The sequence below is a fragment of the Malus domestica genome, chromosome 09 (genome assembly GCF_042453785.1).
Source record: "Malus domestica chromosome 09, GDT2T_hap1".
Taxonomy (NCBI): domain Eukaryota; kingdom Viridiplantae; phylum Streptophyta; class Magnoliopsida; order Rosales; family Rosaceae; genus Malus; species Malus domestica.
In genome coordinates, this window is record NC_091669.1 from 4,433,725 (window position 1) to 4,577,903 (window position 144,179).

Here is a 144,179-nt window from a genome sequence, read left to right on the forward strand (position 1 = left end):
AGCAGGTAGTGACAGTAGACAAAGAGGTATATGGTGGTCTCGAGACTCTGTGTCTAGATTTTCCAACAGTAAATCACCACCGATCTGGGGGCAGCAAGCAGCTAGTAAAGTTGTCATTGAGGAAGATGATTTCGGTGAGAACTCGGTGGCGGTAAAAAAAAAAAAAATGGGTGGGCAGAGAAAATGTTTTCCCTGCGAGCTGGGACCTTGTTTCCTTCGCAGGCCGCGACTGCTCCATGTTATGGGTCTACCCCCGGACTGTCTCCCTGATTTGTGGGTTGCATGTTTGCTCGTCTAAATCCCAAAAGAAGCTGATGTTTTGTATCCATGATGAACAAAATGGAATCACCAGTCGCTCTTCCACTGCAGCTTCTCGTGGCTCTCTGTTGCAAGTCACCATCCCCGGCCGGCAGCCACCCAGTCTCTCCCTCCTCTGCGAATCCTTAGTCCGCCGCAACAGTTGCTTCGCGGATATAAGATATTCCGTCGGCTTCGCCGGAGGACTCGACATCCGGAACTCCTCGCAGAAGCTGACGTGCCGCTTCATCGCCTCCTCCGTGCTTATCTTCCTCGACGACCTCGAGTTCTCGTCCTTGATCGCCTCAGCGCAGAGCCCGCAAATCCACTGGTCCTGGTGCCTCTCCTTCACCGTCGCTACGTATGCCGACGTGCACTTCTCCGTCAAACCGCAGCAGTAGCACTTCACCTCCGACCGGGCCATGAGCATGCGCTTTTCACGTGACTGCGACGCCTGCGACGGTGACGGACAGTGCGAGTTCTGCTCCGTCGAGTTTCACATCCGCCTCCATCGTCCCACCTGAATTAGCTCATCTCGTGCCTAAATCGGCATCGGACTCCAACCGAACCTGGACTTCCTATCCCTCAGGAGTTCTGAATCCTGCATTTTTTTCAAAGACCTGCTTTTGGCTTCTCAACCAACTTCACCTGCAACGGCAGCGTCGTGGTGCAGGTGGTGGTGCTACAGTGCATCATTTGGCACATTCTCCCACACATTCGAGCGTGCCTGCGTCCAAACCTGCAAGTCCCTGAGCTTCACGCCTGTTCTCCCGGATTTTCTGACCGCAGCGGATCCCGTCATCCTCCGTGCTGCCCCCTCGACTTCGTCCTCGCCTGCTCCCTGTAAGCTTCCACCCCACGGCAGATGGCCGCCCTTCATCCCATGCAGCGAACATATATATATATATATATATATATATATATATATAATAATTTAAAAAATAAAAAGTAAAAAAAATAAAAAAAATGGTGCGGTATGAGTGGTGGTGAGTGTGGGCACCACTGAAAGCAAAGAAAAAAAAAATAATAATAAATAAAAATAATAAAATAATAAAAAATAATAATAAAAAAAAAAGGTGATGACAGGCATCATTTATTGAAGGATTGTGCCATGTATGAATATATTTGTTATATACAAGTAGTAATTTGGTGGGGTTTGAAACGCACATGGTGACAGACAACCCATATGCTGCCAGCCGCACCGACATACAAGAATAAATGAATAAATTAAAATTAAAAAAAAAATTAATTATATATATATATATAATAATAATAAATATATATATATATACATATGTATGTATGTATGTGTGTACATAATATATGTATGTTTACAGCAAAAACAAAAAAAAAAAAAAAACAAAACAAAACAAATGCATTGAGAGAAATAAAGTTCGTTTTTATTTATTCTAAAAATTTTACATAAATTTGCATTATACATACTTAAAAAAAAAAAAAAAAAAAAAAAAAAGACAAATCAAATTTACAGGAGGAGATTTTCAAGGTTGATCAGATGGCGCCTCAGTACTCGGCAGAGCCCCAGATCGAAGAGGCACCAGAGGGTGATTATTCAGAGCCTCAGTACTAGGCAGAATCCCAGGAGGAGGAGGCACCGAAGGTTGATCATTTGAGGCTTCATTACGCGGTACAGCCCCAGAAGACGAAGACAAATGCTGCTGGAACAAACCCACAAACCTCTGATGATCAAGTAAAATCTGACCATCAGATTCCTGCATCTGGTCAATCTTCCTCTTCATGTTTGTCGCATAGCTATATGCGAGCTTATGCAATTGTTTATTCTCCTGCTTGAGCCCTCTAATCTCCTGTTTGAGACTCGTCACTTCAGCCGCCAATGATTCAACTTGACGGGTTCGAGCAAATAGGCGTTGGGCCATATTAGACACAGAACCTGCACACCGCACACTGAGAGCCAGAGAATCCTTAACAGCCAATTCATCAGACCGTTTGGAAAGTAGTCTATTATCTCTGGGAGTGACAAGGTTCCGGGCCACCACCGCAGCGGTCATATCATTCTTCACCACTGAATCCCCAACGGTAAGAGGACCAGTAGGGGATATGAAGGATGGGCGCCATATGTTGTCTGGAGAAGGCGGGACTGCCTCTTCACCAAGATTCAAGTCAAAACGACGGTCGGAGGGTCCAGACATTTTCAAAGTGTTGAAGGAAGAAGAGATCGGACAAATCAAGATCTTAGAAGTGCAAGAAGGGAGTTTTCACAAGCGAAAATTCAAGTGTGCTTTGAAACGAACTGCATGCCTCTATAAAAACAGCACTCGACGGGATTGCAGAGATCGAAGAGGCGAGCTCAGAATTCGAAGAGACCATTCAAAAATCGAAGAGGCAAGCTCAGAAATCGGAGAAGCATCTTGCTTTTCCAGACGCATCGGCACCCGTCACACGCAAACTCAGCTTTGCGGAAATCACGGGCAATTTGTCGAAGCGCCAATCCCAGATATCGAATAGGCGCCAGTCTTTTTCAGCCGCGTCAACACCTGTCATATGCACACTCAACTTTGCGCAAATCACGGGCAATTTGTCGAAGATTTTCGGTGAAGGATAAAGCACGTGAAGTTTACTGTTCAATCACGCATTGGTTGCCGACACGAGTGAAAGAATAGTACCTCTACATGTATCAAAGAACTTCCTATAACTGTCCACCTTCACCTTCCATAGCAAGGCAGACATACAGAGCCTTTCTTCATCTCCAAAAATGCTTTCCCAACGAAGCCTCTCAAGTCATTCAATGTTCTTTATTCCTTGGGGTACCTCTGCAAGTCAATGACTCCAAAAGCAAAAGTATCTCATATCACCAGGGTAGAAAGCAAGAGTATCTCATATCATGCGTTCTCCCTGTCATTTCCTTTGTCCTTGTTCTTACCTACAAAGACAAGGATAAAGAAAACAATATGCCGGAACTTCCACTTAAACTCGGGTAAGGAACCGACTGCTTGGAACCCTTCCCTGATTGCCTACCTAGCACTGCTCTTGAGTAATCGTTTCCTACTGCTGCTGTACTTCCAAAGAAGCTGCCACATTTGCCTGGAGAACAGATAAGGCAAGTGAAAATGATACCTTGCAGCATGTGGAGACAAGGTGCAGAAGGAACAAGCAGAGAAGAATGCAGTCTGCACAGTCAACTCAGCAGAAGGAGTCCGAGCTGAAAAACTCGAGAAGCTGCCATATCTGCCTGAAGAAACAAGCAGAGAAGAATGCAGCATTCACAGTCAACTCGGCAGAAAAAGTCTGAGATGAAGAACTCGTTTTGACCCTCAAATTCTTGGGTCGACTTACTAAGCGTTGTGGGCTGCACGTGCCGATTCACCACCCTTGAATCAAATCCTTAAAGATCAAGTCACCAACTGGAAGAAGAGTCCATCAATCTTGAAGATCATACCGCTGACCAAACTGCTCAGGTGTGAATTAGAAATATTGAACAAAGCAACAAGTCGTCACCTTCACCTCGTGCCTGCTTGCCATGTGTTCGAGTCAGCCTTCGAGAATCAAGCCTCAACGGCCCTTGAAGAAGCTTCCAGCCAAATTCAAAATCAAGCCTCGACGGCCCTGGAAGAAATCACAAGTCCGATTCAAGATTAAGTGTCTACCACCCTTGAATCAAAACCTAGTTCAAGAATAAGCTGTGGAAAATCAACAATTGGAGGAATCCAGAAAATCCTTCAACCCAGTTCAAGATCAAAGCTGTGGAAAGTCAACAAGCGCAACAAAATACGTGTCGATTCACTCACTACCAAAGCCAAAGATCATCTGCCACATGAAGCTCCTTGTGGTCCAATTTCAACCTTCAAGATCAAGCCTCGACGGCCCTTGAAGAAATTTCAAACGAAAGTTCAAGAACAAGCCTCAACGGCCCTTGAAGAAATCTCAAGCCCAATTCAAGATCAAGCCTCAACGGCACTTGAAGAAATCTCCAGCCCAATTCAAGATCAAGCCTCGACGGCCCTTGGATCGACATCTACAGTAAGGGACTTCAAAACGCATCTCATACACGCGACAAGCACATGTACACGACGCGACTTGAAGTGGGGGCATTTGTAGACATCGAAATTTCGGTAAATAAATGTTGACCGATAAATCAAAGTGTCAACGCTCATGTATTACATAAATTTTACACGTAGCGTGTGACTCAACGAAAATTGAAATGAGTTGGAAAAGTCATCAAATAGGACACGTGTCAACACCTGGCAGAAACGACTTATTTCATCTGGGATATTATATTCAAAATTAGGCCTTGGAAAATTCTATAAATACAAACCCATTTCATTCATTTGAGGAGAGAACCAAAAAATCATTAGGCAAAACTCTTGAAGCTCTGAAGCTCTGAAACTCCGAAGCTCTTAAGCATCCAGGTTCCCGAAGAATCAAGAAAACGTTCTTCGTTCATCGTTCATCCTAAGATCAAGCCCCAACGGCCCTTTGGATCAACAATCATCCACCAATTCAAGATCAAGCCCCGACGGCCCTTGAAGAAAGTGTTCCTCGTTCTTCGTTCATCGTTCTTCCAAGATCAAGCCCCAACGGCCCCTTGGATCAACCATCCACCAATTCAAGATCAAGCCCCGACGGCCCTTGAAGAAAGCACCATCGTTCATCATCCGTTCATCCAAGATCAAGCCCCAACGGCCCTTTGGATCAACAACGTCGACAAATCCACACATCCAACCGTTCTTCAAGATCAAGCCCAAAAGCCCTTGAAGATCCGTTCATCACTGTTCTTCAAGATCAAGCCCAAAAGCCCTTGGAGATCCGTTCGTCACTGTTCTTCAAAGATCAAGCCCAAAAGCCCCTTTGAAGATCCGCTCAAATCCACCTTCAAAGATCAAGCCCACGGCCCCTTGAAGAAACTTCCAACAGTTCATCCAAGATCAAGCCTCGACGGCCCTTGGATCAAGGAAACATCCACAAATCAATACCTTACGGAGATCGAATCAGAGGATCAAAATAGAGAGAGATTGTAACCCAAAATCATCAAATACAAATATTTTGTTTGTGCACGTTCATTCTTGTCTCTTTCGTTTCAGGAATTTTCCGTGTTCACAATATTCAACAAATTATGGGATGTTAATAAAACAACCCAAATATTATTAGTAATAAAAAAAGGTATTATTAAAAGGAATTTGAAGTTTGAATGTTTTTAATTTTGTTGTTTGAATTGGATGTTTTGTTAACCTAATTTACTACTCCTATAAAATTTAATAAGACCTTGAGTTTAGTTAAAATAGCGGGGAAGACGAAATATTATAATTGTATTCTAACAAGGAAGGATGAATGTTGTAATCGTACAATATTATTTGATATTAAAGTTTACCTGAGGGCATGAAAATTGAAAAGAGTCACGTAAACACTTATATTAGGCTTATTTTTAACGGAAAATTAATAAAAAATGGTTTGAAAACTTTGAGTTTTAACAATAAGGACAAAATAAAGGGTCAAGTGAATAGTAATAGGATTGACTTTTTAGTGTAAAAATGTGATTTTTCGTTAAAGTGAACAGTACCTAGAATTTTTCGTTAAAGTTCCTTATTTTTAATTATACACCACGCATTTTATATAAAATGAGTACTTTGTACACTCTATTTTGTTGACTCTATTTTGTTGACAAACATGAGTACTTTGGTCGTCAGTAAGGGAATTTGGAATAATTTTGGCCGGTGGATTTTGATATTTTATTTTGTCCAAAATGTGAAAACAAATCGAAAAAACCAGATATCTCTTACCATGTCAGCTAAAAAACGTATCTTTCAACCGAGTTGGCAAAACAGGATAAAGTGGAACCAAAAAAGGAAAAATTAAGCCATAAGGAAGTTTAGTACTTTTCTAATTATTCTTATCTATAGTAATTAATAAAACTCTCTTTATCAATCAAAAGAGGATGAAAAGACAAATTAGTCTTCTATCACACAAAAAAATGATGGGTAATAATGTAATTTCACAAGTCCAAATTTTAATATTTTTTATTGAAGCATCAACTACAGATGATGTTAAAATACCTCAAATTAAAAATAAAAAAAACCGAAAACAAAAACCTCTCACTCTCCCCCCCCCACATTCTCTCTCTCTCTCTCTCTCTCTCTCTCTCTCTCTCTCTCTCCCTCTCTCCTTCTCATGTTCTAAAAAAAATGTGTTGATACACACAAAGTGTGTAGGCAAATGCTACTTAGTTTTAAGATAAGACTTAAAAAAAAAACAATTTGGAGAAGGATTAGGCAAGATTAACTATTCGTCAACAGTCATGTCCTAAGTACCAACCCTTTCTCAAAGGAAAAATGATTGTTGCAGCCCCCCCCCCCCAAAAAGTCCCCTATACTAGTTTTTATTTAAAAAAAATAAAACAAGAGAAGGGATAGACCAATACTCACAAAAAACAATTAACGAAAACAATATGTTCTTGTTCATAAATTCTTCAACTCCAACCACTTAATTTTTTTTTCCATAGCTGCTCATATAGTGCTCTAGTTTTGACTCTTGATCCAATAGCTTAAAGATTTCATGGCGAACATCCACCTCCTCATCATAATTGTGCTCCTCATGATATAGTTCACCGACAATATTATTGGAATTCATCTCATTCCCTCCGTTGATTAGTCTCGGATGGCAACGACTACCTCCATATGTTTGGTCATGTGTAGAGGACATTTTGTTGACAAAAGATCTTCCCAAAACAACATAGGATGAGTCCTAGGACTTGGTCACCATGTTTCAATAGGTCAATGTGATATTATGATAATCGACATAAATTTTATTGTGAGTAGCGGATCTTAAATTATTTCTAATTTAATAACATCAGTCTAAACATTTATAAGTTCAACATATTGGAAATTTGATGAGGAATTCACTTTATTTGATTGAATGTGTAGAGCATTGTGTGAAATGCAAATCAATAATGGTGTTAAAGGGCGACCCCAAGCCAACAAGGTTCCCCGCTTTGCGAGGGTCAGATGAGGGGGGAACGTCTATCATGCAGCCTTACCATTACTTTACAAAGAGATTGTTTCCACGACTCGAACAGTGACATTTCGGTCGCAAAGTAAATGAAAAATATGATGAACATGAGTTGCACTCAAATCTCATATAAGTTCATTCCATGAAAATTTATACAGAATCCAAATCAAACAGATAAAGATGCATCATAAACACAACTGACCATCTTCCTCAGATCAAATTATTAAGAGCAAAATACATAAAGGGAAAAAAAAAAAAAAAGTCAAAGTTGTTCAAGTCCTTCAGCAAATAGAGAAGCAAAAGCCTCCATAGAATGTTTTTTCAAAGCCAAACCAATCTCAACACCTCCTCCACCGTTCTTGCTATCTGAAAGAGAGATCGCTCCAGTCCTATCTATCGAAACGAATTCAATTGTCCTTGGTCTTCCCCATCCAAAATCAGCTGCATCATATAGCTCAAACCTAGGCGAACCAGCAACAGAAAATAATCTATCAGTACTAGTCTCTGCATCGAACATGCGTGGTATCCAAGTCTCCATCCCGTTCAAAACACCGTCAGTGTCCAACCTTTTTATAGGTGTACTAACCGCAGTTAAGGCCACGAACAACCCATCTTCTCCCACCAGGTCGTCTGTTTCTGCAATTACACCACGGGCTGCAATGCAATTCCCAAAATATGTTGCCGGTAAAGGAGGGTCTAAGCGAGACCTACAGTCCACGTTAAAGATGAAAAGTACTTTCTTTGTTTTGATCTCCTCAGCCTTCACTAAGCAAACCCATGTATAGGCACACGTTAGCGAAAACGTTGACAAATGAAGTTGTACTGAATGACCAGCTTGTTGCTTCTCCTTTGCCATCATAGACATCACTGATTGTCTTAGGAATTCTATTTTGGCACGTGTGATTTCGAAGCTACCTCGAATCAAGCTTCCTGCACCTGTAAACCCTAAAGACATTAAGGTTCTATTGTTGGAGCCACTGTATCTTAACCAGTCCTTCGAGAGGATTGCGTGGAGCCCTGCCGGGTCTTTGATGGCCATTCTGTCATAACTTGGCAACAACGGCGAAGACAGTCCTTGTCCTCCATGTTTGCATATATGAGCCCATGATTTCATAAACATGGTTGAAGTCTTGCCGTCAAGGACAGCATGGTGCACAGCTGATCCAATGGAAAAACCGCCGGTGGGAAAGGCGGTGATTTGCAATGCTAGCACTTCAGCTTGGTCATGAGACACCGCCAAGTGGGGTATAAGAGGATGGTATTCTTTGGCCTCAACGCTAAAGCTGTTGCTTGAAACTAGATGGTAAAAATCAGCATTAGACTCAGCTATTGTGAGCGAAACGGCGTTGCCTTTGACATAATTGATAATGGGAGGAGAGTCTTGAGGCCAGGTGAGATTTCCTGCTAGAGGTACAAAGTGTTGGAGGGTGACGGAGAGCGAGGTTTTGAGCTTCGGAAGTATGGAATCAAAGAAGAGTGATGTGTTGAATGAAGGTATTTCGAAGAAGAAAACGCGTTGAATTGGTGGAAACCTTAGCCACAAGATATCAAAGAAGGTTAGAGGAAGAGACTGATCATCCGGTGAGCTTGGATTTGGGGCTGCCTTGCAAACCTCAACCACTTTGATTGAGCTTGGTTCTGCCATTGGAGATATGGAAGAAGCTTTAGTGCAGAGCTAAGAGAGGAAACAAAAATAAATAATACAACTCAGTTAGCATTCAATCGGGAAAAAGTTGACTAATGCAGAGAGATTAAATTTGTAGATAAATATTGTAAATTAAATGACATAGAAATTGATGATTAGATTATTACCTAAACGTTGATAACGTATTCATTCTTATTAGTGACACATTATTTAGTTTGTAAATTTTATCTACAAATTTAATCTCTCTGACAATAATTCAAAAAAATTCTGACATACTCTTTTTCTCGTTATAAAATACGTCGAAAGGTTTCGAATTTGAGTGCTGACGCGATAGAAGATTATGGTGATCAATTAGACTAAAGCTCAAATCTTTTTAATGTGTGTATATATTATATAATATGTAAAAAAGCATCATTATTTGACTTTTTGTTTCGTTTTAGAGGCTGAATTTTCATCGACAATATACAAACTTCAGCAATCGCACTGCCAGACAACCAGGTAGAGCGACAGTCCACCTTAAAAACCAATATAATAGCTTCAGTCCACCTTAAAAACCACTATGGCCCACATGAATAGTTATTATTATTCATCCAGATGAATTATTATCTATCCATCTATAATATATAAAGCCAGAGCCCCACTTTGGGGTCACGGCTTCAACAAAAATCAATAGGATAAAATTGCCCCTTAACCAAAAAAATTCAAAAGGAGCCACTATAATATGTCAAATAATGTATAGGTAATTTGGTCATTATAAAATAGAATATAAAAATTAGTAGGAAGAGAGAAACGAATAAAAAAATAGAATTAGGGAAGGATGAGTGAAAGTTGATGGTGCCCATGTGAAGGGGAAAGAAAAATATAATAAAAAATAAGAAAAATCATGAATGTTGTGTTTAAAATATATTAAGAGGCGTGTAATGCTAGTTATAAAAAAGTCGTTTGGATGCGGATAATAATGTTATTAAATAAGTTGTCAAATGATTGCTTTTTTTTTAATAAACGATATTATCTATACTAAGGGAAATGGGGTGGGTTTAGCCTCACAATGGACTAGCAATAATGTGATTCAATTAGTTGTTTATTAAATATTATTTTCTTTATAAAAATGCATTTCGCACGCGGATATTAATATGATTAAATTAATTATCAAATCATTATTTTTTTTAACAAATGATATTATCTACACTAAGGGGGAGGGGTGGGCTTAGCCTTACAATGGGCTAATAATAATGTGATATAGTCAATTGTTTATTAAATATTATTTTCTCTATTCTTAATGTAAATTTTATAGAAACCGATTTTATTATGTGAATTCAGCTGCTTTAATTGGTTTATGAGGGGTTTCTTTTAGCATGATATAAAATTATTCATTTACTTCAAATATTTGACTTTTCTTTTGTCAATTTACGAATGTAAATACATTTAAAACGTGTAAGTAGTGCTTAACACGCTATGATTCAAAAAATGCATTCTGCAAGTGCGTGAGCGCGTGCATGAAGGCTAGTTATATATAAAGAGAGAGGAAAATGTGAATAGTGCTTTGGTGTCACCAAGCTTCGACAAAAGAATTGGACAAAAATGCCCCCAAAACAAAAAACTTCAAAGGCATCCCAAAATAATGCATCAAATACGGCAGGAGTATTTTCATCATTTTAACAATATTTTTTTAATAATTAATTAATTAATTATTATTTTTTAATTAGTATCTTACACTGACCTAGCAATAATGTGATTCAATTTCTTTATTTTTAAACACGTTCAAAACATTTTAAGATATGTGTAATGCATGTTATAAAAAAAAAATCACACATGGATAATAATGTGATTAAATTAGTTCTCAAATGATTTTTTTTTAACAAATGATATTATCCACACTAAGGGGGAGGGGTGAGCTTAACTTCACAATGAACTAGCAATAATGTGATTCAATTAGTTGTTTATTAAATATTATTTTCTCTATTTTAAATACGTTCAAAACATCTTAAGAGACGTGTAGTGCCGGTTATAAAAAAAGTTTTTCGCACGCGGATAATAATGTGATTAAATTAGTTGTAAAATGATTTTTTTTGTTAAACAAAGAGAGAGGAAAATGTGAATAGTGCTTTGGTGTCACCAAGCTTCAACAAAAATAATTGGACAGAAATGCCCGCAAAACAATAAACTTCAAAGGCATCTTAATAGTATTTTTTTAATAATTAATTTTTTTGTGGTTTTTTTTTAATTAGTACCTCACAATTGGCTATCAATAATATGATTCAATTTCTCTGTTTTTAAACACGTTCAAAACATCTTAAGAGGCGTGTAATGCCGGTTATAAAAAAGGTCATTCGCACACGGATAATAATGTGATTAAATTAGTTGTCAAATGATTTTTTTTTAACAAACGATATTATCTACACTAAGGGAGAGAGAGTGGGCTTAGCCTCATAATGGGTTAGCAATAATGTGATTCAATTATTTGTTTATTAAATATTATTTTTTCTATTTTAAACACGTTCAAAACATTTTATGTCACAGCCCGTCCCAGAGTTACTAATTACCGAGGACGTGAAATTACTAAAACGCCCTTAAACGGGATTAAGGTGCGTAAATTTGGCAATTTTTTTTTACACTAAGATCCTAAACTAGGGTTAGATTTTTTTTATTGTATGTGTTAATTTATTTTGTGTTTGGACTTAGGGTGGGGTCCTACCCCCTAAATCCCTCCCCAAAACCCGTTGGATGTCTCTCTCTCATATCCCTTCACTCTCTCTCTCTTTCTTCATTTCAGTATCACTCTCTCTCTCTCTTACTCTCGAACTCTCTCAAGCTCTCGGACAAACACCAAGAACAATCACAATCCTACACCAACGTCCGATCTAAGATCACCACGACACTCCTTAGGACCTCACGAGCACGGGAATACCAGTTTTAGGTAAGTTCTATTTCGAGAACCCTAGTTTTAAAACACCCCGTGTAATGGCACTGTTCACGAACTTAATTTTGGTTGTGTTTTAGGTTAAACAAAGATCACCACGAGTCTTAGGAAGTTCGAAGGAGGCTCGGAGTGCCTCGTTTGAACAAAATGGACGTCGGGATCGTCGGGTTCGAGTTTGGCCGAAATTGAAGAATTTTGAAAGGTTTGATCTTGTTGTTTTTAGGCCTTAAAACCCTTCCAACGTGATAGTACATGTTAAATGCTTCATTTTGGTATAAAATGCGAAGAAATTGGTTGAAAAACGAAGGAGAATAGTGGATTTGAAAATTTTCCAGAAACCGGCGAACAGTCGCCGGCGACCGGTGACTCGCCGGAGAAGACAGGGAATCTTCCGTCAAGTTTGACGGAATATTCCGACGCCGTTAGTTAACTTTAACGGAAACCGTTAGTTTTTAACGGAATATGCTAGGATTTAACGGAATATTCCCTAACGCCGTTCACTGTAGCCGTCAGTGTGCATGTCACGTGGCCGCGCGTGGGCGCGCGTAGGTCCGTGCCACGTCAGGCGCGTGGGGGCGCGTGAGGACTCCAAAAATTATTTTAAAAATATGGGGATGATCCTGAGGTTGTGTAGGTCACTGTGGTATATTCATATACCCAATTTGAGCATCGTATGAAGAATTAATTACCTAGTTTGGTTTAGGTGCGTTAAATGTGCGTTAAATGATTGTTTTAAGTTATTTCACTTCTAGGTGGAACATTTAACGAGGACGAGCACATCCAGGGGCGTCAAGGGGGTTACGACCCGGCGACATATCAGTGAGTGGGCATTTGTTTTTATATATACCTATATACTCGATTTCCCCAGAAATCAAATTTAAATGAAAAGTATATTGAAATGAAATATGATGTGATTGCCATGCATAGAATATTATGGATATTATGAACTGTCGTATGATGCATATATGTAAGGTGGTGCTGTGGACGCACAGGTAAGTATTTAATTACTGTTATGTTGATGATGATGACATATATTGAGCTCATATCCTGCACCATGGTTTAGTGCTTATAGTATTCACCGCATCGCACGCTCGCCTTGGATCCAAGTAGATGCTGGTCGTACAGTCCACGCGGAGTGGGTACGACGGGCCAGTCGTAGAGTGTTAGTGAGATTATGACTGGTGGGTGACCTTAGGTTATTGTATACAGATGATTGATGAGAGAAGCACTAGAGCGAATATTACCATGAGTCGTTCAGACTACATTAGGTGGTTCCGACTTATGTGCAGAAGGCCGGACAGGTCACGCGGAGTGACTCCGGCAGAGTGAGATTGATAGATGTTGAGCTCTAGGTTCAATCGTTCAGGGCTATTAGAGGGCCTCCGATTGATTTCTATCTTTTACCTGATTATATTATGTTAATGCATTCATACTAAACTGTTGAAATTGGCATGGTACATTCTTTATTGAATCTGTTATAAGATTGATGATTGAGACAGTTGAGATATATATGCTATATACTATTTTTCTGGGAAAGTATACAGGTTTTCCAAAAAGGGGTTATAATTGTGGATTTATGAAATGATTTGGAAAAGCTTATTTTCGCCCACTCACGTTTTCTGTTTTTCGCCCCTCCAGGTTCTAGTTGATAGTTGAGGTGTTGGTGGCCTACGAGACTGCTTCGGCGTTCTGACAGACTAAATAAATGTAGGATTCACCCGAGGGTGTTGTAAATTAGTTATGTTCCTACTTGACTGCACCTAGATGCTTATGCTCTGTTTATGTGTGTTTAGTACACTCTTATGCACATAGAATGCTAGGTTGTAAATAACTGCAATTAGTGGTTTTCGTTAACTCGTATTTTATTATTAAATTGTTTCCGCTTGCGTTATGGTTACGTCACGCTCACGTGACGGCCAGCACGTCCTAGTCTTCGGGTTAGGGTGTGTCAGTTTGGTATCAGAGCATAGGTTGCAGTCCTGTATAACTAATGAGTTCTTTATTTGATTTTTGGATGTTTTCTGTCAGAATTATGCCGCCTCGTAGAGATCCTCGCCGTGCTGCTGAGCCTAATTTCCCCGATATAACTCAGTTAGGGGCAGCAATGGCTCAAGCTTTTCAGGCTAATATCCGTCCTCCTCAGAGAACGCCTGTAGAGACGATGTATAATCTGAAATTGGAAACTTTTGAGGGAAATGAAGGTTATGAAGGGGCAGAAAAGTGGTTGGATCAAATTGAGCAGACCTTTCAAGTGATGCAAAGTCAGGGAAACCTGCCAGCTAATAGATGGGTGGAGACCACCACTTGGTTTTTGGGCCGTGAGCCAGCTGCGTGGTGGATAAATCAGTCGAGGCACATGGCACCTGAAAGGACAGCCGAATGGGAGGTATTTAAGGAAAATTTTATGAAGAGATTTGTTCCTCCAGAATATATAGATCGCAAGAAACAGGAATTCACCAGTCTGAAGCAGAGAAATATGTCTGCACATGAGTACTACAGGAAGTTTACTGATTTATCCCGTTATGATTCTGATTTAGCGGGTAATCAAGCAGAAATGCTTCGTCGTTTCAAGCTAGGATCTAAGAAGAAGTACAGAACGTTTGCCAATGCACTTCCCTGTGCCGATTATCATGAGTATTTTGAGATTCTGGTCAGGATGGAAGACTCTGATAATCTTCCGGACAGTGAGGATGAAGAGGATAAGGGTAATGGTCAGAAGAAAAATGAGAAAGGTAAAGGTGTTTCCATTCCAGGACCTCGTCAGATGCAGAATTTCAAGAAAAGTGGAATGAGTTCGAGTTCTTCCAGTGGTGGATTTAGTGCCACAGGTCCGAGGAGAGGAGGTGGTAGGTTTAGTAATGGACCTAGATTTTCTGGTCAGAGAGGCTTTGGTAATACTGGTAGTTCGGGTCCTCCGTTATGTCGCCGTTGTAATTTCCGACATCATGGGGAATGTAGGAGAAGCAGTGGTGCATGCTTTACATGTGGTCAGACAGGACATAGAGCTATGTATTGTCCCCAGAATCAGCAGAGGCCCCAGCAGCCTGTTATGCCAACATCAGCACCGACTCAACAGAACTTTAATTCAGGCAGTTATGGCCAGGGTGGTCGTGGTGGTGCTTATCACTATCAGGGTGATGCTGCTCCTTATGCTCCGGGACAGTATCACTATTCCCAGGATCCTTATTTTCAGAGTGGATATTCTCAGGATCAAGGAGGTTATACTTCATATCCGTCTATGCCAGCTAGCGGATCTCAGTGGTATCAGGGGGGTCAGCCCCAACAGAGCGGAGTTGCTGCTAGTAGTGCAGGGTCGTTTAGGCCGCCTGTCCAGGCAGGTCAAGGACGTACTCATCAGGGACGAGGTAACCAGAGTGGCAGAGGTCGTGGAGGACGACAGCCAGCTCAGGGACGTGTTAACCACATCTCGCTGCAAGATGCTCAGAACCATCCAGACTTGATTATGGGTACGTTGAATGTTCTTGGTCATTTTGCTAGAGTCTTGATTGATTGTGGTGCTACACACTCTGTGATTTCTCATACATTTGCTCAAATAACGCAACCTCATCCTTCACCTCTAGGGTTTGATTTAGAGTTTGCTATGCCTAGAGGGGATAAATGTTATGTTGATAGTTTTTACTCTGGGTGTCCAGTGATGGTAGATAATGTCATTATGCCTGCTAATCTTATCCCGTTAGACATCGTGGATTTTGATGTGATTTTAGGGGCGGATTGGTTGCATTATAATCGCGCCCATATAGATTGTTACGGGAAATCAGTTACTTTTCTTCGTCCTGGACTACCCGAGGTTACATTTGTGGGTGAAAGAAGTGGGGTGAGGCATGGTGTTATTTCAGCCATAAGAGCGAAGAAATTGTTATCCAAGGGTTGTCAGGGATACTTGGCACATGTGGTGTTAAATGATGTTGATTCCGGTAGTGTGGAGGAAGTCGGAGTAGTCAGACACTATCCTGATGTATTTCCAGATGATTTACCCGGGTTGCCTCCAGATAGAGATGTGGAATTTTCGATTGAATTGCTTCCAGGTACGAATCCTATCTCTTTGGCTCCTTATAGAATGGCACCAGCGGAATTAAGAGAGTTGAAAATTCAATTGCAAGAGTTAATTGATAAAGGTTTCATTCAGCCTAATTCTTCACCTTGGGGAGCTCCAGTGTTGTTTGTAAGAAAGAAAGATGGAACTTTGAGATTGTGCATTGATTACAGGCAATTGAATCGGGTGACGATTAAAAACCGTTATCCCTTGCCTCGTATAGATGATTTGTTTGATCAGCTCAAAGGTGCCTGTGTGTTTTCTAAGATCAATTTGAGGTCTGGGTATTATCAATTAAAGATTAAAGATGAGGATGTTCATAAAACAGCTTTCAGGACTCGTTATGGGCATTATGAGTTTTTGGTGATGCCATTTGGATTGACTAATGCTCCTGCAGCTTTCATGAGATTGATGAATGAAGTATTCCAGGAATATCTTGACAGGTTTGTCATTGTTTTTATTGATGATATCCTGGTATATTCTAAGTCGAAATCAGACCATATTCGACATCTTAACTTGGTGTTAAGGAAATTGAGGGAACACCGGTTATATGCCAAATTTAGTAAATGTCAGTTTTGGCTGGATCAAGTGGCATTTTTGGGACATGTGGTATCAGCTCAGGGAATTCAAGTGGATCCTCAAAAGATAGCAGCAGTGGAAAATTGGGAACAACCTCGAACGGTCACTGAGGTGCGGAGTTTTCTTGGTTTGGCAGGTTATTATAGACGGTTTGTTCAAGACTTTTCTATGATTGCCTTGCCATTAACGAAGTTAACCAGGAAGGATGTTAAGTTTGAGTGGGATGAAAGTTGTGAGCAAAGTTTCCAGCAGTTGAAGTATTGCCTTACTCATGCACCTGTGTTAGTACTTCCTGATGATAATGGTAACTTCGAGATCTATAGTGATGCTTCTTTGAATGGTTTGGGTTGTGTTTTGATGCAGCATAGTAGAGTGATTGCCTATGCTTCTAGGCAGTTGAAGACTCATGAAAGAAACTATCCGACTCACGATCTTGAGTTGGCAGCTATTGTGTTTGCTTTGAAGATTTGGAGACATTATCTCTATGGCGAGAAATGTAAGATCTTTACCGATCATAAAAGCCTTCAGTACCTTTTCACTCAGCATGATCTTAATCTTCGTCAGAGAAGATGGTTGGAATTGTTAAGTGATTATGATTGCACGATTGAGTACCATCCGGGTCGTGCAAATGTGGTGGCTGATGCTCTGAGTAGGAAGCCTCAAGGGCGACTTAATGCTTTGTATGCCAGTCGTGTTCCTCTTCTGGCAGAGTTGAGATCTACTGGAGTAGAGTTAGAATGGGAAGAGCAAAGTGAAGCTTTTCTTGCCAATTTTCAAGTCAAGCCAATTTTAATTGATCGGGTGCTTGCAGCTCAATCGTGGGATGAAGAAATTCAAGAATTGATCAATTTAAGAAATGAAGGGAAGAAGAAAGATCTCAAGATCCGAGGATCAGATGGTATGCTTATGCAAGAGAACAGGATGTATGTGCCTAATAATGAGGAACTGAAGAAGGAAATCTTGGATGAAGCACATTGTTCGGCTTATGCTATGCACCCAGGAGGAACTAAAATGTATCATACCATTCGACCATTCTACTATTGGCCGGGTATGAAGAGGGAGATTGCGGAGTATGTAAGTAAGTGTATTGTTTGCCAGCAGGTTAAGGCTGAAAGAAAGAAGCCGTTTGGGAGATTGCAACCACTTCCCGTTCCCCAGTGGAAATGGGAGAATATAACGATGGATTTTGTGTATAAGCTGCCACGTACACAAAATGGTTTTGATGGCATTTGGGTGGTTGTAGATCGACTTACCAAATCAGCACATTTTATTCCAGTAAGGGAGAAGTATTCTTTAAATAAGTTGGCTCAGTTATTCATATCGAAGGTTGTAAAGTATCATGGTGTTCCAGTGAATATTATTTCTGATCGAGATCCAAGATTTACTTCTAAGTTTTGGGTAGCTTTTCAAGAAGCTTTGGGTACTAGATTGCTTTACAGTACAGCTTATCATCCACAGACAGATGGTCAGTCGGAGAGAACTATTCAGACACTCGAGGATATGTTGAGATCCTCTGTGATGCAATTTGGTGATTCTTGGCATGATCGTTTGGATTTGATGGAGTTTGCCTACAATAATAGTTTTCATTCGAGTATTGGAATGTCTCCATTTGAAGCACTTTATGGTAAAGCTTGCCGTACGCCATTATGTTGGTCAGAGGTTGGTGAAAGAATACTTGAAGGGCCAGAGATTGTGGATGAGACTACTCAGAATATTCAGGTAATTAAATCTAACCTGAAAGTGGCCCAGGATAGACAAAAGAGCCTAGCGGATCGACATACCACGGACAGAATGTATAATGTGGGCGACTATGTTTTTCTCAAATTATCGCCTTGGAGAGGTGTGGTTCGCTTTGGGAAGAAAGGAAAGCTAAGTCCCAGGTACATTGGACCTTATGAGATCACTGAGAGGATTGGTGAAGTTGCTTACAGGTTGGAGCTACCTCCAGAGTTGTCTAAGGTACATAATGTGTTCCATGTCTCGATGCTTCGGCATTATGTTTCAGATCCTTCACATGTGATTCCTCCTCAACCATTGGAAATTAATCCGGATTTGACATATGATGAAGAACCAGTGACTATACTGGATTGGAAAGATAAGACCTTGAGGAATAAGACCGTGAGCTTAGTAAAAGTATTGTGGAGGAACCATTCAACGGAAGAAGCTACTTGGGAGACAGAAGATCGGATGAGAGATATGTATCCGAGATTATTCTATGAGTTTTGATGTTCTGGTTGGTGACTGGAATTTCGGGGACGAAATTCTATAAGGAGGGGAGATTGTCACAGCCCGTCCCAGAGTTACTAATTACCGAGGACGTGAAATTACTAAAACGCCCTTAAACGGGATTAAGGTGCGTAAATTTGGCAATTTTTTTTTACACTAAGATCCTAAACTAGGGTTAGATTTTTTTTATTGTATGTGTTAATTTATTTTGTGTTTGGACTTAGGGTGGGGTCCTACCCCCTAAATCCCTCCCCAAAACCCGTTGGATGTCTCTCTCTCATCTCCCTTCACTCTCTCTCTCTTTCTTCATTTCAGTATCACTCTCTCTCTCTCTTACTCTCGAACTCTCTCAAGCTCTCGGACAAACACCAAGAACAATCACAATCCTACACCAACGTCCGATCTAAGATCACCACGACACTCCTTAGGACCTCACGAGCACGGGAATACCAGTTTTAGGTAAGTTCTATTTCGAGAACCCTAGTTTTAAAACACCCCGTGTAATGGCACTGTTCACGAACTTAATTTTGGTTGTGTTTTAGGTTAAACAAAGATCACCACGAGTCTTAGGAAGTTCGAAGGAGGCTCGGAGTGCCTCGTTTGAACAAAATGGACGTCGGGATCGTCGGGTTCGAGTTTGGCCGAAATTGAAGAATTTTGAAAGGTTTGATCTTGTTGTTTTTAGGCCTTAAAACCCTTCCAACGTGATAGTACATGTTAAATGCTTCATTTTGGTATAAAATGCGAAGAAATTGGTTGAAAAACGAAGGAGAATAGTGGATTTGAAAATTTTCCAGAAACCGGCGAACAGTCGCCGGCGACCGGTGACTCGCCGGAGAAGACAGGGAATCTTCCGTCAAGTTTGACGGAATATTCCGACGCCGTTAGTTAACTTTAACGGAAACCGTTAGTTTTTAACGGAATATGCTAGGATTTAACGGAATATTCCCTAACGCCGTTCACTGTAGCCGTCAGTGTGCATGTCACGTGGCCGCGCGTGGGCGCGCGTAGGTCCGTGCCACGTCAGGCGCGTGGGGGCGCGTGAGGACTCCAAAAATTATTTTAAAAATATGGGGATGATCCTGAGGTTGTGTAGGTCACTGTGGTATATTCATATACCCAATTTGAGCATCGTATGAAGAATTAATTACCTAGTTTGGTTTAGGTGCGTTAAATGTGCGTTAAATGATTGTTTTAAGTTATTTCACTTCTAGGTGGAATATTTAACGAGGACGAGCACATCCAGGGGCGTCAAGGGGGTTACGACCCGGCGACATATCAGTGAGTGGGCATTTGTTTTTATATATACCTATATACTCGATTTCCCCAGAAATCAAATTTAAATGAAAAGTATATTGAAATGAAATATGATGTGATTGCCATGCATAGAATATTATGGATATTATGAACTGTCGTATGATGCATATATGTAAGGTGGTGCTGTGGACGCACAGGTAAGTATTTAATTACTGTTATGTTGATGATGATGACATATATTGAGCTCATATCCTGCACCATGGTTTAGTGCTTATAGTATTCACCGCATCGCACGCTCGCCTTGGATCCAAGTAGATGCTGGTCGTACAGTCCACGCGGAGTGGGTACGACGGGCCAGTCGTAGAGTGTTAGTGAGATTATGACTGGTGGGTGACCTTAGGTTATTGTATACAGATGATTGATGAGAGAAGCACTAGAGCGAATATTACCATGAGTCGTTCAGACTACATTAGGTGGTTCCGACTTATGTGCAGAAGGCCGGACAGGTCACGCGGAGTGACTCCGGCAGAGTGAGATTGATAGATGTTGAGCTCTAGGTTCAATCGTTCAGGGCTATTAGAGGGCCTCCGATTGATTTCTATCTTTTACCTGATTATATTATGTTAATGCATTCATACTAAACTGTTGAAATTGGCATGGTACATTCTTTATTGAATCTGTTATAAGATTGATGATTGAGACAGTTGAGATATATATGCTATATACTATTTTTCTGGGAAAGTATACAGGTTTTCCAAAAAGGGGTTATAATTGTGGATTTATGAAATGATTTGGAAAAGCTTATTTTCGCCCACTCACGTTTTCTGTTTTTCGCCCCTCCAGGTTCTAGTTGATAGTTGAGGCGTTGGTGGCCTACGAGACTGCTTCGGCGTTCTGACAGACTAAATAAATGTAGGATTCACCCGAGGGTGTTGTAAATTAGTTATGTTCCTACTTGACTGCACCTAGATGCTTATGCTCTGTTTATGTGTGTTTAGTACACTCTTATGCACATAGAATGCTAGGTTGTAAATAACTGCAATTAGTGGTTTTCGTTAACTCGTATTTTATTATTAAATTGTTTCCGCTTGCGTTATGGTTACGTCACGCTCACGTGACGGCCAGCACGTCCTAGTCTTCGGGTTAGGGTGTGTCATTTTAAGAGGCGTGTAATGCCGGTTATAAAAAGTCTTTCGCACGAGGATAATAATGTGATTAAATTAGTTATCAAATGATATATATATTAGGGGTGGGCGCGGTGCGGTTCGGTGCTTTTTCAAGTCAAACCGAAACCGAAACTGAAACTTTTTGCAGTGCGGTGCGGTGCGGTTTTGAAGCCAAAACCGAAATGAAACCAAACCGTTTGATTCGATTCGGTGCGGTTTCAAACGGTTTCGGTTTGGTTTTTGAGAAAAAATGTACAATTTAAAATATACGCTTATTTATGCATAAGACGGTCTTATTTTCCTCATATATTAATTAAGACGATCTTATGTCCTAACTTTGATTAATATTAATACTTACTAAAGTAATGTCCTAACTTTGAATTTCAATGCCATAATATTAATGAGTTTTTTTTTTTTGTCAGATTGGCATGTTGAATTCAATGCCATAATCCACCAATGCTCCAAAATAGAACAGAACAAAATAATTCAATGCCATAATCTACTAGAGAACAATAAAACAGAAATAAACAAACGAAGAAAGAAAGTGCTAATGTTATTTTGTTATTCCAGCCCCCTCAAATTCAATATGACCAATGCTCATTGTCATTGCTCAGTGCTTACAACAGAAATAAACATATCCAGTAAATATTTGTTTATTTAGGTTCAAAGTGAGTTGCTTATTTGAATCACATATCCAGTAAATATTTGTTTGAGTTAGTGTAGTCTCCATGATGAAAATTGTATGATTCCCAACCCAATAAACACATATTTAGAAAATGTAGCAGCTTGTCTATAAGGGTTCCCCAACCAACAAAAAAAAGGTCAGAGAACATGTTTCATCTCATCCCATATTAAAGATTCAAAACTAGATGATAATGATAGTCTAGTAACCTAGTTGAACTAATTAAAAGTTTAAAATATAACATTTATTTATTAATTTTATTATATGGTGCTGTTTTGGTTTCGGTGCGGTTTTGAGAACCCAAAACCGAAACCAAACCGTTTTCCTTGCTGCGGTTCGGTTTCGAAACCGAAACCGTTTCAAAACCGCAACCGTTCGATGCAATTCGATTCAATTCGTGTTTCGGTTTCAGTTTTTGGTTCCAAGTGCCCACCCCTAATATATATATATATATATATATATATATATATATATATATATATATATATGAACAAACGATATTATCTACACTAAGGGGGAAGGGGGATGGGGTGGGCTTAGCCTCATAACGGGCTAGCAATAATGTGATTTAATCAGTTGTTTATTAAATATTATTTTCTCTTTTCTTAATTTAAATTCTATACAGACCGATTTAATTATGTGAATTCATCAATTTTAATTGATTTATAAGGGGTTTCTTCTAGCATGATCTAAGATTATTAATTTACTTCAAATATTTGACTTTCCTTTTGTCAATTTATGCATATAAATACATTTAAAACATGTAAGTCGTGCGTAGCATGCCGTGATTCAAAAAATAATTTACATATATAAATACATTTAAAACGTGTAAGTCGCGCGTAGCACGTCATAATTCAAAAAATGCATTCTGTACGCGCGTAAGCGCTTGTATGAAGGCTAGTTCATATAAAGAAAAACGAATGAGTTACTATGCATGCACAATATTTCACTATTCATTTAAGGAAAATTTGTAAAATGAATAGTGTTGCTACAGTAATCTTTTGGCCTATAAAATGAGAGCATACGGAAGAAGAAGGAGAGGAGAGAAAAACATACTGAGAGAGAAAAGAAGAGAGAGGAGAAGAATAAGAGAAAGAAGAGAGATACATAATAAAATACCAGTGAGTTGGGCTAGAGAGAAGAGATAAAATAGTGAGAGTTATTTTTGTACTCCTATTATTTTAGATAATGAAAGAAAATACTACTGCTGCCCCGAGGATATAGGTACACTTGCCAAACCTCGTAAATATTGTCTTATTTACATTATGTTCCACTGCACACATACCGTCGATTTTATAACACTATGTATTTTGTGCATTTTTGTTTCTCATCCTTCTTCTTTCTGCTCATGAACTAAGCAAGTACACTGAATATGTGTGCCGGCACATGTTACACAACTTTCACATGTGAACCGATTGATGTCCCACTTAGGTTTGAAATGTGAGTGATTTGTTCATTTGTGTCTCTACCAAACTCGACATCTCATAATAAGCTTTAAATCACTTAAAAAGAGAACAATATCGATGCATATTTGGACTTAGTAGTGGACACTTGCAAAACTTGTCACACAAAAAATAGTACCTGAGCCTAGTTAGGCTTGAAACGTCATTGGAGATGGAAAGAAGCTTAAGTAAGGAATCTAATGACCATATGTGTATATATATATATACATACATGTATGTATATATGTATATATATACATATATGTATGTATCTTCAAACTAGATGTATAGCTTCATTCTTCCGTTAAGAGTATTTGGTAAATGACAGTAGTTGTTGATCACCAACATATATGTAAGTTTTGAATTTTGTAGATAATAAGTTCGTTTTAATTCCACTATACATTTAGTGTAAACTAGAAATATGGCCCGCGCGTTGCTGCGGGATTAGAAACCATGTTTCAAAGCTATAAGAAATTGTTACAAAAGTTAATGTTATTTACATTGAAAGATGTTTGAGCTTTTTAAAAGAATTTTTACATGAAGAGCATAAATTGAGTGAATGAAACTCTTGGAATTCTTTGAACCACTCTATGAATAGCATGACCTGTAAATGATTGATTGTGTAACAAAAATCAGTAATAGAAAAACTTCCAACTCTTTCTAAAAAAGAACATTTCCGACTCCAGTTGATTTAGGCAGGACTGGGGAGATAAAGATGAGTATTTTCTTCCTTGACCAACCAAATAATGGAAGGGAAGGAATTTCAATTTCTCCCATTTTTTTCCCCTCTTTGCAGACTACACACGCCATTCAGAAAGCAATCCACATATTTAATTCCTCTTGTAGCCATATCTTCTAACCCAACCCAAATTATATACAATTTATTTAATAATGCAGTCATCTTCCAAAAATAAGGTCCAAATACGCAATCGGTTCCACCTTGCATGTCTATATTTCTATGGATCAGAACAATCTGCAATGCACTTACTCCCATTCTAAATCCTTGTAACTTATTGGGGTAAAAAGACAATTCCCTTGCAAGAGCAAAAACACTATGTTTGCTACTACTTAACTTAAATACTTGCGCCAACAACAATAACAATAAAAAATTAGCACAGAAAACGTAAGTCCGTAAAACACAAGGTACATACCACATGCAATGAATGACACCCTCAGAAGCTGATGCTTCTTCTAGGAAATGGATTCTCTCCTGAGCATATGCTCAGGATCCTGCTGAGCAGGACACGAGGACCGTTAGATTTTCATCCAACGGCTACAATTATTATAACTTTAAAAGGACCTCCTTGTTTGTAGCCGTTGAATTTTCATCCAACGGTCCTCGTGTTCTGCTCAGCAGGATCCTGAGCATATGCTCAGGAGAGAATCCATTTCCCTTCTTCTAGCCCACATATGGCACCACCTATGAAACATAGCTCCCTGTAATGGTCAGGAAGAACAATAACACATAAAATAATGAAAGAACAGAATCTGATGGTGGAAGCCAATACCGAACCGAATATAATTAAAATTACACATTAAGAATACCTCCATGTACTTGTTCACTTGCTGCCACCTCTTCCTCCTACATTATACACATTAAAATTACATGGGGTACTGTAATTTTATTGTTTTCAGTTTAATTAGTTTTCTTATCATATCCTTGTTGGAATATAATACGTGTTTCATAGCGCTTTGTGACTTGATCGCATATGATCTTATGCTCCACGACCTTACCAAATTGTGAAAAGAAGCTTTCGAACTCATGTGATATTCAAATTGAAAATCCTTAGTGAGAAGATAACGATTAATCAGTTGTGCAATGAAAAACATAACGAACACAGCCAATGGAGAAAACAATTACAACAACCTTTCATTAACCATGGATGGAATACCGGCAACCAAACAGAAAACTGCAAAAGAAAGTTGAACTGAAGACGAAAGCCAACTCGATCGATCTCGTCCGCCTCGGCTAGGTATGGTTCTCCCTTACTCGTTCTCTTCAACCCTTGCAGAAAATCCTCTCATCTCTCTGCAAATCCCTCGTAGCCATCGAAATCATCCCATCTCTCTGCAGCGCCTGCGCCCATTCGGTCCCAAACAGTGGTGACAAAAGTGCCCTCAGAAATGTAAGTAATGGCAGAAGCACACAGCCCACCTGGCAGTGATGTAAATAACGCAAAACCGAGGGTCTATTTTAGAACAGACTGGCAAAACAGTAAATATTTCGAAATCTGTTCAGAGACAAAATTACCCTCCTAACTTTTAATAACTACCTTCCAACCCAGCCCCAAATCTCATGTCTTTATTGTAAATAAAGCAAAACCGAGGGGCAAACAACTTTAGAATAGAAGATAATATATCGTGGTGCTACTTTTATGTCAGTATACAAATTGTAAGATATGTATGCTAAAAAGTTAATAACTTAAAAATTAAAATTTTCTACCAATTCTATTAAAACACGTGGGTCCGTCAAAATTTCTCCTGTTCGTGGAGAAACGAAACAAACATAAAAGAAAAACATCATCACAAGATTAACTATGAAAAAGAAGCATACACTTTTTCAGTCGACCTGTACATATGAAATGAGGCTTCAAACTTCAAGGGGTTTCAAGACCTTTAGCAAATAGAGAAGCAAAAGCCTCCATAGTCCATATGATGTTTTTCCATAACCAACGCAACGCCAACAGCGCCACCACCATTTTTGCCATCTGAAAAAGTGATTTCTCCAGTTCTATTTTTCCGAACCACTTCGGTACTCCTCGAAATGACTTTGGTATCGCTGGAGATTATACTTAGCGGGCTGCAACCATCAAGCTTCGATTGTTTTGTCGTCCGTTCATTATTAGAAACTCGTTCAAGTAGATTGCTTTGAGTTGGAGACCGATCGGGTGTCGGATTAGGCTTCTGTCGTAAGATGGTTTGAGCTGATCCGGTAACAAAATACCATCAGATTGATGAACATGTTTGTATATGTGAGCCCATGATTTTAGAAACAAGAAGCGAGTCTTGACGTCAAGAGCTGCATGGTGCATCGATATTCCAATGGAAAAGCCGCCGCTGTTGGAAAAAAATGGTGATTTGAAACGCCATCACGGCGGCTTTTTCGTAATACCGCCAGTTGGCCGGGTACAAAAGGATGGTATTCTTTGGGTTCGATTTTCAAGTCATTGCTTGAGAGGCTGCAAAAAATGGCATCAGATTCCGCTACTGAGAGCGAAAGGGTGTCGCCTTTGACGTGATTGAGGGTGGGCTGGGAGAGTTTTCGGGCCAAGTGATGTTTCCGACATGAGGTAGAAAATGTTGGAGGGTGATAGCTATAGAGAGCGAGGTTTTGACTTTTGAGTTTTGGAATAATTGTTGAATGAAAAAAAATTAAAGTGCCTGCAGGTGAAGAGCATGGCAATATTTCATAGAAGAAAAGGCGATGGAAGGTGGAAACCTTATGCATTGGTGGTCGAAGTAGGTTAGCGGAAGAGACAACTCGTGAGGCGGTGATGCGTGATTGATTTTGAATACTGCTGAAAATGTACCATTTTTATAGAGTTCTACGTAAGTTTCTCTCCTTGAGATGAGCCAGGTAGTGGTTGTGTAGCTACCCTGCAAACTTCAACGAATTTCACTGAGTTATTTGTTGAGATACAAGCTTGATTGCAGATCAATGCCAGCTTAATCCTTCAGTTGTTCTTCATTTGTTTCAGTTTTGGATGTATTTATTCTTAGTTGAAATCGAGGGCTAGGATTATAACGTTTTCAATGGTTAGATTTATGCCAGCTGTGTAGTGTAAGTGTGCACGTGACCTCTGACTAAAGGGCACATCACTAGAAGGCACACATAATATTATTATTATTTAAAAAAAACAATATTATTTACATTAAGAGCATGAGAAAATGGGTAAAATCTCATATGGATTAGTAATAATATGGTTCAAATTCGCCTTATGCTAGAATTGAACTTAAGAATTCTCACTTACAATTAAAGATGAATATCATTAGACAATAGTACTAAGTAACATCACACATAATACTTTAGTTGCTGCATTGTTGCTATTATTATAAGGGCATGTATGTTGGTAGTATAATATCCTTCTCGAAAATCCTTTTGTTCCTTAGCACATCAACGGAAGTGTGCTGATAACATGTTGTAATGTGAATTTAGTGAAGGAGATCGGCTAGTGGTGGACACGGTGCAGTTTGGCGCGGTTCCACCCTTAAATCGAAACCGAAAAATATCAACGGTTCGATTCGGTGCGGTTCTGCTTAAATTTATTAATAGAACCGTACGGTTTGGTCTACATCGGTTCCGATTCGATTCTTGCCGGTTTACGGTTTCGAATACTAAATTATTTGAACACTAAATCATCATGCATTCAAATACATCTTCTAAAATTGATTATATAAAGTTGCATACAACACATATCCTTTTTAATGCAAATGTCTTTGGTAGTGTCACCAAGTCAACAAAAAGAGACAACTAAAAGAAATATGCATTGGTCAGTCAGTCAACAAACAAAAAAATGAAGAACTCAAGCATCATTTGTCTCCTGATATTGGCAGCAACAACAACAAAAATAAATAAATAGCATTAAAGGATATATGCATTGGTCTCTTGATATTGGCAGCAACAACAAGCAAAAACAAAAATCCAAATATACTTGGTAGTGGCAGATTATTTTTCAAATAGCAGCTTCTGTACACAATCAAACAACTTATTTCAGAGAACAAAGCAGAATCAAACAACTTCTTATTTCAGAGAGCAAGCATAGGCTTCCCTAGTTTTAAAAGTTTGATGTCACCAAATTTACATAACCATAAGAATGTATCTTGAGGATAATAAGTTAAAGAGTTTGAGAATGGGGATTTAGCAGTAATCTTAAAGTCACGCCGGAGTCTCATAACCTAGCTATTCTTCAAAGTGAGGAGTAGTAAAGCTACATGATGTGATCTTTCAAGTATCCTGAAGATAAATTAAACTAAAAACACCCAACAACATAAAACCAAACAAAAGTATAGAACAAGTTAAAATTCCAGCTGTAATCATCACAACAGATATGCACAATAAAAATAAAAAACAACCAGAAGACTTCCACAAGGAAAGTGACATCAATTTAAAGAATGCGTTTTTGTTCCTTAGAAAAGTAAACCGAATCAAGCTTCAAGACTATTGACATTATTCAAGATACCTGGCTTCACAACATGGGACCTTATCGAAACAGATTTTCCCTTCTTGACCTGGAAAAAAAAAAACCAAAAAAAAAAAAAAAAAAAAACACAAAAACACCAACACAATGTTAAATGACAATCCATTAGTAAGCAACATTGTTAGACTATCAAAAAGCTGAAACATTCCAACCATGAAGTGATAGAAATCAACCCAACTCAAAAACTCCAATTCTCACCAAGGAAAAAGAGCCAAGAAATTGAAGTTTGTTCCTCTCAATGTAATTGTGACAAAGAAATCAATCGATGAGATAAACTGTGAGGTAAAGCGTATATGGGACCAACTTTAACTTATATATTGTAGGAGGATAAAATCCGGTTTCCACTCATGGGCCAATACCAATCGTCTAGATAACTACCCCCTACAAACGCAAGGGGAACGTGCCTAGATAACTATCCCCACTACATAGGAGAAGTGGGAGAGGAAGACAGGTTGTGGTACTTGTTCCCAAAGCATGCAGTTATACAACGGAGGACCACGAAGGAAGTGGGAAAGGAGGACAAGTCATGGTACTTGATCCTCAATCATGTAATCCTATAAATAGGGAGAGGAGCCAAAGTACAAGGTACATAATGAGAACCCGAGAGAAACCAGAGAATAGAGAATCAATTAACTGACTTGAGCATCGGAGTATCTCTTGCTGGTACCCCGTCTAGGCAAGCTACGGAGGAAGACTATTCGAGGACACCTCTAACGAAGGATTCGACGAACGTGAGCACTGGTCAACGTTATACCGTCAAGGACCCAAAAGAGTTTCCCTTCAACCAGGAAGCCAATCACAACGCGACATGTGTTGATATCAGAAGCCAATCAGAGCGCGACACGTGTCAACATCAAAAGCCAATAACAACACGACACATGTCAATATCAGAATGAAACTAGAAACTCTCTTCTATAAATAGAGATCATTCTCTCACAATATTTCCTAATGTCATTTGTACTAAATCATTTACTAGTACTCACTAAAGGAGAGCTTGAACCTATGTACTTGTGTAAACCCTTCACAATTAATGAGAACTCATCTACTCCGTAGACGTAGCAAATCTGGGTGAACCACGTACATCTTGTATTTGCTTTCTTGTTTCTATCCATTTACATACTTATCCACACTAGTGACCGAAGCAATTTAGCGAAGGTCACAAACTTAACACTTTCTGTTGTACCAAAGTCCTCCCTGATTTTATGCATCAACATATCTTAAAATAATAAAATGTGCCAAATATATGTAATAATACATGGAAAATAAATTACCTACAAAATAAAAGAATGTTATTTGATTCAATATTAATTTACTTAAAAAAATATGTTATTTGGCACCCAGTCATTGTCCACATGAGCATCACGCCATCAGTTAGCGGGAAACTTAACAGCCAGACTAACGGATGTATGAGACTGTCTCAAAATTAACACTTTAGGTATGAATATAGGATGAAAAAAAACTTAATGTTATAAACCACGAAACTTAAAGGTAGTAAACTGAGATTTAAACTAAATTTAAATATAGATATATTAATTAGTTTAATATGGTTGATCATATATGTAGTACTGTGCATGTGTGTGTGTGTGTGTGTATGTTTGTATGTATGTATGTATGTATGTGAACGATATATATAATACTACTATAAGTTCATACAAGTAAACTCTATACGTGTATATATATAGGTGAACTATATATGTGTGTGTGTGTATATATATTGAGCTTATGGTAGTAATATATATATTTGAACGTATATATGTGTGTGTTAGGAGTAATAATATGTACAATAATTATATTTTCATTGTAATTAAGGTGAGTAATAACATTTATCGATTTTATTATGAATAGTTTGCAGGGAAAGGAGGGGCTAAGCGCGACCGGCAGTCTACGCTAATCAACACAGGTACTTTCCCTTGTTTTTTCTTCGTCTTCTTGTTCTGCTTTTACCAAGCAAACCCATTTGTACGCGTAGACTTGCGAAAACTTTGACATATGAACCGATCGATCATGTTCTTGTTGTTTTTTTTTTTTTTCGTGGTGATCTCTTTCATTCTGGTCATGACCCATTTCCGTAAAGCTTGTATCTTCGCGTTTGTGAATTCGAAATGCCTCGAAATGAATTAGGTATCGCTAGAGATTTATAGCGGGCTACAACCATAAACTCATCAAGCTTCGTTTGTTTTGTCATCTGTCCATGTTTAGAAACTGGTTCAAGTAAACCACTCCGAGTTGGAGACGGATCGAGTGTTGGATTAGGGTTCTGTCGTAAGACGGTTTGAGCTGATTGATCAGTCAATTTTATATTATGTATTTGATCATATTCTTAGTAGTTTTTTATATTTATTTTAGTAAAATTTTGATATTTATTATATATTCTTACTGCAGGATATTCGATTTCCTTTTGAGCAAAAAGTGATCAAACGAAAAAGTTATGGAGTAATTCAATTAGAGGATGTTCGTGAGTCTTTCAACTTGTTCGTGTTAAAGTTTCAAATTTATCTACATCTACCAAGCAGTTGATTTTTAGAAATAAAATAAATAAGCTTTAATGAAAAGGGCTTCCACAAACTTTTTTTTTTAACAAAAAAACAAACTAATAACTTTATCTAATGAAAAAAAAAAAAGCTTGAATTTTATTGAAAATGACAAAAGTTTAATATAACAACAACAACAAAAAAAATTAAAAAAACTTACCCGTAAATTCCCCTCCCCACCTATTTTCTCTCTCTCCCACCCTCCCTGACCTAAATGGACCGTCTCTCTCTTCACCCATCATCATCATCTCTCTCCTCTTTCACATATCACCATCATTTCTCGCCTCTTTCACTCATCACTGTCGAGAAATATCTCATTGTGATCGGAATACGGATGGTACATCATATGTTTTTATATAAGTTGTAGAAAATTGTATTTTTTAAGTTATTAACTTTTAAACACATATATCCCACAATTTGTATAATGACACAATGTGTATCACCTCGTATTCCAATCCAACTTCAAAATCTCTGCATCACTATCATCTCTCTCTTTTCTCTCTCATGTCACTCATTCCTCCCTCCTTTTTTTTATAAATTTTTTATTATCAATAATTTTTTTAATAAAAATACTTAGAGTAAATTGTAATAATTGTCCCTCAACTTTAATCAAATTGGAGCAATGATCCCTCAACTAAAACATCCATTACCATTGGTCCCTCAACTTATCAAAATGTGTATCTATAGTCATTTTCATCAATTTCGTAAAAATTTTGTCAAAATAAGTTATGTTGGAATAACCATTTATATAATTAGGGTCCCTCAACTCATCAAAGTATGTAATTATGGTCCTTTTTGTCAAATACGTCAAAATTTTTGTCAAAACGAGTTGTGTTGGAAGGACCATTGCTACAATTGGGTTAAAGTTAAGGGATCATTTCTCCAGTTGAATTAAAATTGAGGGACTAATGGTAATGGATTTTTAGTTGAGGGATCATAGCTGCACGTTTTGATAAGTTGAGGGACCAATGGTAATGAATTCTTAGTTGAGGGACCATTGCTCCAATTAAATTAAAATTAAGGGACCATAGCTACAATTTACTCAAATACTTAATATAAAACACCAGGTAAGTTACGCAAGCATTACTTATCTTATAGTGCCCCTTGGACAATCTTAACCCCCTTCGACGTGACAAATGCATACATTTTCCCTCACAAGCTTACACTTTAGTCTGTATTGTTGTGTAGTGAAACTAAGATTTAAGTGTACAAAGCCAATCATGCAATATGCTTTACTTTACTACGTGCATGGACATGGCTTCTTGGAATTATTTTGCCTCTCTTTTTGGAAACAAGGCTGAGAAAAGTGTCACTTTTGTTTCTTTTAGGAATTTGTTTGTCATTTTATATATTGCGAATTTGTGATCCATTTCACTGTAAAATGCATAATAACCCTAACCTATGAGAAGGCAGTAGATAGCCAAATAGAAGTCAGTCAGCTTCTTTTAGGTTTTCTTAATTTGGCTTATTATACAAAATAGTCCTTGAGATTTGCATGATCAATAGAAATGGTCCCTGAGATTGAAAATTAATAGAAATGTTCACTGAGATTGTCTACCATCCATGATTTTGATCATTCCATTAAAAACTAACTCAATCGATTCTTAACCAAATTTGACCCATAATATATCAAAATGAAGATAAGAAAGTGTAGAACACGATTATACCTATTTGGAAGCCTAATGATTGCCGAAGATGGCCGGAAAATAGCCTGATTAGTGACTGGTCCGCGGGAAAACTGAAAAACTCGCCGGAAACTGGGTAAATGTTAAATGTTCATAAATTCTTCAATACTCAACGAAATCGAGTGATTCAAAAATAAAAATCATACTTCTCGACGAGACGAAGAGAATGGCATCTTTCTTGACTACTAACTTTCCGTGGTTTGGCCGGAAAATTGCTTGAAATTGGCTAACTCGAAAATGGTTAGCCACTTTCGAGTTAGCCACTTTCGAGCCGTTGTACGATAAAATCACGGAGAGTTAGCCCTCGAAAAAGGTACCATTATCTTCATCTCGTCAAGAAGTATGATTTTCGTTTTTGAATCACTCGATTTTGTTGAGTATTGTAGAAGTTATGAACGTTTAAAGTTTACCCAGTTTCCGACAAGTTTTCCAGTTTTCCCTCGGACCAGTCACATTTCAGGCTATTTTCCAACCATCTTCGGCAACCATTGGGCTTCTAAATAGGTATAATATTATTTTACACTTTCCTATCTTCATTTCGATATATTATGAGTTGAATTTGGTCAAGAAACGATTGCGTTACAAAGCTTTGAAAATTGCCTAAAAAGTTTTTAACAGAAGAACTAAAATCATGGATGGTGGACAATCTCATGGATCATTTCTATTGATTTTCAATCTCAGGGACCATTTTTATTAATCATGTAAATCTTAGGGACTATTTTGTATAATAAGCCTTTTAATTTTTCTAGAAACAGTGGCACTATTTCTAGACTCAGTATCATTATTTATGAAAAGGGTCACACTATTTTAGAAATGGTCACACTATTTTTAAAATCGATGACACTATTTCCAGAATTGGTGCCACTAAATCTAGAAATGACGATATTATTCCCAAACCACGACACTATTTCTAGAATTGCTACCACTATTTTTAGAATTGGTGCCATACGGTGAAACTATTTATAGAATTAATGGTCACATTGTTTTTTATAAAATAATTTATAAAATTTTAATTTAAAAAAAAATCTCACTATTATATCGATGTGTCTTTTTCAAACAATTATACTTAATAATAATTTCACTTTAATATTTTAAAAATTGATAAAATAAGTTCTAAAATAATAAAACTATAAAATAAGTTTTAGTTAAAAAAATTATATATATATATATATATATATTTATAAAGAGGAATGAACGTGAGGAGAGAAAAGAGAGGAAAGAGAGGTGGGCCAAGTGAAAGATGTGAGATGAGAGAGAGAAGAAATGGATGGACGGAGGATGAGAGAGGGGATGGAGAGAAAGAGAGAGAGAAAGAAAGATAAGAGGGTGGGGTCATTGGAAAAGAAAGGAGGGAAAGAGAAAAAAATGGTAGTTGGGCTAATTTGTTGGGTTGTTAAATGATGGATTTTGTCATAATTATTAAATAAAGTTATTAGGTGTTTTTTTGTTAAAATTTAAAGTTTTAAAGCTCATTTTATTAGTTTTCCTGTAAATAAAGGAGCAAGGCACAGTGCAACCAAAATGACGTTTTTGGGCTTGTTTGAGTTTTTTGGAGTCTAAGATGGTATCTTTTGCTACTTAGTACTATGATCTTGTGGTATTCTTCTTTACTTATAAGTGAGAGATCTTATGTTCAAATATCGTAGATGGTGAATTCGATACCAAATTAGATTGCCCATTGTGTGGATTAGCCGAACTCTCTCTTCCCTTAGTGTAAGATATATCATTGTACTCTAAAAAAAAGGCATTTGGGTTCTGGTCCTTTTGGAGATATGTTCTGAATGTCGCAAGCTTTAAAATAAGCTATCTTAGGCTTGATTTGGGGCTATTTTGAGCAAAAAACATGGCTAATCAGTTTGATGGCAGATTCTCTATGTTTGGCTAAGTGATTGTTTCCTAGTTTCTCTTAATTTATTTCTTAATCTACTTAGAGGTTGAATCGTCAATATCTTCACCAATCGCATTTACAGCCCCACAACCAACCCAACTTCTCCCATACAGTCCATTTCTTTCTGAAACTCGTCAGTGACGTCCACGTTAAGAGCAACTCCACCCATAGAGCCCTCCCCCTGGCAATCCACTATTGAACAATAACTGCCTTTAATGAATAGTAACTACCCTTAATGAACAGTAATTGCCATTTGCATCTCCACCCTGGCAATAGGCAATAAAATATTAGGTTTTTTTGTTTGTTTAAATAATACAAAATAAAATTATTTGTAATTTCGGATAAGATTTTTTAAATCGTTCTCGTTGCGCCACGTGTCATTTTATAAAAAAAAACAATTATTTAGCGATGGATTTCGATAAGATTTTTATCCAATGTCATCGTGCCATGTGTCGTTATCTTTTGAGAATCATTAACGATAGATTTCGATCAGATTTTAACTCGTTCAAAATTGCGCCACGTGTCATTATCCGAAAAGATAATTATTGGAGATCGATTTCGATAAGATTTTTATCCAATACGATCGTACCACGTGTCATTATCTTTTCAGAATCTTTGAGGATAGATTTCGATCAGATTTTTAACAAATGACGGCATTGCACGTGGCCTTATCTACAATCCAATCCATTCTGAATCGTCCATATAATCCACCATCCATCCTCATTATTCATAGTTTTTGCTTCTTCTTCACCATCCATCCTTACAATGTCTTATTCTTCATCAAGGATGATGTGGGAAATCAATCAGCAAGAGGAAGAATTGTTTAACCAATCTGAAGGAATGTTAAACCTTCAGATAGCCGAAAATGAGATGGAAGAGGATGATGAGCGTACAAGGAGAGATGACGAAACAACAATGGCCAGAGCCTCACATTCCCGTCGAGTCATCCAGATTGTTTCTCAGATATGCAGGCCCAGCCATTCAAGAAACCTTGATAGAAGCAGGCAACGACGGGGTGAAGAGTTGTTGGACGATTACTTTGTCCATAACAATGCATTTCCTGATACATACTTCAGACGTCGTTTTAGAATGGAACGACATTTGTTCAACAGAATCATGATTGATGTTTGCAACCATGATTCTTACTTTGTGCAAAAGAAGGATGCTTGTGGTGTTATGGGTCTCCTGCCTGAGCAAAAAATCATTGCTGCGTTGCGGATGCTTGCGTATGGAGCATCTGCAGACCAAGTGGATGAGATAACGAGGATGGGGAAATCAACCATTCTTGAGGCCCTGATGAGGTTTTACGGAGCAGTCAAATCTTTGTACACCGCAGAGTACCTCCAAAAACCTACTCATATGGACTTGCAAAGGCTTTTGAAGAAGGGTGAGATGCGAGGGTTTCCTGGGATGATAGGAAGCATCGATTGTATGCACTGGACGTGGAAAAATTGTCCAAGTGCATGGCAAGGCGCATATGGGGATAGAAAATGAGCAAAATCTATCATTTTGGAGGCAATGGCATCTTTTGATACATGGATATGGCATGCCTTTTTCGGGGTTCCGGGGGCTCAAAATAATCTCAACGTCCTTGCCCAATCCCCAGTATTCAACTACGTCCTGCAAGAAAAGGCACCAAAAGTCACGTACGTCGTCAATGGATGTAGGTACGACAGGCCATACTACCTAGCTGACGGCATTTACCCACGGTGGGAAACATTTGTCAAAACAGTGCCACGTCCGCGAAGTGCAAAGGAAAAACACTTTGTAAGATGTCAAGAGGGGTGCAGGAAGGATGTAGAGCGTTGTTTTGGTATCCTTCAAGCTCGTTGGGCGATCGTCAGGGGTGTTGCCAGAATGTTCGATGTAGAGTCACTTTGATCCATCATGATGACGTGCGTCATTCTTCACAACATGATTGTGGAAGATGAGTTCGATTATGATGCGGTTGATGAATATGACCCAGAGCCAGACACGATGAACAATTCAAGAACACGGATATATTGTGCGCATGATGCCACCGAAGAACCCGTGCAACACAAGCCATTAGAAAGGGATGGACGTTACAATGAAAGGGTCATTCAATGATATGCTGCACTTCAAAGGTCATCTATGCACAATGATCGGCAAATTGACTTGATAAAGCACCAGTGGGCATTGAAACAAGCTGAAGATACTTAAGTTTATTTAGTATGTTTGTTCGTATTTGGTGTGTTTATTTAATTTTATTTGGTGTGTTTTTTGTAGTGAGTTTTTTATTATTTGCTATGTTTATGTAATTTTATTTGGTGTGAATTATTTGGTATGTTTATGTAATTTTATTTGGTGTGTTTTTTGTAGTGAGTTTTTTTTTATTATTTGGTATGTTTATGTAATTTTATTTGGTGTGTTTATGTAATTCCATTTGGTGAGTTTTTTAGTTTTATTTGGTGTGTTTTATAATTTCATTATACGTGAACAATTTGATGAATAAAGATTCTATTATTAGGATAAATATATTACGAAATTAAATAAATATACTTTTACTTTAAATAAAGTACTAACTTCAATAAATTGGAAACAACATAAATAATAAATTACAATCCAAAGTGATTGGAAAACTATGGGCTCCGATTACAAAAATTACCTTATTCATCATCACTTAACCAATCTGTGGTGCTAGGATCATCTTGTCTTGTTGTGCTAGGACCATTTTGTCTTGATCTCGCTTCTCTTGCATGCCTCCTTTGCACCACATCCGCTTTCTCCGACTGCCAAAAATATTTAGAATTTGGAGACATCCCTTCTAAACGTGTGTTCATAATGTCACGATCTCGTTGTGCAATTCTTTCTTCTCTAAGCAACTCCCTTTCTTGCCTAAGTAGTTCTATTTCCCTCTGTTCAGCTTGAAATGCTTGTTGAATAGCTGCAGCTTTTACCTCATCTCTAGCCTTTTCAGCCTCATATTTCGCCAATTCCTGCGCCAACGTCAATTCACCTTGACGAGCAAGTTCTTGTATGTACTTTCCATAATCATTCTTGGAAGCACTCCCTTTCCTCTTTGAAGCGTTCTTACCTTGAGGCTTAATTGGATAACGAGTCGACCCCGACGCTTGTTCAGGAATGGGCGTTTCAGGCACTTCTTCTCCATCTTCTTCATCAACATGGGAGCCATGATCGGGTGTAGAGTGTGGAGGGGTGCTGTGTAGAGAGGTGTTGTTCATGCATACTTCTGGACCAACATGCACAACTTTGAATTTAGGACAATCTTTAACAATATTCCAACATTCCCACCGGTTGAATGATTTGTTTCTTGATTTGATTTTGGCAGCATACCATGCTTGTGCTTGAAGTTGCTACAAATGAATAATAATGAAATTATTAGGTAACAAATAAATAATACAAACAAATAATAATAATGAAATTATTAGGTAACAAATAAATAATACAAACAAATAATAATAATGAAATTAGGTCACAAATAAATAATACAAACAAATAATAATAATGAAATTATTAGGTAACAAATAAATAATACAAACAAATAATCATAATCAAATTATTAGGTAACAAATAAATAATACAAACAAATAATAATAATGAAATTAGGTCACAAATAAATAATACAAAGAAATAATACTAATGAAATTATTAGGTAAAATAATACAAACAAATAATACTAATGAAATTAGGTCACAAATAAATAATACAAACAAATAATACTAATGAAATTATTAGGTAACAAATAAATAATACAAACAAATAATAATAATGAAATTAAGTCACAAATAAATAATACAAACAAATAATTATAATCAAATTAGGTAACAAAATAATAATACAAACAAATAATTATAATATATTCTTACCTCATTCGCATAATTTGCCCCACTTCGAACATTACTACTAGTTTGTGTAAAAGCATCTCTCCACTTCGAACATTACCACTGGACATCGATTCTTTGGTTCTTTTCCCACCTATTTGCTCAAGAAATTTGGTATGAATTAAACTCCACATTTCTCGAAACTGCATCTCATTACCCGTAAGGGAATTATGAGTAACTTCAACCTAGCCAGTGCACAACGCAACATCTTCAAGAAGCGACCAATTCGTACCTGCATCAGTAGTCATTTTGTGGAAAAAAAATTGGATTGAAACTTTGAGAGAAAGATAGGAATTTGATTGAAAGTAGTTGAGAAAATATGAAATTGTGATGTAAGGTAGATGGAGAAGAAGTGGTCTTTATAGAAAAGTAAAAACAATTTTTTACAATTTTTTTTTCAGATTTTTTACAATTTTTTCTAATTTTTTTACAATTATTTTAAATGTTTATTCAAATAATTAATTTGCCATTGGATTTTAAAAAATTTGAATTCCAACACTCCAGATTGTGCCATGTGTCACAACGGTAACTTTTCTTAATTTTAAAACTATTTTTTCTTTTTTTTTTTTAAAAAAATTTATAAAGCAGATTAATATCAACCGTTGATCTTAGATCGAACGGTTGATATAAAATCAGCCCTTTTTTTACCGTTGCAAATCGGACGGTTCGTATTAAAGAGCCATTGGGATCGAACGGACCGTGGGAAGCCACGTGGCTTCCCAATGGTCATTGGGTTTTCTGCCTCGCGCAGGCCCGTGCCCTAAAATCCGGTCGGGCGACGCGCCCCCACTCGCGAGTGAGGGACACGCGCCTGACAAAAAAAAAGAGAAAAAAAAAGGCCGGACCCAGGCCCTGCGTCAGCCTGACGTCACAGACCTCGGGCACCAGGCCTGTCAATTTTCCAAGGGCCTGCAACTCGGGCTCCCACCCTCACTCGAGCCCTCCAACGCTGAACCTCCTCCCACCGGCCCTCAGGCCCTTTCCTGGAGCCTGTCCCCCGAGCAACCACCATGGGTGGAGTTGCTCTAAAGAAATGTCATAAGAGACGGGTCCAAGCGATAACGACAGTCCATTGTAAGAACCACCAAGTATTTTGGCCCCTTTTTATTGGGTAGCGATGTTCACACAACCGTTTTTATTTCTTAAACACTTTTCCTAATTTTCGATTATCAGATCAAATGAATTGAAGAAAATCAATAGCCAAAAGTTAACAAAAGTGTGTGAGAGATAAAAATTGATGTGTGAATAACACTATGTCTTTTTATGTCATCTCCTTCTTTTGCTCATGAACTAGGCAAGGACATGTGTGCCCGTCACATAACTTTCACATGTAAACGTGTTGATGATGGGCGAGTCCCATGTCGGATAAGCACACCAATAATTTAAAGTTTAAAGTCAATGGTTTATTCACTTGAGGTCATATTGAGATATTTTATGATAAAACTTTATATCTGAGGCTGAATGAGCCTTATATAACTTGGAATCGAGAACAATATTGATGCATGGTTGAACTTACTAATGGACAATTACAAAATTTGTGACACAAAAAATAGTATATGAGCCCAGTTAGGCTTCAAACATCATTGGAGATGGGTTTTACTTGCACCATATATTGGAGATGGAAAGTAGCTTAAGTGCGGAATGTAATGACCATACATATACACATACAACTTTTAAGGGAATGAATGTGGGGCCAACATCATATTGAATTTTTACGATTTAAACCATCTATTTTTTAAGTTACAACTCGCAAATTATCCTTGTAAAATATTAGCTAAATTGAAAATATTTGAGGTATCTAATTAAGTTCAAAAAAAAATCACGAACATTATGTTGTAAAAAATATTTAAATTTCATCGTGCTAACATCAAGTATTGCCGGTATCCAAAACCAAATAAAAAAAACGGCTTCAAAACATTTGAAGCTTTATTCTTGAAGCTCCTCATAGAGTTATTTGGTCACCATGAAACCAGCATTGTAACTTCTCTCAAAATTTGGGTCACAATTTTCAGTTTGGTAGTGTGAAATTTTTATTTTATTTTTTATTGTCACACGATCGCATGAAATTTATTCATGTTATATTATATAGGCATGTTTAATAATATTGAGATTACATTTATTGAGAAGAGGATCCTCTCCAGATTCACTTTGTGGGAATCTTAGAAATCCTCACATCCTAATCGTTCATCATACATTGTGCGGTCAGTTTTCATCATATACTATTTATATTTAATTTTAAATATAAAAAAAATCTAATAATTTCCGAATGGAATCCAATTCTCATTTATTGACCATAAATTGACTACGTTAGCCTCATTAACACAAATTATTCTGCTCATAAAATAACAATCATATCAAATTATATCATATAAATTAATAAGTACAACACCTAAGAATTTTTCAAAAATTACATCTAACTATCAGTGAAATAGTTATTATCACAACTAACTTTCTATGGAATTTTAAAATGCCACTAGTTAGCAGCCCAACTTTATAAATGAAACATATGATGTACTTCTGATTGAATTCTAACTAAATTAGTTCTTTTTCTTGAATGAGTGCCCATATTTTTTTTCTTGGATGGGTGGCTAAATTATTAATCTACTGCCGAAACTCGATTATATTTATATGTAGGGTTAGTAGTCCTATCTGAATTATGATCATCATCAAATAAAGTTCTTAATATGATTTCAAATTCCAATTCAATTGTCCAATGACAGATGCAAATAATGTCACTACAAAAAAGGCCACTGCACACAAAAATATTATGTGTAGGATCCTTCTGTTGTAATTGTATTTTGTGGACAGCGAAGATTCTCTCTCACTAATTAGTATAAGGTACAAAGTATGAGCAATAACACGTAGAATTCTCCAAGCCCTTCTCTTCTCTCTAGCCGATCTCTCTCACTAAATTCCCATTACAATACGTTATCGGCTCGCTTCCGTTGCTGTGTTAAGAAACTAAAGAATTTTAGAGAATGATCTTCTACTACTAATAACATTCAAGGGCTTTCATCGTTTCCATCCAATCCAGATTTTTCTAAAACACGAAATCAATTTTTTATAAGTCCTGATCTCATGAAAACATCAACCACGATGCATGTACCCAATTTTTTTTTTTATTGATTTATATGTTGCCTATTTTGTAATAGTCAGTTTATCAATAATTTAGCCACTCATTCATGAAAAAAAATATAAATGTGGTAACCCATTCAAGAAAAAGAATGGACACATTGTCATATGTTTCATTTATAAAGTTGGGCTGCTAACTAGTGATATTATAAAATTTTACACGCAATATATAACAGTGTTATTGGGAATTGAGAATGAACGATCTTTAGAGATAAATGCTTTTAATCATTTGAGATGCAAGTACTTAACAAATTTGTCTTATTAAGACCTTTATTAAACAAAAAAGCAAAAACCTCCATATGATGTTTTTCCAAAACCAATCCAACATCAACAACCCCAGCATCACTCTTGGGGTCTGAAAAGGAGATAGCTCTGTTTCTAGCAATGGAAACGATCTCAAACTTCTTTGGTCTTCCCCATCCAAAGTCAGTATCATAAACCCTAAACCGATGTGAACAGGCAATGCTTAGCATTCTCCCAGAAGTCACAGTAACCACTCTCGAAACCCAATTTTCCGCTCCATCCAAAACCCCCTTCTCCAACTTTCTTATAGCTTCACAGATTGCATTTGCCGCCACAACTAGCCCATCTTCTCCAAAAAGCCCTTTTGTTTCTACAACTGGTACACATCCCGCTATGCAGTTCCCGAAGTAATTTGTGGGTAGAGGAGGGTCTAGGCGAGGCGACAGTCGACGCTAAAGAACATACGCGGTGTCTCACCTTTTGTTCCCTCCGCCTTGACAATGCAAACCCATGTATAGGCACATGCTACAGTGAAAGTTGACACGTGAACATCTTGTTGGTTCTTCTCTCCAAGTTTAGTCCTCATCAATAGCCTTGTTCATGTGTCAACTTTTATTATAATTACCTTGTTCTCTTGTGAGTACTTTGTGTGATTTTAGCCCTCTTTTTTACAGTACTAAAAATCTTATCTAGAAATTGGTCGGTAACAAAATATCATCAGATTGATGATGCATGTTTGCATTCCCGTGATTTTAGAAACAAGAAGTGAGTCTTGACATCAACAGCTGCATGATACATGGATATTCCCATGGAAAAAAGCCGCCTTTGTTGCCAAAAAAGGGTGATTGAAACGGCCATCACAGCGGCTTTTCGTGAATACTGCCAGTAGGGTACAAATGGCGATGGAAGGATGGTCAAAAGTAGGTTAGCGGAAGATTAATAGAGATTAGATCCATGTGGATCTTATCTTTTTTGGTATAAATAGATGATAAGAATAACATATTTGAAAGATTAATAATTTATGGCAATATTTCATATATATATATATATATTTTCAGTTATGATAAAAAAAAGAAGTAGTCAGTAGATTAATAATTTAGTAGGAATTCTATAAAAGTACATCATATGTTTCAATTATAAAGTTGGGCTGCAAACTATTGGCATTATAAAATTCCATAGAAAGTTTGTTGTGATAATAACTATTTCACTAAAAGTTAGATGTGAACTTGTAATTCATGAAAAAATCTTAGGTGTTGTAATTATTAATTCATATGATATAATTTGATGTGATTGTTGTTTTATTGACAAATAATTTGTATTAACAAGATTGGCGTAACTTTAAAATGCCTATATATTATGACATAAAGAACTTTGTCTCTTATGCGGTCGTGCGACAATAAAAAAATAAAAAACTTCATACTACCAAACTAAAAAATTGTGATTCAAATTTTGATAGAAGCTACAATGTTGGTTTCATATTGACCAAATAGCTCCTAATTATTATTCCCCAAAACATAAAGTTGCAATGAAAGTTTTGTTACTAGCATATATAGATGAGGAGTTTCAACAGTAAAGCTTCAAATGTCATGAAGACGTTTTTTAATTTGGTTTTGGATATCGGCAATACTGGGTATAGAGAACAAACCTGAGATCTCTAGAAATAAATATTCTTAATCATTTGAGTTACAAGTTCTTAACAAATATTTCTTTTAAGATCTTTATAAAACAGAGAAGCAAAAACCTCCATATGATGTTTTTCCAAAACCAATCCAACGTCAACAACCCCAGCATCACTCTTGGGGTCTGAAAATGAGATAGCTCTGTTTCTATCAATGGAAACAATCTCAACCTTCTTTGGTCTTCCCCATCCAAAGTCAGTATCATAAACCCTAAACCGATGTGAACCGGCAATGCTTATCATTCTCCCAGAAGTCACAGTAACCACTCTCGAAACCCAATTTTCCGCTCCATCCAAAACCCCCTTCTCCAACTTTCTTATAGCTTCACGGATTGCATATACCGCCACAACCAGCCCGTCTTCTCCAAAAAGCCCTTTTGTTTCTACAACTGGTACACATCCCGCTGTGCAGTTCCCGAAGTAATTTGTGGGTAGAGGAGGGTCTAGGCGAGGCCTGCAGTCGGCCATAAAGACCATACGTGTTGTCTCACCTTTTATTTCCTCCGCCTTGACAATGCAAACCCATGTATAGGCACATGCTAGAGTGAAAGTTGACACATGAACATCTTCTTGTTTCTTCTCTCCAGCTTTGGTCCTCATCAGTTGCCTCAGCGATTCGATATCTTTTCGTGTGAATTTGAAGGTGCCTCGGATCGAGCCTGGCGGCACTTTAGTTTCCCAAATCTTTAAGCTTCTGTTGTTGGGACCACCCAAGTTTAGATACTGGTTCACAAAGAGAGTTCCGAGCTCAGCTGGGTCAGTAACAACCCTTCTGTCATAAAACTGTCTCAGCTCATCCGGTAGCGAAACAGATGAGGACAGATGTACTTGTCCCTCTCCTTCTCCGATATGTTTGCATATGTGAGCCCATGATTTTACAAACGTGGTTGAAGACTTGCCGTCGAGGACTGCATGGTGCATGGTTGTTCCAATGGAAAAGCCCTTATTTGGAAAGATGGTGACTTGCAATGCCATGATCGCGGCTTTTTCATGAGAAACTGGCAGTTGGGGAACAAGAGGATGGTATTCTTGGGCTTCAAGAAAGTCATTGTCGCTTGAAAGACGGTAGAAATCAGCATCAGTCTCCGCTACTGTGAGTGAAACTGCATCGCCTTCAACATAATTGAGGGTGGGTTTGGGGGATTCTTGCGGCCAAGTGAGGTTTCCTGCTAGAGGTAGAAAGTGTTGCAGGGTTATAGAGAGTGAGGTTTTGAGTTTGGAGAAGAGAAGTTTGGTATCAAAGGAAGTAGAAATTTGGTAGAAATAAAGGCGCTGGACCGGTTGGAACCTTAGCCAACGTATGTCAAAGAAGGTAAGAGGAAGGGAGGTCGGCAAGGCGGTTGAATCTGGCGAGGTTGGATGAGGAGCCACCCTGCAAGCTTCAACTACTTTCACTGAGTTTGTGTATGCCATTAGCAATTGGAGATCTGGAAGTTTGAAGCTTGAGCTGTTGTGAATCTTGTGTTCCTTTTGCCCCTTTTTTTTGGTTAATGCTTACTTGGTAGTGGAGAGGGACATCATCCTAGATACTGTATACAAGTGCTTGATTGATATCTCGTTTTCAGCTTTCTTTAATCGGGGACCATACTTAGCAAATCTTACGTCCCCTAAGGCCTAAGGGAAGTGATATTCACACATCTCATTCTACTTCTTACACACCCTTTGTTAATTTCTGTCCGTTGATTTTCTTCAATTCATCTGTTTCGACGGCTGAAAATTAGAAGGGTGTGTGAAAAGTAAAATGGGGTGTGTGAATATCACACCCCATAAAGAATTGCATGCTCACAGTAAAGTATGATTATCTCATTCTCACTCAAACATTTTAACTTAGAATAAAATTGTTAAATCACAATTATTTATAAAGGGAAAATGATAAAATAAACGGCTATATATAAAGGGAAAAAAGAACTTCTAACCGAAAAATAAAAAATGAAGGGAAAAAAGAACAGTAGCCTAGTTACAACCAATATGTATTATTGGCATAGCAGCAGAAAAATTAGCAAGGCATAAGAAAGGAAAACAGAACCAAGAAACAAGCATGCACAGTATCATTCAACAAAAAAAAAAGAAAAACTAGGAATAGTTTGGTTCACTTGATCAAATTGTTATATTGACCCAAACATAACTCGTTTCGAAATGTCGTGACAAATATTTAAGGATAATACTTACCTATGTGGGAATGCACATATTCTCCCATTTGTGAATAGCTATCTTGACAAATAAAATCAATCAATCGTTTGATTTATTAATCTTTATTTGAAGATTAGTCCTACAAAAAATAATTTGAATTGGAGATCGTTTAATTATCCAAACGTATCAAGTAAAAAGATAGTTTATGATGAATATATTAATCGATTCCTATGCCGCCAATTTATTCTATACATTTAAATGACTAAATAATTTTCGATTAAAATGATTTTTTTTTGTATAGGTGATCTTCAAATAAAGATTAAGAAGTTAAATTGCTCTGATTATAAAATTTATACGATCAAAATATGTAATTCGCAAGGTTATTCTACACATTTGAATGACTAAATGATTTCCGATTAAACTGGTTTTTTGTATAGGTGATCTTCAAATAAAAATTAAGAAGTTAAACGGCTCCGATTCTAAAATTTATTCGATCAAAATACGTTATTTGCAAAGGGGAATGTGCTCATCCCCCTAGGAGAATGCATATATATATAAACTCATTTCTTCAATTAATGTAGTATATCATACTAATTCAGAAAAATAAAATTTCTAACAATCTTTTCTTTTTTTATTTACAGAAAACGATATTATCTACCCTAAGGGATGGGGGAGTATGCTAAGCCTCAAAATAGGCTAGCAATAACGTTGTTCAAATTCACTTTCAGTGAGAATCAAACCTAAGACCTCTCACTTACAAGTGAAAAGAAATATTACTAGACTGTATTACTAAGTGACAAATTTCTAACAATCTTAAGACGCGCCACTAACTTTGTATCATAGAACTTTAAATCATAAGCCTTTAGTGCGCCCAAGAAATTATATAAAAACATGGGTGGGCATTTGGAATTGAAACCGAAACACGAACCAAATAAATTGGACCACATCGAATGGTTCGGTTTTGTGGTTTTGAAACCGACCATAGTGTAGGGAAACGGTTTGATTTCGGTTTTGGTTGTTGAAAACTACACCGAAACTGAAACCACATCTCAAACAGATGTCATGTTTTTATTGGTACATTTAGTATGGACTCAACCACACTACAATTTAATCCCCTTTCATTCCTATTCGACAGAATACCAAATTATCAGTCATCAGTCTCTCTCACTCTCTCAAAACACATATGAGGCCTCATCTGATCTAACACCCAAAACCTAGCATACAAAATGCTTATATATCAATACATCAGCTTCCCGCAAAAACTAGAAAGTTGATTAGTTTATTAAGAGAGAGAGAGAGACTCAACAATCACTTTCACTTTTCTCTCTGAAAATCTCTGTGAACTTTGAAATCCCAGAGAGACTCAACAATCACTTTCACTTTTCTCTCTGAAAACCTCTGTGAACTTTGAAATCCCTCGCATTGAAGTTTGGTTTTTTTGCGTTTTTTTGGGGGGGGGGGGGGGGGGGGGTGTTTTATAATCTTGAAAAAAAAGTTGTTTTTCGTATAATCTTACTGCAGTTTGCTACAAGTTTGCTGCAGTTTTGCTGCACGTTTGAAACTTTATTTCACGTTTAAAAAATTAGATTGTCTTATTCCTAAATATGTGTAAATTTTAAATTGTACATCTTTTCTAAAAAACCGAACCAAAACCATTTGAAACTACATCAAACCGAACCAAACGGTTTAGTTTCATTTTGACTTTGGCGTCGAAATCGCACCGAACCGAAATGCGAAAAATTTCAATTTCGATTTTGGTTTCACTGAAAACTGCACTGAACCGAACTGTGCCTACTCCTAATAGAAATCATGCTCACTTAAATCTCTATGCATGCAAGACTCACTAATGCTATGAATGAACTGATAGGATTTCTTGAATGAGATGTACAAGGTTGTGACTTACAGAAGCGAATGAAAGGTTGTGACTATGCTGGATGAGTTGTAGGCTTCATAAAAAGAAATAAAAGTGACGACTTTACGTCTTTTCCTAAAGAAAGATAGAGTTGCATATCTTCAAATTAAAAAGCAAGCATTGTATCTTTCACTTTTAATCGAACAGTCACTGTTTTTCATAAAGAAATTCTATACTGCCCATATACTCTGTAGCTTTTAATCATTCGATCTTAATTTTTTGCTGTATTAGTAAACAAAAAATTTTAACAGTTAAAATACCTAGAGTATTCTACAATCCGAAATCCCATAAAGAAAATCCCCAAATTACACACCATTTCCATTCAAATTAAACTTTTCAACAATAGTGAACCTGAATGGGGCACACATTATAAAACAACGTAACAACTATGATTTTAGAAATGATGGAGGAAGGGCAGGCTGGGTGTTTCTGGGTGTAATGGTCCTCACCCCTACAGGAGAGGGTAGGTGCCTCGCATGCGATTATTGATGAAGAGTTAATCTCACCTAATCTTCTCTATTGTACTTAATTGAAAAAAACAATAGAAAAAAAATAAAAACTAGGATTTTAGAAATCAGCATAGTGCCAATAACATAGCTTCAGATGTTTGCAAGACCTTTCGCAAGCAGACTCGAAAACGCTTCCATGTGATGTTTTTTCAAAACCAACCCAACCTCAACGCCTCCACCACCATACTTGGATTCTGAGAGAGATATTGCTCCAGTCTTTTCTATGGAAATGACCTCCACCTTCTTTGGTCTTCCCCAACCAAAGTCAGTCCCATAAATTTCAAAGCGAGGCGATCCAGCAATAGAGAGTAAACTCTCATGATCTATACTCGTTGAGTACATTAAAGGAAGCAAATTCTCTAATCCACCCAAAACTCCGTCCGTGTCCAAACGTTTTATAGCTTCACTAATTGCATTTATTGCCACAATCAGACCATCTTCTCCTAAAACCGCTTTTGTTTCCGCAACTGCTCCGCTGCATGATAAGCAGTTGCCGAAATAAGTGGTGGGTATAGAAGGGTCTAAACGCGACCTACATTCCACAGTAAAGCCCATCAGAACTGCAGCTTTATGATCACTTTGTATTTCTTTTGCCTTGATTAAGCAAATCCATACATACGCACGTATGACACAAAACGTAGACAAATATTGAACCGATTGATGACCATGTTGTTGTCTCTTCTCCTTCACTGATTGCCTTAGTGCTTCTATTTTTTCCCGAGTGAATACAAACGTTCCTCGAATTGTGTCTTCTGCTGGAGATTTAAAATGGTCGACGAACATCAAGCTTCTATTGAAGGGCCGGTCTGAATCCATGTTTAGCAATTGGTTCAAGAAAATTGGTTCGAGCCCGGCGGTGTCTTGGACGACGCTTCTGTCGTATAATGGTTTGAGCTGGTCAGGTAACAAATTGGAATTTTCGTGTTTGCATATGTGAGCCCATAATTTTACAAACATGGTTGAAGTCGAGCCGTCTAGGATTGCATGGTGCATATATGTTCCAATACAAAAGCCACGGTTAGGAAATATGGTGACTTGGAATGCCACGGCGGCGGCTCGTTCGTGAGACACGGCAAGCTGGGGTGTAAGAGGGTGGTATTCTTCGGCTTTGATGTTGAAGTTGTTACTTGAAACTGTTGGCGTGAGTCAATGCTATATTTCAGGGATTATAGATGTATTGTTTGAGTATGTAATCATGTGATTGATATCCTATATAATTGGGGTTCTAGTTTCCTAATTTATAGGACCTCTTTTACAACTATATATATATTCCTCTGAGAGAGAAGAATAAAAATATCATTTAAACCCTATACTTTTATTTTGGCATCAGAGCAGGTTTCGGCCTGTCTCTTCCCAAACCCTAAAACAAGTCAAACCCAAGCCGTGCATTTTGGAAAGATTGCATAAGAAAAAAACAAATCCTGGTGTTCTTAAAATTTGAACCCAGAAACCAAACAAAACCCTCATAGCTTTGTAATCATCAAAGCTACATCAAAATTTAATCTTGCCAAATCACGATCAACCTGGTGCGATGGCAGAAAATAGAAAGAGTAGAGAGTTGGTTACCACCCAACCCATGTCCAGTTCGATGGAGTTCACCAACATTAGCGGCGTACCGTTTGGATTTCAGTTGAGCGACATGAACTTCGAAGACTGGTCGAAGATGATAAAGGTTCATGCTTCCAAACTTGGCAAGCATGGCTACCTCACTGAAAAAATTCCAATGGTCGACAAAGATAGCATGGTTGTTGTCGCAGTAAGTTGGCTTAAAGCAGAGCCTGGCGTAGCTGTGTTGTAGCAAGTCAGTTTGGGCCCAAGGGTAGCATGGCTTCAGATCATGACTTGGAGCGCAACAAGGATGCAGCAGCTAGGGATAAGGACATCGGTCCAATGTTGTCCCTGATTAAACAAATTTCAATTATTGACGATTATGAAGATTCATGTAAAATGGGTACTGCTTTAATGGCTTCCACCACGCACGACTATGGTTGGATAATAGACTCTGGGGCTATTGACCATATAACCTACGATGCATCCTTGTTTCACCACATGACCTCCCCGTCCAAGGAGAATGTCATCACAACTAACGGTGATGTTGCACCTGTTACGGGAGCGGGTTATGTTTCTTTTACTCCATCTCTATCTTTGCATAACACACTACTTGTTCCATCATTATCAAATCATTTACTTTCAGTTGGTCAGGTCACCGAACAATTAGAATGCGTTGTGCAAATGTTTCCCACTTTTTGCCTTCTTCAGGATATCCAAACAGGGGTGATTATTGGGCGTGGTACTAAGAGAAAAGGGTTATATAATGTGGATGATGTGATCGCAAGCAGAGTAAATCAAGTCTGCAGTGGTCATAACAATAAGATCGAGACAATTTGGTTATGGCATCGTCGACTAGGGCATGCTTCTTTTGGTTATTTGAAAAAATTGCTTCCATCTTTATTTAGCGGCGTTTAAGACTCTGATTTTCTGTGTAATGATTGCATTCTTGCAAAAAGTCATCGTGCTTCTTATCATTTGAGTTTCAGTAAAAGAACGGTACCGTTTAAGTTAGTTCACTCCAATGTGTGGGGTCCTTCCCTAATAGCTACCAAACATGGAACTCATTGGTTCGTTACTTTCGTGGATGATTGTACGAAAATGACATGGCTTTATACAATGAAACATAAAAGTGATGTGGGTCCAATTTTTCAACAGTTATACCGGATGATAAGAAACCAATATTCTCTTTCGCTTAAGGTTCTCATGTCTGATAATGGTGGAGAATACCTTAATTCTGAACTTTCTCAGTTTTTTCAAGAACAGGGCATCCTTCATGAAACTACTTGTCCTCAAACTCCACAACAAAATGGTGTGGCTGAGTGTAAGAATCGTCATATATTGGAAACCACTCGTGCCCTTCTCATTGGCGCTCATGCACCCTACTTTTATTGGGTAGATGCCATTACCTATTCAGTTTATCTCATGAACCAAATGTACTCCCGAGTTCTTAATTTTCGCACCCCGATAGAAGCCTTTACGGACTATGTTACTTTACCGTCCTTACTTCAGTTATCACCATGCATATTTGAATGTGTGGTTTACGTGCATCTTCACAAAAACCAACGTCGTAAATTGGATCCGTGTGCCGTTCGTTGTGTATTTTTGGGATTTAATGCCCAACAAAAGGGATACCGATGCTATCATCCACCGACTCGACATCTATATGTCACTATGGATACCACATTTTCTGAGAATGAAAAATTTTTCACTGATCAAACCTCATTTACTCTTCAGGGGGAGATGAATACAAGTGAAGATTATAGTTGGTTTGATGTTATCCCTAATTGGCAAGACAATGGAAGCGAACCGAATTTAGGTACAAAAATGATATGGAATTTGGGGACTTACGAGATGCAGCGACAAATGAGCAGCAGCCCACTGATGCCGAGCTAACCAGGCTTAAGATAAACGAGCCAAATGAAATTGTTGCTGGGGAAAATAGGCCACGGCAACAATAGCCCACTGTTGAGCCACCGCAACAGCAAGCCACTGACAAGCAACAACCCACTGTTGGACCACGGTTACAGCAGGCAATTGATAAGCAGCAACCCATTGATTGTAGTGGTAAGTCACAGCAAGAGCATCCTAGTGACAAATCATGGCAGGAGCAACCCATTGATGAGACTGGTGGGCCTAAAACAATCACATTAGATAATAACCATCATCCTCCACTTGCACACCCATGTCCCTAAGGATATCCTTGAGGTACGTTCATCTCAATCTAATGAGACTTATAACTTGGCTACATATGTGTTACTCCCTAGAGAAAATCGTGGGAAACCACCTGACAGGTTTTCTCCGAATGGAAAAGTAAGATATGCAATTGCACAATACATGTCTACTCATCGACTATCACCCAAGTACCAAGCCTTGGTGAATAAAATGGACGCAATTAAGATACCAACAAAAGTGGAAGAGGCATTGCAAGACCTTTGATGGATAGAAGCCATAGAGGTAGAAATGGAAGCTTTGTAAAAGAATGGAACATGGAATGTTGTGTCAGTACCACAAGGGAAGAGACCAGTAGGATGTAAATGGGTGTTCACCATCAAACACAAAGTAGATGGAACCATAGACAGATACAAGGCAAGATTGGTAGCTAAAGGGTACACACAGACGTTGGGGGTTGATTATCAAGAAACTTTTTCTCTTGTTGCAAAAATGAATACAATTCGTGTTCTGTTGTCCTTGGCCGCTAACTTTGATTGGCCTTTGAAACAGTTTGATGTGAAAAATGCTTTCTTGCATGGAGACTTGGAATAAGAAGTGTACATGGATTTTCCACCTGGGTACGAAGTGCCAAATGGAGCTGGCAAAGTGTGTAGACTTCGGAAGGCTCTATATGGACTTAAACAATTACTTAGGGCGTGGTTTGGAAGATTCACTGATGCAATGAAGAAATATGGCTACCAACAAGGGAATGCAGATCATACCTTGTTTATCAAACGCAAGGAGAGTAAGGTCACCTTGTTAATAATCTACGTGGATGATATGGTGGTTACAAATGATGATACAGAGGAGATGAAAGAATTACAAGAGTATCTCTCTTCAGAGTTTGAGATGAAAGATCTAGGTGGTTTGAAGTACTTCTTGGGAATTGAAGTTGCTTGTTCCCGTGATGGTATTTACTTATCTCAGCGGAAATATGTTCTAGATCTTTTGTCTGAAATAAGAATGTTGGCATGTAAACCGGCAGAAACACCTATAGTTCATGTTGATGCACAAAATCAGCGAAGACTTTGGTACAACAGAAAGTGTCAGGTTTTGTGACCTTCGCTTGGTTGCTTCGGTCACTAGTGAGGATAAGTACGTAAATGAATAGAGACAGAGAAGCAAACACAGGATGTACGTGGTTCACCCAGATTGGCTACGTCCACGGAGTAGAGGAGTTCTCATTAATTGTGAAGGGTTTACACAAATACATAGGTTCAAGCTCTGGTTTAGTGAGTTCTAGTGAATAGTTTAGTACAAAATGACATTAGAGATTATTGTGGGAGAATGATCCCTATTTATAGAAGAGAGTTTCTAGTTTTGTTCTAATATTGACACATGTCGTTTTGTGATTGGCTTCTGATGTTGACACGTGTCGTGCTGTGATTGGCTTCTGAGGGTTTGTATCGCACTTGACCAAGCCCGAAACTACAAGTAAGCTTCAAGTGAAATTGATACATTACCTTGTGCATCTTCATCGGTTAAAGATACCACCCCTGGATGGAGGAAGCGTACTTCCAGAGAAGATGCCACATCTACCTATGAGAAAGATAAGGCAAGTGAAGACGATACCACACCTCGGTACTTAGAAGTTTCGTGATTACTCAGCGGCTTGGATCTTGCAAGTCCCCAACCGAGGAGCTTCCTTCACTCGGGAACTTAGGGGAGCACTGTTTGTACCATACTTGACTAATCCCGAAACTACTGAGCACCGGTCAACGTTATACCGTCAAGGACCCAGAAGAGTTTCCCTTCAACCAGAAGGCCAATCACAATGCGACACGTGTCGACATCAGAAGCCAATCACAGCACGACACGTGTCAACATCAGAAGCCAATCACAACACGACATGTGTCAATATTAGAACAAAACTAGAAACTCTCTTCTATAAATAGGGATCATTCTCCCACAATAATCTCTAATGTCATTTTGTACTAAACTATTCATTAGAACTCACTAAACCAGAGCTTGAACCTATGTATTTGTGTAAACCCTTCACAATTAATGAGAACTCCTCTACTCCGTGGACGTAGCCAATCTGGGTGAACCACGTACATCCTGTGTTTGCTTCTCTGTCTCTATTCATTTACGTACTTATCCTCACTAGTGACCGAAGCAACCAAGTGAAGGGTTTACACAAATACATAGGTTCAAGCTCTGGTTTAGTGAGTTCTAGTGAATAGTTTAGTACAAAATGACATTAGAGATTATTGTGGGAGAATGATCCCTATTTATAGAAGAGAGTTTCTAGTTTTGTTCTAATATTGACACATGTCGTGTTGTGATTGGCTTCTGATGTTGACACGTGTCGTGCTGTGATTGGCTTCTGATGTCGACACGTGTCGCATTGTGATTGGCCTTCTGGTTGAAGGGAAACTCTTCTGGGTCCTTGACGGTATAACGTTGACCGGTGCTCAGTAGTTTCGGGATTAGTCAAGTATGGTACAAACAGTGCTCCCCTAAGTTCCCGAGTGAAGGAAGCTCCTCGGTTGGGGACTTGCAAGATCCAAGCCGCTGAGTAATCACGAAACTTCTAAGTACCGAGGTGTGGTATCGTCTTCACTTGCCTTATCTTTCTCATAGGTAGATGTGGCATCTTCTCTGGAAGTACGCTTCCTCCATCCAGGGGTGGTATCTTTAACCGATGAAGATGCACAAGGTAATGTATCAATTTCACTTGAAGCTTACTTGTAGTTTCGGGCTTGGTCAAGTGCGATACAAACCCTATAGTAGGAGTCCCCCAAGTCGCCGAGCTAGGAGATCTGCCGAAAGAGGTGACAGACAAGGTAAGCAGTCAAACTTCCAAGCAAGCAACCCAGGATCAGAGGTTTGACTTCGGCTTCCGGTTGATTGTTCTCCTTCTCCTTGTCTCTCATTCAACTGCCAGGATAAGGAGAAGCAAATGGATAAGAGATGATATGAGATACTTTTGCTTTTAAAGAAGTAACTTTCCACAGGCTTATTCTTGAACTGTGCTGGAGGGTTTTCTGGTTCCCTTTAGAGTATAAGGCCAACTCAAGAATTTGAGGGTCAAAACAAGTCCATCAAATCTAGAGTACGTTCGACCTTGATGATATGGGATACTTTTGCTGTTGACGGAATAATGAATGTGGTATGGAAAGGTGTCGTGCTGTAGTGATCTGTTTCAACTCACTGTTGAACCTTCTGCTTCAATCTTTTGCATGGCAGAAGTGGTGTGCAACCTTTGCATTTAAATGGTCCTTCAGAACATTCCTTCATAGTGACTCATCCACGCTTGGCAGCTTCAGTGTAAAGAGCCAATATCTGATCAACTGTCATGAGGTATTTGCCGGTGGAATTCGTGACCTTGACAGCAGTTGAGGATGAGTACTCGAGAGCAATGCTAAGTAAGCAACCGGGCAAAGGTTCCAGGCAGTCAGTTCCAAATTGGAGGTTTGATTTCAGGTTCCGACTGACTGCTCTCTTTCTCCTTGTCCTGCAGGTGTGGACAAGGACAAAGACAAAGACAGGAAGAAAGCATGATATGGGATACTCTTGCTTTCGACCCTGATGATATGAGATACTCTTGTTATTGGTGTGGCTTATTTGCTGAGGTATTATCGAGGGGAAATAAAGCTGAGTATTTCGAGAGGTTATGTTGAGAGTGCCTTCTCGAATGCGAGAAAGGGTTGAGCATTTTTGCAGGTTTGCCTGCCCGTTGAGGAGGGAGGTCGATGTATATAGGGATTTCCCAATAACAAGTAGTAATGCTATTCCTTTACCCTTCTTGGTCACAGCAATGTAGTGGGAGCTGCTAGCTTCACGTGTTTTAATTTTGTCAGAGCACTTTGAAAAAGTGGTATGTGGTATCTGGAAAGCTGATGTTACGTGTGAAGATTACAGACAAGCTTTATCTAAGGAAATCTGGCTCTCGAAGTTCTGAGAGTTGTGCCTCTTCGGTTTTCGAACAAGCAATCCCGTCGAGGATCTGACTCTTGAGATTCGGAAAGCGGTGCTACTCTGGTTTTTGAGAAAGTAATTATATTGGGAGTCTTTTCTCGAATGTGAGTAAGGTTTGGACGTTCTTGCCAACCTGTCTTGCCGCAAAACACGGAGGTCGACACACATAGGGACTTTCCAGTTGTCAAGCAGTGGTGTTGTTCCTTTACCCTTGTGGGTAATAGTAGGGTAGCTGGAACTTTGAAATTCTCGTGCCTAAACTTTGTCAGAGATCTTTGACAAAGTTATATGTGGTACCCGAGGAGTTGATGGTGCATATGGAGAGCGGTGATTGAACAGTAAGATTCGCGTGCTTTCTACTTCACCAGAAATCTTCGACAGATTGCCCGTAATTTCCGCAAAGCTGAGTGTGCATGTGACAGGTGCTGACGAGGCTGAAAAAGCAGGTGCTTCTTCGATTTCTGAGATCGGCCCTCGTGGTCTCTGAGCAGCCCAGCTTTTGAGAAAGCAAACGCCTCTTCGATTTCTGAAGCTCCGTCGAGTGCAGATTTTTATAGAGGCTGGCATTAAGTTCCACAGCACACTTGAATCTCTACCAGTAGAAGCTCCTTTCTTGCACTTCTAAGATCTTGATTTGTCTGACCTCTTCAACACATTTGAAAATGTCTGGACCCTCCGACCGTCGTTTTGACTTGAACCTTGGAGAAGAGACAGCCACGCCTTCTCCAGACAACATATGGCGCCCATCCTTCATATCCCCTACTGGTCCTCTTACCGTTGGGGATTCTGTGATGAAGAATGATATGACCGCTGCAGTGGTGGCCAGGAACCTTCTCACTCCCAAAGATAACAGACTGCTTTCCAAACGGTCTGATGAGTTGGCTGTTAAGGACTCTCTGGCTCTTAGTGTTCAGTGTGCAGGTTCTGTGTCTAATATGGCCCAACGCCTATTTGCTAGAACCCGCCAAGTTGAATCATTGGCTGCTGAAGTGATGAGTCTCAAACAGGAGATTAGAGGGCTCAAGCATGAGAATAAGCAGTTGCACCGGCTCGCCCATGACTATGCTACAAACATGAAGAGGAAGCTTGACCAGATGAAGGAATTTGATGGTAAGGTTTTACTTAATCATCAGCGGTTTGTGGGTTTGTTCCAAAGGCATTTATTGCCTTCGTCCTCTGGGGCTGTACCTGGTAATGAAGCTTCAAATGATGAACCTCCAATGCCTCATCCTTCTGGGGTTTTGTAAAGTACTGAGGCTCCGGATAACCACCCTCGGGTGCTTTCTCTTTCTGGGGCTCTACCGACTGTTGAGACTTCCCCTAAGCAACCTTTGTGAAGGCTCCCTTTTGTTTGTTTATTTTGACTCATGTATATGTATGATAGGAGCATATTTATGCGACTTAGTATGTTTGTTTTCGTGCATTTATGTTCTTAGTTCTTAGTTATGTTAGTAGTTTAAGCCATTTTTGTGTGTTTGTAGGTTCTATGGGCCAAGGATGCAAGAAGATGCATTTTGGAGCATTTTGGAGCATTTTTGGGCTAAGATTGGATGGTGCAAACATGGAGACATGAGGATGGACGTTTTGGGCTTTTGTGTGTGCAAGTGTGTGTGTGTAATTGCAAGGATAAACACATGCAAAGAAGCCCACATGCAAACTCAAGGCAAGAGAGGGAGAAAACACATGCAAAGAAGCCCACATGCAAAGTGAAGACAAAACTCATGGCAAAGGTGAAGAAATTGTGTGTGTTTTGTGATTGAAATGATGAAGCATGTGTGTGTAAATGTAAAGGGGAAAACATGGCAGCAAACACATGGCAAAGAAAGCAAACACATGGCAAAGAGAAGAACATTGAAGCATACACATACAAAACTCATGGCAAAGGTGAAGGAATTGTGTGTGTTTTGTGGTTGAAATGATGAAGCATGTGTGTGTAAATGTAAAGGGAAAAACATGGCAGAAAATGTGTATGTTTTGTGGTTGAAATGATGAAGCATGTGTGTGTAAATGTAAAGGGGAAACATGCCAACACACACCCACACAAGCTCACATGCAAAGGAAATGGAGTGGTCCTATCTCAAGCCTATAAATACCACCTTCCATATTCATCAAAGTCATAACAGATTTTCTCTCCAAATTTAGCCAAAAACCACCCCTAGCCACACCACCCATCAATCCTAAACCTTTCCATACCATTCCCCATCCATTCTACACCATAAAAACCACCCAAAACCGTCCAAAACCTCTAGTGCCGCAGCTTGCAAGTAAGGAAGGAGAAGGAACATCTTGTGCCGTGCCTAAGCCCAAGCCTTGGGAGTGTTGGAGCGTTTCTAGGTGTTTTCTATCTTTGATTTCAATGTCTAATTTTATGTATCTTTGTTTTGCAAGTATGAGGAACTAAACCCCCCTTGGCTAGGGGGGAATTCAAAGCTATGAATATTTTTGTAATATGAATTGATTATCTTCAGTTGTGATTTCTGAGTTGTGATTTAATTTGCTTAACTGCTTGTTTGATAACTTATTTTTGTATGTCGATTAAGAATGCATACTTAATTTACATGCATGAATTTGATGCTAGAATATAAGTGAATTTCACCTAATCGTTATGAACTTATATTCACAAGTAGTGAAGGTTGTTAGTCACAATCATGTTAAGTAAATTCTTGGCATAAGTTTCATGCAAATCATAGTTACGAATGCCTCGTCAATGCTTATAGTTTTCACAAAGTTTAATGATCTTTGATTGTATCTCTATTGTGCTTTTCACGTAGGGGACTTTTTGAAGAATGTTTTGAATTGTTGTATGCGTTTTTCCGTCCAATTCAATAACTTAAGGAAAACTTGAAGATTAAAAAAGTGATGTTCACGGTTAATCTGAAGTATTGAGATTTACAATTTATTGAAAGAACAACTGAAAATCAATTTAGGTTGCATATGTGTCATGTGTGGAGAAGAACCCTCTAGCTAGTCCATCACCTATCCTTTCACCTTAATTTCATGCTTTTGTCAATTCTGTAATTTATTTAAGTTTAATTTACTTCTCGTCAAAACCAAACCCCCCCATTATTAAATTATATTATTTAGTTAGTTTTCATTGTTGTTAGTCTTTTAATTCAATTTCCGTCCATTTCAGTTCCTAGTGTCTAATTTGATTGTTTTCATTATTTTGAGTCATTCTAAGTGTGTTTTGAGTTATTAGAGTTTTTAGCCTAGTTTTGTGTCCTTGAGTCTTGTTTAATATTTTTAAATTAATTTAGAATAGATTAGCAATCCCTCCTAATCCCCGGCCTAGAACGATACCCTACTTACATCTATACTACAATTGTCAAAAAGAGGGTTTAATTTGTGTGTCAAGTAATTTTCACATCAATGTACATATTTGTGGCTTATCGAAAATATTAATAAATAAGCTTTGCTTCATTTCAACATATTGTGTTAAATACACCCAAGCCTTCTTCATAAAGTTCTTTGAATTTTTTCTTTTGTTGAAACCTGTATTGTTGAAGCTTTGTGAGTGAAACGTGTAGTTTGAGGTAGTGTTCCCTTAATTTCCCGAGTGAGGAAAACTTCTCGGTTGGAGACTTGAAAAATCCAAGTCACTGAGTGGTTGTGAGACTGCCGAGTATCAAGGTGCAGTAGCATATGGTGGGAGTCCCTCAAGTCTTCAGGCGAAGAGAGTTGCCGAATGAGGTGTCTCGCTTGTTACTAATTTGTCAAAGTAACGAATCCTTGTTTCGATGTCACACATTCATATATGCTTTATCTAAAAATATTTCCAACTTTTGTGTGTTTGATGCTGCATGCTATTGACTAGACAAGATCAAGTGCAATTAGTAGATTTTCTCTCTTTTTCATCTTTTCTTTGGTGGAATTGCTTTTCGTTTCCACTAATCAGCCTGAGTGGATGCAAGATAACACCATTCTCTATAGCGCAGATTGCAAAGTCGTCTTCATGAAAGTTGTTCCTTATCTTGTGAACTACAACATATCCAAATTTGAGATCCATCGGAGTAGTACAACTTCAGAAATTCAAGTATGATGAGTAACTGTTCATCACTTTTCTGTTAACCCGTCAGACTTGTTGTGAGCTTCGAAACTCCATTTTCTCTTGTTCAGATCAACATACTTTCTTCATGGAAGTTGTTCCTCATCATCTATTCCATAACATATCAAAAATTCAGAACAAACTAACGGTTGAATATTTCCAGATCTTCGAAACACCGCAGCAGCTTTGAAGCTTGCAGAAATCTGACCGTCATGTTTGGAGCTTCAACACTCTAACTTCCGTCGCTCAAATAGAAAAATTTCCTTCGTGAAAGTTGTTCATCTGCTCAAGAACTATAAGATGTCCAAAATTCAGCTCCACTGGAATTAGCTTCGCACTATCTTGATGAAGAGTGTGTGAAGCTTTTATGTGTTTTGGTGTTGAAATTTGGTATTGTAGGTGAAGCTTTGGGGTTGAAGCTTGATAGGTGAAGCTTTATAGGTGAAGCTTTGGGGTTGAAGCTTGATAGGTGAAGCTTTGTGTTTGAAGCTTTATAGGTGAAGCTTTGGTGTTGAAGCTTTATAGGTGAAGCTTTGTGTTGAAGCTTTATAGGTGAAGCTTTGGGGTTGAAGCTTTATAGGTGAAGCTTTTGTTGGCACCATAAATTGATTGTGCTTCGCACTATCTTGATGAACATAGTGCGAAGCTTGGGAGATTGATACTTGTCCTCCATTGATGAAGCTTTTGTTGGCACCATAAATTGATTGTGCTTCGCACTATCTTGATGAACATAGTGCGAAGCTTTGGAGATTGATACTTGTCCTCCATTGATGAAGCTTTTGTTGGCATCATAAATTGATTGTGTTTCGCACTATCTTGATGAACATAGTGCGAAGCTTTGGAGATTAATACTTGTCCTCCATTGATGAAGCTTTTGTTGGCACCATAAATTGATTGTGCTTCGCACTATCTTGATGAACATAGTGCGAAGCTTTGGAGATTGATACTTGTCCTCCATTGATGAAGCTTTTGTTGGCATCATAAATTGATGGTGCTTCGCACTATCTTGATGAACATAGTACGAAGCTTTTGAGATTGATATTTGTCCTCCATTGATGAAGCTTTTGTTGAATTTCCCAATTTCCAATTTCCTCCTTTTTTTTTTTTTTTTTTTTGGGAAAACTAGAAATTTGAAAATGTGGGAGAGACAATGTATACAAATTTTGCTTCCATACTGTTAAGCGAGAGATTGTGATGCAAGCCACATCTTGTAGTAGTCGAAGGTTTGGATGAACCATATAAATTGAATTTGCTTCGAACAGTCTTGATCAAAAGCGTTTGAAGCGTTTTATGAGTTGTAGTGTTTGCATTGTTACAGAGGAGAAATGTCTGAAGCAGATGCAAGAGGGCTGAAGAGCTTGATCTTCGTATACCATGCATTGAAGCCATTGTTGGCTTGCAATAAGACTTTGTTGGTGACTATAGCTCTTGTTAGGCATAAGTGCTCCCCTAGTTGAGTTGTAAAGCTTGATGGTTTTTGATTATTTGTGAATGCTAGGAGTTCACATGTACAAGTTGTACCACTCGTCTTCTGGTTAATGGAATGAATGGTAGGTTGCTTTCATCACGTGGTTGGTGGTACGAATGTGAATTCCTTAATCACTTTTCATCACATTTCATCACCTGGTTGGTGACATGAAGGAGAGTACGCGTTGTACATTTCATCACCTGGTTGGTGGCATGAAGGAAAGTACGCGTTGTACATTTCATCACCTGGTTGGTGGCATGAAGATGAGTTCCTTCTTCACCTGATTGGTGATAAGGGTGGCAAGTTTCCAAATAATATTAGAGTACGGGTTGTACATTTCATCACCTAGTTGGTGGTACGAAGGTGAGTTCCTTCATCACCTAGTTGGTGAGAATAAAGGCAAGGTGTCGAGGCACATTGTGGCAAATGTCGAATGACACAAAGTGTGTTGAACCCTTTCGAAGCACAGTTGGCTTATGTATGGATGTGTTGGAATGTATGATGTTTATGCATGAATGTGTTGGAATGTATGATGTTTATGTATGAATGTATTGGAATGTATGATGTTTATGTATGAATGTGTTGGAATGTATGATGTTTATGTATGAATGTGTTGGAATGTATGATGTTTATGTATGAATGTGTTGGAATGTATGATGTTTATGTATGAATGTGTTGGAATGTATGATGTAGATCCTTTGTATAGTCTTGTTGACACATACTTAGATTTTGTTTTGTATTGGAAACATTTGCGTTGAAGCTTCAACACTTGAGTGTTTCATTGCTCAAAATGGAAAAGAGTTTATGGCCGAGTTGGCTAAATCACCTCTTTATTGAATTCATACCAAATGGTCTTTGTTACATAGGATGCCAAACGGCTGTAGCTTAACACTTGTACAATGTGAGTCTTATTTGTAATAGTACTTCAAGTGGTCAGCATTCCATGGATGGCCAAGGGTCTTGCCGTCGGAGTTTCTGAGCTTGTAGGAGCCAGGGCGGCTGATGCCGACGACCTCGAACGGTCCGTCCCAGTTAGGACTGAGTGTTCCTTCACTCGGGACTCTATCACAGAGTAATCTTTTCTTCAGTACCCAGTCTCCCACTTTGAAAGAACGAGGTTTGACCCTTGAGTCGTAGTAGTTGGAGATGCGTTGCTTGTAGGCGACATTCCTCAGGTGAGCCTGATTTCTGTGTTCCTCGACTAGATCCAGGTTGAGGGTGAGTTGCTTGTTGTTCTCACTCTGTATGTAGTTCTGGATTCGGTATGTTACTTGCTCAAGCTCAACTGGGACAACTGCTTCTGTACCAAAAGCAAGTGAGAATGGAGTTTCTCCTGTGGAAGTCCGATATGAAGTGCGGTATGACCAAAGGACTTGGGGTACGAATTCTGGCCAACAACCTTTAGCTTTGTCCAAGCTAGTTTTCAGAGTGCGCTTGATTATTTTGTTAACGGCCTCGACTTGTCCGTTAGACTGGGGATGGGCTGGAGAGGCAAAACATAAGTTAATGTTGAACTTAGAGCAGAACATCTTGAACTTCTTGTTGTCGAACTGCCGCCCATTGTCCGTGACTATCGCATTGGGAATGCCGAATCTGCAGAGGATGTTCTTCCATACGAAGTCTTCTATTTTTCCCTCAGTAATGGTTGTCAAGGGTTCTACTTCAGCCCACTTTGTGAAGTAGTCAACTGCAACGATTGCATAGCGGACCTTGCCTTTCCCTGCAGGCATTGGGCCGATCAAATCAAGTCCCCATTGGGCGAAGGGCCAAGGGCTGATCATAGGAGTGAGCGGCTCGGGAGGGGAGTGAGGGATAGTTGCGTAGCGTTGACACTTATCACATGAGCGAGATATTCTGATGGCATCTTGGTGGAGTGTTGGCCAATAGTATCCTTGGCGAAAAGTCTTATGTGCTAGGGATCGAGACCCAGCATGATCTCCGCAGACTCCTTCATGTATTTCCCGAAGGACAATTTCCGCCTCCGCAGATGTAAGGCATCTTAGGTATGGCAGGGTGAAACCGCGCTTGTAGAGTTGGTCATTAATGATCAGGTAGCGGGCAGACTTGTATCGAATCTGCTTAGCTTGGACTTTGTCAATTGGGAGGGTGCCTTGAGCAAGGAATTTATAAATTGGGGTGATCCAACTATCTTCTTGTTGTAAATTGTACACCTCCGCGACCATGGTGCTTGGTTCTGCCAACAATTCGACATGAATTTTTCTCCCAATCTTGTCTTCCACTGCCGAGGCGAGGCGAGCCAAAGCGTCTGCATGACTGTTTGCCGCTCGAGGAACTTGGGTGATCTGGTAGTGGAAGTGCTTGAGCAAAAGTCGCGTTTGCGCAAGATATGCTGCCATGGAGCTATCCTTAGCATCAAAGTTGTTTGTGACTTGGTTGACCACTAATTGGGAGTCACTGAAGATATCAATTCGTTTAACCCCAAGGTGTTTGGCCAAACGCAAGCCTGCTAGAAGGGCTTCGTATTCGGCCTCGTTGTTCGATGCCTTGAATTTGAAACGAAGAGCGTATTCCATCGCCACTTTGTCGGGGGTAGTGAGGACTAATCCTGCTCCGCAGCCCTGTTGGTTGGATGAGCCATCAACATACAGACTCCATGCTGGGGTCGTTGATTCTACTTTATGAGCTTCCGATGGTAATGAAGTTACTGCTTCAGGTGTAGAAGCAATGTCAACAGGATATGTGAAGTCGGCGATGAAATCTGTTACTGCTTGACCTTTTTCGGCTGGTTTTGGTTGGTAGGAGATGTCAAACTCACCCAATGCTATCGCCCATTTGATCATTCGTCCAGACGTGTCAGGACTCTAGAGTATCTGTCGAAGAGGGTGATTGGTAAGCACGATGATGGCGTGTGCTTGGAAATAAGGGCGAAGTTTCCGAGCAGACATGACCAATGCTAGAGCTAATTTCTCAATGTTGGAGTATCGTGTCTCCGCATCTTGTAGGGCCTTGCTAGCGTAGTAGACGGGTCGTTCGACACCACTGTCCATTCGAATAAGAACAGAACTGACTGCTGAAGCCGAAACCGATAGATAGATGATGAGAGTGTCACCAACTTCTGGTTTGGAGAGCAGAGGGGCTTTACTCATGTACTCTTTGAGGTTCCTGAATGCCTTGGCACATTCCTCCGTCCATGTAATGTACTTCTTATTTCCCTTGAGTGCTTTGAAGAAAGGAGCACATCTGTCTGTGGCCTTAGAGATGAATCTGGTTAAGGCTGCCACCTTGCCAGTAAGGTTTTGGATGTCTTTTGAAGTTATTGGCTCTTTCATGTCGAGGATTGCTTTGATCTTTTCAGGGTTAGCTTCAATGCCTCGTTGGCTAATCATGAAGCCTAAGAATTTGCCAGAGCCCACGCCGAAGGCACATTTGTTGGGGTTCAACCTCATTCGATACCTCTTTAGAATGGTGAAAGTTTCAGATAGGTTGGTGATGTGTTGGTCAGCATGTTTGCTTTTGACTAGCATATCATCAACGTAAACTTCCATGCTCTTCCCAATTTGTTCGGCGAACATTGAATTGACCAGTCTCTGATAAGTTGCTCCTGCATTCTTTAGGCCGAAAGGCATGACTTTATAGCAATATAGTCCCCTGTCAGTGGTGAAGGCCGTGTGTTCTTGGTCTGAGGGGTTCATGAGGATTTGGTTGTATCCTGAATAAGCGTCCATGAAGCTTAAGAGCTCACACCCTACCGTAGAGTCTATAAGTCTATCAATGAGAGGAAGGGGGAAACTATCCTTCGGGCATCCTTTGTTTAGGTCGGTGTAGTCGACACACATTCTCCACAAGACCTTTTGAAGCAGGAGACTTTCCTTGGTCGGATTTTTCTTAACAAGGACAACATTTGCTACCCATGTTGGGTAATTGACTTCACGGACGAAGCTTATGTCCTTGAGTTTTTCAACTTCTGCTTTCATCGCCTCGTATCGTTCAACATCATAAGATCTTCGCTTCTGTTTTACTGGTTTGGTCTTGGGATCAATACTCAAGTGGTGACAGATGATATCGGGAGAGATGCCCGGCATATCTTTATATGACCAAGCGAAGACCTCGGCGTTCTCTTGCAAAAAGGAGATCAGCGACAACCGAAGGGGTGGTGACAAAGTGGTGCCAATATTCACCATGCGGTCTAGATGGTCTTTGGAGATAAAGATCTTCTCTAACTCTTCAGCGGGTTGTGCTTGATGGGTGAATGAGTCATCTCGAGGGTCGTCGGGTTGACTGTTGCCATCCTGAAGACCCGAGTTGGATTCATCTGGAATGGTCTTTACGACTTGGTTATGTATAAAGAGAGTCTCCTTGGGGACAGGCAGGTGTTGTTGTTTGACTGAAGTGTGGTAACATGATCGAGCACTAAGTTGATCTCCCCTGATGTACCCATTGCCGAAAGGGGTTGGAAACTTCATTAACAACATATGTGTGGATACCATGGCCTTGAGATCATTGATGCATGTGCGCCCAAAGATGACATTGTATGCCGTCGGGCAGTTGACCACTAGGAAGTTAGTGGTAATAGTAGCTGTGTAGGGGCCTGTACCAATGGTGAAGGGTAAGTGTATACTCCCTAAAGGTTGCACGATATCGCCAGATAAGCTTATCAGAGGAGAAATCGAGCGATCGAGCAAGTGTTCAGCTACATTAAGTGCCTTGAAAGCTTCAGCAAACATGATATTGACTGAAGCACCTGTGTCTATCAGGATTCGTTTCACATCAAAATTTGCTATGTGAGCTTCCACGATCAGCGAGTCATTGTGAGGGTAAATGATACCTCTTTCTTCCTCAGGGTAGAAACATATTGGATCCCAGTTAGGCTTTTGATACTTGCCTCCTCTGATGTCTTCCACGTGAAACACTTGATGGCCAGGTCTCAAAGTTCGTTCATTGCTTTTCATGGCCCTATTGGAAGATTCAGACATGGGTGTGCCGCCGCTTATAGAATATATCACATTCACCTGGCGTTGGTTACGGTTATCCCTTGGAGGGTGAAGGAGGAACTGATAAATTTTTCTTTCACATGCCAAAGCTTCAATATGGTCACGGAGGATAATGCACTTCTCACTATCATGGCCATTATACTCGTGGTAGCAGCAAAACATGCCCGTGTTCTTCGTGGACTTGTAATCTGGCTGTCTTGGCTTTGGCTTTGGTATCAGGTGAGCTATACTGGGGTAGATGGCAGCACATGTAGCATTCAAAGAGGTGTATGTCTCATACCTCGGGGTAGGGCCTGTCTTGACACGTGATTGGCCCACTGCGTTGACTGCCTGGGGGCGGGCATTATTGTGACGATATCCTGAGTTATCGCGATAGTGCCCCTTATTCTTTTTATTAAAATGAGATTGGTGAGGATGGAAGTCCTTCCTTTTGCCCTGAGATTGATATGTCTGCTGACTTGGCGAAGCATTAAATGAGGCAGGGGGGTGTGCTGCTACCATTTGGAAGGTTGAGGTCTTTTCATTCGGTTAGATCTGGCCTCCACTCCCTACTTGTTGATAAGGGGTGACTGTAGGGGGTTTCCCTTGATATGTCCTTGCCTCGGCGGAGGCATGGTTGTAAGCTTGTGTCATCACCTCAGAGTAAGTCTTCCAAGTGTTGGCATTGATCATGTACTTGAAGAAACAGTCACGTAAGCCTGCAGTGAAAGCCTTGAGGGCGGTCTTGTCATCTGCCTCAGCGCAGCGAGAATACTCATGGCTGAAGCGGCCAGCGTACTTTCGTAATGACTCGTCCGGCTTCTGGTGAATAGTGTACAAGTCATCTGCGGAATGCAAGCGATCGGTCTGGAAGATGTGTTGAGAGACAAACAGCTTTCTCAACTCTTCAAATGAGTCTACTGTCTCAGGTGGAAGACGGCAATACCAGTTTAAAGCTCCGCCAGAGAGGGTGGAGGGGAAGAGAAGGCACCGTTCTTCGTCGGTGTGTCCCCGGTATACCATGGTGGACTCAAAGAGGTTAAGGTGTTCAATCGGGTCTTCCCTTCCAGTATAGAGCTGTAAGTCAAGCTTCTGCTTTGTCTTCGCTTGGAGGGGAGTGTTGAGGATCCTTCTTGTGAGAGGGCTAGGCCTAGGTTGGTTCCAGTCAGGTATCTCGGCTTGACGTTCAGCCTTCAGCTTGTTTACTTCCTCAAGGAGCTGCAGGACAAGGGGGTCCTGAGCGGAGTCGTGCACCACCGAAGTTTTCTTCTTTAAGTCCCCATCGCCTCTTGGAAGTAGGAAAGTTTGATCAAGATAGCGTGATCTTTCTCTGGACTCGCCACACTGACTTCTAGAGTGAGTATGTCGGAATGTTTCCGAGTCCCCAGTACCTTCATATTCTTCTGGGACTTGTTGCCCCTTCTCTAGATTGGCGGCTGGCCTGGGTCGTGGAAGAGGACCGAGTCTTTCAGAAACCCTTGGGTCATTGATCTTCGAGCTTATGTGGATGGGATTCTCTCGACGTTGCTTTAGGAAGTCTCGACAATCGCGATAGATAGCTTTTGATCCTTCCACACCCTCTGTGAGGAGGTGTTTTCCTCTACTTCTCCTGCTTCGGGTTGAAGCAGCTGGGTTGAGAGAGGTCTCATGTTGATTATCACATTGATGTGTAGCTCGATCCCTATCAGGGATGTCTGTGTCGGATATCGGCGACCCTCCGTGTTGGGGGGCATTCAGTTGATTGTTGACCTCGACAGGGGCGACGAGCTTGTGTGTTTGAGCCTGCCTAGCCTCGTGAAGCATCTCGAAAAGTTTTTCATATTGTTCCTGGAGGACTTCATTCTTCATCGTTATCTTGTTGTTCTGAACCTCTAGCTCATCGACTTTAGCTTGAAGAGTAACTCTATTTCCTTCCTGCTTTCGTTGCTTCATACTAGGTCCAGCAGGGGTGTCATTCTGTGTGCTGTGGCTTCTTTCGCTCCCCATATCGAAGAGAGATGCTTAGCCAAAAGAGAGTGTACGAGCGGTGGAAACCAGCTTGACAAAGCTGAAAAGAGTGGGAATAAGTGTCGTTTCCCACAGACGGCGCCAAATGTTGATGCACAAAATCAGCGAAGACTTTGGTACAACAGAAAGTGTCAAGTTTTGTGACCTTCGCTTGGTTGCTTCGGTCACTAGTGAGGATAAGTACGTAAATGAATAGAAACAGAGAAGCAAACACAGGATGTACGTGGTTCACCCAGATTGGCTACGTCCACGGAGTAGAGGAGTTCTCATTAATTGTGAAGGGTTTACACAAATACATAGGTTCAAGCTCTGGTTTAGTGAGTTCTAGTGAATAGTTTAGTACAAAATGACATTAGAGATTATTGTGGGAGAATGATCCCTATTTATAGAAGAGAGTTTCTAGTTTTGTTCTAATATTGACACATGTCGTGTTGTGATTGGCTTCTGATGTTGACACGTGTCGTGCTGTGATTGGCTTCTGATGTCGACACGTGTCGCATTGTGATTGGCCTTCTGGTTGAAGGGAAACTCTTCTGGGTCCTTGACGGTATAACGTTGACCGGTGCTCAGTAGTTTCGGGATTAGTCAAGTATGGTACAAACAGTTCAAAATCATCATTTGGCAATATACCCGGACCAGGTCCCAGCAAATAGAGAAAGATACCAAAGGCTAGTAGGAAGGTTGATTTACTTGTCTCTCACGAGACCAGATATTGCATATGTTATTAGTGTAGTAAGTCAATTTATGCACTCTCCTAGTGAGGATCACATGGCTGCAGTAATGCAAATATTGAGTTATTTGAAAGGTGCACCTAGAAAGGGATTGATTTCAAGAAACATGGGCATTTGGAGGTCAAAGGGTACACTGATGCTGATTGGGCTGGGAATATTACTGATAGATGCTCTACATCAGGGTACTTTACATTTGTTGGAGGAAATCTTATGACTTGGAGGATCAAGAAACATAATGTGGTTGCTAGGTCAACAGCAGATGTCGAATACCGTGGTATGGCACATGGGATTTGTGAGTTATTATGGCTAAGGATTCTTCTTACAAAGATAGGATTCAAGCCACATGGACCTATGTTGTTGTATTGTGATAATCAAGCGGCTAGGGAGATAGCTAATAATCCCATTCAACATGACCATACCAAGCATGTGGAGGTGGATAGGCATTTTATCAAGGAAAAGCTATATGTCAAGTTGGTTGACATTCCATATGTGAGGTCAGACGAGCAGTTAGCTGATGTGTTAACCCATGCAGTGGCATCAAAGGTGTTTCAAGACTCACTCGTCAAGTTGGGCTTGAGAGATATCTACGCACCTTGAGGGGGAATGTTGGCGTGAGTCAATGCTATATTTCAGGGATTATAGATGTATTGTTTGAGTATGTAATCATGTGATTGATATCCTATATAATTGGGGTTCTAGTTTCCTGATTTATAGGACCTCTTGTACAACTATATATATTCCTCCGAAAGAGAAGAATAAAGATATCATTTAAACCCTATACTTTTATCTGAAACTAGATGGCAGAAATCAGCGTCGGACTCAGCTATCGTGAGCGAAACGGTGTCGCCTTGGACGTAACTAAGAATAGTTTAGGGGTGTTTTGTGGCCATATGACGTTTCTGGCTAGAGGTAGAAAGTGTCGGAGGGCGATAGAGAGTGAGGCTCTGAGTTTTGGGATTAGTACTGAATCGGAGAAGTAAGTGTTGGAAGAATTATGGTTGGTTTCATAGAAGAAAAGGCGTTGGACGGGTGAAAATCTTAGCCAGAGCAAGTCAAAGAAGGTTAGAGGAAGGGACTCGGGTGGTGGTTGTGGTGTGGCTGAGTCAGCTAGTGAGTGTGGTTGTGGAGCAACCTTGCAAACCTCAACAACTTTCACAGAGTTTGGGTGTGCCATCGGAGAAGAGTTTAGGGTGTGCAAACCTCGTCAACTTGTGATCAGTTTTTAGGGTGGCGACTTGTGTCGTTTTAACTGAAATGATAAGATGTAGCTGATAAGAGTTTTAGAGGCTGTCGAGGAAATAAATAAAAGATATAGAAATTGTGCCGCAACCACAAGTTTCTTGAGATAAGAAGGATACATCGCTCTGCGATCATCTTTTGTTAGAAGCTAGTATCACATGCACATCGCCTAGTGTAGCCATATATGTCGATGTGACAGTGATATTACATGCATGTTCCTTTTGTGTTGATCTATTTATGTTGTTTTTTTATTGGTGTTGTTTCTAATGTGGTAAATGTTTTCGTTATGAGTTCACTGTTCTTTATGGAGGAGGATCTTCCCTCCTAATTTTCTCTCTAATCTCCTTTTTTTCTCTCCTACTTGAATAATTATGATTAACTAATTAAGTTTTGTCAATATTTTATATTGATTTTTTTATAAAAATAATAAAATAAAAAATCAAATGTCAGATAAGGAATGACATGGAATGTGATTGTGAATAGAAGAAAACAGAATCCTATTCCATTCTTCTTGGCAGCAGACCAAAGAGATGCCAAACCATGCACGCAACTTTTTTCAAACGAAACTACTAGGAATATCCGCGTGAGTAGAAATGTTTATGAGAATAAAATCCCAAAAATTAGGCCATATTCAAACTAACGTTTCATAAAGAAGATGCTTGTGTAGTAGGCAATGTTCAAATCCAATTTTTTGATTTAAAAAATAAATAAAATACCTGATATGTAAACGCATTAATGCTAAAATGGTGAGGTGTACAAAAGTCAAACAAGTTTAATCATAAAATAAAATTAAAAGATAGTGTTATTCACACATACATTTTACCTCTTACACAACCTAATTAGTTTTTTGTTTTTGTCAAAATTAATTTTTTGTTATTAATTTTTTGTTATTAATCTTTTTCAATTCATTCAATTTGACGACCGCAATTTAAGAGATTGTGTGAAAAGTAAAAATTGGTGTGTAAAGCACATTACTCTTAAAAAAATCATGAAGTTTCAGTAAAAAAATATTTATGGCAAGGTTGATATCTTAAGAGCATCTCCAACCCTACTAGCTAAATTTTTGCTTTTAGCTGGCCAACTGCCTAAAAGTTATTGTACTTATTTGGAATTGCTTTTAAAAAACTGAAAACGCTTTAGATGAACTTTTATCTGTTATTATATAATTCCTCTATCAGTATGAGTGTAGTTAAAGATGTTGTGGTGTAATTCCACCTTATGGTTAGTGAAGGAAAAAATAATCTCTTTCTTATTTACCTTTAGCTGATGAAATTAGAATTGTTGTTTCTTTATCGATTCTTCTAGTGCTATGAGACCTGATGGCTTTTCTGGTTCTTCCTATTAGTCATGTTGGGATATTGTTGGTTTGGATGTTATTACTTTTATACAAGACTTTTTTAAGTGTGGCTGATTATATCCGAATGCTAATTGCAACTTTACAGTTACTCAAATACTTTGGCAAGGACGGAAATGTCAAAGCCGTCAACGTCACCGGCCCAAATGGCACGCCCTTGATCGGTAACAAGAAGGAGAGGTTTGGTTACTTTGGTGGCCGTAGCGGCAGTTCTTTCTTATTAAAGTGTTTTTAATTAATTAATTAAATTGTTTAACACGATTTTCTTTAACAAAGAATGTCCATTTTTTATTTTTTTTAATTTATCTACGTGTCAAATATTATGGGGCTCACAACGTTCGCATGAGCAGATAAAGGAGAAACTAACCGAAATTAAGAAATTTGTAATTCATTGATACGAAGTCATTAGTCGTTATATGCAATTGAAAAAACTGAAAGATGCTGTATGAATTTGAAAATTTACTTTATCTTGACATCAAATTTAAGTATTGCTCATTATAGATGTAAGGAATTATTATTGTCACTTCATAACTCAAATTGTGCACTCCTCATAAGACAATAACAATTCTTTAAAAATAAGGCAAATTTAAGAATTTGTCAACCAATTTTTTTGAAGTGCAATTATCTTCTTAATTACGCTACACAACATATGAGAAAATTAATATTTTTTTTCGAACAAACGATATTATGTACACTAAGGAAATGGGGTGGGCTAGCAATAATGTGATTCAAACTCGCTTTTGAATATTAATATATTAAGAAAAATAGTATTGCCTACAACTTCAACTTTCTTCATAGTATCATACCAATCTAACATACGTGTTGATTCTAATAAGTATCTCACATTTATCACATTATTTAATACGTATTGTTTATATGTTATGCATAAAGCCTTAAATGACCCCGCTCATGAAGTGAGTGCTTAGAGTGCGAATCTCACATCGACAAATTAAGCGACAATTCATGTGTTTAAAAAGTTTGGGCTAATTTTCATATTTCCAATTGGTTCACGTATTCTAATTTTAATTCAATTTCATCAAATAGTTGTTGTTTATGAAATTCTTATATCTAGTGGTTGAGGAATAACTAGCTAGCTCAACTTTGTTTCTAATGGTATCCTAAAAATAATTTAGTGTTTACCCTGAGAAGAATTTTGGTTTGATCCCTTCAACACAAACCGGCCCATACCCATATCGCACCAGAAAAGAAATTGATCATATGATCTAGTGAATTTTACTGTAGAAATTGATAACTTCGGCTTCTTGTTTTTTCGTTTTTCCTGTTCATGGAGATTCATATGTCTATAGACTATTCCGGTTTGGTGTTGTCATGTGATCAAAGCCATTTGGCAACAGCCCATTGAAAATAAGACCTTCCAAACGAGTCGGTTAATCCACTCAAGCCTGGAGCTAATCCTAACTGTTTGGAGCAGTATTTGGCACCATCTCCATGGCATGATCTTCATCTTGAATTGAGTCAACCATGACATTCAATGAGGAACTTGATTAAGAATTTTCAACGCTCAAGAGGCAACCAAGGGGAAGACATCAAGAATGGATGCTCTCAGACAATTAGTATAAAGGGACTTTTTAGGTCATTGTTAGAGGTCCCCGACCAAACACAAAACTCATTTTTTATTTTATGTACACCTTGCATGCTTTTATCTTTATTTCTCGTTCTAGATACACTTTTCACTTTATATTCGTAGTGTAACTCGTTTTTTCTCTAATTTATAAAGTAATTTTAATTTTCTCTCAAACTTATTACATCGCAAATTCACTTTCTTGATTTTATTTTATTGCAATAGGAGTATTGTAATTTAGTTACTTATTAGTTCGATCCATTCGACCAGTTTGTTTGGGTTGATGTGATTCGCCTTTCCATACATCTCATCTCATCTCACCACATCAATCACTAATTAAATTCATACCACTCCACTTTCACAAATAACGCTTATTCAAAGTCCTTGCACCCAAGGTGCAGAGAACGCTTGATCGAGACACGTTTCTTCCTCGGTCCTCAATAACATTGAAAGAAGTCTAATCAAACGCAACTAAAATCACCAACTTCTCTTCTCTTTTATTCCCTTGGCCTTAGGCTACAAGTTGGCATGCCAGCAACATAAACTAGAAAGACCAAGAGATCCCGAAATTATCGGTTGTGAGGCCGAGACGGATTTTGAGACCAACAATAACCCAAACTTTTACGTCTTGCGACCTCCTGTCACAATGTCATGCCATCACACCACCTGATAATGAGTTCTCATATTTCTAGTATTCGCAATAGAATTTAAAAAAAAATAAAAAAATCGATTAATAATTCAAAATTAATATATATTAGTTTATCCATGGTGTTAAATAAGAATTTCAGTTTTCAATGAGACTAAAAGCTATTCTCTCACGTTTGTAACAATGTAGACTCTATTACAATTGATATAGCCCAAAAAATGTCACTCATATATTTAGGATCAGTTGTCTGCGATCTAGGCCCACTGGCGGAGCCACACCAAGGCTACGGTGGGCTTTAATCCAGGAAAAATTATAAACAAACAAAAAAATGCAGGAAGAATTATTTTTTAATGAAACTAGCTCAGTGAGTATTTAGCACAACTAAAAATATAAAGTTATCATGGAAATTGTGATGCCATTTTGTTCAAGATTATTTTTCTTTAATTCAGTAGGCTTTATATTATTTTCAATCAATTTTCTTTGTTACTTCTGCTTTTATTGTTTGGTTTTGTGCTAGTTGTGTGGTTGTAATTGAGATAGTCCATGTATCAAGTTTCTATCTTCTTGTGTTTACATCATAATATATGTGAAATTTGATGATTTATTGTAATTTTTGCAATTTGCAATTGCAAAACTATTGAGTTCATGCTAAGTAAATTTTAAATTATACAAATACAAAAGTTAGACTTAAACTTTTGCTTACAATACGTATTTGGCAAAAAAATATCATTTAATTTTAGGGTAATTTTTTTAGCTAGTCCACCCATAAAAAAATTTATGGCTCCACCCTTGTCTAGGCCAGAGACATGTGATGGTCGGCGATGGCTCGTTTCTGGGGGTTTATAATAGGAAAACTAACGAACAGTTTAAAAAAAACTTTCGTTTTAATGAAAAATGACAAATAAAGGTGTAGTGAATAGTAACAGGGAAAGGTAAAAATGTAATTTTTTGTTAAAAGTGAACAGTACTGGGAATGTTTCGTTAAAACTCCATTTTTTAATTGGGTTAACTTTTTTTTTTTTAAGAATTGAATAAGTCCAGATTAATAAACATACTGACAAATTTGGGTTCTTAGCATTGGCCTTAAAAAAATTAAAATGGTTTAATATCAAGAAAAAAGAGTGAGCTTCACTGCAAATAGTGGTAGAATATACTTAATAACTTATCAATATTTCTTCTAGATTTTCAAAACGTTCAAGAGACATGCTGGTTGAGAAAAAAAAAATTGGAACGAGTAACATATTGCGGGTAGATTCAGAAGGTTGAGCGTGATGACTCAAGAGGTGGCAGAAGGGTTGTGTCTGGAATCCAGGGACCATTTATTGGGGCCAACGCCCTTCATAGTCAGTTTATGAACATATAGCTCTGTACGTACTGTGCCCGATCTTGAGATGCCCGCCAGTACTGCTTGTTTTAGACGAAAACCCTAACAGTCTTTCTGTCCTGTCTCTTTCTTCCCCCAGCAAAAGAAGCAGTGAAGGGCCTCTCTGTTTAATTTTTTCCACTCTCAAACAATATGCAGGCTGCAGTGTTACTCGCTCCCTGTATATGTCATATGTGAAATAACTATGTATGCAGTGCAGCTCTAATTGAATACCAACAGAAAACTCTTCCGCTGAGAATTCTGAAGTACGTAATTAGGGATTTCAAAGTTTAGGGGGTTTTTGAAGTTTCTTGCTAGTGTTCTCAGTTAACTTCTGGGATAATTTAAATTAGGGTTTTTGGATCCGGTGCCATATTGCAATTAGGGTTTTGGAGTTCTACGATCACGATTACCTCTTCAAACAGAAAATACCTAATCATTCTGGAGGTTCAAGCACTAATATTTGACACTTAAGGACTAAAAATAAACAATTGAGAAAGAACCTTGCATACACCTCTATAGTTCATCGAGAAGATCATTACTTCCAATGGCTTCTTCTTTTTTTTTTTTTTTTTTTTTTTGTATTATTACTTCCAATGGCTTAATAAATTGGTTTTGTTGAAAAGAGCAATGCAATTTCGTTACGGCTGGGTAGGTTGTCAGCTGCTAGGTCAGCAAGTCTTAAATTACTTCGTGCATATCTCTCTGCAATAAAAAGTCGTGTGGTCCTATTCGAACTCACTATTCGGTCTTTCAAAAGAAAATGCATGCACGTATTGGTCCCTCAACTATTAGGTAGCCTCTCATTGTCCGAAGTACCTATCATACACATGCTAATGCTCAGAGTATATATACCACAAATTTTTGTAGCCCATGATACCAAGTGGATATATACATCTTTCTAATCCAAACTTAATCTTCATATGTAATCAGCTTGTTGACATAGAACAGTTGGCTAATGATTGAGGAGCAGCTTGATAGGCCAGTTCACTAACAGCAAAAACTATTTTCAGATTTGGTTTTGGAACTTTAATTTGATGCATAATACGTCTTTTCAATAAAATAAAAAGAGCGAGACGAGCCAAACTCACATTTGCTCCGTAACACGAGTATTTTGCATCAAATTCTGTCGTTAGGTTTAAAAGATTTTCATTTTGAGGATATTTTCTGGAATTTTGCCATCTTTGCTTTTCATATTATGTTACAAGGTGTTGCTTGATTTTCCCTTACATATTACACCACGTCACTTGTCCATCTATTTTCTTCTCTTTGTCCTCCCCTATAGTTTCAAGCGTGTGATGCTTTTCTTTTTCAAGAAACCTTGATATTTTATTGAATTAGAAAAAGCATTCTACCTAGACAGACGATTGAGAACATAAACTTTACTCTTCATGTACAGAATAAGAAAAAAGAAAAATACATTAAAAGAGAGGCATAAAAACAAAGCGGGGATAGTTCAACTGTGTGATGCAATTAGAGAGAAAACTGTGAGAAATATATTTTGTTAGGCAGCAGAGATGAATGTCAATTCCAATGATTGGTTAATTGGATTCATATATTTGAAGTGTACTCACACAACACAACATATCTATGCCGGCCATCGAATCATTACCACACATCTTGAGTATTTGGATATGGGAGGAAAGCTTCCGCTACTTTGTCCACATGAACATGTTCATCCTTTTTGGTACTTTAGGCGTGCATATGAAAGTGATATATCTAAAATCTTTTGTTAATTGTCGATAAAGCAACACTCACCACTTTCGAATGTGCAACATGCATCCATATGGTCCCCAAGTGAAATTTCCTACTTTTGTATTTCATGTATATACATAAATATTAGGAGTAATTAGGTTTTCATCCTTATTTTTACTACTCTATTGATTAAAACCTTATTACTTTTCAATTTTTGATCAAGGTCCTTTGTATTAATAATATCATTAATTATTTCAATAATAAAATATTTTTTATTTCTAAATATATTCATTTAATATTAAAAATGTTACAATTAGTATATTTATATTTATGGCTAAATTTTTTATCATATATTTTTATTTTTAGTTTGTACCCATTTTTAATTTGCAACCCTTTTTTAATTTGTACCAATTTTCCTTTCAATTTTAATTTGTACCCATATATTAATTTCTTTTTGTGCCCATATTTTTTAAAGTTTTATTTGTATTGTACCCATATTTTTTTATTTATTTGTACCCATTTTTATTTTTGCTAAATGTACCCATTTTGAAGAATGTACCCATGTTTTGATACAATAATTTTTTGGTTATTTTTTATGAATGTACCCATGTTTACACACACACACAATAGTATATTTATATTTTAATATTTTTAATCCCACAAATTATGGTTTTTTATTTAAAATCTCATTACTATAAACAACTATAAATTTTAATTTTTAATTTTAAAAATATAGTAACGTATATAGAAATGAATTATCAATTAATTTTAGGGACTTGGATCAAAAATTGAAAAACAACAAGGTTTCAGTCAAAGATTGTTCATAACTAGGGACCGCATCTAAAGTCTCCCATATTATTAGCAGCTTCAACTTATCACCAAGTATAAATCAATTATGTTGCCTACAAGGCGTATCATATATAATGTGATTTGAGCAGCTAGGTAGAGATTTTAAGTTTCATAGCCCTCTTAAATCCTAGTTTTCTTTTGATAAAAAAATAAATAAATAATCCTTGTTTTCTTCTTTAAAAAAAAAAAAAATAGAGATCAGTTGATGGCTTCATCACGAAATCCACAATTTTGAAAACTCCATGTATATTTGTTTGTGTATTATATAATTTATATTTGACCCTTATAAAGGTCCTAAGGCAAACTAAATTACAACCTCTCCCTCCTACTGTGCGACTCTATTGTGCGATCATGTGCTCGATGAAATTCTTTAGTTTTTCTCTCTTCTTGTGTGCGATCATGTACTCAATTAAATACCTTAGTTGAAAAGCCTAGGCAATTTTCAACATTATTCCACAGTATCATGCATCAACCCTAGACAAGCCTTTACTAATAATAGTAGTTGTGACATATGTTAGCATAAACTTTCAACATATGTTGACAGGAATTGGCAGTGCTTCGTAAGTGCTCGACGAATGGCTAATGAAGTTTTTTTTGTTGATATTATGACCCCATTTTTCAAATCATGGCTACAGCACTGACAACAATCCATTTTTTCAGGGGTCAGGAAGACTTATAAAGACATTTCAGCCTTCTCATAATCATCATCATGTGATTCAATATCATAAAGAATAGAACTTAGAACATACCGTGTGAAATAAAAGTTTGAAATTCATCTTCAATTAACTCCTAAATCATTGTTAATTTACTCTAATTAACCTTATGCATGCGTGATGAGGAAATGATGAGATATCGACTAGCTACCATAGCTACACCCACATTCATTTGAGTTGATAGTGAGAGTGCCACGTGGCAGTGTATGTACCACTGCTTTATCTTTCCTTGGGCATGGTCGGTGGAATTCCGGCGCCTTACTTTTTCCTCTCAAACGGCTGTCTCTACTTCTTCTTCTTCAAGAAGTTTATTCTCATATTCTCCACATACTTGCAGAATAATTTAATCTTCAAAAGAACAGACGGCTGCTTAGTTGATTTTAGTACTTCTCTACTAAACTCACAAAGCCAATTTCAAGTTGAGAAAATCAAAACCATATACCTTTCTTTACCATTCTGTGTAATACTGTGTATTCAACTCACCAAGCACCGAAAACTGTCTGCAAAACAAGAAGCAGAAAATGTTTACTTTCATGTAAGTTGGGTCAATTTCAAGTAATATGTTGGTTGGGTAACCCTAGAATTATAAAATCATTAGCATCACATACCTATATTTGTTGCTTTGCTTTAATTCCATTAATATACATACGCGAGACAAGTGAACTTGGAATTCCTTAACTAAACATTTCTATAGCTTGTGAATCGCTTCTTCTTTTGAGCTCCTTATTTATTTCGTTCATGAAACAATTCATGAAAGCTGTATATATATTAGTTTCGTTTTTTATTTTGTGGATCATCACATATATGTCATAGATATTTGCTAGCTTAGTAGGAAACACTTTTTTATCATTTTCATTTTTTTTTATAATTCATTTCTTTCATGATTGATGGTGTGGCAGATTATGATAAAAAAAGAAAGCACATGAAGAAGAGAAGCATATCATGATTAATTCGTGAAGTGAAGTTATCATTGCAAAGAGAATAGAAATCTGCGTGTTGAGCTGAAATGATGAACCAATGACGAGAGAGTGCAGAAGATGATTAAGAGTCTCATTAGTGAAGCAGATTTTAAAGAAGCAGGAGCTGGCAGTGCAAGTCGTGATGAACAAGCTAATAAAACCTCATCAAACCCTAATTTATCTCGTTCATCAACTCCATGGCCAAGGTTGAAGGATCCAAGGATTGTACGTGTGTCCCGAGCTTTTGGAGGAAAGGACAGGCATAGCAAGGTTTGCACCATAAGAGGGCTTCGAGATCGGCGGGTGAGGCTATCGGTACCCACTGCAATCCAATTGTACGATCTTCAAGATAAGCTTGGTCTTAACCAGCCTAGCAAGGTTGTCGATTGGTTGCTTGATGCCGCTAAGCATGAAATCGATGAACTTCCTCCGCTGCCAATGCCACCACCCGGGACTTTTGGTTTAAATCATCCATCATTAGTGCTCACTTCATCTCATGATGATCAAACCAATGCTCATCCCCAATTATCTCATAATCATAGAGGAGAAGGCCCTAGCAGTGGAATAGATAGATCAAATGTTTGGCCTACTAATTTGGATGCTTTTTGGCGAGCAAAGTCGAAAGAAATTGCAAGAGACACAAGAAATGAGGAGGAGGAAGAAAAACGGAAGGATAATCTTGGAATATCAGATGATCAAAAACAAGCAGGCAATAATATTGATGGTAATTCATCAAACGCATTCTTAACCAGAGGTAGTAATACCAACCCTCCGTTCTTTCCAGGTCTCCTGAATAGTTCTACGAATATGCCTTATGCTTATCAAAATTGGGATCATCCTCATCAGACTTCAAGTTTTCCACTATCTCAATTAGGAAGCCATGGATTCCAATCCCAAACTACAGATCTCCACAATTTCCTTAATGTCCTCTCGTTGCCATCCACATTGTCTTTATCCACGACACAATCTTATTTTCCTTCGCATAACGCGGCGGCTACAGGAGAGATAGATCCAAGACAATTCAACCATTTGCAATTGCTAAACTCAAGTAGTAGTACTAGTACCTCACAAAACCTATTGCCCAATTCTCTTTCCACACCAGCTCTATACCCTAGTAGCCAAACTCTGAGAGCACCCCATTTGAGTATGGTAACTAAGCTTGTGCATTCTTCAAACAACACTGGAAGTGGTCATCAGTCAAATAACGATCAGGGGCCTCTGCCTCGATGATGCGTACTGATGCTTTTAATTCAAAGACTCATGAAAGGCTAATAAGCTTGCTTTAATGGCTCAGATTGGTATTTCTTAAATGGGAGCTAGGTATAGCTAGGGAGCGCAGGCAAAGGTACAAGAACACATCTTACTTTACGGGGTTTAGTCAGTCTTCTTATTAATGTTCATTTCAGATTAAAGATGCTACATATGATTTGATTTCCTACTTATTTTGGTTTATATTATTTGACATTTGCATTTGAAATTAAAGTATAAGAAAGAGATTTTCGAGCATAAATTCGAGTGGAGCATCAGTAATGGTGTGAAGCTACATTGTGTTCATTATTCATATTCGACTGAATGTCAGTTAGATTCGGTGTATGCTATGTTGTTAGAGTCAAATTAGTTTTGTATAACTAAATGCCAATGGAATTGTGCGCCATGGCATTATCTCTTTATGTATGCGTGGGGATGGCCTTATTTCAGATATATACAACTTCACGAGATTGTTCTCTGCAAACTATCATTAATTGTTCTCTCTCTAACTAAGCTAGCAACTGTAAACAAAGATTATTTACCAAAAAAAAAAACTGCAAAGAAAGATTTAAAACCCTAGAGAGAGAGAGAGAGAGAGAGAGAGATTGTAGGAGCAACCTGAAATGTGAAATGTCTAAGCTTGTTTTCTTTTTAATTTCTGCTAGACATCAGGCAGGACTGCAAACATGACAGGATCGAGTAAATGTAGTAGTGTACATTATTACCAGTAGAATAGCCTTCTGATCGAGGGGGAGGTAAAGTAAGAAGAGAGTCTGCAGGCTTTAATTGTACGACCTAGAGTGAGATTATGAGAGCAGTAGCTCGTGTCAACATCACATACACAAGATCCAACAACATAATTATATATATATATATATATATATATATATATTTACTTGCAAGAAATCTGGTGCTGGATTGACAATTTTGCTAGTTATATAGGGTTATGAGTGCTTTGTGTTGGAATTATTACCTATATGTTGAACTAGTGCAGTTAATTAGAATCTGGTATTAAGAGAATATGATATCTCTAGCTAGGGCATTTCATGTGTCCTTGAAGCCAGCTGTTTACATCATAAGAAACTATCAAAAGTCTATCTGCATATGAAGTGATTTTTTACACACCAAATTTCTCTCCGTGCACATTGAATTAATAAAATAAAAGAGAATCAAATGAGACAAATAAACAATGTGTGTAAAGGAAGAAAAATGGCATGCATAAGTCATTTCCCTTTCTACATCACACTAGGGTACTGGATACACAGATGTTTGATCGGTTAGATTGTGATTGTCAATACCCAAAAGGTGAGTAAAGAAAGAAAAAATTTATGTTAGAAGCCATTTCCATTTCTACAACAACTTGTTTATGGGATGCACCAATGTTTGAACAGTTAGATTGAAATTGTCAAAATCCAGTCGTTCAATGCACCAATGTATAGCACACACCGGTGCATTGTAGATTTTCACCGTAAAAATATGATTTTTTTTTTTTGTCGAAACCGTAAAAAGATATACATGATTGTGAATGAATTTTGTTAAGCAGATTTAGTATAACAAGTCCTTCATCAGGAGTTGATGAGCAGTACTACAAGTAGTTAGAACTGCAAAAGCTTTATGTGTTGCCTCCCTGCTTAATTTGTTTTACATAGATACGATGGATCAGTACTGTTACAGGAGGCACAGGAGTAGCACTGTTCCATGCAGTTGGCGCATAATAATCAAGAAAAGAGGATTGGCCAAAACAAATGAAGTTACAAATTATAACCTAGAAAAGTGAAGTCGATCTGATTCATTTCTGGCAAATTAAGCAGTAGTAACTAATAAAAATAAAAACGACTCGTACTTTCTGTTCCTTTCTGTTCTTTTTAGTTCCCGTGAATCCAAAATCACTCATACTTTCTGATCTAGTCCCGTCAATCTCTCATCATGGTCGTCAAGTCTTGATCTGTGATTGATCATAGTTCACACATCTTTCGAACCTAGTGTTGATGAGAATTTGAAGGCAAAATTACTGTTGTTACTTGATACATATACATGCATTGAGTGTACTCACAATTGACCGTTGATCAAATTCAATGTCTTAATCCAACAGCTTCACAATGCAAGTGTTCTCACAATTGACCATTGATCAAATTCAATGTCTTAATCCAACAGCTTCAAAAACGTTGACATTTAGTGTTTGCAGGTACCCCAAAAAATTACGCAAAACTGACATAATTAACAATTGTTTCAACAACTTAAAATTGGAGGCCAATGATCTTTGAATTTGATCCAACCGACTTAAAAAATTGGCGCACTCAATGCATGTGGCTTTATCAACAATTAGAGCCCCAATTGGCAAATGATCAAATGAATTTATTGAAGTAATTTTTGCACTCATCTTTCTTTATTCTGCACTTTCAATCGTTGGATTAAATAAGTAACAAAAACAATGAGAACATGAGGTAAGAGAAAGTGAGTGTGAAAATTATTACCCTTAATTTAATTTAAAGAAAACTAATGAAAATAACTTGAAAACTTTGAGTTTTAACGATAAGGACAAAATAAAGAGTAAAATGAATAGTATCAAGATTGACTTTTCAGTGTAAAAATATGGTTTTTCATTAAAGTGAACAGTACTTGGAGTTTTTCGTTAAAGTTCCCTTTATTTAATGACATTTTTTTTTGTGAGTAAAAACAAGTAATTAATCCAAATTATGTTTCAAGCTCACTGGATTGAATAGGTGACTAAAACAATAAAAATGTAGAATGAGAAAACGAGAGTGTGAAAATCATTACCTTAATTTGTTTTAATTATAATTTTTTATAAGTAAAAACAAGTAATTTGTCCCAATTGTGTTTCAAGCATCCTCCTTAAGCCATCGGGAGAAAGATTTATACTACTTGTCGCAAAGTTCATCAGTCCTCGCTCTAAAAACGACAAGTCGTGGAAAAGCCTCTCTCTCTCTCTCTCTCTCTCTCTCCCCCCGATTCCCTTCTTCTCGTTCGCAAGTGGTAACAAACTTGAGAGCTCCCAAACTCCCGTACAAGCTTCAACGTCCTTCTCGATCCAGAGGGTTTTCTAGGGTTTTAGCCCAATCTCAAACTTCAATCTCTCTCTTCAAAGAAACGTTTTTTTTCCCCTTTTACGTACTCAATTCGGATCGACCGGTGTTCCGAGCGCCGCCGTATCTCTGACCTCAGCCTCTGCTCCGCCGGTGCTTCAATTGGATCGTAAAAGCGTAGATTTCACCGGTAAGCTTCCTCCTCAAAGTTTATTTCTTTCTGTAGCTTCCGCATTTTTTTTTTCAATTCAATTGGTTTGATTTCAATTCCAAGTCAGAAGTTTTAGGGTTTGCTTTTTTAATTTCGAGAAAGGTCCAGAATATTAAGCTTTGATTCATTTTTTTTTTATAAATATTTTTGCATTTTTTTTTGTAATTTGTAACGGCTAGTAGTTCCATTGATTGGAAGCTCCCCTTCGCTGAGAAAAGATTTCATAACCGAAACGAAAAAAAAAATCAAATCGTTGTATCAGGTCCAGCTCAGTGAAATTATTTTATCTTATGTTGTTTTTTCTTGCATTTTCTTAGGAAGAACACCAAGGCATAATCGATAAATTGATGGTTTTTGGCCGGTAGATAAGGTGGGGTTTGGCAGGGTTTTACGAAGAATGTTGGTTTTGATTATACTGCATTGGGTGGCCTGATATGAGGGGTTGAATATGACCGATGGGGGTGTGGAGAGTCGAAGAGAGCATGAACAACACAATAGAACACAGAGAAAATCGAGTGGTGATGACTTTGCACGAGCAATTGCGAAGATTGCAATAGCGCAAGTTTGTGAGATAGTGGGGTTTCAGACGTTCCAATTGTCTGCTCTCGAAAAACTCTCTGATGTTGCTGTTCAGTACATTCATAACATTGGAAAGACTGCGCATTTATATGCTAATTTAGCTGGTAGAACGGAATGCAATGTTTTCGATATGATTCAAGGGTTGGAAGATTTGGGCTTGGTGCAGGGATTTTTAGGTGCTTCAGATGTTGATCATTGTCTTACAAGTTCAGGGACGGTTAGGGAAATTGCTCAGTATGTTGCTGAAACTGAGCATATTCCATTTTCCTACACTATTCCTCAATTCCCAGTTGTTAAGGACCGAAATCTGAACCCTAGTTTTTGGCAAAGCAGCGTAGAGACACCTGGTGAGCATATACCTAGTTGGTTGCCTGCTTTTCCTGAACCACATACATATGCCCAGTCACCCATATTGAATGAGAGAGCTGTAGAACCTCAAACTGATATGGTTGAGCAAGAAAAACAACAGAGAAATGTGGAGCGGTCTCTGTTCAATTTGCAGCGGAGGCTGTTATGCAATGGGTCAGAGGGACCCTCTGTTGAGCCTGAAGATGCTGATAAGGCAAAACAAGCAAGAGAAAGTAACCCTTTTCTTGCTACACCTCTGCAATATGGGGAGATGGATGTATCTCATGTTGCTGTTCCAGCTAAAATTTCAAGTGAAGCCACAGTGGGAAATGTTGTTGCTGAGAACCATGTCCTGAATCAGTGTTCACTGCTGGAGACCTTTGCTCCAGCTATTGAAACAATGAAGAGCGGATCATGTGAATCAGAGGAGGGGCAGAAAGAGATTCTTGTGAGCAGAAGACCAATTGTGCAATTTAAGGTTGGAATTGCAAAGAAGTCCTTAAGTACTACGTTTCATTCGAGCCCATACAACAAGGGTTTTCAGAAAACCTATTCCTTGTTTGAAAGAGAATATGAGAAGGATGAAAAGAAAAGGAGGGCTGAGAAAATTCTGAAGGATTCCATGAAAAACCCAGAGGAGCTTGCTGAGTTATAAATTAGGTTGTTTTTCGACTAGAATTTGTACACTTGTTTTAGGATACTGGCAGTGGAAGCTGGCTCGCGTAGTTGTCTGCATCTGGACATTGTAGAATGGATATTACAAAATTCTGGAGGGAATTTTCTCACTTTAACAAGTTTCAAAGGTATGTTAGTGTCAGTTGCAGTGATACACCAGTTAATGATTCTTTCTAAAAAAGGTCGTACCCAGTGCACAAGGCTCCCGCTTTACGCAGGGTCTGGGAGAGGTGAATGTCGGCTAGCCTTACCCCTATTTATGGAGAGGCTGCTCCCAAGTCTCGAACCCGAGACCTACCGCTCATGGGCGAAGGCACTTGCCATCGCACCAAGTGCGACCTCTTTAATGATTCTTTCTAATAGAAATTATTTTGTTTTCGTTATTTTATGATACTACTCTCAATGCGTGCACAAGTATTATATTATTCCTAATCTGTTGTGCACTTCGTTGATTTATCAACATGTAAACGAAATAGAGTCAAAATTGATGTTTAGTTTCTTATTTATAGAGCAGAGAAAGGTCAACTGTGTTTTCCTGTCCAATAAATTGCGCATAACTGGAATGAGAAATTGGAAGGGAAAGATGCATACACCATAATTGTATTATAGATCTGTGTCCTCTATCAAAGATTTACATGTTAGAGAATAGCTAAATTTTTATCAGTAGTTATTTGTGGCTTTACAGAAGATAACACTACACGATAGTTATGAACTTAAAATAAAAATATTCCTCCCTCTTCTGTTCTATCCAACAAAACCTGGAAAAGAAAAACAAAAGAGGAAAAGGACTCCCAGGAAATGATTAAGACTACATAACAATATTCTTTTTGATGGAAAAGATCAATGTTATCAACTGCCCCTTCTTGGCAAGTCTGCAATGCCTACCAGACTAACCATGCGCAAACCAGCTACATCTCCACCACTCAAAACTTCAGTTACAGAGCATTAGAGATCAACCATCCAACACCAAACCCTGAATTTAATCGTCACAATCCACCCAATTCCTTGATTGATGTGTTATCTGGCGATATGATGCTTCACAAACTATCTTCCTCATCATCTAAGCTGCCATTTGAGTTTTTGAAATCAATATTTCCTTAGCCCCTTCCCAGAAAACAGTTGCCTGCAATGCCCACCGGACCAACCATGCAGGCCAACTGAATCATCACTCACAATTTCATTTATCAAATCTTTAAAGATCAACCGCTCGACATCCAACACTACAGAAGGAATTTCACTGTCACACTCTGTCCAATTCTTTGCTTGATCCGTGAAATCTTCCAACAAGATGTTTCTCAAACTTTCATCCTCGTCATCCAGGCTGCCATTCAAGTTCATTCTTCGTAGCTGATCAACCTCTGAACACAATTCTTTCAGAAGCTGCTGGCTTCTTGGTTTCCCATCTGCCAGCTTGTTTGGTGGGAACCACTGCTTCAAAGATTCTCCAACCACTAGTTTTTGAACAAGGAATTCATTAACAACCTCAAATACTTGTTTTCTTTGAATTTTCTCATCAGGTTTGGGCTGGAGATCAGAAGGCATTGTATTTGTTCTGATATCTTCCAGTGCAAGGAACAAATTAGGGTTGATCAGGTGGTCTGATGTGTTGAGCTCACTGGTTGTCCAGGCAGATTTGAGGTACCCGAGAATACCTGATGCCTGCAGTATATCTGAAATGTACATGTGGTCTGGATTTGTACTGTCACAGAGGGGACCAGTGATGGGGTCCTCATGTGTCCTGCTCATGCATCGATGATTCTGAATCAGGTTCTCTAATCTTTTATGATCAATTTCTGCCCCAAGACTGGGCATTGTGTTGTTGTATAACAGAGCTTGGTTCATTGGGTCATACTCTGCTATCTCCAGAATTTGTGCTTCATCGTCTGCAGCAAGAAATTCGAGGAAATTTAATATACGTCTTGCATTCTATACTACATATAAGGGCTCAGTTGCACAAGAACTATACCTTTGAAGGCATTTGATATCTTCTTCACTGGAGACGGTGAGTCATCGCGATAGAATGTGGAATCAAGAACAGAGACAGGGCTTGGTTGTTCGGAGGAAGCTTTCCTAGTTTCTGCCATTGACCTGTCATCAATCAACCCCACTGCTGGGTGCTGTGGGAAAGAAAACAGAACATCTGTCAACCCAGATAAGAAAAAAGCTTACAGGAATGAATGAGAACTGGGACACCCTTACCTTTATTTTTTGGTTATGCTTGTTGAAATGCGTGCCTGTGATTGTATCTGATTGATGAATGCTTGTGGCTTCTGTGTCTGTATGCAAGGCCAAGCTGATGGTGCTCCCAGATTGCTGAGAAGTGGAATCATCGTGATGGCTCATATCTCTCGTCTTGGTGCTAGTCTCCCTCAGTTGCACATTACTTTGATGCAAACTGGGTGTCTTGTGTCCAAGTTTTCTACCTGGGGTGGTTGCTTCTAGTGACTGCTTGGTGTGTTGCCTTCTCGTCATGCTTGAATTCGATGATGGAGTGCTTGGAGGAGATTGCTTCTCCAATCCAAGTCTTCTCTGTTGCATTTTTGGGCTCCTGATTCCTGGACTCCTACTTGAGCTGGTGACTTTTTCTTCACTCATAGTTTGCGATGCCTTTGGTTTTTGTGCAGATTTCAAAGTTCTTGTGTTAGAATTATCATCAGTGGAATGGAGTCGTCGATTGAAGGGATCTCTGACATGATTGTTCCTTGGTGTCAGATCTTTGGCTGTTTTCTTGTCGACCAATCCCTTTCTGTTATCACCAGGGTCACTGGTCCGAAGCTTCCGAAGACCCAATGTGTCATTCATGGAATTCACCATGGAAGCAGAGCTGTGGGTTTTATCAATGAGTTTAGCTGGTTTCAGTATGACGGTGGGTGATTTATAACTCTTTGGAGATTGGGAACCCTTGGCCGTGGCAGGAACTGATATGTTACTTTGTAGATATCTCTGGCTAGCTGATACCGTGCTGTCCAAAGAAATGCTTTCGTTGCTTATTTGAGATGCAAAATTTGAGGCGTGATCCTTTCTTGTATCTATCATTCCTTTCGTCTTCTGCATCACTTCAAGTATTTGCTTAAGAGCTCTGAGATCCTTTCCTGATTTTTTGAACTCAAGATCTGCCAGCCTTTTTTCCATTTCACCATATACTGAAGATGATGAATTTGGAGCTTTTATAGGTTCTTCTTGTTGCTTGAAATCTGATCGTTGAGAACCCTTGCTTCTGTGTGGCTGCCTCCACGGAGCTGCTTCTATTGGAAACTTAGAATTGGCGGTGGGCTTCATGACCGGATCAGTGCCTCTCCTCTGCGGTGAGCTGTCTTTCTTTGTATTTGCAAGGAGTATCCCAGAAAAAGTATCTTGCTTGTTTTCATTGGTTGCTCTTGATGATCTGGAGAAGGGGTCAGATCTGTCAGATTGGTCAGTATTAATCAGCCTTAATGGACTATCAGTGGTTGACACGGAATCTGGTAGATCCAACCCCATCAACTTTGCAACGACATTAGACGGTCTTTTAGCGCTTCCGGGTTCATGCTGCAAGTCAAGCAATTTGTTGCAGTTCCTGTCCTCTCTCTGCAGATCCTTGATGGAGTAGTTTCCTTTTGTTTCTGGGTTACAACCCCTCCTTATGGAACGTTCCTTACTGTCCAAAGAAAGCCTTGGGAGTTCTTTGAGTTTTATGGTGGATTTTGATGCATCTCGCGACTCTCTTCCATCATAAGAGAACCTCCGAGCATCTTTTGGTAAGAAGCGCGCGCAACCATCCTTCTCTTCATTGGAACTCCAAGTTGCTACCTGAAGCTTTGCGGGAACTTGAAATGACTCGTTACCACCAGAAACCCTTGGCTTGGTGGATTTTATTGAAGGCCTCGGGGAGTCTATGTACTTCAATGTGTGACCAACTCCGTCTTTAGCTGCAGGTTTAACTGAAATGCCACGGGCTTCTCTGTGCATCGAGTCTTTGACAAGACCTTGCAGATCAAAGGATTGCCGACGTATGTGCATCAAAACATTTGGTTGTTTCACGAATGGGTCCCGAGCGTCTTTGTCATTGGAAATGGTTTGGCTGGGCGAAGATGGTTCTTGCTGAGTTGCCTTTTTATGTTCAAAAGACGACAAGCTAGACGAACACGAAGAAGAAGAAGAAACAGTGCTTTTCGATGATTCTGTGGAGTTTCGTTGTTTCTCTTTCACCGCCTTTTTTCGAATTTTTTCCTGCAATTCCAAAATACATGTAATGAATGTTTCTGCTTAATCTAATAACCAAAAGATTGAAACTTCTAATTAAAATTTCAATCCACTAATGTGATTAACTAAGTGCTGAATTCTTACTGTAGCTTTCTGCACTGTGCTTGGTTCGACTGCGTGGTTGCAATTCTCACCTGGATAAAAATATATACAAATATAAATATTAATGTATAAATACATTTGAAAGTTCATACCATGCATTGTGAAACTATAAACGCATATTAAAAAAAGCAAAATAAAACATGTTATTAACAATTTGCTGATGGTTCTGTTAAATATTTATTGCTTAATTAAATTCTGTAAAATATTTTTGCTTAAAACTTGGTCAAGTTCACTCTTACATTTTCTGAGCTGATATAAATCAAATGCAAAAGGAAATAGTAAATCATAAGGAGCCGCATCAATAAGAATCCTTCTCCTCATTTACAAAACTAACGTTTCTTTTTTTTTTTTTCTTTTTTTTTTTACTAAAAGCACTTTTTCCAAAACTGCTTTGAGCTTGACTGCACTTATAAGCAAAAGGTAGAAATAAGAAATACCTGGAGGAAGTCTCTTGTGGTTCTGGCCGTTGATACGCCGGCCGGAGAGGAAATGGTGGCGATCAAAGAGCTGAAAAATTCCACTCATGCACCCAATTTGCTTATGGAGGTCCCGGTTCTCATCCGTTAGAGAATGCAAAATCTTTGCAGACATCTTCACTTCCACCTCCTTTCCCTCTTGCTTCACAAACGCACCAGCTCACACCTTTGAAACCTCCATTTCTGTAAATTCCAGGCAGCAAATCACTCATAAATAATTGGTTTCCAGAATTTTACAAGACCCCAAAATCCATATAGTTTCAAAAACAATGCTGAGTTTTCTGTCCAGCCAAAAACAACAGATTTTGTCTGAGTTTTTGCTCGAGCCACTATATTTTCTTCTAGCTAGTTAATCTGCATTGAGTTTTTTCCCTCTATATATTAATAATCTTCTTTTTCTTGGATTTTCTCTAAAGTTTTTGTATAGAACAAAAGAGAAGAGAGAACGAGAGAAAAACAAAATGCACAAGAAAAAAACATGCTAAGTGCTTAGAAAAAAGTCCCTTACCTATGGATATATAAAAATAAATAAAATTCGTTTTTTGGGTTTCACAGAACAAGGGAGACAATATCCGTCTGCAAAACTAAAAGGAATAAAAGAGACGTACGGGAAGGGACCCAACACTCAACAGTCACCCACAGCAGCCCCACCTTTCTAAGGAGGAGTAAGGAGTAAGGAGGAGGACAACGATCTATCAAAAAAATATAGTGCGCCGGAACAGAAGGATTAATAAGTTCTGCAGACCCAAGAAGAGATGTCTTTGTATTTTTTTTCTGATCTTTTGGGTTTTCTCACACAGCACAAGAGAATAACTTGCCTTTTGGCTCTCTCTAGGGAAGGCAGGCATATATATATATATATATATATATATATATATATATATATATATATATATATATATATAGGGGTGTGCTATCTACACATCCCATTTTACTTCTCACACACCCTTTGATAATTTCTGTCCGTTGATCTTCTTCCATTTATCCGATCCGACGGCCGAAAATTAAAAATGTGTGTGAGAAGTAAAATGGGATGTGTGGATATCACACCCCTATATATATATATATTAGAGGCTTGTGGTTGTATGTATTATATATGCAGTGCTCGATATCAGTATAGCAAAGAATGAGAATTGGTGACTAACATTTTATATTATAAATTTAATCTAAATTATGGGGAAGAAAATTCTAACTTGAGTATATAGAATGATCGCATACTGTTTTAATTTAATTACTCTCAGATCAAGAACGAAATTCAAATTTAAGTACTTAGCATGAAAACATAATGCTTTAACTAATTTGACTACACTTACATTTGTTGACAGAGGCGGGATTTTGGAAACATATTAAAAATAAGAGTTGCAGCTAGGATTATTTAAAGAAAATGACACAGTTTTCAGAACTTTATAATTTAAGAAGCATAAGAATTGGGATCTCAACCCTTTTAATTAAGTAATACTTCAATGTTAGTCTTTCTCTATTAAAAACAAATTAAAATCATAAGTTTTGAAAAAGAACAAGTGTCATATTATTGATGGTAGAAGTGCTTATACAACCCAGTCATTTACATTTAAAAACCCTAATAAAGGAGAATTAGGGTAATAAGATGAGGAAGGACGGGGTGGGAAAGAGGTGGGAGAGATGTGAATGGGTGGGTCAGATCACAGATGTGGTTTGTTCAATTTTCTCCCCACTTCCATGTGTGTGGGTCTGGAAGGGCAGGACCTCTCTCTACATAAGCATGTGGATTTGTCAGAGGGTGGAAGAAATAAGAAAGTGGATTAATGTACTGGAAAGCAGCTTCCCAAGCCTAATAAAACCACTTTTCCAGCCATTCCCCTATCCAATTTACCAAGCTATCCTCCTCTAGATTATCTGAAATCCCTTGATTTTCAATGACCACTTAGCATTAAACAATTACAAAAGAGCAACCTCAAGCTAACAAAGCTTCCAATTTTGAGAGGACTAGAAAAGGAACGTATATCGTACGGAGTATTACCCTTGCTTTGCAAAGAAATTATTTTCACGATTTGAAAGCTGTAAATAACTACAAAAAAAAAAAAAAAGCCTTAAGTATTGAATATCCCACCACTTAGTATTTTGCTTCAATCAATAGCCAATTAAAGAAAATTTGATAACCATTGAGTTGAATCTAATTCTAAGTGACGGAGTATTCAATACTCCAGAATATTGTAGACTGTCGCCAAAAATTAAGTCTATTTGTCATGAACAACTATATAATTCTTTTTATTACTATCACAAGACAATTTTTGTCAATTTTTAACTTTATGCTGAAATCTGTTGGCGAGATCAGTACTGCGGGCTTAAAAGCTGCAGAAATTGATTAATAAGTTTTTGGACGTTTTAACTTTAAGCTGCAGAAATGCATATATCCTCAAGCCGCTGGACCACTAGGTTTCCCAAAATTGTGTGGAAAAGACGCACATTTTCAGTGGTTGTGCCGCTTTGAGTAATCGAGTCCCTTGGAAAAATGCATGTTTTCTGCTACTAGTTTAGATTGTCACATGCATGGTATTTGCTGATATATACGTTACTGGAGAAAGAAGAAGGTCCATGGATTAATCCCATATATTGATTGACCTACAAAACAACAACAACCAAATCTTATCTTATAACTAAGTGAGGTCGGCTATATAAATCCTAGAATGTCACCACACTTGATTTTGCGGCAAGTCTTTTGTTAGTTCCAAATACTTCATATTTTTTCTTAAATTTCTTTCCAAGTCTTCCTAGCTAGGTCTTCCTCTAGACCTTCTAACCAGAACATCCGATCCAACCCTAATATATATACATATATTAATTACATATATGTGCTTTTTGTGAGTCCATATATCCATGAAAAACAAGATAATATAAGCGCAGGAAATCTATATTGGATAAACTCAAAAACATGCTCATCTCCTCAGCGTTATATCATCTATTACGTACTGGACCAAACCTTATCTCAGGAATGTATACTATCTTTCACCCTACATGTATATTTCTAATCAAAGTCTGTCGGCATATTCCAATATATTGTGCCTCGACCGAGTGCACTACTTTGTACATTGTATGCATGAAATGCAACAACCCTCTCTTTGCTATCCGATACGAGTTCAAACGTTTGCATCAATTTTGTGTGTGACTTCTTTGTAACTTCTCTTATTGATTGACACGTGTTAATAAATCTAACATTATCATAAACTTAACATGTGTCAGTCAATGATAGAGGCCAGAGAGGCCACACAAAATAGGTGCAAAATATTTGATTCATCTATTACAATACAATTATTAATAAAACCATTGGATCTTTTTTTTTTTTCCAGATGCTTTATTTATTAAAATTTACATCACTAGACAGTGCATTATATAGATCAGACCACTAAGTACGTTTTTAGCTAAAAGATGTGCCTTAATTGCACACAGTAATCCATCGAGAGTCCACGTTTGATTCTCACTTGTAAATTTTGTTCAACATATTTATTACGGACCATATTAAATGCCATCATGTTAATGCATCAGCGGAGAGATAGTGAAAGGTGTACAAAGATTTTTATAATTTATGGTTGATTGGAAAAGCATGTTCGAAAGTGATCCACAACAAATTTTCCTTTTTTTTTTATTTTTTCATTTCTATTTGTTGTTTGTTTACAACCTTATTTGTTATTTTTCTACCCAATGCCTAGCACGTCCAGCAAAGACCTACAGATAAAGTAGGAGTAACCGCAATTAAAGATTGATATAACATCAATTAAAGTAGTTTGGCCATGTAATGAAATGAAGACTTATAAATGCTCCGGCTAAAAAATGTGATATAGACAGAGACTCTGAGCAAACGGAGTAAAAGAAGACATAGAAAGACTTAAGAATATTATTTTAAGAAAAAACATGGAGTACTTAGAGCTAACGTAAGATTTGGCACAAAACCGAATGTAGTGATGTTTTAAAATTCATATATGACTCTACTTATTCATTGGTATTGTTGTTATAATGCCAACACGTACACAAAGTGTATGGCTGTAGTTTGTACATATTAGCGAAGTGGGGTGGTCCAATACATAATTACAAAACTCTGTATAATATGCCCTAAGTACGTTGTACTTTCAGACCCACAAGTATTTAGGCATCCAGCAAGCTAGGTTTTCCAAAATTGTGCAGAAGATAGATTATCTTCATTTGGAAGAACACACTTCCTTGCCAGAATATTACATAACATATTGCCCCCAATTTTTTATGACACGTACAGCCCCCATTAATTTGGTTGTTTGTATGTTTTCTTGCATATATTTATCTGAAACCCGAAAAAGGAAAATTAGAAAGTATATACGAAAGAGAAGAACAAATATATATATATATATATGTTGCCTGCTCAAGTGAGGTATATCATGTGTATAGTGGCCAAATTACGTATACTGATGCATATGCGCTTACTCCTATCCCTCAGGTGATTAGTCGCACACAGCCCACGTTTTTTGTTAGAACCGAAAATGGTCTATATGGTAGAAACTAAGGACGTGTTTAATAAACATTTCGTTTTCTAATTTTTAATTTTCACTTTTTGTGTTTGACATATGAGAAAGGTATATGGGGAAAAGGATGATGAAGAAGGGTGATGGAAGAGAGGGAAAGAAATAAGGAATATAAGATGAAACAAAAAAACTTGAAAATGAAAACAATTAAAAATAGTTTTGGTTTGGCTTTAATTTTCGTTTTGTGTGGCTTTTCTTGTATATTTTTTCTACATCTCTCCTGCCATCTTTCCACCACTCTCCTTCCTCCTTCATTTTCCTTAGTGCATGTACTCTTTAGTTGCTCATGCGTTAATAGCACAAGACTGTACTACTCAAGCTGCATTATATACTCACCCTCAACACATCGCAAGATTTATCATGATAGGGGCTTTTGCTTATGGAGCTAGCAAAAAACAAAATGATTATCAGACAAACTCTAAATTTAAGTAAATATGATGTGATGATAAGACCTAATACTGCTTTTTATGGTCTAATGGCTCTGTCAAGTATATTTTTTTTATACATTAATGATATTTATCATAATGTCTTTGTTTTTTATTTTTAGTTGATACGAGTTGCAAACGGCAAACAACTAGCTACAAATGGTAGCATTATCTTTACTAATCACTACTCGGATTAAACTAATCAGCGACTCAAACCTAAACCTAATGAATGCATACACAAAGAAGTCGCATTCATGATAATCTCCATACGATGTATGTAAGCTAATTAATTAAGGGTTGTCACAGGGGCACGTGCCTTTGCCTCAACATGGAGTATGGATATATATATGTGTATGTGAGAAATGCTAAGGAGACTCTCTCAACGTAAGACTCTTTATAGACTGTATGTCACCTTATTTTTTGGCACAATAAACCAGCCGGAGTATTATTTTTTTACAAATTATAGTGTTGATGGGTATAGTTGTTATTGGTGTAAAACGTCGAAGCTCAAAATTTCAGAAGAAAATATATAAAACTAAAACGCCAGGCAAAATTTCCTGGCTGCTTCAATGAATATGCCAAGGATTTGAAATTATTACGAAGTTGGCCAGCCCTAATGCATGACTCAATGTCTTGTACAAGAACACGTTGCCATGACCTCATGAGATCTGGACTTTTGGACACTTTTTTTTTCCTATTTGTTAAAAAGTTAAAAGGGTAGTGGAATTACAATGAGCATAATTCCATTAATGGCAGAAAACTAATTTAATGGATGTTTTCAATTGTAATTTTTATAATTTTTAAGAGTCTAAAAATTTAGGATTATCCAATACAAAATTTTAATAAATATATATATATGTATATATTATAAAAGTCTACACAGAAATATATCCAATCATATTTTGAAGAAGTCAAATTAATGTGTATTCAATCATAGTTTAATTTTACACGAATTTTAAAAATGAACAATTTTGATGTACTTGGAGCGATTTCATAGTGTCCTTTAGGTTTAATGAATTCAGTCTCTCCCTTTGAGATTTTGAAGCATACACTCAAAATTCAAATAAAGTCTATGAAAGTCCATTAAAACTCAATCAAACTTCTAGCATTTTTAAGAATTCTTGATAACCCCAATTAAATACGCCTAATTAAAACTTTCTTGGAAAAAAATGAGTACTCATCGAAGTCATCGATCACTCCAACGTTTTTAAACCAAAAGCACATATCTGACCTAATTAACCATCGAATTAGTAACGCTTAAGCCATCCCTATACTTTTTTAGCCCTTGAAGACGTACGTGTTCAACTAAACACATGCATGTTAGGTGCCAGCAAAAATGCCAAGCTATCTTATGTTTATGGAAACCGCGTTTTGGAAGCATTTCAGCATGCTTGCATACAGAGACCTTCTAATTTCATACAGAATACTAACTATTCTTGCATATAAATTAAAAGAAAAAATTTATTTACAACCATCACACAGCACACATTGGCATAGCAGCGACCGTTTATGAATGAAACATACACTGAAATAGTTTTTTATTGGCTTTTGAGATTTGAGATGTGCCCACACATTATTAATATATATATTGATGCCAATGGAGTGAAGATCCTAAAACTTTTTTTTAAAAATCTATCGTTATATGCTCAGATTTGTTTAGTAGTGTGATGGTGGGTATGCATCATCACATCAACTAAGTAACAGAAAATTATGAATTTTTTAATTTGAGGCTGAGTTTTGGAGCAACGGAAAAGTTGCTTCTTTGTGACTGAAAGGTCATAGGTTCGAGTCGTGAAAATAATCTCTTTACAAAGTAAAGGTAAGGCTACGTACGATAGATGTTGTCGCGCCTCCCCCTCCCTTCTTTTTACGGAATTTTTGAATTTAACTTTTCTTCTTGTTGACATGAAAGGATAAAAAAATTTATTAATTAAGACAACACAATACAAGAAGATGTCAAATGAGTACGTTTTATTCAGAGATTAATTTCTTGATCTGAAGAGTAGTTCACACAACTTACTGTAAATAAGGTGTCAATAAAACCATTACACAGCCACTACAAATCCCATGAGTTACCTAGCTTTAAATTTAAGACTTGGGAGATAAGCTAGCTAGTTTTGCTTGCATGGGGAATGTTAACTTTCTAGCTTTAACCTATTACTAAATCCATATATACATGAATTTCAGGGTGCATCTGGTTACCTAGCTAGCTACTTAATTATTTCGTCTAACTTGTGCGATCTTATATGATAAAAGGTGTGGTGATTCCGATAGATATCAAACATATATATAATTGAAACCGAGGAGGGGGTGTGGAGGGTGCAGGGCCACATGGAAAAAGTGCAAACATCACATGAGGATTTATTTACTTATCTGCCTTTTAGCTTAGCTTCATTTGGCGTGGACCAACTGATTTAAGCATCTCCATCATAATCCTAAACTAGGTTCCAAGAAGAAGCATCGCAGCCTCCACCCACCATGATTGGCACATGATCTCCAAATATCCACCCACAAGTTCTCATCATCAAATCACCAATTGTATAAGTAAATTAGGAGATTTATGAAAGTCAACAAAAGAGTAATGCTAAGGAATTGTATAAGTAAATTAGGAGATTTATGAAAGTCAACAAAAGAGTAATGCTAAGGAGACTAAATTTGTAAATAAAATTTTGTAAACTAAATAACATGGAACTTGATGATTGGATTATGACTTAAGCGTTGATAAACGTGCTCATTCTTATAGGTGATTCATCATTTAGTTTACAAATTTTGTCTATAAATTTAGTCGTTCTAATATTACCCGTCAACAAAATTAGGAGCTTTGTAAAAGTCAACAAAATGGGATAATTTCCCAATAATTTAATTAATTAAGTGTATAAAACAAACAATCACATGTGCACTAAATCACAATGAGGGAGATTTATAGTAGGGTCGGTTCCTATTCTCAATATTCTTATTTAGGAATTTCATGGAGGACCCAAAATTGTGTATCCGTTAAACAAGGTGTGTATGAATATATATATATATATATATATATATAGAATTTCATGGAGGACCCAAAATTGTGTGTCCGTTAAACAAGGTGTGTATGAATATATATATATGCAATAGTTCCACGTTAGAGGGTTTTGTTCAATTTGGCTAATGAAGTCAATGTACGAAGCATATCTTATCCCCTGATTGTACGTGAGGGTGAGAGCCTTCATCAAATATATTAGGGGTAATTCTAGGGAGATCATTTATTTAAACTATATTTTGTAAACCATATAACGTGGTTGACGATGATTGTATTATTGCTCAAGTATTGATTAATGTGCTTATTTTTTATTAGTAATACATCAAATGATTTGCAAATATGGTGTAAAAATTTAGTCAACCTAACATTACACCATATCTAAACTTGGGGTGCAAGAAAACCAAACCATACAACTCAATTATTTGAAAGCTTCTCTCTAATTTTTAGTTTTTAATTATGTGAAGCAAAACAAGCCAACACTGTGCTTCTTCATCAAGTGTGTATTTTTGCTATTCTATACGGGAAGAACGAGAGTTTGAATTATTACCAATCACATGACTGTTGTATAATACAGGGACTTGGAATATAATTAGAATTATAAATAATAAATAATAGCAAGTGTCACGTGTACTGAGAAGAGTGATATTAGTGGGATTAAATTCATTAGTTTATAAGATGCGGTAGGGAATATGTCGAGCACCAAACATCCAAATCAGTTTGCCAGGTAATTGGGATCGAAAGTCGCCTACATCACATGCCATGTCTGACAACAAGTTTGAATGTATATAATTCCAGTATAAGAAAAACTTGATGCAATTTTGACGATTTCAAGTGGTTAAAATTGCAAAACAATTTCAAAGAAAAAGACCTCCTCATCCGTCTGCGTATCGTGAACTCCACACAATCTCCGAGAACGATACTTTAGGTTGACACCCAAGTCCCTTTCCTAATCAAACCATTGGAGCCCCAGCCCCATCTTGGTTTTTTCCTAGTGCATGGCCCCCCATGTGTTGTTATATGTATGTCCTTGTTTTCATCGTCCGAATCTCAGAATTGCCATAACGATTTTTGTGAACCATGCAGCTGCATCATGATTTCATGTCAGCCCCCTTCAAATCGAGTACAAACTTACAGTACACATATGGGATGATCTTTTGTATAATGTCCCTATCTATAAACTTATATACATATATATATATATATATGTAAACTTTTTCTTGTGTGAGATTTGTGGGGAAAGTTCAAGAGGAGGAATGGGAACTCGACGCAGAATGGTCGAAGAGTCAACACCTTTAGCTAAAATGTTGAGGAAGAGAGAACATTATGGCGTCACAAAGTCATGAGTGTTTCAACAAGTTGTGGTACGCGGTAGCTTTGTTGTCAAATTTAGGTAGAGATGTTAAAGAAAACGGAGGGCATGGTACAATTTTGATGAAAATATGCAGGAGACAGCGACAGTCGTACATCCGCCTGTTGCACAGTGCATGCGAAGTCATCATCCAAAGCACGTATGGGAAAAATCAATGGCACTCATGGGTAGAGAGACTTCATCCCATGTAATGTCTCCATCACTTGCGTGGAGATTGTATATATCTTGGTAGTTGGTATTATTTGTTTTTGAATGGTAGGAAGATTAGATTAATAAACTGGCAGGCATGTAAAACCTTCAATAAAAAATTGCATATCTTGGGTTTTATGCAACATCTAATATGTTCGATATCTTATCACTCTATTAATTCTAACTCATTAACATTATCACTCTATTAAAAAAAAAATGCAATAAGATTCCATTTAACATGTTCTAATAGGGAGAGGAACTTACTAACAACATGGACCCCAACCCCATCCACGTTAATCACGCACAGCAGGCAAGTTATCGTAAAAAGCATGCAAACATTAGGAAGAGAATTACCGCTAGGCTAAAAGCTAGTTCGATAGATTTCTGGTTTTATAATAAATATGTGGTGAGCAAAACAACACTACTCTTAGATGTTCCTTGCACTTATATGCAACTAATCCCTCTTCAGCATTCAAGAAAATTAACATAAAACCCACCATGTGAATGTCAATATCTGATCTGAAATGGAAACAACTTCGAAAAATGGATCTACCAGAAAGTAAATTTCCAATATTTGTTCCAATGAACACTTCGACTACAGTTTTTTCAAGCGGTCAATTTTCCTACAAGCTACGTCTGTTTTGGCAAATAACCAGCTCCACTTGTTCTGGCAAAACTTCGGAAGAATACTCCTTTCGGGGATGAGAGCAGAGCTCCGCCGAAGATACAAAGGATCGCCACAGCAAAAACACAAGTAACGAGTTTCGCATACCTAACCCTTCACCGTAGAATTACAAGTTATGTTGGCGGTTTCTAAAGTATACACCTTTCTAAGAACCTTGAGGTAGAATGGCCAAGATGCACTACTTTCATTAATAGGTCCTTGGCCAAAAGGCTGTTGCTCTACAAACTCCTGTATATTTTCAGCTGCAGCCAACCCTTCCAGATAGACCCGAATATCACCTCCAGGACCTGCCATGCATTATGGTCATTTATATTTATCATTTGCCTCCAACCCGTTGAAAAGAATGACATTTGATACCATTAAAAAAAAACCAAAATAAAGCAACCCAAGTGCAAAGTAAATATTTCTGTCATCAAGGAGTGGAGCTAGGAAAGATGCATTATTTAACAAAAGGGCGTCCTGCTAATTTCAGTTCCTCTTCTCCCGTAACATTGGCCGTTTACTTTCTAACCAACAAGTTATGAAAATTCTTAGTAAGCAAACAATGTGAAGGTTCTCTTCGCATGTAATGTACAACTCCATCTCCTTATATTGGAGGTAGCTGACAAGTCAATTTGTATGAACTTCTGAATAACTCTTACATTCTCTTTTTCTAGTATATTTCTGGCGAACTTGTTTTTGCGCAGATAACCACATTCAAATGAACCAGAGGATTGATACTAAAGAACGATGAACTCGGAAAATCCAACAAGTGTGTCCCCTCCCAACATTTCTCAAAACTTCATCATTTGCAAACTTTAAAAGAAAGATAGAAAGCAGTAAGGAATATATTTTATTACCTAATGAAGTGTCGCTTCCTCGCTGGAACGTGAATGGATACGGAAACACTGAAGTATGTGCCTATGAGAGAAGAGTTCAATACAAAATCAAAATTTAGAATTACTTAAATAAGTATCCAAAAGAAGAGAACAGATGAATTAAAACTGAAGCTTACAGGATTAAGCAAGGCTTTGTAGGGAGAATCATCCAACAACACTGTGTTTGATTCATTATATGCACCCTTCTCCCACGGAAGACCAGGCTCTTGTTTTTCCCATACTCTCCTCAGCTCCTTAAAAACCAAGGTCTTATGCCTATTTTCTAGCGTCCTGAACCCTGTTGCAGTGCAGTGGGATAGATCCTGCAACGCCATCATAAAATCCATCAAGATGTCCACAACTCGGATGCAAGGAAATCAATGTTTGAGCTATTTTATGGTTGCAGGAGCCCATTGGTAGGAAAAGGAATCTATCTAGTGATGATTTGATTCTCTGTCACCAAAGTAATTAGCCGAGAAAAAAGGACGACTCATCTTGACATAACAAAGAAATAATCAATAGACATAGTAATAATATCTAGACAACGATTTGCATGCCATACGAATCATAAAGATTCATGAAAATTCTTTAATTTTGACTCATTGCAATATCATCCCAAACAGTAATTGAGGATAAGAGCAAGCAATAAAGGTTGAATCGAGAATGTTATTGCAATTTCTACATACAAAATGTTAGATGATGCCCAAAACGAACAGGGATATAAGCACTTACCCAACAAAACAGCAACTTGTGCTTCATATCACCCATCAGATAATCAATCACTTTTTCCACAATTCTCCTTCAACAAATTAATAGGTATTGCTGTCACTAACTATTCCTAAAACTAATGGATAAGTTAACAAACCGAGATATTGCTAAAGTAAACAGAGGCAGAAACGAAAATAAAAGTTCTTAAATTTAAAATAAAAGAATAAGTGAATAAAAGCAAAACGAAAGAAAGAAAGGATAACAAACTTACTTGGATCTTGAAGACCACACACCCACTTCGAAACGCTCAAAGCAGAACTTAAGAAAATCAAGATAGAAGGGCCTCTTGAAAACTGGACAAAGAAAGTAATGACGCAATTAAAGACGAAGAATAATGAAGTATTAGAGTTTATAAGTGAAACAATAATACAGAAAATTTCTCACTTGCTCGCCGTTGAATTCGTATGTCAGATGCAAGTCCCTTCGGAGGAGGAGAGACTATATCCGCAAGTAGTCCATTTATATCAAGAATAAGAAGCTTTTTCTCTGTATCGCAAACAGGTGTTCTTACAATTGAGATATTTGAAATCCCTGATCTGTTGTCCTCTTCATTCATGGTTTTAACACCTCCTGATGAAATAACTACAATGTCATCACTTCTTTCATCAGATAGACTTAAAGTTGACAATCTATGCATATGATTAGTGTCGCTTTGACCATATTCCCGAGGCAGGTTCTCAGCTAGACCTGTATCTTGCAGTAAATTTGGCTTCTTCATCCTACGTCTCCTTCTTCTTTTCTTTTTCAACACTTGATTTGACCGCACACGATTTTTGGTTGTTTCTGCACCTGTCTCCATAATTCTAACAATGGAAGGCCGAGGTGCTGCATTCACTAAGAGATTAACTTGGACTTCACCCTTGGGCATTGTGAAGGAACTAGTACTCTTGATCATAAGCTATTATCTTCTTAGAATGACCAGTTTCTACTACCCGTCTAACAAGGTCAGTTTCCCCACGTTCTACAGAACCCTCAATCATTCCCTTTCTCTACTTCCCTGCAAGTTGTGGGCAGTATGGAAACAATGATCTTTTCAACAAGACGGAAAAAATAGCCTTTCTCAATAATTATTTACACACAAGTGCACTACTTTATGAAACATTATATGCACCACATGATCCACAGAAACTGTCAATGTGCATAATTAAAAAAATAGAGAAATTCATCTTGTAGCTTATTTACATCATAATTCTTTCCTTGATTATTGGTGATCGATTGTAATTGTATCGTTCCATATACCCGTGGCTGTATCACTACTAATTTCCACTTCCTTTGCAAGTAGTCACACACAGCCGAACCCCGTTAAATTCTCTTCTCTCATGCTTGCTTTACTGTTTTATTCACTAATTCAAGTTAGTATTTTGTTAGGTCCAATAAGTCATCACAAAACAAAAGGATTAGCTCAAGCGTTGTTCAACAGAACTTGCGAAAGACACCACCTTCTGAAAGAAAATTCAAAACTACATATGAAGTACAAGAAACAAAATCTTCTGAGATTGCAACTTAATTGAAGAATTACATCTGCACAGTAAAGGGTGACCCTAAGTCAACAAGGCTCCTCGCAAAGGGATTAGGGGAACGTCTATAGTACGTAGCCTTAACCTTGTTTTGCAAAGAGGTTGTTTCCATGACTCAAATCCATGACCTTTCGGTTTCAAAGAAGCAACATTTCCATTGTGCCAAAGCTTGCCCTCAATGAGCTAGTTAATATGTAAGCTAATGCTTACCGTATTTTTAGAGAATAATAAATAAATAAAAAATATTCTGCTTCTCTACAAGCTGCAACAAGAAACTCACCTACCATCTATTTAGAATTGCAAACTTTAAATTTTACTCCCCATGTAACAAATAGAATACCAAATGAACCCACCAAACCAATAACCAAGTGGAATTATTCGAACATTTTAGTTTTTACAAGTTGGTATTTTTCCTACGTTATTTTCTGGGGAAACAAACAGATTTCATCATCCAACAGATATCAAAACTTTGGAACACAGCAAATCGAATTGTCAAAGGTAGTTCCTAGTACGTGTAAAATACTATATGAATTCATGTTGCATGTATAAATTCTCAAATTTGAGAGAGAAAGAGAGAGAGAGAGTGAGAGAGAAGAGAGATTTGACCTTTGGTATCCCGCGTCGCTGCGGAGGAAGCTGACCTCTGAGTTTAGAGAGGGAGGGAGAGGGAGAGGGAGAGGAGGAGGTGGGGGCGAATTTATCGGATTTTAGAAGAACTCAAAGACAACTAATGACCACGTAACCTCAAATGTTAGGTCTTAGCCCCCGACCAGTAGGCCCACTTGCTGCTGCCATCTATGTAAGATCCAGGCCTATGATGCCCATGGCTCAATCATTGGGTTGCTAGCTTAGCCCAATAAGGCGTTGGATTGGCAAACTATTTTTAGGGGTTGTAGCCTTGTATGGTTGACGGCAAGGTCTAAAATATCGATGATATCAGAAATATTGATAGTCTAAAAATACGGAAATTTCAATGGAAATATCGAAATATTATCGATATCGATAAAAATTGAATAAAAACCACGAAAATTGTAAGAAAAACTTGGGATTTTTTTATTAAAACTTCGCAGGATGTTTATTTAGTCAATCATCTATTAGGTTATCATAAAAAATTGGAAGGAAATGCATTGCATGATGGATTTAACTGATGTAAGTTGATTATATAGCGAGCTGGCAAACATTGTGAGTGTAGAAAATATGTAGTAATTAATGAATTAGTACAATATTTTACACTTTATACATTGCATGGTAAGATACATAAGTGACTTAGTACCACATAGAGTTCCTATCAAGGTCTAAAATATTGATGATATCGGAAATATCGGTAGTCCAAAAACACGGAAATTTCGATGGAAATATCGGGATTATATCGATATTTTAGACGGTTTGCTACAGTTTGTTCCCGGTGCGCGTAAGATTCTTAACCGTTGATGCATGTGGATCGAATATCTGTACCGTTGGACATAGTATGAATAGCATGCAAGTTTCACCCTTCCTTGACTTGTAAAACCCTAAACATATGTTACGACCATTTTTTACTCACATTAGTGATTCTCAACCAGCATTTCCACATGCATCAACGGCTAAGAATCAGTCATGCACCACTAACTTTAGCATTCTTTTTAAAAACGTCACCCCCATATCTAGATGCATGTGAGTCTCATAATCATGCATGCGTAACATTTTGCCAACTAGAGCCCCCACGCCCCCGCGAACTATGATAATGATTGATGCCTCAAGATCAAAAAAAATTTCTTCGAGTGACATGCCGATCCGAGAAACCTTGGACCACGAGTCAACCAAATGCCAATAAGGTTTGAAAAGTCTAGAAACAAAAGGCGAACAAATCTCCTAATAAGTTTAGAAATGTTCTGTCTAGTACTTCTAGTGTTCTTTACTTCAAATGATCAGCTCGTTTTCATGTGCTCAAATCTTTTAAAGCCTGGTCGTGGCCAATTGGGTCTTTGCCACGTGTAGCTTTGCACGAAGGTTATTAGGATCATGTGCTTATCATGCATGCCATGATTATATATTCACAAGCTTTTGTATTAGATAATTGTTGAGCCTGCATCTGCTGACTGAAGGCTATAGGTTGTAGCTTCCATCTAACATATGCTTTGCTATGATGCCTTTGCGCATTTTTCTCTCCAGTTGCAGAATCCCCAATGGAACCAAAAGCTTAAGTGGTCCTAAATTTATATGAGTTGTGGACAAATTTACCCATTAATTCTCAGGTTTCCACATGACGGAGTGAAAGCATATACACATATATGCATTTACATATGAATAGCATTGGAATGAGTTGAGTACTGGACAGGGATGGCTGTGATATGGCTTGGTTTTGGATCATTTATCAGAAGAGCGAGATTCTCTTTGCAACTATTTATTTATAGTCTTGGTAGCGTCGTTTGACCAAAAAATGTTTGTCATGTGTTCAAAAAGTGATCTACATATCCAATAAGAATTTGTCACGTTGTTGGTGGACCAAACATTCAGAAGAATGTAATGTATCTCTCCTCAACTAGGGACAAACGGACCGATTATTTATAACTCTAGTCCAACATTTGAGTTCAGGAGTGTTATTGGTGGACCAAACGGTCCAAACACCAGCCAAGATTTATTAGAATGATATTGCTTTTATAGGAAGTGCTTTTGCTTTATAGGTGTTTTTGCTAGAAACACGTTGAAATTTTTACTATTACCCAAGTTTTTTTAAGAAGTGCTTCTTAAAAAACAACTTCGAAGACCTAGAAACTCTTTCAAGTATTCTATCAAACGTATTAACATAAACAGTCTCAATTCTCAAACATGTCCAAACGATGTAATAGACCGATCAAACTTACTCATCATCGCATTTTCTCCCCGCAAAACATTGTCTGTTAGATAAGAAATCACATTACTTTTCCCACTCTCATTTTCCATTGTAATATATTTTTGCTGCAGCTAACCGATGAACCTCATCCATATACTAATTAGGGACAACTAGATAAAACAACAATGAAGCCTTATTTTATTAAGTAGGGTCGGTTGTATGAATCCTAGAATATTATTGCGCTCGGTTTTGCGCCTAAGTCTTTCGATCTGTTAACTCCAAGTACTCCATATCTTTTCTTATAGTCTATTTCCAAGTTTTCTAAGGTCTTCATCTATCCATTTTGCCCTAAGCCTCCATCTCATAGATGCATCTTCTAACTGGGGCATCTGTAGGTCTTCGGTTCACCAAAATCCTAGAACGCCAGTGCACTCATTTTTGCATCAAATCTTCCATTATAACTCTACATGTGTAAGTTTTTCTTACACTATTGGTTCCAAGCTTGGATAAAGGAAAAGAAAGAATGCATCAGGTAGTCGACAACCAACACTTTGTTCTTCACGTCCAATTCTTATGATATAAAATGACTAGATAAAGAAATTAAGGTAATCTCCAACAGAAGGGTCCAAAGGGCCAAATGGCCGAAAATAGCCCGAAAATCGTCTCCAACAGAGGGCTCGTGGGCCCCACGAAATCTGAAAGGGCCAAAGGGCTAGCTGCAGAAATAGAGCAATCCTGGTGGTTATAACCGACATGACTGCTTGACACACCCCGATCCTAGAATCAAGGCGTGCTGGCTGTCATGCCTTGATTCTAGGATCGAGGTGTGTTAGTTTGGTATCAGAGCATAAGTACTAGGTGCAGTCAAGTATGACTATAACTAAATTACAACACCCGAATGTGAGTCCTACATTTATGTAGTCTGTCAGTACGCCGTGGGAATCCTCGTGGGCCACCAACGCTGCTAACTAGAACCTGGAGGGGCGCAAAACAAGATTGAGTGGGTCAGTAAAACAAAACTTTTCGAAAACATTTCATTTAATAACATTTCTAACCCATCGCTGTAAAACCTGTATACTTTCCCAGAAAATAACATAATATGCATATAATTCTTCAAATATCTCAAATCACCAATCTTTATCAAAAACCAGAAAGTATGTCATGCGTACATATATATGAAATATATGAATTAGTAATTGTTGCATATTATGTTAAATGGTGATGTGGATGCACAGGTGAGTATCAGGTGAGTTATATTGTTCATACGATTTATTGATGATGTGAATTGTGTTGAGAGTTCATAACATGCACCCCTGGTGTTAGTGCTTATATTATTCACCCCGCACCACATGCTCACCTTGGATCCAAGTAGGTGCATGTCGTACAGACCATTAGAGGGTTCCGACATGTCATACAGACCATTAGAGGTGGTTCCGACTTATAGGTGATCTTAGATTATTATACAGCTGTTGATGAGAAAAGCACTAGAGCGTATTCTTACACCATTCTTATCGTACAGACTACTTTAGGTAGTTCCGGTTTATGTGCAGAGTAGTGTCGCACAGGTCACAGTGGTGACTCCGGTTGGATTAGATATTGAGCTATAGAATTAATCGTACATGACAGCTGCAAGGTCTCCGGTTGATTCATTATGTCACCTGTTATATTGACGCATTCTTATTATGTTGTTGACACACCCCGATCCTAGAATCAAGGCGTGCTGGCCGTCACACCTTGATTATAGGATCGGGGTGTGTCACTGCTTAAAAAAAATTTTGAATACAACGGCTAGTCAGCTAGCCATTGTATTCATTTTTTTTTTTTTGGTTTTTTGGGCGAATAATTTTTTTTTTAATTCTTAAAAATTCTAGTTTTTTTTCTATAAATACCTAAACCATTCATTAAATTTAAGTTATAATTTTTTTGGTTTTTTGGGCCAATTACCATTGTAGTTTTTAAATTTAAGTTGTTGTATTTTTAAATTTAAATAATAAATTATGTTTGGTCCTCGGTTTGAGACGGTTTTTCGTGACAGGGCTAAAACGAGCCATATGGCCCTTTGGCCCTCGGTTGGAGACGGAGGTAAATATGACCATGTACTGTTCATTAAAATATTAATATCTTAAAGAGCCAGATTGCTAAAACGAACTATCTGGCCAGCTCTCGGTTAAAGATGGTCTAATTAACCGGCTGGGCTGTGGAGGAGAGAGATGAGAGAGATGTGTGCAGTCGGTAGGTAAGGTGGAAGATTAATTAAAGTATGGACTGTGGAGGTTGGATGGGCATTGATATACGAAATCTGCAAACCACTACTTCCCACCACCCCATGCATGCCTTGCTTGAAAAGAAAGAGGGAAACGTCGAGCAGTACTACTAGTACTGCCAGAAAATATACATATCAAAACTTAATTCTGGACCCAACCAACTTTATTTATGTGGCATAACCAAAGCAATCATGCTACTCATCTACCTACTGATCATAGAAAATAATACAACATTTTCAATTCTTTCTGAATACTTAAAACAAACCAGAAATTTAGATTAAGAAATAGTGTTACACTTTTTTGGGAAAAATAGATCACTTTTACGTTACATGCACCACTTGTAGTTGTGATTTTGGTGTTTTTTTTTTGTCAGACGATATGATATTTACACTTAAATAACAGGCAGTTAGTCACTTAGTCTATAATGGGTCACAACTTAATATCAAACTTATTAAAAATACATACATACATACATACATACATACATACATACATACATACATACATACATACATATATATATATATTATATGTGTATATCGTTCTAGCATCTATATGAATCGAACTCGAGACCTTCTCTTATCAAGTAGAGACCATGTTGATCATGTTCAAAATTGTAATCTTGATTAATTTGTTACAAATTTTGATGTGCTACATTGTCTTAGCTTTTCTATTGCTCATATCATGAGATCGATCCTTTTCCAGCTAAAATTTGGTGTATAAAGAATGAGTGCAACCTTTCCCTTGTTCTTTGGTTGTTGAGAATTTCCTCCTCACAAGAACACTCTTAATGATATATAGCTAAATAAACCTAACAAGTTCCTCCCTGACAGTACTGGAAATTTGGCAAAAATTAAAAGTATTTGGTACTAGAATTGATTGAAGTTGTCAAATTTTTTTTTTTTTGGTAACATAAGGCGATGGATCACCCAAAAACTAGCTCAAAGAGTTGTTACAGATAGTTCGAGTTATAAAGACTCCTGTCATATCATCAAATAACCGACTTCCAGTCCCAATTAAGAGGATTATCAAAATAAAGCTATCTAAGATCCATATTATAGCTCCGATTCTTTGTGTTATAAGTTGGAAAAAGCTATAATATTTGTGACACTCTTAGCATCTTTCCCTTCCCTTTTCCTTCATATTTGTCATGACATTTGTGATATTGTTGGGGAGGTCTTTTATATGATTCACATTAAGTCTAACAGTTGTTACTTATGATAAATTTAAAGTACGTATCCCATTTACCATTCAAATTTGTTATAAAAATTAACCGTATCTTTTTTTGAATGTGCATCGGGTTACTGAGTTTAGTTGGATCGTAAACGTACGTATCACTTGTTTGGTGGCTTCCTTGTTGAAATTTTTTGGGGCGAGATAATTATACTGCTACATAATGTTATTATTATATGTACGTACATATTATAATATCATAAGTAAAATAAACCGCACAGTTGATGTTTCATAGGAAATGATTTATGCACAACATTTTTCTCTTTCTACATACACACTCCTTTTATTTATGTTTACTTTTGTTCTTTGATTCTACTTTATTTTAGTTGATTTAAAAGCCAAAAACCAATAGAGGTGTGCATGGAAAGAAAAATGTTATACATTTTTTTTATTTCATTGACATATAACTAATTAAGTAAATGCACGTACTATAATATGATTGAATTGATAACATTACAATATAAGGAAAACTAATGAAAAGGGTTTGAAAACTTTGAGTTTTAATGATAAGGACAAAATAAAGGGTAAAGTGAATAGTACCAAGATTGACTTTTTAGTGTAAAAATGTGGTTTTTCGTTAAAGTGAACAGTACCGGGTGCTTTTCGTTAAAGTTCCCTACAATATAAGTGAATTAGCAACACAATGTTGTATTGTGATGGTTAGAATGAAGGAGTTCAAATCTTCTACACCCATTTTTTGTGCAGCCTCTTTGTAGCATCTATCATTAATTGACACGTGTTAATAAATTTAATTTTTATTAATTTTGTTGTCATAAACTTAACACAAATTAATTAATAACAAAAACTACAGAAAAGTCACGAACAAAATGAGTGAAAAAAATTTAGGGAACTTTAACGAAAAGTTCCTGGTACTGTTCACTTTAACGAAAAACCACATTTTTATACTAAAAAATCAATCATGGTACTATTTACTTTACCCATTATTTTATCGTTATCGTTAAAACTCAAAATTTTCAAACTCTTTTCATTAATTTTTTTAAAAATTTAATGTCGGAACGAAGAATAAATTTTGGGCATGGTAGTTGCTGCTTGCTAGAAACTGACAAAGTATGAGTCCTGAGGAATTAACTGATTAATTGCTCACTGGAAATGCTGAAATTAGTCTCTTTCCCAAAACATCAACGTCAGGGACCCCCAACGCCGACACGACATAAAAAATCAAATCAAAGTTGTTATACCTGGTTTCAAGTTTTAAGACAAATCATAGTATCAAAATCTATTTAAATGAGTTGGCCTTAAGTTAACGAAATCTCACAACTACAAATTGATTTGAGATACTCTCTGGACTTTATACTCTAGAGCTGACAAATTGAGAAATACGAATTGCACGATTTAAGTTGAATATAATTTAAATTGACTAATGAGAACATCATAATTTAAATTGAACAGTTCGAATTCTCGATTCATGATAAGTAGAACGTAAGATTCAAAGAGAGAATCTCAATCCCATAACTACGAACCCTAATTCATTAGTGAGCCATAACTACAAACCGTAATTCATTAGTGAGGATGAGTACGAAGGACAACTTTTATGTTTTGTTTTTTCTTGTTAGAGAGTATATTTCATCATCATTGAAGAAAAAAGAGGCCACGACAAAATTCCATCACAATGATGAGCGGTGGGTACCTAAATAATTATCCCTATGAACAACAACATACTATATTTAGTTGTTTATCGGTGTATTTATGATACCCAATAATGGATTTGTTACCTATATCTATATATAAACAAAATGCGAGTAAATAAAGATTTAAATGAACAAAAACCTATATTCCTATATATTTTTCTCCTAAATTTTTAGTGCAGATTGACTATTTTAAAACGGTAATAATAACATTCTTAGATATATTCACCATGTATAATATATGCGTGAATGAACATTTCTCAAATGTAAATAAATTCAGAAGCTTAGAAAGTTTGAAATAACAAAAGATACTATTATTAAAATTTTAAATTTCTCTTAATTTCTCTTCAAGTTACTGGCTCACATGTTACGTGAGGTTGAGCGTTGAGTTTGATTTGAAATGAGGTGTGATCCACTTCCTACTTTCTAAAAAAACGTGAGTTAAACTAAAGGAAAACTAATTGGTTAAAATTGTGAGCAGGTTCACTTTTGCATTGGCACTCAAATTTAAACCTATTTACATAGTAATTTAGAGAATTAATTTGTAAAAAAAAAAAAAAAGGTTTAAAAATTAGATTAACTAGAGTCAATAAGTTGACTAATTCAATATAAAATGTTATCTTAATCACCAAGCGATAAAAAAATGATGTGATATCCATACATCCCATTTTACTTTTCACACACTTTTTTAATTTCCGGCCGTCGGATTGGGTGAATTGAAAAAGATCAACGGACATAAATTATCAAAGGATGTGTGAGAAGTAAAATAGGGTGTGTGGAAAGTAAAATGAGATGTGTGGATAGTACACCCCTAAAAAAATGTATGAGACTTGGTTCAAAAGTGGAAAACCCAAAGTTATGAATTTTTTTATTTTTTTATGAACAAAAGATAGTATCTTCACTAAGGAGGGGGTTGACGTAGTCTCACAATGAGCTAGTAATAATGTGATTCAAATTCGTTTTTCGCGAGCATCAAACCTAAGACTTCTTACTAGACCGTAGTACTAAATGACAGTTATGAAGTTGTTAGCCATGAGAAATGCTAAGGATACTGTTTAAAGTGAGACTCTTTATAATCTCACAATTTTTTTTTTCTGTACAATCTCACAATTTAATATCATTTTTCGTGTAAATATTATAAAATATTGTAGAAAAATAGGTGACCAAGGAAACCGAGTCTCATTACTGGTTTACCATAATATTCCACACCCTCTCTATTAATACATATTTAAACCTCCTCAATCATCGACCAACCCAATCAGCCCACCTTCTCAACTCACCCTTCGGCCGTTTGCCACCACTCTCTCAGCTCATCAGTCATCACCCTCCTCTTTGCCTCCTTTTAACTTCTCTCTCTCTCTCTCTCCTCTCTCTCTCCCCTCACGTCCCCCTCTACATGCTTTACCAATCCCAATGGGCAACCTCTGCGCCATCCTCGCACCCAAACCCGCCAAGCGAAAGCCCATAAAGCGCCTACCCAACCCGCCGGCGCAACCCAATTCCAGCAACCGCTGGACCCGTGTCCGATCCTCCCGGAAAGAGAAGCTCGACGACGCTCTAATCCAGGAACAAGCTCTCGCCGCCGCAATTCTGTTCCAGCAGCACCAGCAGAACGGCTCTCTGCCCTTTGATCGCTCCGCCTCCCTCCGCTACCCCAATTCCACTTCCAAGAAGGGCAGCAATGCCCTGCCCCGCAGCTCCAGCTCCCGCGCCAGGTCCCTCACCGACCCCCTCCTCCAGCCCCACCAGCTTGTCAATCAGGTTAGTGTTAATGACTTTTGATTAAATTTTGTTAATTTTTGGATTAATATTGTTAATTTTTGGATTAAAGTTTCGAACTTGGAGTGGATTGTGGACTTAATTAACAATGTCCTCTTCTGGGTGTTTTTCTCTATTTACACACGTGCACAAACTGACAAATACATGCATATTTATATCTATACATGTGTATACCTCTGTTCTTGCATACGTACTTGTGTACCTTAAAGATGTTCGATTTTTTGTTTTAATTAAATTCCATATGTTGCAATTTGTTTTACCTTTCTGGATGAATTAACTTGCATTTCAAGTTACGTCAATGTTTATATACCGAATGCCGAGAAGTGGCGGGTTTAAACTATCATGATCATGTAAATAATGGCGCAGAGAATCGACGTGATGTTTCTTGTGTTGATGTATGGAATTCCTTTGTTGTGATTGTTCGAATACGGTTTATTTTCACTGATTTGATTAAGTTATTGTCTAGTTTCCGCAATGACGTGCTCGATTGTTGCCATTGTTGAATTTCTTTTGGTTCTTAACAAATTTTGTGTTTTGATAGGACGTTAAACTTGATGATCTAGAAACCAACCATTTTGTCCTTGTACATGGAGGTGGCTTTGGTGCTTGGTGTTGGTATAAAACCATTGCACTTCTAGAGGAGGGTGGTTTTAAGGTTACTGCCGTAGACTTGACCGGCTCTGGTATTCATTCATCTGATACAAACAGCGTTACAAGTCTTTCACAATACGTGAAGCCTCTTTCTGATTTTCTCGAAAAACTTCCGGAGGGGAAGAAGGTATATTCAATTGTTCAATTGCTTTCCAATTACTTTTCCCGATTCCTAATCTTATCTATGCTGCTGTTTTAGCGTGAATTTCGTTCCATGGTCATCTTAACACTAGTTCACAGCCAAACTTCACTTATAATTGGTAAAATTGAGATTTCACCACTTTAACTTTCGAAAGGTGCTCACTTTGTTGGTGATTTGATATGCCGCATGTGTAGCTTTCAAGAACTATGGGATGTAAAGTTTGCGACTTTGCACTCCTTTGAGACTCTATAACTTAGCTCGTTTTGGAATGTTCATATAAACGAAACTAAAACAGTTATGCCTGAAAAACATGTACTTGCTCTATAGTCGCGCTAAAAAATATGAGCTATATTTATTGTTTGGTACTTAGACTAGTATGCGTCTTCGGTATATAACTTCTTCTCTGTTTCAATTCTTTTGTTTGCTGTATTATGCAGGTAATATTGGCGGGTCATGATTTCGGTGGTGCATGTGTATCATATGCAATGGAGTTGTTTCCGGATAAAGTCGCAAAGGCCATTTTTATTGCTGCGGCAATGTTAAAGAACGGACAAAGTACTCTTGAAATGTTCTCCCAACAGGTTTTCCCTCAGACTTTTTGTCTTTGAATTGATAAATCTGTAATTTCCCTCAGGTGAATGGATTTCAAAATCTGAAATTTGACGTTAGATTTCGTATCCTTGAAACCTTAATATGTGTAGATAGATTTGTTTAATGTTTATCCTCTGAATCTACTTAAAAGAACCCATTTTTCTTCTCTGCAATTTGCAATAGCATTTTGCCTCACGTCCTGTCACTATGTTTTACGGAATATTTACACACGAGTATCGTAATTCTGAACTGAATAACTTATTTAAGGTTTATATGAATTGTTGAGTGACTAATGCTTAGAATTATTGCAGGCAAGTTCAGACGATCTTATGCGCCAAGCCCAAGTATTTTTGTACGCAAATGGGAATGATCGGCCTCCAACTGCTATTGATCTTGATAAATCGTTGTTGAAGGATTTGTTATTTAACCAAAGTCCTGCCAAGGTAATGCCTCACTTCTTTAAATGTACCAAGCTCCCGACGAAAAGCATCCAAGTGGTTTTCCATTTTTCCCTATCAGTTTTGCTAATTTCTTTTACTTCTGTTGCTCCAGGATGTCGCATTGGCATCCGTCTCTATGAGGCCAATTCCATTTGCCCCGGTTCTGGAGAAGCTCTCATTATCCAACTTGAAATATGGTTCGGTGAGGCGGTTCTATATAGAAACATCTGAAGACAATGCCATACCCACCACAGTCCAGGAGAGCATGATAAAAGAAAGCCCTCCCGAACAGGTCCTTCGCTTGAAAGGCGCTGATCACTCACCTTTTTTCTCAAAGCCTCAAGCCCTGCACAAGTTATTGGTGGAGATTTCAAAGATTTCTACATAGAGACACCACCTTTTTCCTGCTGGGTGTCGTCTATAAAGCTGTTCTTTCTTGATCTCCGCTGGCATATGATTGAAATGCCGCCGGAATCATCCGTAATTTATGCAGTTCAATTAGATAAGATATCGAGTTAAGCATGTAAATAAACATAGCTATAGGATAAAAGTTGTGTTTGTTCGTTTTATGAGACATGTTCACAAAAAGATGTCGAGCTCGTTCTGAAGTGCTTTTAAAATGGTTGAAAGCGCTTCTGGCGAAAATGTTTTCGGAACCAATCCTTAGTAAAAATGCAAGTGAATCTTGGAAAAACATTTAAAGTGCTTGGAATCCAAAATCATTTTTGCTAAAAGCAATTTCAGTTATTTTAAAATCACTTCCAAATGAGTTCGTATTTTTGAGGTAATTTTTCCGATCAAATGCAATTTCGTCACTGTGTTCAGAAGTTTGTTTTAGTAGGACTCAGATGAAGTTTAGACTATTAACTTTGAGTAAACATACAAAAATGAAACATGTCACACCAAACCTCTGGAACACAATTGATTGCAAAATTTCCAGATTGCAACCATCGGGGATATATTTTATTTTTCTCTCATCACGCGAGTTATAGTCAGTTGGACGAGTTGCCACCTCACCAACGTGGGTGCGCAACTGTGAATCATTGATCCCAAATAACGCCACGTGCGGATTCGAACCATATCACCAGCTCAGAAATTGACCATGTCTCTGGTTAGAAAAAAACAAATCCAAACGCGAACAAACCTCTCTGTTGCTTTTGCAGGGCTCCAAAATTCAGGCCCCAAGAGCAAGAGGAAGCAAAAACAACGTACGTTAATTTTCCATTTTTTTTTCTATCTGTGCAAAATTCAGATCAATTACCATGTTTTCTTTGCCATGATCTGATTGTTTGTTTCTGTTTTTCCAATTTCATGTTAATTATCCCCCCTTTTCTCTGGTAATATATGTCAATGCCTTGTGCACATGAGGTGGTACATTTTCTTCTAGGGCTACAGTTTTGTTCTTCCTCGTTTAGAGTGCATATGGCTAAATCACTATCTTGTAATGCGTCGATAATCTGTTGTTGTATGGACCAATTTTGCATTCATAGGTATCTTTTAGCTGGGTTTTGCATACGTCATCACGATATAAATCGTACAATACCCTCTTTAATTATCAAACATAGGTTGGCTTGTGATCAAAGTCTAAACTTTCAAGTGCAAATGTTGCCGTCCTTTGAAATAACATGTTTGGTTTGGGACTTGTTGCTGGAAATAGGAAAAGAAAACATGGGGCGTGGAGTCAGCTGCGGTGGTGGAAAAAGCTCTTTGGGGTATTTGTTTGGAGGTGGAGAGACTGCCACTGCTAACAAAACCCCAAAAACTACTAACAGCACACCACCTCCACCCCAGAATGCTAGCCCAGCTCCTGCTCCTGCTCCTGCTCCTTCTCCAGCTCCTGCTTCGTCACCGAGCGGTAAGCAGCTTCCAGCCGGAATTCACAGCAAGCCTACGAACAATTACCTCCGAGTTGATGGCCAGAACTGCGGAAATTTCATCACGGTGCGTAATCTTTTAATTAGTTTACTTGTTTCATAGGCTTATGGTTATAACTCTGTCTTTGTCGCATAACCATGTCGTGCAAGTCTAGTCCGGCTATGACACATGCGTCTGTTCTGTAACTGTGGACAGATTATTGATAGCATGTTGGTATCGTTGTAGCAAAAACAATGTACCACCATGTTATCGTACGTTATTTAAAATACAGATACAATATTTGATGGCGCATTCGTTGTTTATCAAGTGAGGATATGTTTTTGTTGATGACGGGTTATGTATGTGGATGCAGGATCGTCCATCGACCAAGGTTCACGCGGCTCCCGGTGGCGGATCATCCCTTGGCTATTTGTTTGGTGGTGGGAGTGGGAACTGAAACTTGCTTATATAGAAATCACCACAAGCACTGATAATATACACAATTATATACATATATGTATGTATAATTCAGAAATATGAATACCTACATGCTCCAGAAATGTCATGTTTGCAAATGTAATGTTGTATGATGGATATAAATTTGGCTACAAATCCAAATGCAAGTGCATAATGCACTGGTTCTGCAGTTCTTTGTCGTTTGGCCTTCATTGTACTCTCTACTTCATCCATTCACTGACTCGGACTCGTTTGAAATTGCTTTTAAAAGTGTTAAAGACGCCTTCTGACAATTAAAAGCGTTTTCAGCAATGTCTGATTAGAAAAAAAGAAATAGTTAAAAAATAGTTTAGGATTTGTAGTGCTTCATCGGAGAAGCACTTATCTAGTGCTTCATGAAATGCATGTTCGTTGAGAGCGTCGTCGAAAAATGCTTGGTACACACAATTGCAATCCATATGAACATATAATTCGAGACTCAATCAGAATTTGGGATTAAAACTCAATCCAGCTCAATCAAAGTCATCCTACTGCTAAAATTTATAGAAATAAAGTATAGAGTCTGTTTTTACTCAACTCCCCTAACCCCTAGTAAGTACGTAAAATAAACACGATTAGCTAATTTAACACATGTCATGATTTTGGAGTAGGGGGCGGTAACTGTCGCTTTGGGTAAGGGGGTTGAGTAAAAACGGACTCTAGAGTATAGCATTATTTAGGTCGAAAACAATAATTAACTATTGATATATGACTAATTAGCAAATTATATTAATTTTTCACTAATTTTTTATTAAAATTTAAATAAATAACAACTCTAAATATAAACAAAACTTATAGTCAAATCTAGTAGCGTGGACTTGTAATTAAGCAAAGTATTAAAGCGATGGGTGATGGAGCCTTGGTCAAATGAAGCATGGTTGGTTGAAATCTGTTCACTACTCTTGTGAAGTCACTTTAAACACGCCCTAAACCCCTCGAGTTAGTAGGGCACCCCACCCTTATGAGTGGGGTTGCAAATAAATGAAACTTATAGACGATAATAACCATCTATAATCGCACACGAAAATTATAGACGATAATAGCCATCTATAATCGCACACGAACTTAGATGATAGATAGCTTAAGCCTCGGCTAGGGTTTTCGTCTCTCTCTCTCTCCCTTGTCTGTCTCTGCTGCAAAACAACAACCAAATTGCAGCTGCGGAGAGCTCCAACAATGACGACTGTGGTGCAAACCTCCGAGGAAGATCCCGCTCTGGCCGTCGTCCGATTCACCTCGGAGCTCGCCTGGGCCGACGCCGGCCACGAGGTACTCTTCTCTCTCCTCTCTCAATTTCCCCCTCCATGTTTTCTCTGCGCATTTAGGTCAAGATATGATTGTGTTGTAGTTTATTCTATATTCAATTCGGTGGTTGGATGCTTTCCACTCGGTTTATTGGATCGAGTCATTGAACTGAATTTTAGGGTTTGTTAGTGTTAATCTGTGATTAGATACTGGATTTGTTTTCTTAAATTTTAGTTCTTTGTTGCGTATTACATGATTAATCTCTAAACAGCTTAAGCCTACACTCAGTTTTAACTGTAATGCTTTCAAATCCGAAGCTTGGGTTTGCCGAATTTCGTGACAATGTGAAGGAAGATTTGATATTTCACCACCATTTTTTCCTAACAAAAGAAATCCGAAATACTTGCGGATGTAATGTGTGTATAGATACTGTGCATATGTATATCGTTACGGAAGTTGGTGAATTTCTTTTTATCTTCGTCATGACTAACTGCCAGGTTGCTGAGCCACAAGTTACTAGACTATGTGCTGAAGCCCAAGAATGCGTGGAAATGGGCAGGTCGTTCGATTTGGTGTCACTTATGCTTACATCGGCTGAGGTCATATTGTCAAAGGTCTCGGAAAAAGGTACAATTTGTATTATGAAAATTTTATGTACTATTTTGAAGAAGTTAAGTGGATTGAGGGGCTTAGTATTGCATTCCATGACTGTATGTTCTCACAAATTTACCATTTAGCTGATTGATGTTGATGTGAAGGACATCATGTTGATGGTACAGAGGTTTTTCTTCCAATCCTCGTTCATCCACTATTATTTAATTTTTGCTTGAAGTTCTATAGCATAATTACATCAAAGTTCTGCATATGTTTTTGGTCAGTGACGTAGATGCTCAACAATGTAGAAATTGAAATTGCTAATATTCTTTAAAATGTTCCTGATCAATGCTGGACGTTATGGACTTAGTGAATCACTGTGATGCATGGGCACGGTGGTATCCCCTCGTATCCTTGTGTTGTGTCATGTCATGTCGTATTCCCTTGTGGTTGTTAATTTGACGTATCTCCGTGTCAAGTCGTATCCCTGTGTCCGTGTCCATGCATCGTAGGTGAATCAACTCATTCAATTATTAGAGATAATTAAGTGATAGCTTAACGGTTTTGTCAATGTTTATCATACACAAATTCATGCTTTTTTTTTTCTTTTTTTTTTCCTATTTTTTTTCCTTCTAGATCTTGAGTGCATATTCACTGTTATCTGCAACGTGGTTACAAAGTCGGAAAGTCCAGATGAAGCACTTGAGATGGCAAAGCTTATATCCTCAAAGATTACTCAAAAACCAAGTGACAAGCCTGCACTGCGCGTAAAGATGTATGATACCATTGTGATCACGAATTTAGCTTTTTTGATTTTAAGTACTTCTGACCGTTTTTCGTTGTTCTTTACAGTTTGTTCAATCTGTACAACCTACTGGAGAACCCATATAGCCGGTTCTTAGTCTACTTGAGTGCGCTTAATTTGGCAATCAATGGGAAGGTCGCTGAACATGTCATCCCTTCATTCAAAAAGGTGGAAAGTTTTTTGAAAGAGTGGAATATTGGGATCTCTGATCAGAGGCAGTTATTTCTTGCCATTGCTAATGTTCTGAAAGAACATAAAAAGTATGTTTTGTAATATTTTTTTCTATATATACATGTCTCTCCTCGATTTGTTTTAAGAACAATTGGTTGTATTGTCTGTTGTATTTTCAGCTTGGCAAAGGAGTCTTTCAAATTCCTGACCAAGTACTTGGCGACTTTTTCTGGTGAAGATGCACATACATTGAGTGAAGCCAAAGAGGAAGCTGTACGCACAATTGTTGAGTTTGTGAAGGCCCCAGACATGTTTCAGGTTATTTTTGTAGGATCTAGTGGAATTTTGAAGATTTTTTATACTAATCTTTTGGGCCGTATTTCTCTTTGGTGACTCTTCATCCTTATTTACTTGTGATAGATCCTTTACAAAGTAAGTTACATTTTCTTGTTAACAAAAACTCTATTTTTATGTGGTGGATCCAGTTGATTGTGTAGTAGTTTAAAATTGATTCATATAAAGTAATATATTAATACTATTGTTTTTCTGGCATTAGTCTGAATAAACACATGACGAAGTGCTGGTTTAAGATCAGCACTTCAAAACAACTAGGCATTTGGCTGTGATGATCATATCGTCCCCTTCCATTAGGCATTTAGATAACTGAATGTCAGTTTTGTTATGCTGCAGTGTGATTTGCTAAATATGCCTGCTGTAGAGCAACTGGAGAAGGATACTAAGCATGCATTGGCCTATCAGCTTTTAAAGATCTTTCTGACTCAGAGGCTGGATGCTTACTTGGAGTTTCAGGCTGCAAATTCTGATTTACTGAAAAGCTACGGTAAAGTTTAGTTTCAACTGACTGCGTTTTCTTTGGACTATTACTTTGTTTTATTTGTCTAAATTATGCTTTTTGAAACGTTATAGGTCTTGGCCATGAAGACTGCATAACTAAGATGAGGTTGATTTCTTTGATGGATCTTGGTTCTGATGAATCTGGACAGATTCCTTACGGTGTTATCAGAGATACTCTTAAGGTTAGTTTGGATTACCTTTCTGGTTCCAGCGGTTTTTATTTGACATCATGGTTAATTATGCTTATGCACTTCGTTTTGGCAGATTAATGATGATGAAGTTGAACTTTGGGTGGTAAAGGCAATAACTGCCAAGTTAATGGACTGTAAAATGGACCAGATGAATCAAGTGGTGATTGTGAGGTTAGTTTGTGTTTCATACCTTCTGCGTACACACAAAGACGTATATATTTGTTCTTGAACTGAATTGGCCTTTCATCTGCAGCCGCTGTACTCTCAGAGTATTTGGGGAAGAACAATGGCTTACACTAAGAACAAAGTTAGCAACTTGGAGGGTAAGTAACTGCAGCTGCGTTTTCATTACTGACTGCCCACTAAGAACCGATTTTGATTGCTATCGTATGAAAAACCACTCTTTGTATTATATTGTTCGTATATCTTCATTATACAATCGTATATTGACAGAGTTCTTCATTTTCAGGGTAATATTGCAAACGTTATCAGCACCATTCGAGCTAACAGGATAGCTGACGATGGATCACAGGCAGTGCAAGGCTTAGTTATTCGTTAGAAACTTACGTCTTAACGTAGGTGCCTGATTGACTTATGAGAGGTTGAACGAGTATTATTGGTTCCCAGTTATTTTCGACTTGGATCAAATGTTTCTGAAAATTTTGACAAGAACATAGGCGCTTGTTTACAAATGTTATAACATTGTACTCTTGTGAAATGACGATCGACTGCTTATTCGTTGGGCAACTTCTGTTGCATTTTAAAACAGGAAAATTAAGAGCACTTGGCATTTGTTTTTTCTAGAAAACGCTTCTATGGCCTAGAAGTACTTTTAAGTCGCTCATCATCTCCCATTCGGATCGTTGACCTCTGAGATTTCGTTCATTTGCAGCACAACTTGACACTCTTTATGAACTTTCTATCCATCATGTTTTTTACACAATATTGTTGATGTTAAATTGTGAGGTGGCAGATACTTCATGAAGAGTCTTACTTTTAAAAGTCTTGTTTGCATTCCTCAAACCGAAATGATAAGAAAGTTTAAATCTTTCCAAGATTATTGACGATTGAATTTGTAATAAAATAAATAAAATGAAATAGAAAAATAAAGAATCACTTCATACATCCGGGACCATTCAAATTTCACATGGCAAATAGAGGGCGAAGACTTTGTTGTTACCCATCTTCTTCCAAACAAACTCTATCCTTACTGACTTTGTTTAAATGCAGAAATCAGTGGCCGATTAACGATTAACGATGAACCGTCAATTTGTTTGATTCATATAATAATAAAATGGCCAAAGGTTAAAGCCAAGCCACTTCCAATTCCTCTGAAAACTGAATTCTTGAATTGAGATTTATATATCATAGAGTTCTAGGGCAATATATTACAAGCAGAATATTACGCAATTCTTCTTAAATAAACATAAATAGCAAAGCACAAGACACAGAAATTGAAATAGCACAGATATAATTATATTTGAGGATGACGATAACAGCCTTTGTTGTACGTGCCGCAGTTTTCAAGTCTTACATCTGGTCTGGTTGTAGCGCAGGGGGGCAGCCTTGTCCGACCACATTGCGGCGTTAGCGTGCCAAAGGAAATTGGCTGTGTTTGTTGAACATTTGAAGTATCCAATTCCACCAAATGCCTGAAACTATCATCGGGCTCCAGTAAATCCAAACCCTCCTGTGGAATAAGCTGGCACCGGCCGAAACGCCCGTCACACCAGTTGGAGACGTTGCTGCTCTTGCTCATCACCATGCAATGGCTTGTGCCGGGCAGCTGCGAAATCGTCACCATAAGCAGCAGCATCATCACCACCACAGTTGCAGGAGAATCCATGATATCGATCCTTCTTTTTTTCTCCAAATATTCTTATTTTCTATATGCTGGAGCAACTGGAATAGTACATCTCATGCATCCGGATGGGTACTACTTGTAGGCTATGGCTTATGAAAAAATCCGACAGTGGTCACTAGTTGCAACTTGTATTGTACGAGCCAATCAGCAAAGAACAAGCATTCCTACTTGACATTTTTTCAATATTTTAAAATAAAATTTTCTTTATTATTATTTAAAGATTATTTTTAAAAAAAAATTTACTCGATTTAATCCTTTTGTTGCCTAATAAATCGACAATTATGATAATAAGGAGCTTTTTTTATTGTGAATAGTTTGATTTATATAAAGGGAACTTTAACAAAAAGCACCCGATACTGTTCACTTTAACGAAAAACCACATTTTTACACTAAAAAGTCAATCCTGGTACTATTCACTTTACCCTTTATTTTGTCCTTATCATTAAAACTCAAAGTTTTCAAGCCCTTTTCATTAGTTTTCCTTTATATAAATGATTAAAAGACGTTTAAATTGGATGATTTTTTTAAAAAGATAATTGTTAATGATAATAATAATAAAAAAGCAATTGTATTATAATTCTTATCTGAGAATAATTTGAGCCAAGTGTTGTTCATTGGCCATGCATTGGTCCCATTGGGTCTTTGGATTTTCGCATTCATGATGCATACTAGTCTTCTGCCAACTATCACAGAATTGTCGGCTGCTGTAATCTTATCTCTTACAGATAGCGCAATAATTTTTTTTTAATATTAAAATAAAATAATTTGGAATAACCTTATAATAAAAGGAACTTTAATGAAAAGCACCCGGTACTGTTCACTTTAACGAAAAACCACATTTTTACACTAAAACGTCAATCCTGGTACTATTCACTTTACCTTTTATTTTGTCCTTATCATTAAAACTCAAAGTTTTCAAGCCCTTTTCATTAGTTTTCCTTATAATAAATTAGTAAAAATATAGTTCAAATTTATTTTTAATGAAAATAAAATTTAAGATCTTTTATTTACAAATAAAGATAAATAACATTAAAACATAATACTAAATAGCATAGAAACGCCATATTAGCTTCACAGCTCACAATCAATCACTGCACTATCGCTGGGAAAAAAATAGTGAACTAAAACATCATACTTTCCGATCAAATTAAGCCACTCGTTTATTTGAGAACAATATTTGGTTACTTAAGGATGAGGAGAATCTCTTACTCAAAACTCTTTGTATTCATATCATATAAGTTTGTACTTATGATTAAAACTACTCATATTATAAATTACTCTATAAGATCAAAAAAAATGAATTAACACTAAGATCGTTTAGTCAATTTATTGTAGCAAATACATAGACGGTTCGCAATGCTTTGACCAATTCTGTTTTTATACAGTTCGATGACTAAACAATATTAGTTTTAATTGATTTTTTGTAGATATAATATTTATGAAATGATTTATAATATGAACGATTCTAATAATAAACACGAAATTTTATGAATCGGCAACAAATAATTTTGATTAAGAACTACACTTATTATTTGAGTAGTCAAGTATTATTCTTTATTTAGTTGCTCCTTCTATGTCAGTGTGAATTTATGAAAAACTTAGTATACACGGTCATTTGAAGAAAATCTTGTACAAGACTTTGGTATAAAACGCTACTCTGATGGTAAATTAATTTGTTCAATGACAGTCTGTCTATATATGGGTTTTGGTTTTGCAGCATTTATACTTATTAGGTTATTATTGGTGAGAAAGTCCTACTTGTCAATCATTGAGTTTAAAATGCCAAAAACACCCTTAATCATTGTAAAACTTTTAATAGAGGTTAATCACGCATGCACCTTTAAAATTTCTGTTTTTTCTTTTTAAATCTCCTCAAGTTTTTGAAAGCAACACAAACATCATTTGACGTTTCAAAATAATTTTACAAACCCCTCTCCATAACACCCCCCCAAAAAAAAAAAAAAAAACAAACAAACAAACAAACAACAACAAGTGAAAGAAGTGGTCACCCCCACACCCCCAAACACCTACCTTGGTCCCTTTGGCTCTTTGGATTTACGCTGTGTGCGCACTATGACCAGTATGCGCACTATCAGAGAATTGTTGCCTGCAGTGAGGACACACATATAGTGCGTCCCTTCCAATCCTCTTTTTCTTACTTTTTTTTAGATGTCAACTTGATTTAATTGCGATCGTTCAAATATAAGAGAATTAGAGAAAAGAAAATTTTGAAAATGAGAGAATTTTACTCCCACAATCAATCACTGCACTAGTCATTAGGAAAAAAAAATCAGTGAACTAAAAGATTATGCTTCCCGATCAATTTAAGCCACTCATTTATTTGGAAACAATATTTGACTACTCAAGGATGAGTAGAAACTTCTTAAAATTTTTCATGTTTGAACTACAGAACTTGTGCTTATGATCAGAACTATTCATGTTATGAATCATCATGCAAAGATCATCTTTGAAAAAAATATCAGTGAACTGAAGGTTCATGTTGTCCGATCAATTCAAGTGTCCCTTTAATTGTATAATGACATGTTATGTTCGGCTCTGTATTTCGAGCATTGAAAAATCTGTAGTTGTTATCCATCTTCTTCCAAACAAACTCTATCCTTACTGACATTATTAAAATGCACAGTCATCAGTGCCCAAAGGTTTAACTTCCGATTTATGATGAACCGTTAATTTATTTGATTCATATCATCATTAAATGTCCAAAGGTTAAAGCCAGGCCACTACCAGTTCCTTTGAGACCTAAATTGTTGACTTGAGATTTATAAATCATAGAATGCTAGGGCAACAGATTACAAGCAGAATATTATGCAATTCTTCTTAAATAAACATAAATAATAAAGCACAACAACAGAAATTGAAATAGCATATATGTAATATAAATTCCAATATTAACATCCTCCTTTCTTGTACACGTAGCAGTTTTCAGGATTGCCAGCTCCGGCGAGTGGATGGCAGAAGCATACGGTTTCCGATCACATTGCACCGCTGACTTGTCCTGCTGTTGCTCATCACCATGCAATGGCTTGTGACGGGCAGCTGAGACGTCGTAGCCATAATCAGCAGCATCATCACCACCACAGTTGCAGATGAATCCATGATATGTATATTATATGTATGACCGATCGAATTATCGATCCTCCATTGCTTCTTTTCTCCAAATATTATTTGGAGTTTTTAAACTTTAATCCTTGAAGAAGATTAATATTTAATAAAAATATGGTGTTAGATTGGATATTGATTTTAGTTTTTTAATGTGTATTTAATTCAAATTTATATTATATTTTTATTTTAATATTTAATAGATATTTTCTTTAATATCATTACATTAAATTTTAAATGTATTATTATACACATTTTAATTCATTAATTTTATTTAACTTCCTTTAATAGTGTATCTAAACGTCTGTATCATAATATATTTTATTAAATTAGTGTATCGAAATGTCTGTACCTGAATGTATTGTAGTACCTAAATTTATTGTAGTGAATTAATGACACATAAGAAAATATGCAAAAAAATAAGTGTACCAAATGTCTGTACTTGAATATATTGTGGTACCTAAATTTATTGTGGTGAATTAGTAGCACATAAGAAAATAAGCAAAAACATAAGTGTACCGAAAATCCCGTACCTAAATATATGATACTAAACTAGTATACCAAAATATCGGTATCTAAACATATTATACTAAACTAGTGTACTGAAATATCCGTACCCAAATATATTATACTAACCTAGTGTACCGAAATGTTCGTACTTAAATATATTGTAATGAATTAGTGACAAATAAGAAAATATGCAAAAATGTAAGTGTACCAAAAAATCTCTAAGAAAATATTTTCTTATGTAAGATACGTACCATAATGACAATTAAAATTTATAATTTTTCATAAAATTTAATTTATGAATACTATAAAACTATAAATAAAAAAGATAAACATTGAATACATATGCTAGCATTAAATAGAATCTAGGAATTAAATTCAATTTTTAATCTTGTATAAGACGTTTTTCTAAACTTCATCTTATTTAAGAATTAAAATCTAGTTTTCTATTCATATTTTCTATATGCATGAGGACTAGTATATCCCATATAAACCTAATTAAGAGTGCCACCGTCGTTGCAACTTGTTTTGTGTCACATCCTAGCCCGAGCGGGACCACTTTCTGGGCTCAACTCCGCCGTAGCACGATATTGTTCGCTTTGGACCCCGACCACGCCCTCACGGTTTTGTTTCTGGAAACTCACACGAGAACTTCCCAATGGGTCACCTATCATAGAATTGCTCTCGCGCGAACTCGCTTAACTTCGGAACTCAAAGCCAGTGAGCTCCCAAAATGCCTCGTGCTAGGTAGGAATGAGAATATACATATAAGGATCACTCCCTTGACGATGTGGGATCTTACAATCCACCCCCCTTAAGTGGCCCGACGACCTCGTCGGCACACCACGGTCAGGGTTAGGCTCTGATACCAAATTGTCACATCCCAGCCCGGGAGGGACCACTTCCCTAGGTCGACTCTGGCATAGCACGATATTGTCCGCTTTGGGCTCCGACCACTCCCTCACGGTTTTGTTTCTGGGAACTCACACGAAAACTTCCCAGTGGGTCAACCATCATGGAATTGCTCTCGCGCAAACTCGCCTAACTTTGAAGTTCCGACGGAACTCGAAACCAGTGAGCTCCCAAAAAGCCTCGTGCTAGGTAGGGATGGGAATATACATATAAGGATCACTCCCTGGACGATGTGTGATCTTACAATAATTGTAACATCCCACATCGCCCAGATGAGTGAATCCTCTATGCCTTATATGTATATTCCCATATCTACCTAGCACGAGATCTTTTGGGAGCTCACTGGTTTCGAGTTCCATCTTAACTCCGAAGTTAAGCGAGTTCGCGCGAGGTCAATCCCATGATGGGTGACCCACTGGGAAGTTCTCGTGTAAGTTCCCAAAAACAAAACCGTGAGGGCGTGGTCGGGGCCCAAAGCGGACAATATTGTGCTACGATGGAGTCAAGCCCGGGAAGTGGTCCCACCCGGGCCGGGATGTGACAATTTGGTATCAGAGCCAATCCCTGGCCGAAAGTGTCCCGACGAGGACGTCGGGCCCTTAAGGGGGGTGGATTGTAACATCCCACATCACCCAGGGGAGTGGATCCTCTATGCCTTATATGTATATTCTCATCTCTACCTAGCACAAAGCCTTTTGGGAGCTCACTGGCTTCAAGTTCCATCAGAATTCCGAAGTTAAGCGAGTTCATGCGAGAGCAATCTCATGATGGGTGACCCACTGGGAAGTTTTCGTGTGAGTTCCCAGAAACAAAACCGTGAGGGCGTGGTCCGAAGTTAAGCAAGTCCGTCCGAGAGCAATCCCATGATGGGTGACCTACTGGGAAGTTCTCGTGTGAGTTCCCATAAACAAAACCGTGAGGGCGTGGTCGGGGCCAAAAGCGAACAATATTGTGCTACAGTGGAGTCGAGTTCAGGATGTGACATTTTGTATAGCCAATTAGCAAAGAACGCTCCCCTCATGACATTAGTTCACTATTTTAAAATCATATCATTCTTAAAAAATTCATTTAGTTCAATAAGAAGATTTAGTCATTCAGTTGTTCTAAAACAAATCCATAATTATGATAACATGTAATAATTTTATGGTGAATCGGAAATTTGTTTGATTCATCTAAATAAAAAAATGGCGTTCAAATCGAATGAACTTTTTTTTATATAATCATTATTGATAATAAAGAAACTAAACAGTTGTATAGGTTAGCCTTTACATTTGTTCATCCATTTCAATTACATTGCCATGTCTTGTTATTCCTTTAATGAAAAAAGAAACTAAACAGTTTATGTTATAATATTTATTTGATAAAAGAGAAATGCTAAGAGCATCTCGACGTAGATATATTACAGTAAAAAATGATAATAAACTCTCTCAAATTGACCCTTCAATTTCTTAATGGCTTTGAATCGATTGAAAACAAAACCTTTTGATGTCAAATTTATTAAATAGGTTTTTAATAGATGTACTATAATATATAATAAATGTTTTTGTGTTTTTCAAGTATTCGATTGGTTATCTCAATCATTGGAGCCCGCAAAGAGATAAAAAAAATTATAAAATGACATTATTATTTAACATATCGGTGGAGCAAAAAATTATACAAAATATCAAATTGTCACATAAGCCATCAAATATTGTTTCGATGTTTAAAATTTGACACCTCATTTAGAAATGCTCTAAGAAGACTCTTTTAAAAGTAAAATTCTCCATGTACTTTCTACTATCTCATATTTTTTAGGGATGTGCTATCCACACACCATTTTTTACTTCTCACACACCTTTTGTTGATTTATGTCCCTTGATTTTCTTCAATTCATCTGATTCGACGATCGAAAATTAAATGGATGTGTAAGAAGTAAAAAATGATGTGTAAATATCACATCTCATTTTTTATTTTTATAATATTTATAGATAATTAATGTTAAATTGTAAAGTAGCCGAGAATTTATCTAGAATCTTGACAAAGTCTCCTTAATTAACAATTCTCTTAATAGAATTATGTCACGTCTAAAGAGAAAGAATTTGAGCCAATTATTGTCCATTGGCAATGTAATCATGCAAACCCCTTGACCCACCCCCACCTTGATCCCCTTGGCACTTTGTTTTACGCATGCATAAATGGATTCCTATATAGTGCGTGATACTGGCTCCACATGTCACAATCAATCACTGCACTAGTCTTTAGGAAAATAAAAAGTATCAGTGAACCGAAATTGTTTTTAATTGTGATTAGAAGTACACCAAATATTTTTATACAAATGATAAGAAATTTTAGACTTAAAATTATTAAATTTTTAACTTATATATCTTATTATTTATATAATAACACGTAATATATCACTATATTTTGATCATACTAAAAAAATATCTCGATAGAATCGAAAGCTCATGTCATCCGATCAATTTAAGCCACTAGTATATTTGGTTGGTCCATCCGCGTCAGCATGTGAATTTACAAATAACTTAGTAATAATAATAAATTATTCGAAGATAATCATGCACGAGAAATATTAAAAAGATTATCATAATTTAATATTAATTTATATGTTAACATTATTAAATATTATGTCTAAAATATAAAAGATTAAAAAATTCATGAAAAGTTTCATTTTTAAAAGAGTTTTCTTAGCATTTCTCATCTTCCACAATACTTCTATTACTAGTCCGAAACTCTATTACGATAGTATCTTAGAAATCTTAGAAAAAATGTTAAGGAGGCATTCTTAAAGTAAGATTCTCTATGATTATCTGTTACCTCACAATTTAACATTAATTTGTGTGTTAACATTACAAAATATTTACTTAAAACATGAGGACAAAAGGTCTTTAAATAGTTTCACTTTTGAGTGAGTTTCCTTAGTATTTCTTATATTATTTTGTTCCATAAATGTCTCTTTAGATTATAGAGTATATTTTTTCGCTCCAAATTCTCTTATTCTCTTATTTAAGTAGTTGCGATTAATCCACGTCACTATTTTATATTGACTTTTTTATACAGAAAAAGAAAGAAAAAGAAAAGTGAGAGACGATGGAAGGGAAAGGAAAGAGATTTGGAGTGGAAAGATGTCACATCCCGTCCTGAGTCCCAACCACATCCTAAGCTCGACTCCACTGTAGCACGATATTGTCCGCTTTAAGCCCTGATTGCGCCCTCACGGTTTTGTTTCTGGGAACTTACGAGCAACTTCACAGTGGGTTACCCATCATGGGATTGATCTCGTGCGCTACTCGCTTAACTTCGGAGTCCCAATGGAACCCGAAGCTAGTGAGCTCCCAAAAGATCTCGTGCTAAGTAGGGATGGAAATATACATATAAGGATCACTCTCCTGGGCGATGTGGGATCTTACAATCCACCCCCCTAAAGGGGCCCGACGTCCTCGTCGGCACACTTCCGACTAGAGATTGGCTCTGATACCAATTTGTCACATCCCGGCCCCGGCCCCAACCACATCCTGGGCTCGACTCCACCGTGGCACGATATTATCTGCTTTGGGTATTGACCACGCCCTCACGGTTTTGTTTCTGGGAACTCACGAGCAACTTCCCAGTGGGTCACCCATCATGGGATTGCTCTCGTGTGTTACTCGCTTAACTTCGGAGTTTCGATGGAACCCGAAGCCAGTGAGCTCCCAAAATGCCTCGTGCTAGGTAGGGATGTGAATATACATATAAGGATCACTCCCTTGGGCGATGTGGGATCCACCACATCCCCGGCCCGCTCTATCACCGTAGCACGATATTGTCCGTTTTGGGCCCCAACTACGCCCTCACGTAATATATCACTATATTTTGATCATACTAAAAAAATATCTCGATAGAATCGAAAGCTCATGTCATCCAATCAATTTAAGCCACTCGTATATTTGGTTGGTCCATCCGCGTCAGCACGTGAATTTACAAATAACTTAGTAATAATAAAAAATTATTCGAAGATAATCATGCACGAGAAATATTCAAAAGATTATCATAATTTAATATTAATTTATGTGTTAACATTATTAAATATTGTGTCTAAAATATAAAAGATTAAAAAATTCATGAAAAGTTTCATTTTTAAAAGAGTTTTCTTAGCATTTCTCATCTTTCACAAGACTTCTATTACTAGTCCGAAACTCTATTACGATAGTATCTTAGAAATCTTAGAAAAAATGTTAAGGAGGCATTCTTAAAGTAAGATTCTCTATGATTATCTGTTACCTCACAATTTAACATTAATTTGTGTGTTAACATTATAAAATATTTACTTAAAACATGAGGACAAAAGGTCCTTAAATAGTTTCACTTTTGAGTGAGTTTCCTTAGTATTTCTTATATTATTTTGTTCCATAAATGTCTCTTTAGATTATAGAGTATATTTTTTCGCTCCAAATTCTCTTATTCTCTTATTTAAGTAGTTGCGATTAATTCACGTCACTATTTTATATTGATTTTTTTATACAGAAAAAGAAAGAAAAAGAAAAGTGAGAGACGATGGAAGGGAAAGGAAGGAGATTTGGAGTGGAAAGATGTCACATCCAGTCCTGGGTCCCAACCACATCCCAGGCTCGACTCCACCGTAGCACGATATTGTCCGCTTTAAGCCCTGATCGTGTCCTCACGGTTTTGTTTCTGGGAACTTACGAGCAACTTCCCAGTGGGTTACCCATCATGGGATTGATCTCGTGCGCTACTCGCTTAACTTCGGAGTCCCAATGGAAACCGAAGCCAGTGAGCTCCCAAAATGTCTCGTGCTAAGTAGGGATGGAAATATACATATAAGGATCAGTCCCCTAGGCGATGTGGGATCTTACAATCCACCCCCCTAAAGGGGCCCGACGTCATCGTCGGCATACTTCCGGTTAGAGATTGGCTCTGATACCAATTTGTCACATCCCGGCCTCGTCCCCAACCACATCCTGAGCTCGACTCCACCGTAGCACGATATTATCTGCTTTGGGTCTTGACCACGCCCTCACGGTTTTGTTTCTGGGAACTCACGAGCAACTTCCCAGTAGGTCACCCATCATGGGATTGCTCTCGTACGTTACTCGCTTAACTTCGGAGTTCCGATAGAACCCGAAGCCAGTGAGCTCCCAAAATGCCTCTTGCTAGGTAGGGATGTGAATATACATATAAGGATCACTCCCCTGGACGATGTGTGATCTTACAAAAGAATCATAATTCCTAATTAAATTGTACAAGGGTTTGGTTTTGCAGCATTTATACTTAGGAATTGGATCCTCTCTGAGGAAAAGCCTCGGGATCCTCCTGACCGACTAACATAGGCCGTTGGCTACAAACAGGAGGTCCCTCTAAAAGTTATAATAATTGTAGCCGTTGGATCAAAATCCAACGGCAAGTGTTATTGGGTCAAGAAGATCCCGAGGCTTTGCCTCGGAGAAGATCCAATTCCTTATACTTACTACTGGTGGTTGCTGAGAAAACCGTACCTGTGGAGAAATTTTTAGTTGTGACGAGAATACAGATGTTACACCACATATTTTTTATGCAAGTGGTGGAAAATTTTAAATTTTAAGTTATTAACCTTTTAACACACATAACCTACTATTTATATAAGGACATGTGGTATACCATCTCGTGTGACGGTCACATTGAAAAATCTCTCGTACATGTGGATCATTGAGTTTAAAATGTCAAAAACACCCTTAATCATTGTACAGCTTTTGATAGTTGACTATAAAGTACTTGACCAGAAGAAAAAAAGATAAAAAATATAAAACCATTTTTCAGAAAGATTTATTTGTTAGTTTCACACTCACAAATTACAAATAAAATACGTTGAGTTAATCTCAGTTTACTACCTTAAAATTTCTTGATTTTCAACTTTTATATATCAAGTTTTTTTTTTTTTTTTTTTAAATTCTAAAGTGCTACTTAAAGTTATAATTTTGAGATATTTTCATACCTCTGTTAAGGTTGCTGTTAAATTAGCCGTTAACTGATGTCGTGACACCTACGTGAACAATGATCAAGGCCCAGTCATTGTCCACGTGAGCGTCATGTCACTAGTTAAAGGTTAATTTAATAGCAGCTGTAATGGATGTATGAAAATGTTCCAAATTTATGACTCTGTAATGAAAAAAATTTGATGTACCAAATGTTGAAAACCAAAAAATTCAAAATAGTAAGCTGAGATTAATCCAAATAAATTTATGTTGCATGATGATTATTATTACTTACACTAATAAAATCAAGTTTATGCTTTAAGGAAATGGTTTATCTGCATTCATTTCCTCATTCTTCACGCTTCTATTTATTTATATCTTTTAATTTTTTTCACTTAAAAATCAGAAATAAACTTGAATGTGTTCAAAAAGAAAAGAATGTGTCACAATGCGTGTTTTACTTTTATTTTTCCTTTGTCAATACATGTTTTACGTTTAATTGGTTCAGGGAAATTGGAACAAAAAAATTACGAGTTTATTTGAAATTAAAAAAAAATACATAAATTACAAGTTGAGTTGAAATTGTAGCACATACACACCACTAAATAAATATGTGACACTGATCATCATCTCCCATCTTGATCGTCGATCCCAGAAAAGATTGTCCTCGACATCCCTTTGATCGGTTCGTTTGTAGTCGAATTTTGCTCACTACTATTTGTTTTGGTCATCCAATCCGATGACTCTCCCAAGCTACTACTAAACCCTAATGCATCACTATCGTTCATTACCGCAACCTCATCTTCTCCCTTCTTGTCAATGTCGAAACCTAATTCTCCTTGTTCCTCTTTTTGATGGAGCTGCAATGCAAATTCAAGCCCCCACACAACGTCATCCATCGACGGCCGATTGATCCCATTATCATGCATGCAACTCATCGCGACGTCAGCGAATTTATTCATACACGCAGTTCCGATCTTACCCTTCAAGTTAGGGTCCATAATTTGATCAAGTTCCCCCTTGAGATAGCAACTCTTTGCCCAGTGAGCTAGGCTCATTTGCTTCTTGTCTGGTCCACGCACTAAAGCTGGTCTGGCACATAAAACCTCACACAACACCACCCCAAACGAGTACACGTCAGACTTTTCCGTCAGCTGGTTAAGACGGTAATATTCCGGATCCAAATACCCGAAACTACCCTTCGCCACGGTAGTAATATGGGTCTTGGACATGGTGGTGGGGCCCATTTTCGACAACCCGAAATCGGACACTTTAGCCACCCATTTCTCATCCAATAAGATGTTTGTGCTCTTCACGTCTCGGTGAATAATCGTGTACTTCCCGCCTGTGTGTAGATAATGCAACCCACGAGCGGCGCCGATGCAAATTTGGAGTCGTTGATCCCACGAAAGAGGAGGATTATCGGTGTTGTAAAGATGGCCACGAAGGGTCCCAAGCGCCATGTAATCATACACCAAGATCATCTCACCCTCGTCCGTACAATACCCGATGAGTGATACCAAGTGCTGGTGGCGAAGTTGCGAGAGCAGCTCGATCTCCGTCTTGAACTCCTGGGCCCCCTGCGACGACTCGGACTTAAGCCGTTTGATCGCAACGGGGGTGGTCCCACTATCACGGCCGCCGGTGTTGATGTTCCCTTTGTACACGTGGCCGAACCCGCCAACACCAATAATGAAAATTTCGTTGAAATTTTCGGTGGCGGCTTTGATCTCCGTCAGCGAAAAGCAGTGACACAAATCGGACGGCAGAGATGAGCCGCCTCGTGAATTGGTAGAGTTTGCCGCTCTGCGGCTAGAGTGTCCGTAGCCCTTGACATATTTTCGTCGGTGTCTAAAAACCAAGAGTAACCCTAGTACGGAAAGCACTACGAGTGCGGCGGAGACTGCACCAGCAACAACGGCAATAAAATGAGTCCTTGACCCTTTTTTTCTTGGTGGTATCACTTCTTTCGGATGAGGAAGAGGCGGATTGGGGTCTGGTCCGGCGAGATTACCATTTGTATCATTCATTTTGAAGATCTCCAGCCCGTTCAAAATTGCATCCAAGGACCTACTAACCCTCCAATGCACAGGGTGTGGTTGCAGTGTGATGGAGAGAGATACTTTCTTCTCGTTTCCGGTGACGGAAGGCATGAACACAACATAGTCTCTGTACGTTGGAATTCCATTCCCGCCACTCCAGTCGATTATGTCGGCTCGTGTTTCAGCCGTTTGATTGGCTATGTAGATCTGAAACACTCGGTCACCAATCTTGCTAATTTGAGGCTCAAACTCACAAAAATGAAGCCTAACCAGGTAAGAAAAATTGGGATGGACAGGAAATCCCCAGGTGAGGTTGTACCGCTGGTTGATGGTGGCGTTTGGGCCCATAGACCTCCCGGTTTGGTAAACTTGTTCCGGAGCGGAGTAGTTTGGAATTTTTGCAAAGTTGAGATGAAGGCTTGTGTTAATTGGTAGAGCGATGTACCTAAAACTTGCATTATCCAAGTAAGTTTGCTCAAATGAATAGCCCTCCCAGTTGCGGTACAAGCCGGTGTCTTCATTGAAAAACAACCCGCGTCCGCCTATGTTGATTCTGTAAACTATCTCCATGGCAGTGTTGTTTTCAACGCGAATCGTATTTTCGGTGCCTATCATTTCAATCCCATGGGGGTCTTCTGGTGCAGTATAGTAAAGATTTGGGGGCATGGACACAATTTCAATTCCGTTGATAAACGCATACGCATCCGGGCTTGCTTTGCTTCCACTGGGAGTGAATGTGATGTTTAGACTTTGGTCTTCTTCCTCAATGTTGATGCAGAATTCTCTGTATAATGTCCCCACCTCATAACCATCGGCCTTGAAAGAAGCATCGGCATTCACAGAAGCGTTGAAGTCCTTGAGAAGGGTAAATCCACTGGCTTTGACAGAAAAGAGCGCTTCGGAGCGGTCAAAGTCAGGGTACGAAACAGGGTAAAAGTACAAGCGGATGAACTTTTGGCCGGCGGTGAGGTTAAATCTGTAAGTAAATTCAGAGCGAGAAAGCCGAACTGTGGTGTAAGGAATTTGGAGGGCAGAGGACGAGGGAAGTGCTTCTTTGAACACGGATGTGTTACTACCAGCTGCTTGGTGTACATCTATGGGGGTAAACTTTGACTTGATATCTCCACTCCAATTTCTTTCATCATATTCATTAAATAACTGGCCGGGAGAGCCGCATTTAACAGTGATATCTTCCACCGGAGTGTAGATAGGTGGGGGATCGGCGGCGACGAGTGTGGTGGCAATGATTATGTGCAGAAACAAGGAAAGGGACAGATGAGACATGAAAATTGGTTTCGTCATGGTAAATTGTATGAAGGTGTTAAATTGTTGCTTGGGTTGTATGCATGAGTACACTGATCAGTTCTTGTTTATAGATGTGTCAAATGTGTGGTTGTGTGTTTCTCTCTCGCTAGAAATTGCTGAGATTTAAGTGGGTCATACGATCAGGAAAGACTTTTCAAGTCAAGTTTTGGAATAAAGATTCTCGATTAACATCTATCAGTCAAGTTATATCTTCTTTCTTGTGTATACGTAGGCAGTGCGCTTGACGAATAATCAACGAAGTCTTCGGCATGGATGTCATCCAATTTAAGGGTCTTTTTTTATTTTTCTTTATTTTTTTATTTTTTTTATTTTTTATTTTTTGAGTTGAGCGATATTGTCGTTAAGTTAGAAATTAGTTTGCCATTGATGGAGTTTGAACCCACGCCGTTATGTAAAGGCGCCACTCCTCTCCACCACTGTAGTAGAGGACCACCTGCTCCAATTTAGGGGTCTTGTTGCTTATTAGATGAGTTTAATTCCTTAAGTTTCAAAGTGTATCAAATGCACGCTCGTTTGATTCTATAAATGCCAAAAACAGTTCAAATACATTTCAAAAGGAAAACTGTGTACTTTTGACACCTAATTCAAGCATTCGATATTTTGAGTACTCATTCTTAGGTGCCTAATAGGAAATTAAATGTGTCTATTTTCTTAAATTTCAAAGTGTGTCAAATGCACACTCGTTTAATCCCGTGAATACCAAAACTCTTTTATAAGTGATGGCGTTCTTATGTAATTTTCATTAATAGGCAAATGGATAATCCTCTATTAGTAGTAGGCGAAGACCGTGCTAATAATTTTCATCCTTGATTGCTGCCCCTCTGTATTGATCGGAGGCAAAGCAATGTGGTTAAAATAAGAAATGAATATTGCTCGTTTGAGTAACTTTTATAATTTTGTTTGATAAAATTATGTCACGTCTAAAGAGAAGAAGTTGAGCAAAGTAAGGATGTGCTATCTACACACCTCTTTTTACTTCTCACACACCCTTATTGATTTTTGTCCTTTGATCTTCTTCAATTCATCCGATCTGACGGCCGAAAATTAAAAAAGTGTGTAAGAAGTAAAAATAGGTGTGTGGATATCACACCACAACAAAGTATTGTTCATTGGCAATGCAAACCCCTTGCCCCACCCCCACCCACCTTCGTCCCTTTGGCTCTTTGGATTTATGCATGCATAATGCATACTAGTCTTCTACGCACTACGAGACAATTGTTGCTTGCAGTAATCTTATCTCCTATATAGTGCGTCATTCTATCTTCACAGGTCACAATCAATCACTGCACTAGTAACTGGGAAAAAAAATGAATGAGCATCCTCTGCAGATTCTCTTTGCGAAGATCCTGAGAATCTTTAAATCCGTTTATCGTATATCGTACGGTTTGAAATTATTTTAAATACTTTTATTTAAAATTGAATATGAATAGTACCTGATGAAAACTGACTGCACCATGTACGATGAACGAACATGATTTGAGAATTCCCAGGATTCTCACAAAGAGGATCTAGAGAGGATCCTCATTAAAAAAAAACTAATGAAAATGCTTGAAAATTTTGAGTTTTAACGATAAAGACAAAATAAAGGATAAAGTGAATAATACCATAATTCACTTTTTAGTGTAAAAATGTGGTTTTTCGTTAAAATGAATAATATCAAGAGTTTTTTTGTTAAAATTCCAAAAAAAATATCAATGAACTAAAAGATCATACTTTCCAATCAAACTAAGCGCTCATTTATTTAGAGGATGAGTAGGAACTTCTACACTAACTCTTCGTGTTTGAATAATTTAAGTTTTATACTTATGATCAGAACCGTTCATATTATGAATCATTCTATAAAGATCATTCCTACAAAAAATAAATTAAACATAGTGTTTTTAGTCAATCTATTGTAACAAATACATAGACGGTTTCTAATGGCTTTTCCAATTTCGCTCGTCTGTTTTATACAGTTCGATGACTAAATAACTTTAGTTTTAATTTATTTTTTGCAGAGATGATCTTTATAGAGTACTTTATAATAAGGAGGATTCTAATTATAAAGATGAAGTTTTATAAATCGGCAATGAACAATTTTGATTAGAAACTCTTACTCTTCTTGTGACTTGCCAACTATTGTTCTTTATTTGGTTGCTCCATCCACATCACAACTTGAATTTATGAATAGCTTAGTATACAAGGTCATTTGAAGGGAATCCTTCACAAGACTTTTATTATTCGTTCGAAACGCTATTATCACAGTAAATTAATTTGTTGCATGAAAGTTTGCCATTTGCACCCTACTTGTCAATCATTGAGTTGAAAACGTCAAAAGCATCCTTAATCATTGTACAACTTTTGACAGGGGTTAATTACGCATACATTCTTGAGGTTTCTTGAGTCTTTCAAAAACCCCCTCAGGTTTTGAAAGTAACACGAACATCCGTTGATGTTTTAAAATCTTTTAACAAACTCCCTCGAAGGAAAAAAAAAAATTCCAGAACTAAAAGAAGCGCCGAAAATTCCAGCAAAATAGGGTGGAGGAATTCTCTGCGGGCGAGCGCATGGATAGCAATAGGTTTACGACGCAGATTGGCTCTCCGTTGAGATCCAGTGGCTGAAACTCCTCCTGGGTTTTGATCCAGTGTGGCGCCCAACTACATCCATTTAAAATCCAAAGGCTCGAATTCAATTTAATCAGTTTTAGCGGTAATAAAAGGTATCTAATGGCTCAAATTTAAATCCAACAGTAAAAAAAGAATTATTAATTAATCCAAACTAGATTCAAAACCAAAACCATATATCTATATAAAAAAGGAAAACTAATGAAAATGACTTGAAAACTTTGAGTTTTAACGAAAATGACAAAATAAAAGGTAAAGTGAATAGTACCAGGATTGATTTTTTAGTGTAAAAATGTGGTTTTTCGTTAAAATAAACTGTACCGAGTGCTTTTCATTAAAATTCCCTAAAACAAAAAAAAAATCAATTTTCTCATATTTCACTACCTTTTTTTTTTGGAATTTGAATTTTTTTACATCAAAATGTTCATAAAAATAAAACAAGATGATTTTACAAAAACTAATTCCAAAATTATTAGAAAAAAAATAAAAAAATCAATGAATAAAAAAAGTGTAACAAAATTATAAAGTTGAGGGTGAGAATTATAGTCTTTGACCGTTGGAGAAAAAATTAACTAATCTCGTATACATAGATAAATAGTTGAAAATACGAAGCAAAATTTTGAGATTTTAACTCCTTGGATTGGAGATAGCCTAATGATATCAGTGAATGAATACACTGATCAACTCTTGTTTATAGATGTCATGTGTGGTTGTGTGTCTTTCTCTCTCCTGGAAATTGCTGAGATTTAAGTGCGACATATGATCATCAAAGACTTTTCAAGTCAAGTTTTGGAATAAAGATTCCCGATCAACATCTATCAGTCAAGTTATGTCTTTTTTCTTGTGTAGGCAACGGGCTTGACGAATTATCAATGGAGTCTTCGGCATGGATGTCATCCAATTTAGGGGTCTTATAGCGAATTAGATGAGTTTATTTTCTTAAGTTTCAAAGCGTGTCAAATGGGCGCTTATTTGATTTTCTGATCGTAAAAAACAGTTTAAATACACTCCAAAAGACTTTTGACACCCAATAAACTTTTGAACTTTTGAGCACTCATTCTTAGGGGTTTAGTAAGACATTAGATGTGTTTATTTCCTTATGTTGCAAAGTGTGTCAAATGCTGCTTGTTTGGTTCCATGAATGCCGAAAACAGTCCAAATGCACTCTAAAAGGAAAATTGTGTACTTTTGACACCTAATCCAAGCATTTGATATTTTGAGTACCCATTCTTAAGGGTCTAATAGGAAATTAGATGTGTTTATTTTCTTAAATTTCGAAGTGTGTCAAATGCACACTCGTTTAATCCCGTGGATGCCAAAACTCTTTCATAAGTGATGATGTTCTCATGTAATTTTCATTAGCGGCGAATGGATAATCCTCTATTAGTAGGCGAAGACCGTGCAAATAATTTTCATCCTTGATTGCTGATGAGTAGATTTTATATTATATATTTTACCCTAAGCTTAGTATATTTTGGTTAATATATTGGAAGAATTTTGATACTTTGAATTGTATTTTCAATATAGGACTTTCGATTTTCTCTTCAGCAAAATAGGACCAAATGGACGAATTTTGGAGTGATTCCAGTTGGAGGACGTTCGTGAGTCACTTAGCTTGATCGTATCAAAATTTGGGATTTTTCCATCAAGAGGTTATTTTCTGGCGATAAAAGAAAGAAGCAGTGCGCAGTGCTGGAAAATGACGTTTTTGGGCTTAAATGGCGTTTTTGGAGCCCAAGATGACCTCGGATGGGTTCGTGGTCTTCTGGAGAAGTGTTCAGAATATTCCAAACATTAATCCAGCTATATTGGGCCAGTTTTGGAGCAGCTTATGGGTCCAAAACGTGGCTGTTCAGATTTTGGGCGAATTTTACCATTTAATTTAGGGTTATGTTTCATTTTTTATTTGGATTAGGGTTTGTGTGGTGGCTCAGGAAATATATTGCTTGGCCGTCTACCGCTTTTTTGGGGGAGAGAACGCTTTCTTTTATGCAATTTTGGAGACAGAGAGAATTGTTAGGGTTTTGGAGATTTTCTACTTGAAGGTGTTTTCAATCATTTTCTTAAGAATATTTTCTATGATTTCAATTATGAATATGCGGAACTAATTTCTATTGCTAGGGCGAAGTCTTAAGCCTTAGCATGAATATGTGATTTTTATTTAATTGCTTATGATTGATTGCATGCATACTTTGAATTGCTAATCATCAGGATATAAACTATCTAATTGTCTTAATGCCTGATCACCATTAGGATCGTTAGAAAAGTAATTTGATGCAATTTTGGTCCGAAGGTTCCCTGAAATTGATGCTGGCTTCTTGTGATTAATAATTGTAATTTCACTTATGATGAATATCACGTTTTAAGGATTGCATGGTATTTCAAAGGATTTTCATAAAGCATAATGAGTCTTTCATGTTCAGATTTGATCCGAACGTCCGGACGGGTTGCATGTTAGATATACATTCTATGTTGAAGGTTCCAATTAGAATATGAATTAGGAAAATCTAACCTTCAAAGTGGCATGTGTAGATCATAAGTAATTGGTAAAAATTCATAAGATTGCTAGGTGATGGTGGAACCCTAGTACTTTCTTAATTTGATTCTCCCAACACTGTTATCTTTTCTCTCTAGTTCTAATATTGCAGATTGTTTATTTTAAGTCATTAATTTCGTTTTATTTTAATTAGGTTATAAAATCAATCACCTCAATTTCTACTTTACAATAATTAGATGGAATCTGATTAGTTTCAAATTATTTAATAATCCATGTGGAGACGACCTTGCGAGATCCGTTTATACTACAATAACTTTGTGATTCTTGCAAGTAAAATAGGAGATTTAAGCCCGTTCACATGAGTAGTCAAAATCTTATCAATTGCCACGCCTCTGTATTGATCGAAGGCAAAGCAATGTGGTTAAAATAAGAAATGAACATTGCTCGTTTGAGTAGCTTTTATAATTTTGTTTGATAAAATTATGTCACGTCTAAAGAGAAGAATTTGAGCAAAGTATTGTTCATTGGCAATGCAAACCCCTTGCCCCACCGGGCCCACCCCCACCCGTCTTGGTCCCCTTAGCTTTTTGGATTGACGCATGCATAATGCATACTAGTCTTCTACGCACTAAAGAGAGAATTGTTGCCTGCAGTAATCTTCTCTCAAACTAGCTTTACAGGTACAATCAATCATTGCACTAGTCACTGGAAATAAATAAAAAATATCACTGAACTAAATGATCATACTTTCCGATCAAATTAAGCCACTCATTTATTTGGAGACAATGTTTGATTACTTAAGATGAATATAAACTTCTACTCAAATCCTTGGTGTTCGAATCATTGAGTTTTATGTTTATAATAAGAACTGTTTATATTATGAATCACTCTGTAAAATCATTTCTGCAAAAAAAATTAAACCTAGGGTCTTTAGTTAATTTATTGTAGCAAATACATATAATTATTTAGTTCTAAGAGGTCTAATGAAAATTAGATGTGATTATTTTCTTAAATTTCAAAATATGTCAAATACACACTCGTTTGATGCTGTGAATGCCGAAAACCCTTCATAAGTGGAGGCGTTCTCATGTAATGTTTATTGGTAGGCGAATGGATAATCCTCAATTATAAGTGGGTGAAGACCGTGCGAATAATTTTCATCCTTGATTGCTGCCCCTCTGTATTGATCGGAGGCAAAGCAATGTTGTTAAAATAAGAAATGAATATTGCTTGTTTGAGTAACTTTTATAATTTTGTTTGATAAAATTATGTCACGTCTAAAGAGAAGAAATTGAGCAAAGTATTGTTCTTTGGCAATGCAAACCCCTTGCCCCATCCCCACCCGCCTTGGTCCCTTTGGCTCTATGGATTTACGCATGCATAAAGCATACTAGTCTTCTATGCACTATGGGAGAATTGTTGCTTGCAGTAATCTTATATGCTATATAGTGCGTCATACTAACTTCCCAGGTCACAAACAATCAATGCACTAGTTACTGGGAAAGAAAACAAAATATCAGTGGCAGATCATACTTTCCTATCAAACTAAGCCGCTCATTTATTTGGAAAAAAATGTTTGACTACTAAAGGATGAATAAGAACTTGTACTCAAACTCTTCGTGTTCAAATAATTGAGTTTTATACTTATGATTAGAACTGTTCATATTATCATTTTATGAATCACTATGTAAAGATCATTTTTGCAAAAACTAATTAAACCTAGGGTCTTTCGTCAATCTATTGTAGCCAATACATAGACGGTTCCTAATAGCTTTACCAATTCCGCTCGTCTGTGTTTATACAATTCGATGACTAAACGATCTTAGTTTTAATTGATTTTTTTATAAAGATGATCTTTATAGAGTACTTTATAATAGGAAGGATTCTAATCATAAGGACGAAGTTTTATGAATCGGCAGCAAACAATTTTGATTAGGAACTCCTACTCTTCTTGTGACTAGCAACTATTGTTCTTTATTTGGTTGCTCCATCCACGTCACAATTTGAATTTATGAAAAGCTTAGTATACAAGGTC

At 37.6% G+C, this 144,179-nt stretch overlaps 11 protein-coding genes and 1 pseudogene across 15 annotated transcripts; 5 read left to right on the top strand and 7 right to left on the bottom strand.

Annotated features, from left to right (window-relative positions):
• Window positions 1–7,387: 7,387 nt before the first annotated feature.
• Window positions 7,388–25,369, bottom strand: LOC103411219 (phenolic glucoside malonyltransferase 1-like). The gene is made up of 2 exons (XM_008349869.4): window positions 25,139–25,369; window positions 7,388–8,981 (listed from the first exon to the last, which is right to left on the bottom strand). Exon 2 carries the CDS (start codon window positions 8,918–8,920, stop codon window positions 7,538–7,540), a length of 1,383 nt encoding a protein of 460 aa, XP_008348091.2. The 5' UTR covers window positions 8,921–8,981; window positions 25,139–25,369; the 3' UTR covers window positions 7,388–7,537.
• Window positions 25,370–41,764: 16,395 nt separating this feature from the next.
• LOC139188109 (anthocyanin 5-aromatic acyltransferase-like) lies at window positions 41,765–42,372 on the bottom strand. The gene is made up of 2 exons (XM_070805184.1): window positions 42,264–42,372; window positions 41,765–42,162 (listed from the first exon to the last, which is right to left on the bottom strand). Exons 1-2 carry the CDS (start codon window positions 42,370–42,372, stop codon window positions 41,765–41,767), a joined length of 507 nt encoding a protein of 168 aa, XP_070661285.1.
• A 1,065-nt stretch (window positions 42,373–43,437) lies between these two features.
• LOC103411220 (phenolic glucoside malonyltransferase 1-like) lies at window positions 43,438–45,025 on the bottom strand. The gene has a single exon (XM_008349870.4). The coding sequence runs from the start codon at window positions 44,875–44,877 to the stop codon at window positions 43,480–43,482; it is 1,398 nt and encodes a 465-aa protein (XP_008348092.2). The 5' UTR covers window positions 44,878–45,025; the 3' UTR covers window positions 43,438–43,479.
• A 3,080-nt stretch (window positions 45,026–48,105) lies between these two features.
• Window positions 48,106–70,054, bottom strand: LOC103411393 (phenolic glucoside malonyltransferase 1-like; annotated as a pseudogene).
• Window positions 70,055–78,485: 8,431 nt separating this feature from the next.
• On the top strand, window positions 78,486–80,790 carry LOC103421523 (transcription factor TCP13). The gene is made up of 2 exons (XM_008359565.4): window positions 78,486–78,856; window positions 79,221–80,790. The coding sequence occupies exon 2, from the start codon at window positions 79,359–79,361 to the stop codon at window positions 80,508–80,510; it is 1,152 nt and encodes a 383-aa protein (XP_008357787.2). The 5' UTR covers window positions 78,486–78,856; window positions 79,221–79,358; the 3' UTR covers window positions 80,511–80,790.
• A 2,623-nt stretch (window positions 80,791–83,413) lies between these two features.
• On the top strand, window positions 83,414–89,669 carry LOC103421526 (transcription initiation factor TFIID subunit 8-like). The gene is made up of 3 exons (XM_070804675.1): window positions 83,414–83,762; window positions 84,101–85,513; window positions 86,903–89,669. Exon 2 carries the CDS (start codon window positions 84,232–84,234, stop codon window positions 85,363–85,365), a length of 1,134 nt encoding a protein of 377 aa, XP_070660776.1. The 5' UTR covers window positions 83,414–83,762; window positions 84,101–84,231; the 3' UTR covers window positions 85,366–85,513; window positions 86,903–89,669.
• LOC103421524 (protein LONGIFOLIA 1-like) lies at window positions 85,956–91,038 on the bottom strand. Of its 3 annotated transcripts, none has more exons than XM_017328425.3 (6): window positions 90,814–91,038; window positions 90,167–90,388; window positions 89,712–89,761; window positions 87,585–89,594; window positions 87,352–87,502; window positions 85,956–87,268 (listed from the first exon to the last, which is right to left on the bottom strand). In XM_017328425.3, the coding sequence occupies exons 2-6, from the start codon at window positions 90,318–90,320 to the stop codon at window positions 86,472–86,474; spliced, it is 3,162 nt and encodes a 1,053-aa protein (XP_017183914.3). In that variant the 5' UTR covers window positions 90,321–90,388; window positions 90,814–91,038; the 3' UTR covers window positions 85,956–86,471. The 3 variants fall into 3 exon arrangements, with proteins under 3 accessions (XP_017183914.3, XP_070660774.1, XP_070660775.1); XM_070804673.1 differs by having other exon boundaries at window positions 90,714–91,037; XM_070804674.1 differs by having other exon boundaries at window positions 90,857–90,998.
• Window positions 91,039–100,268: 9,230 nt separating this feature from the next.
• LOC103442849 (uncharacterized FCP1 homology domain-containing protein C1271.03c-like) lies at window positions 100,269–104,301 on the bottom strand. Of its 3 annotated transcripts, XM_029107863.2 has the most exons (8): window positions 104,167–104,301; window positions 102,731–103,040; window positions 102,428–102,613; window positions 102,255–102,336; window positions 102,008–102,074; window positions 101,413–101,598; window positions 101,258–101,318; window positions 100,269–100,705 (listed from the first exon to the last, which is right to left on the bottom strand). In XM_029107863.2, exons 2-8 carry the CDS (start codon window positions 102,936–102,938, stop codon window positions 100,506–100,508), a joined length of 990 nt encoding a protein of 329 aa, XP_028963696.1. In that variant the 5' UTR covers window positions 102,939–103,040; window positions 104,167–104,301; the 3' UTR covers window positions 100,269–100,505. The 3 variants fall into 3 exon arrangements, with proteins under 3 accessions (XP_028963696.1, XP_028963695.1, XP_070660777.1); XM_029107862.2 differs by having other exon boundaries at window positions 102,428–103,040; XM_070804676.1 differs by having other exon boundaries at window positions 102,428–103,374; window positions 104,167–104,271.
• Window positions 104,302–112,766: 8,465 nt separating this feature from the next.
• Window positions 112,767–115,814, top strand: LOC103442850 (putative methylesterase 11, chloroplastic). The gene is made up of 5 exons (XM_017334123.3): window positions 112,767–113,276; window positions 113,836–114,072; window positions 114,525–114,668; window positions 114,990–115,121; window positions 115,231–115,814. The coding sequence occupies exons 1-5, from the start codon at window positions 112,929–112,931 to the stop codon at window positions 115,504–115,506; spliced, it is 1,137 nt and encodes a 378-aa protein (XP_017189612.3). The 5' UTR covers window positions 112,767–112,928; the 3' UTR covers window positions 115,507–115,814.
• A 216-nt stretch (window positions 115,815–116,030) lies between these two features.
• Window positions 116,031–117,618, top strand: LOC108174105 (protein SPIRAL1-like 3). Its single transcript, XM_017334448.3, has 3 exons — window positions 116,031–116,326; window positions 116,776–117,059; window positions 117,346–117,618. Exons 1-3 carry the CDS (start codon window positions 116,221–116,223, stop codon window positions 117,427–117,429), a joined length of 474 nt encoding a protein of 157 aa, XP_017189937.2. The 5' UTR covers window positions 116,031–116,220; the 3' UTR covers window positions 117,430–117,618.
• An 871-nt stretch (window positions 117,619–118,489) lies between these two features.
• On the top strand, window positions 118,490–122,075 carry LOC103442433 (uncharacterized). The gene is made up of 10 exons (XM_008381217.4): window positions 118,490–118,736; window positions 119,210–119,339; window positions 119,943–120,081; window positions 120,159–120,371; window positions 120,462–120,600; window positions 120,973–121,123; window positions 121,210–121,319; window positions 121,402–121,499; window positions 121,582–121,651; window positions 121,798–122,075. The coding sequence occupies exons 1-10, from the start codon at window positions 118,644–118,646 to the stop codon at window positions 121,885–121,887; spliced, it is 1,233 nt and encodes a 410-aa protein (XP_008379439.2). The 5' UTR covers window positions 118,490–118,643; the 3' UTR covers window positions 121,888–122,075.
• A 12,111-nt stretch (window positions 122,076–134,186) lies between these two features.
• LOC103442434 (receptor-like protein kinase FERONIA) lies at window positions 134,187–137,597 on the bottom strand. The gene has a single exon (XM_070804678.1). The coding sequence runs from the start codon at window positions 137,015–137,017 to the stop codon at window positions 134,300–134,302; it is 2,718 nt and encodes a 905-aa protein (XP_070660779.1). The 5' UTR covers window positions 137,018–137,597; the 3' UTR covers window positions 134,187–134,299.
• Between the last annotated feature and the right edge of the window lie 6,582 nt (window positions 137,598–144,179).

Coding starts and splice junctions, on each gene's coding strand:
- LOC103411219 (XM_008349869.4), bottom strand. CDS start 8,920: ATGGCAGAACCAAGCTCAATCAAAGTGGTTGAGGTTTGCAAGGCAGCC.
- LOC139188109 (XM_070805184.1), bottom strand. CDS start 42,372: ATGAGGACTAAACTTGGAGAGAAGAACCAACAAGATGTTCACGTGTCA. Junction 42,163..42,263: donor CAAGGCGGAGGGAACAAAAG/GTGAGACACCGC, acceptor GATGTGTACCAG/TTGTAGAAACAAAAGGGCTT.
- LOC103411220 (XM_008349870.4), bottom strand. CDS start 44,877: ATGGCATACACAAACTCAGTGAAAGTAGTTGAAGCTTGCAGGGTGGCT.
- LOC103421523 (XM_008359565.4), top strand. CDS start 79,359: ATGATTAAGAGTCTCATTAGTGAAGCAGATTTTAAAGAAGCAGGAGCT.
- LOC103421526 (XM_070804675.1), top strand. CDS start 84,232: ATGACCGATGGGGGTGTGGAGAGTCGAAGAGAGCATGAACAACACAAT.
- LOC103421524 (XM_017328425.3), bottom strand. CDS start 90,320: ATGTCTGCAAAGATTTTGCATTCTCTAACGGATGAGAACCGGGACCTC. Junction 89,762..90,166: donor CCACAAGAGACTTCCTCCAG/GTATTTCTTATT, acceptor ATTTTTATCCAG/GTGAGAATTGCAACCACGCA. Junction 87,503..87,584: donor AGCATAACCAAAAAATAAAG/GTAAGGGTGTCC, acceptor TCTTTCCCACAG/CACCCAGCAGTGGGGTTGAT.
- LOC103442849 (XM_029107862.2), bottom strand. CDS start 102,938: ATGATCAAGAGTACTAGTTCCTTCACAATGCCCAAGGGTGAAGTCCAA. Junction 101,599..102,007: donor ACAAGTTGCTGTTTTGTTGG/GTAAGTGCTTAT, acceptor ATGGCGTTGCAG/GATCTATCCCACTGCACTGC. Junction 101,319..101,412: donor ACAAAGCCTTGCTTAATCCT/GTAAGCTTCAGT, acceptor CTTCTCTCATAG/GCACATACTTCAGTGTTTCC.
- LOC103442850 (XM_017334123.3), top strand. CDS start 112,929: ATGGGCAACCTCTGCGCCATCCTCGCACCCAAACCCGCCAAGCGAAAG. Junction 114,073..114,524: donor AACTTCCGGAGGGGAAGAAG/GTATATTCAATT, acceptor TGTATTATGCAG/GTAATATTGGCGGGTCATGA. Junction 115,122..115,230: donor TTAACCAAAGTCCTGCCAAG/GTAATGCCTCAC, acceptor CTGTTGCTCCAG/GATGTCGCATTGGCATCCGT.
- LOC108174105 (XM_017334448.3), top strand. CDS start 116,221: ATGTCTCTGGTTAGAAAAAAACAAATCCAAACGCGAACAAACCTCTCT. Junction 116,327..116,775: donor CAAGAGGAAGCAAAAACAAC/GTACGTTAATTT, acceptor TGCTGGAAATAG/GAAAAGAAAACATGGGGCGT. Junction 117,060..117,345: donor ACTGCGGAAATTTCATCACG/GTGCGTAATCTT, acceptor ATGTGGATGCAG/GATCGTCCATCGACCAAGGT.
- LOC103442433 (XM_008381217.4), top strand. CDS start 118,644: ATGACGACTGTGGTGCAAACCTCCGAGGAAGATCCCGCTCTGGCCGTC. Junction 120,082..120,158: donor CCTGCACTGCGCGTAAAGAT/GTATGATACCAT, acceptor TGTTCTTTACAG/TTTGTTCAATCTGTACAACC. Junction 121,500..121,581: donor AATCAAGTGGTGATTGTGAG/GTTAGTTTGTGT, acceptor TTTCATCTGCAG/CCGCTGTACTCTCAGAGTAT.
- LOC103442434 (XM_070804678.1), bottom strand. CDS start 137,017: ATGACGAAACCAATTTTCATGTCTCATCTGTCCCTTTCCTTGTTTCTG.